Source organism: Cryptomeria japonica, chromosome 2 (genome assembly GCF_030272615.1).
Source record: "Cryptomeria japonica chromosome 2, Sugi_1.0, whole genome shotgun sequence".
Taxonomy (NCBI): Eukaryota; Viridiplantae; Streptophyta; class Pinopsida; order Cupressales; family Cupressaceae; genus Cryptomeria; species Cryptomeria japonica.
The window spans coordinates 245369458-245513636 of record NC_081406.1 but is presented as its reverse complement, the minus strand read 5'-3'; the positions used below and the strand labels follow the sequence as shown (position 1 = coordinate 245513636).

Below are 144179 nucleotides of genomic sequence, written 5' to 3'. Positions count from 1 at the left end.
ATTTATCTCTTGCCCAGTAGCCCAACTAAATTTGTTCAACACTTTTTTCATCACTGATTCTTCTTGCATGGAGGCCACACCAAAAATACACGTATTGTCAGAAAACTGGGAATGAGTTGTTGGTTCCACCCCACGAGAAATCTCAATACCTTTCCACAACCTGTGAGAACGCTTTTGAGCAATCGAGCGACCGAGAACTTCTGCCATTAAAATGAAAAGAAAAGGGGATATGGGATCCCCTTGTCGAATACCCCGCGAGGTAGGAAAGAAACCTTAGGGACTACCATTAACTAAAACCAAAGCAAAAAACTGTGAAACCATGCTGGAAATCCACTTAATCCATGACTTACTAAACCCAAACTTGGCTAGCACAGCCAAAAGGAAGGACCTGTCAACTCTATCATATGCTTTCCAGATATCTAGCTTAAGAATAATTCTTCTTTGTTTGCTCTTCATAGCCATGTAGATCACCTCATGAGCCACAATGACCCCATCCACTATATTCCTCCCCGAAGTAAAACCACTCTGTTCACAAGAAATCAGTTTGTCTAAAATCAGATTAAGCCTGTTAGCAGCAACTTTTGAGATGATTTTGTAAATAATGTTACATAGCGAGATCAGACAAAACTCCTCAAGGCCCTTCGGCTTGTCTTTCTTAGGAATGAGCGCCACCAAAGTACAGTTGAATTCTTTCAAAATAAAACACCTAGACCTTGACTCTTCAACAACATTCAACAACTCACCACCAAGCAAATCCCAAAATAACTGAAAGAAGAAAGCCTGGAAACCATCCGGGCTCGATGCTTTCTCCCCACCCAACCCAAAGACAACAACTTTCAATTCCTTCAGAGAGACAGGTTCCTCGAGCATCCTATTATCCTCCCTAGAGACTAAGGGAGGGATTACCTCCAAAAACTCTGCTTGCAAACTGTCCTGGCTTGGCCCGCTCTTCCTCCATAGATTCCCAAAAAAATCCATCGCCTCCTTGTTAATCCGAACAGGATCCTCCATTAGTATCCCATCCATGAGTCTCAGAGATAAAATTTTGTTGAGACATCTCTTTGCCTTCACCGAACTATGAAAAAAATTGGTGTTTCAATCTCCAGCTTTAAGCCAATTCTCACGCGATTTTTGCTTCCAAAAAATATCTTCCCTCTACAAAATTTCCCCATATCTATTAACCAGGTCTTTATCCATGAGGAAATCCACTTTGTCCATACCTTCTGCCAAAAATTTCAAATTCAAAGCCCCCAACTCTCCTTTAATCTTTCCTTTTTCATCAAAGATATTTCCAAAAACATCCCTATTCCAAATTTTCAGTTTTTGTTTCACAAAGCTAAGCTTTTTAAAGAACTGATAGGCCAAGAAGCCTTCCACTATAGGGGCCTCCTTCCACCACAACACACCTGTTCTCTAAAGCCCTACTCCCTAAGCCACATATTTTCCATCTTGAATGGACATCTGATCGAGACTCCATCCTTATGCACAACCAGAGAGACCGAAAAGTGATCTGATCCAGAAATAGCTAGAATTTCCGCCTCAAAGACAAGGGGTGCCAAGTTCCAATCCCCTGACAAAAAGAACCTATCAAGTTTCTCAACAATGTTGGAGAAACCCAACCACCTATTGGTCCACGTAAAATTCCCCCCTTTAGCAACCACTTCATACAAGGCGTTGGAATCCACAAAGGTCTGAAAAATAGATTGAATCCTACACATCCTTCTCGTCCCTCCACGTTTATCCGAGTAGGAGAGAGTGGCATTGAAATATCCAACAACAATCATTAAGGCCGGCCTAACATCCTCTAAAAAATTGGAAATTTCCTCCCAAAGAAGACACTTCTCCGCAGTTTTAGTGGGACCATAGACGTTGATTAGAAAGCATGAAAAGTTCAAAATCCTTGAATTAACCTTGACCATCTGCCAATTTCTAGAACTTGAGACAACATCCACTTTCATAACCTGGGGGTTCCATAAGATGCCTAACCCGCCTGAAGCCCCCTCTGAATCCACAAAGAAACCAGACCACCTTTGTCTAACACCAAGAACTTTAGTTGCTTCTTCGCTACCTAACTTAGTTTCCTTAATGCAAATAACTTTCGGCTTCACCTAATCAAAACCTCTTTTGATCAGACGTCTCTTATCAGGGGCATTGCATCCCCTGACATTCCAAGTAAGGAACTTCATTGCTGCCCAGGAGAGAACAATTCTCTCCCAGATCTTAGAAGTCTGGTCTGCCCCTTCATGTTGCCTGCTTCCTCCAGCAACTTCTGCCTATTTTTCCTATCTCTCAAATTTCCTTTGGATGCCTTAGCAAGATTAGCTTTAGACTGTTTAATGGTCCAAAAATCTGCCTCCCCAACCTCTGTAGACAAACCCGGAGAATCATCACTCGGCTCATCTTCATCTTTTGACTCCACCTCCATTGCGTTTCCACTATCCACCTTTACCGGGGACATGTGAATGTCTTTGAAATTGTTAACCTTATCCTCTATAGCCCCTGCGTCAACATCAAAGCTCAGGATCGCTGATGGATTTTCCATCGAGTCACCAACCAGTCCCTCCATATCAGGCCCAGAATTGAAGAATAACAAGTGTTAGGAGGAAATCCCCCCACCAGTTGTACTATCTTGGGGAAAAATCCCAAGGCCTGCCTCCGAGGCCGAGCCATTCATATAAAAATGATCTCCCCTAAGCTCTTCTCCAAGAGCTGAAATCGTGTGAGCCCCCTCCGCACTACCAGCCAAAGGCAGAAAATGATCCAAGGAGATCTCCCCCAATGAGCCTTTCTCAATCACAACAGCCTCACCAATAGAAGGACCAGAGGCCTTAGCTTGACCAACCAACATGTCTTTCTGAGCATTTTTAGAAGCCAACAACTCTTCAACCCCTCCCCCATCTACATCATTAAGTTGAAACATCCCATCCAGACTTTCAACCGGATCAAAGACAGGGACCGACTCTGTAGGTAGGGTATCCGACACCTCCACTACACCATCCGTCCTTGCTAACAACTGGTCCTCCAAAGCTCTGTCTGTCATGCCCTTGCCCTTTTGACTTGCCTTGCAGTCGGGCTCCTCTTTCCCCCATTCTTTGCAGGACTTGCATTTCACCATAATTTCCTTGACTTCAATCTCTTGCCTCCATAGTCCCTTTGGAGAACGAATCTCAATGGCCTTGGGGAGCCTCGAGTGTGGTTTCCACATGATGCAAATACGGGCATACATACATGAGTCCAGTTTTTTAATTGCTTCATCAAATTTGATGAATCTCCCTAACTTATCACCAATCTCCTTGAAGACTTCCTCCTTCCAGTATTCATGTGGTAGATTTTAAAGTCTAATCCAAACATGGATCTCTTCAATGGAGGCTTGTCTGGGGTTAAAGTTGGGGATCCAATCCTTGATGTAAAACCCTATTCCCATCATCATGAAAGGCCCATCATTCATTACCATTATTTTTTCCTCTTCTAACCCAGCAATGATTAAGAAGAACCCATTAGTGAGGGTTTTAATCTCAAAGTGATTCCCCCACTCCTCGTCAACCCATTTCCTTACCTTGGAAAAGGCAGGCCAGTCCCCTCCCCACTTCATGAAAAAAGCTCTAGCTCGCAAATCTTGTACCGATTCCTTCCAAGCCGCTGAGTCAATGCAGATACTGATAGCTCTCTTTTTAGACGTAACTGAAACCTCAATAGAGTTAGGGATCTTTGCTAGAATTGGAGTCTTCTTCCCCAACCTATCCTCTTACTATTTCTTGCTCCACTTCGGTTGGTTCAACAACCGAGAAAACCCCCATTTATTTTTGTCTTGCTCAAAGGAGAATCTAGCTTCTCCAATACTACCTTCGTCTCTCCTCCTGTGATCCACACCTTGCCACTGCCAATGATTTGGACACAGTGGAAACTAGGGCCGCTTGTTTTTCAGACGCCTAGAACCATTCTCCCATTCTCGTGATCAAAAACCGCCGCCTCCTATAAACCCTAGCTTCCTCCTATGCTCCATCTCTTACAACAAAGACCATTTTTTACTGTCATAGAAGAACAAGCAAAAAGAAAGATCTTTATTTACAAATTTAACACATATTTATTAGTTATAAAGACCAAACATCAAATCTGTTCAAGCAACATTAGAAATCTTGTAGTCATGAGTTTGAGCCCTACGGTGGGTGCTAAAAATATGTGTGTGAAATTTGGGGAACCTGCAAGGGCACAAACACTTCAATTAACCATTATTTGCATGGATTAGTTAATCAAAAACAACAAAATGAAATCCATTGAAAGTCGGCTTATTACCTCCTAGAAAGTGCAAGTGTGGATTTCTCTTAGATTGCTAAGCTATCCAGTGACTAGACTACACTCAAACGAAGGATTTTTAAATGCATGCAACTAGGCGAATGCAAGATTAATTGATTAAGCGAAATTAAATTATCAAGCTAAATGATCAAAGCTCTAAATGAAGCTAAGCTAGATTATATGCAAGAAATTGAATCTAGATAAGAGAAATGAATCTAAGCTAACGAACTAGAAGTCTAAATGTTTCTAAGATTAAATGAAAGCTAAATGAAAACTAAGTTGATTGATGAATTAAATATGCAAAGCTTCTTCAAAATTTCCTTGATAAACTGCAACACAATATTAGCATAATAACAATGTAAAATTCTCGGATGTTGATTGAAGAATGAGAGCTTGAATTTATAGGAAAATCAAGAGGGAGACCAAAGGTCGGGATTGATCTTTAATGAACGGTTCAGATCGATTCGAAGGAAGTACAATCCAGGTGAAATGATTTGATTGAACAATTTAATTCCATTTAAGAGAGATAAGATTGAGTTCAAATTAGCAACTTAGATTCTTTCCATTTTTCTTGAATTTAGTCGATTTGTTTCCTTTTTTGAATTTTTCTCTTCATAGTTTCCAATTTATTTTTCAAATTAATTCCTCTTTCTTTATTTATTTCCTTTTTTTGAAGATTTATGGCAAAAAAATTTATTCATTAAATATGCAAAAGATATTTAATTAAATAAATGAGATATATGATTTTTAAAAGATTTTTTATTTTTTATTTTGAATTTGATCAATTAATTAAATGAGAATTTAATTAATTGTAATTGCCATGTTGCATTTTTATACCTTAGCAATTAATTAATCAGGCTCTCATGATTGATTTAAATTGATTATTTGATTCAAGACCTTGATGAATTTTATTGAATTTAAGCACATTAGTCGAGATTAGGGGCCCATGGTTTTGGATGACCATTTTTAGGGTATTACACATTGCACCACCTATTGAAGGTATAATTATCTACATTCAAGCATTCCAATTTCAGATCTAGTCTTATCTTAGAAAGGCAAGCTTTTCTAATTCAATTCAAGTTCAATTTCTATTTCAATTAGGGTTTGACCTAAGGAAAAATTCTATCCACAACCTCCTTTCTTTCCTCTTGTGTACAACTCCAGGTACCTGATGAATCCAGGAGACCTCATATAGCATCAAGAGCTAGGTACAAACCCAATCCCAAAATTTGGACTTGGGTGTTGGGGCACCCTTTCCCAGGACCAAAGCACTAGGAAGCCCTGATTCTCATTTCACATGTGGTTTCCAAATTGCTTCATGTTGTAGATTCTTTGACAATAGCTCAACCTCAGAAGACCAAGGTGTTCTAGCACCCTGGTCCTGCTAGATTAGCATCAAATTTCAGTCACAAGTGTACAATAAGATTCCATGCTCAGTTTTGTGTCTATTACAACATTTCTAATTATCTGTTAGTCATTTACAACTACTTAAGTGCTTACTTTCTTCATACCTTAGCCATAGTTTTGCATCAATTCAATATATCTCCATAGTTCATTCACTTTCCATAGCATTGAATGAATAGAAACCCTAAAAGTGTCATTTGATTCTCTTTTACAAGAGTTAGTCAAATATGATCACTCCTCTAGGTGATTTTGTATTCTAATGTTGGTATGAAAGTCAATCTTGGTCTTATCTCCTACCCCGTTCCATTTTCATACTATACAATTTCTTTATCTTTTCAACATTTTTAAAGGAAAAACATATCATGATATACACGAATAATTTAAATGTTCACTTTAAATCGTCGACAAGCCACAAGATGTATTTCTCTTCTAAATAAAATTAAAATATCTTTTAACAAAGTTATTATTGGTTGTGAGAATGTGTAATAGCATATATTGTATATATTGTAATTTTGTGATTATGTTTTTATCATTTTAGTTTCTTGATAATTTGTGTTTTGTCCTTGTTTTGGACTTTTAACTCCTATCCTTAGCCATTCCTATTATTCTTTTATCCATCTTCCCCTTTTAACCCTCTTCATTTTATTAAATTTTTCTCACCATTTATTTCTTTTTCTTTATTTAATTCATTCCCCTTTCATGTCACCCTTACCCTCATTTCAACTCTATTTTCCTAACATTTTTTTTTTAAACTTTCAGGTTTCCCATTCCTTCATACTTTCCTTAAATCCAATATCGATACCTCAAAGGTTTGCTTTTCTTTTGTTGATATCACAAGAGATCCTAGTCAATGCTCACATCAAGTTGAAATCACCCCCTTCCAAGTTTTAGAGTCTCTCATCTCCTTTTTCTATGGCTAGAAATCTAATGATAGCCTTGATGGATAATTAATTCATCTAGATATCAAAGGTAGATGTTCGCACGTACTTTACTTGATACTTATGCAAATAAAATCAATACCAATGGCCTAACCAAGGTGACTATTAAGGTTTTATTGGGGCATTAAAGGATTTTATGTTCCTTTCTTAGGTCTAACGGGCATGAAGGTAAGCTATTTATTAATACATTGTTGATAGCAACAAGATCATTGTAGAAGCATTTTTTTCTTCGACCTACCACTCTACAATACCATTAATGCATGTGAATTCCCACAACAACCAAATTTTAACATGACAGTGACCATAAATCATTCTAGATTACTTTTGATATAGATCTAAAGGAGAAATATGACACTCAACTACTTCAATTATTATTTTTTGACCCCAAGGTCAAAGCATCATTCCCATATTATAATTTCAATATAATCTACACACTATAAATGCATAACCTCACATATCCAAACTAGCACGTAGGTATATTGTGACACCAACATTGAGATACTATATGAAAGGGGTATAATTTGTAGCAAGACAAATTTTATATCATAATATCACCAATTAGTTTAGTGCCTTAAGGAAAAATCCATTAGTATTGCAAAGCCAAAAGTGAAGGAGGTCTTACCCACTTCAAATATTGATTGCGAGTTTCCCTACATAGATATAGTTTTGTGGTAATCTTCCCATGATTGACACCCTTGACACTTGGGAAACTATTGAGCCTTATGGATTTGGGGCCTACAACTTTGATGACAAATAAAATGTATAAATATAGGACTGTAGTGCATGTTTGAAGCATATGAAGGTTAAAAGACTATAATGGGTGTTAAACAATGAATTTATTGGTGTGAATATATTTTTGTACCTAGTAAAGGTTTTGTACCTAGCTAGTTCCTAGTGGTAACTTATTCACGTGACTTAAGTTTACTTGGGTACTAGGTGTTATTCTAGAAGTATTAGTTATCTCGATAAGATCTTAGCATATCTTTTATTTATTTACTTTTAGTTGTCTAGGTCATTTAACATTTGTTATATTAGTTGTCTCATGTCATAAGATTAAGACACATTTCATGATATTTTCTAATCTTATGTCAATACCTTACCTATATAAGGAAGATACCTCTAGCATTGCAACATATTTCATTGCAATATCATCATCATATTGTATTATTGATTTAATGGAATAACATCTTCTTTTGTTGCTTCTCTTTTATCATGTGGATGCTATTTGGTGTTGTAGATTAATGATGTTGGGTGTTCACTTCCACATGGTGTCAAAGTGTGAGTGTTCCTGTATTTCTAACATGGTATCAGAACTTTGAATTTGGCAAGCCTATTCCTTTTAAAGAGTTTTCATCATCAAGATTTATCATTATAATTTGAGTTTTTTATGGTGATCTTGTGAACTCCCATTCTGCTCCTCTTGCATTTCTATGCAATCTTGAGAATAAGAAAGGATTTATATAGATTTGATGATCCTATATTGCATGTTGTTTTTGGTGAGATCTAGTGATTACAACACTTTGGCTATAGTGGTACTATTTTTGGTTGTCCAATTTTGGCTAGGAGGCTCAATAAAGTAAATTTTGTCTTTTATCTCACTCAATTTGGCCACCATTTTCAACTTTGACAAACAAGGGTTTGAAGCTTAGATTTGGTAAACAACTTTGTTTCAAGGCATACTAATCACTTTCACTATATTGGATCACTACAAGCTTCAATGCATGTTATATTAGAAGGATAAGATATGCCATATTGAAACGTTGATGAAATAAAATATTCATTCCTTTACATGATAGGATGACACATCAAGCCTTACAACACTATCATGCATTAGGACAAAAGTATGAGACCTCTTGAAACCTTGATATAAACACTCAAATGATAACTCTCAATCGTTCATACTCTACCTGAAAAATTTGACATTGCATTCGTTATTTAGTTCCTAACCCATTAGGAACTCTTGGTAGTTCTTGTTCCACCTCAAACCTCTGACAATTCCTAATACACCTCTAAGTCTCAATATTAAAGTGGATATGCACAAAATGTTTCTTTCTTGCAAAGAATTTTACTGCATTTTTCCTACCTTTTCCTACATGGGGGCTTTAAAATAGGATATGTAAAAAGAGCATTAGAGCTAATATATTGAGATTTTAGAAACAATAGCAATAAGGAAATTGACATAACAAAATATATTTATCCTATGCTTTGAGAAATTGTGTAAAATAGTTCACGTGGCTTGTCTATGCCTCCACATATGAGGTATACCAACCAAGACAGTTATATCTAAAACATCTTACAATAATCACCCTTCCTCTATCATTTGATAGACATATATACCCTATTTGAAAGCTCCCATTTTGGTACAAGCACATGGGATGTTGACAAAAACTACCCAGTTTAGCTTCACACTTTCCAATTTCATTTGATTGATAGCTTGTAAAGCCTTGTAAAAAATCCATTTTGTGCATATCTTGTAATCATGGTATTTCATGCTTAGTAAGTTTTTCTTTGTTGAGTCAAATGCTAACAATCACTATAATTGCTGAGGTTGTTGGTTTTGAGGCTACTATAAATAAAATGAATCATGGTTTATCTACAATGACCCACCTATCTCTAATATATCTTCCTACAATCTATACCATCATTGTGTGCTTGGTTAACCCACTCCTTTCAAACAATACTTGAGATAGGTTCCCCAAGATGGGTGAGAGTATTATAGTTGTTTTGGGAATGTATGCAAAATGTGTAATCATAGACAAGCCATGTGAAACAAGGAACTACCATGGTACTCCCACGATATTTTTGTAGAAGACACTCAAATGTTTGTGTGTCATTATAGGATGTCGTTGCATCAACTATTTTTCCACTCTAGTTTCCCTAAGAAAGTAGCAAAAAGATTGATACAAGGAACTTACGATATACATTATTGATAAAACATATTACATATTATATAATATATATTTATATTATATTATATATAATATTATATTATTTATTATATTTATATTTATATTTATATTATATAATATATAATAATATAAAATATAAATAATAAATAACATCATATAAAAAGAATAGGTCTTGATAATGTTTAATAAGTTTCTATTTGTATATTTGGTGATTGTAGTTGCTTTAGCATACTGTTGTACTAACATTCTAGGAACTATCTTATATTCTAATTTTCCTTATTTTCAAGTTTTTAAGCGGAAAATAGACTATTAGGAACCATTTCACTCTATTGAGGGTTCCTACCTCGACATGAATTTCTTCAAACTTGTGAAAAAATCTTCTATTTCATCTTTTTAGGGTTTTGATATATTTAGGTCTTGAGGGAATCAAAAATCACTCTTTATCACAATTTTCATTCCAATCAGGAACCAAGAATCATCACTTTGTTAAGGTTTTTAGCTCCTTTAGTAAATTCGAGCCTCCTCCTTTGTTAGGGTTTTTGAGCTCACTGGGAACTCTTGAAAACCAATTGTTGAAGCTTTTTTTACTTATTTTTGGGAGTAAGAGTGGGAATAACAAATCATCAGGGTTCTCAAAATTGGCTCTACTGTTAATCCCAAACACTTAATTTCTCTTGGGACCCATCAAAACCTATATTGGTTGGGGTTTTCCAATCCATTGGGAACTTTAGAATCCTTAGCAACTCCATAAACTTCTAAGTGTCTTATAGTTTCTTGGTGTGCGTGAGTCAAATATGAACAATTGGAAACTTAAACATATCTTTATCTTTTGTCAAGCCTACGATCCTCATTTGACTTTATCTTCTTTATTGAAGGTTCTAACTTGAATACGAATTAAAAGACCCTTAGTCTTGTCATGCTTTCTGTTGGCATATGTGTAGAGTTTGATGATATGATGGGATTGTATGTTGTCATTGATGTCAATATGCTGAAGTATGAACCAGTATATTGAAGTAAGCAAACTAGCAAGTGAACCGGTATGATGGTATGAAGCGATATATACAAAAAGTGAACCGATATGTTGGAATGTGAACCGGTATATGCAAATTTTGTATCAGGGTTTCATTTGATATGACTATTGATTGGTAGTCTCAGCTTCAGAGTTTTCAGTTGATACATTCCAAGTCTGTGTGACTCGACCGATGACATCCTGTGATGAGTTAGCATTGAAATGAAGATTATATCGGGTTACCATGTTAGCCTTGTGCGCATCAAGAATCTCCTTGAGGATCTTGCATGAAGAAGATTGATTCTATCTACCTCAGGAATGTGCTAAATCTTAGTAAACGGTGGAGAGAGCGTGATGGGTTATCAGCTTCCAGAAGTGGTGAAGAAAGGACGATGTGGAACGTCTTGAGATTTGTTCAAGATTGTTTTACCTTATGTAATGTGTTTAAACGGCTAGGATTGGACCGACTGTATTATTAACCTAGATGCTTAGGGTTTTAGGTTTTGGCCACCGACCTAATTGTTGTCTATAAGGTCGATGCTGATTTTTATTTAAAGTTGTTGGCAAATGAATGTATGTGAGGTGATTCTTGCCAGACCTAAGGAGTAAGCAAAGATCTGCAGAGTGTGATTGCAGATGTAAAGAAATTGAAGTGGATCTACCTTGGCATTAAGTGTTGTTATCATATCAGTGTATTACCTGTTGACTTCTAACCATTTCAGCAAATGGAAAATCCCTTTACCGAGTAGCTTTAACAGGCTTTTGTAAATCCTTTAACAGGGTGACTCAAAATCATTGAGTTCTTCAAATCCTCTTACAAGGTAACCTTTAACAGGGTTTTAACCTCTAACCGGGTGATCCCTAGCAGGATCGGTTCCTAGCAGAACCTGTTGTAAAGTCTTTAACCGAACTAGGTTCCTAACAGAATGGACTTCAGAAGAGTTCAAGAACAACTTGTGGGTATTCATCCCTACCGTGGTTTTTCCCAGTTGGGTTTCCACGTGAAAAAAATTAGTGTGTTATGTGTGATGCTTTTTCATGTGATGTTTTAATGTTTTGTGTTAAGCAATAATGCAAGCTGATCCAATGGTCATTATATTTCTGGCGTATTACTTGCTTAAGCATATGGGTGAAGTTGAGATGAGATATTAGGTTTTGAGAAGATCTAGATGTTACCGGTTTATGTCTTTTACAGTCATACTGTGTTTTACCGGTAGTGCCTTGATTTAGATTGGTGATGTTGTTTACAAGTTAGTGCAGTCAGTTTAAGTTGTTGAAGAAGCTTTTGTCCATACCGATTCACCCCCCCCCCCCCCCCCTCTCAGTATATGTTGGGTGTTTATTGTTCATTATTCATCAAATGGTATCAGAGCATCCTCCAGGTCCTCTGTGTTATAAGCTTAACCGCTTGAGGAAAAGATCCTATTCTAATGATGAAGAGGGAAGGTCATAAGTTCAACAGAGATAACTTTAAGATATGGAAGGACAGAATGAAGATCTACATTAAAATCATGGGTGCTCAACAGTGGAACTATGTTGAGAATACTTATGTTGTCCCTACTGGTACTCTCACCGATGATCAAAGAAGAGAAATTTAGGAGAATGGGCAAGTCATGGAAGCTCTTATCAATAGTCTATCTAATATTGAGTTTATAGATGTTCAAGACAAAGACAATCCCAAAGATGTATGGGATACTTTGGAGTCTATCTATGGAGGTGATGAGCATGTGAAGCAAGCTAAAGAAGAAAGCCTTAGAGGAAATTTTGAAGACATGTGGATGGTTGAAGGAGAGACCATTCAACGATATGGGATAAGAATTAAAACTGTTGTTGGAGACATTAAGAGTGCAGGAGGCACAATGGATGATCCCACCATTGTTAGCGAGGTTTTGAGATCCTTATTATCGGTCTATGCAATAAGGGTTGCCGCTATTCAGGAGTTGAGATCTATTGACAAGACAAAGGTATCCCTTGACTCCATCATTGGTAAGTTGACCGCATATGAGCTAAACAGCTATGATGGCAGTGTTTAGAAGACTGAATCAGCCTTTAGAGCATCTGCTGCACTATCTAGAAAGGGAAAAGAGGTTGGTACTAGCTGTGAACCCAGACAAAGCAGGGATATGGATGATGAGGAGATCCTGATGGAGTTTGAAGCTCTTCTTGCCAAGAGAGTTCCTAAGGGAACTGGAAAATATAGAGGTAAACTCCCTTTGAAATGTTTTTCTTGCAATAGGATAGGACACATTGCTGTCAACTGTCCCAACAGTGATAATAAGGACAAACCGAAGAAGTTTAAAAAGTTCAAAGGAGGAAATAGGAGAAACTATCTTGTTGCAGTCGATGAAGGTGTCACTGATGATGAATCAGAAGATGAAGAAAGCAAAGACATAGTGTTTGTAGTCGTTAAGGAACATGTGTCAGACAACAAGGCTCTTGTCTCCCGCTTTGATAATTATAATGAGTGGATTATTGATAGTGGATGTTCTCACCACATGACTGGTGACCGGAAAAAAAATTTGTTACTAGAAGAGTACGATGGAGGTGTAGTCCAATTTGGTAATGATGCACCATGTATGGTAAAAGGCAAAGGATCCATCTCTCTAAATGGAAAAAGCAGTGCTGATAATGTGTATTGGGTAGAAGGTCTCAAGCATAACCTTTTGAGTGTTGCCCAACTGAATGATAAAGGACTCACTCTGGAATTCAAAGATGGAGTGTGCAAAATAAAAGGAAAGAGTGGTGATCTGATGGCCACTGGTATGCCGACCAAAGGTAACTTATTTCAGTTAAATACAAATATCAGTCAATGTCTAATGGCTAAGTTTGATGACAGTTGGACATGGCAAAGGAGACTCTGCCATGTAAATTTTGATAATATTGTGAAGGCCAATAAGATCAAGGCAGTTAGAGGATTGCCTGTGCTGAACAAACCGGAGAATCCTTTGTGCAAATAATGTCAACTAGGGAAAATGTCTTCCTCAACCTTCAAAGGTAAATCTTTCACAATAGATAATTTACTTGATCTTGTGCATATTGATTTGTGTGGTCCTATGAAAACTAGGAGTGTTCAGGGAGATAGGTACTTTATGATTCTTACTGGTGATTGCTCAAGAATGATGTGGATCACATTCTTGAAAGACAAGTCTGAAGCTTTTGGAAAGTTTAAAGCCTTAAGAGCACTAGTTGAAAAGGAAAGCGGTAAAAGGATTAAATGCCTTAGAACCGACCAAGGAGGTGAGTTCACTTCTGGTGAATTTAATAAGTACTATGAAGAGAACGACATCAAGAGGCAACTGTCTGCCCCCCAGACTCAACAACAGAATAGCCTAGTAGAAAGGAACAACCAGATTGTAGTTGAAGCTGCTAGAATGATGTTGATTCAAGGGAAGGTTGCTCACACTTTTTGGAGAGAAGCGGTGAGCACTGTAGTCTACACTATGAATAGGGTACTCATCAAGAAAGGTAAGGATAAAACTCCTTATGAGTATTGGACCGGTAAGACTCCAGTAGTAAGCTACTTTAGAGTGTTTGGTAGCAAGTGTTATATCAAGAGAAGTGAATGCCATAGCAAGTTTGATGCAAAATGTGATGAGAGAATATTCCTAGGGTATTCCACCAAGAGCAAAGCTCTTAAGTGTTTTAACAATAGGAATCAGAGAATTGTTGAAAGTATCAATGTTAGAGTTGATGAAACCTCTGAGAAACCTGAGGAAACCAGTAGCAAGCGAGCAGTAGATGAACCAGATGTAACCTTCTGGGAACCGGTTGCAAAACAACCAAGTACAAGTAACAGTGTTCCTACACCAGTAGATGCTGATGAAGATGAGGATGAAGAGGAAAAGCAAGAGGAATTAGTTAAGATCACTCCTAGGTATGTAAAGTTGCATCATGATCCAAAGCAGATCATAGGGGATAAGGATGCAGGAATACTTACAAGAAGAAAGGTCAGAGAGAATTCTTGCACGATTTCTAAATTTGAGGCAAAAACATTTAAAGAGGCACACAAAGATGAAGACTAGATTAAGGCTATGGAAGAGGAACTTGACTAGATAGAAAAGAATGGTACATGGTCTTTGGTACCCAGACCTGAGCACAAAAATGTTATTGGCACCAAATGGGTTTTTAGAAACAAGCTGAATGAAGATGGCACAGTGGTAAGAAACAGAGAAAGATTGGTATGTAAAGGATATACTCAAGAAGAAGGAGAAGACTATGGAGAAACCTTTGCTCCAGTAGCTATATTGGAAGGAGTTCAAATGCTACTTGCATATGCAACCTTCAAGGGATTCAAAGTGTGTCAGATGGATGTGAAATTTGCATTCCTGAATGGAATACTTGAAGAAGAAGTGTATATAGAGCAACCAGAAGGGTTTGCCCCATCAAAAGACAGTGATATGGTGTGTAGGCTACATAAAGCCTTGTATGGATTGAAGCAAGCACCTAGAGCATGGTATGAATGTTTACACTCCCATCTTGTGAAGATTGGATTTAAAAGAACAAGTGAAGATAGAAATATCTATCTGAAGATGAAAGGAGATCAGATTCTGATCTGTGAAGTGTTTGTTGATGACATAATTTTTGGTGGAGATGACAAGATGAGCCATGCATTTGCAGATGAAATGAAGAAGGAATTCAAGATGTCACTAATCAGAGAGATTAAGTTCTTCATTGGACTACAGATTCAACAAATGAAAGATGGTATCTTTATCACTCAGTCCAAGTATGTCAAAGGGGCGTTGAAGACCTTTGGCATGGAAGACAGCAAACCAGTTGGTACACCGATGATGACCAGTTGTAAATTATCAAAAGAAGATGACTCAATGTTAGTGAATGAGAAGGAATACCGGTCAATGATTGGTAAGTTGCACCATGTAGTACACAACAGACCGGACATTACACATGTAGTGGGCATTGTTGCACGTTTCCAGAAAAGTCCAAAAGAATCCCACTTGGTAGCAGTCAAGCGAATTCTTAGATATCTGAAGGGAACTATAGATTATGGATTATGGTATCCATATAGTAATGATTTCAATCTCAAAGTGTTTACTGATGCCGATTGGGCTGGTAATGTGGATGATCGGAAGAGCTTAATCGGTGGTGCATTCTTTCTTGACGGTAGACTAGTCTCATGTATGAGCAAGAAGCAGAGTTGTATCTCTCAGTCCACATCAGAAGTAGAATATGTAGCAGCATTTATGAACTACACTCAAACAATTTGGATGAAGCATGTATTAAGTGGTTTCAAATTCCCTGTATTTGAACCGGAGAGTATATTTTGTGATAACACAAGTGCAATTAATATTTCCAAGAATCCGGTATTGCATGCTAGAACCAAGTACTTTGAGCTCAAGTATCATTTCTCGAGGGAGAAAGTTCAGAACAAAGAGGTTGTATTAGAACATGTTTCCAGTAAGGAGCAGTTAGCAGATATATTCACCAAGCCTCTATCGAAGCCTATATTTACCTATTTAAGAGGCGAATTAGGGGTGCTTCCCCTTCAAGAGGTGAACTAAAGGTATGTGCTCCACATCAATCAGGTATTGCATTGTCAAATCTTTTCAGGATTGATGTGTTGAAGGATGCTACTCCTCAGGGGGAGCAACATAGTAGATCATGGATGTTTGTGCCTCCACTTTGGCATTGTTGTCAAAGGGGGAGAAGATGTGAAGCAGAGAAGATATCTACAGTATTGAAGACATATAATATGGAAGAAGATGTAGAGATATCTTTATGTATTGCCATCAATGCCAAAGGGGGAGATTGTTGGCATATGTGCAGAGTTTGATGACATGATGGGATTGTATGTTGTCATTGATGTCAATATACTGAAGTATGAACCGGTATATTGAAGTAAGCAAACTGGCAAGTGAACTAGTATGATGGTATGAACCGGTATATACAAAAAGTGAACCGGTATGTTGGAATGTGAACCGGTATATGCAAAGTTTGTATCGGGGTTTCATTTGATATGACTACCAGTTGGTAGTCTCAGCTTCAGGGTTTCTGGTTGATATATTCCAAGTCTGTGTGATTCGACCGACAATATCCTATGATGAGTTAGCATTGAAATGAAGATTAGATTGCGTTACCACGTCAGCCTTGTGCACATGAAGAATCTCCTTGAGGATCTTGCATGAAGAAGATTGATTCTATCTACCTCGGGAATGTGCAAAATCTTAGTAAACGATGGAGAGCACATGATGGGTTATCAACTTCCAGAAGTGGTGAAGAACAGACGATGGAGAACTTCTTGAGATTTGTTCAAGATTGTTTTACCTTATGTAATGTGTTTAAATGACCAGGATTGGACCGACTGTATTGTTAACCTATATGCTTAGGGTTTTAGGTTTTGGCCACCGACCTAATTGTTGTCTATAAGGTCGATGATGATTTTTATTTGAAGTTGCTGGCAAATGAATGTATGTGAGGTGATTCTTGCTAGACCTATGGAGTAAGCATAGATCTGCAGAGTGTGATTGTAGATGTAAAGAAACTGAAGCAGATTTTCCTTGGCATTAAGTGTTGTTATCAGATCAGTGTATTACCTATTGACTTCTAACCATTTTAGCAGATGGAAAATCCCTTTACCGGGTAGCTCTAACATGCTTTTTGTAAATCCTTTAACAGGGTGACTCAAAATCATTGAGTTCTTCAAATCCTCTTACAAGGTAACCTTTAACAGGGTTTTAACCTCTAACCGGGTATTTACCCATCCCTTAATCGGGTGATCCCTAGCAGGATCGGTTCCTAGCAGAACTTGTTGTAAAGTCTTTAACCGGACTAGGCTCCTAACAGAGCAGACTTCAGAAGAGTTCAAGAACAACTTGTGGGTATTCATCCCCACTGTGGTTTTTCCCAATTGGGTTTCCACGTGAAAAAAATTAGTGTGTTATGTGTGATACTTTTCATGTGATGTTTAGTGTTTTCTGTTAAGCGGTAATGCAAGTTGATCCAATGGTCATTGTATTTCTGATGTATTACTTGCTTAAGCATATGGGTGAAGTTGAGATGAGATATTAGGTTTTGAGAAGATCTAAATGTTACCGGTTTATGTCTTTTATAGTCATAATGTGTTTTATCGGTAGTGCCTTGATTTAGATTGATGATATTGTTTACTAGTTAGTGCAGTCTTTGCAGTTTAAGTTGTTGTTCACCCCCCTCTCAGTATCTGTTGCGTATTTATTGTTCATCATTATTCATCACCTTTCAAGGGAACTAAAAAATCTTTATTAGTGCTTCCTAGACCATCAAGAACTTTTCAAAAAAAAAAAAACCTTTAAATGTGACTTTGTTAGAGCTTCATTATGAGATAGGAACTCATTGACGAGTTTTGATGTTATAAGAACTTCTTCAAGTTTCAACTTCCTTTATAATATAGACTCTATCAACAATTTGAGTAGAACTCAAAACCCATTGATGATTGAGGTAGAAACTAGAATTTGTCAATGCTACACTAGGAATTAGGAACCGTCAATGGTTCTAGTGGTTCTTGTAATTTCCCAAACCTTTGACTAGTTTTTGATGATGCCAAAACCTCCAATTAGTTTCTGATAATGCCCAAACCTACAATCAATCATGACTTGGCCGATTTTGGTCCAAATTTCACTAAATTGAAACCATGTATATCCATTAATCCCTTTAACAATATGCATCATTATTTGCGCAAAAAATTAATTTGAATATTGCCTCTGGAAACAAACACCAAAACTAAACTTGAAACACACCAAAACTGAATTGGAAGAGAAAATAGAACTTGTTTTTTTGGATGATGTAGGATCATTTGTGGATCCAAATGCTCCTACATTACATGAATCTTAATGCTATAAATAATCATTAATCCCGTCATTTCCATCATTATTTGTCACAAGATTGACACTTAAAAATAATTCTTATTAATGAAACTAGAAGTCTCGCTTCATCTTCCTTCCTTGACTTATGTGACAATTAATTCCAGTTTGGGAACAAATATTTACAATGAACAAATGCTAGTCATTAATGCTGCCACTTGCATCATGTTCTCACAAAATTAATACTTTGGTATAATGTTTAATAATGAAGCTCAAATTCTCTTTGCATCTTTGCTTTTTTCTTTGTGTGAATAAATTCTAGCCCGAGACCAAATGTTCACAAAGAATAGATAGTGGTTATTACAAATTCACATGCTTGCACATTCCCTCCCTGAAACAAAATGTTCCACATATATATAACAATTAATGAAATCGATTATAAATATATATATTTTCATCAAAAGGCATATTAATACGCACATAATGGATTGATAGATATGCGAGATTAAAAATCCCCTATTATTAAAATTGACACCCGTCATAATTACAATTATTTTTACTATTACTTAAATCAAAATAATTTAAATAACTTTAAATAACCTAAATTAAAATAAATCCATGAAAAACCCAAAAAAATATTTTATTTATTTTCTCCTCTCAACTACCACTCACTACAAGTTTAACTATTAATCAATTCTATTTATCTCCATCGTACTAATAGTTAACTTTGTCAAAATAATATTATAATAATAATATAAAGATATGATAATATAATAATAATTAGTCTTAATAGATTTTTTTGCTTTGGTGAAGAGTTTAAATATAAAAATATAAAAATATAGTAATATCTTAATAATAATATAATATTGATTACAATATCATAATATAATAATAAATTAATATTAATTTTAATATAATAATTAGCCGATAGGCTTATTACATGGGGTTTTCAATAAAACCTGTCTCACGCCAGATATCCATCTTTCAAAACAACTTCTAGGTGGTCTGAAAATTGATCAGACAATTCTCATGCCACCAAACAATTAATGGGTTACCTTTAAACTGCATTGCTTCCAGTCAATGAAATCCAATAAAATCATTTTTAGTCAAAAATATCCTATTAGATCATATTCAAATCGAATCAGATTTTCAATTCCTGGCCAAATCAAATCTAATCATCTCCGAAATCAAATCATATTTATAGTCGCCAATCCCAAATCGACAAGCAATATTTTTATTTAAAAGGCTGATATAAAACTTCTCCATCTCCAAATCGAGCAACACTTAAACCCAGATATATCATAAATTATTATTTTTTTGTTTTTTGTTTTTAAAAAGGTGGCAGTGCCACTTAATATATTTTATTTATATATTTCTTTACAAAAGTTGATTCAAAGAGCTCCTGGAGAAAAGAACCAAAAAGAAAAACTTTGATCCTTGCTCGATAATACATAGAAAGGTTGTGAAACTTAAATCCCTAGTATGCCAAAAAGTACAATATATCTCGTAATGTCCAGAATACTGAATGCCACAAATCATCCCCAAGTATCAAATGCTTTCTAGAATATGTTGAACGAAATGAAGTCTGAACCAAAACATCATGAAAGTTGTACACATTTACATAGCAGTCCATAGTCTGCCTCACTTATGCATTTATTCAACTTGAAGTCCAACATGCTTCATAGATGCTTAAATCGACATCCATTCACATCATTCAGATACAAAAAAACCACGGAACCCTGTAATTATAATACCTCACATACCATTTTTTTATCATTATGAAAAAGACCACACCATAGCCATGTGTAGTATTATCCTGTATCCATGTCCTCCAAATTTTTTTCCTTAAGAATTGGAAAAGAATCGAGATCACAATTCGGACCCATCATATTAAATTCCACCTTGGAACTTCCCATATTTGCCAAATGATCTGCAACCCGGTTCCCTTCTCTATACACATGTGAAATAGTAAAGTTTACAAATGTATCAATAAGTGTTCATACTTGTTCAAGTAAATATCTTATCTGCCAATTGTCAATATTTCTCTTTATGCAAGCGTTGATAATAATAGCTGAATTGCCTTCAATGTGAATATAAGAGATGTTCAGTTTTTTAACTAGTAGAATGTCTTCAAGCAAAGCATATGCCTCTGCAAATTTGTTAGTACCCGGTGGAGTAGAAACAAATTTCAAAGCAAAAACACACCTTGTGTGGTCCCTTATGCATACTCCTACTCCTGCATCACCCAGGTTCCTTTTAGAGGAGCCATCAAAATTCAATTTGAAATGCGTTGAATCCGGAGGACACCATTTCACTTAATTTCTATCAAATTTACTAGTTCCCACTCTTGGAAAGCAAGGTGATACGAGAATAGAAATGCCCTTCCAGCAATTAATAACTTGACCATCCCAAGAAGTAAATTCCCTATTTGGATTGAACCGATTTGAAACATGATCATTAATCAATTCTGATACTGATTTTTTAATGTAATTGAAAACATCTAATTGAAAACATCAGAAAGAGGAGATGTCTGCTTTCTAAAAATAAACTTATTTATTTCCCACCAAAGTGACCATACTACTGTGGATGGGATCACTTTCCAAATACATGCAAAAAGAGAGGATGAGTATAAGATTGGTCATGACTGGAACAAATCCCATACATTATTTGGAAGAGGGATGCTAAAGGAAAGCTTAGCAAGCACAAACATCCAACAATAATGAACAAAATCACATTGGAGGAGGAGATGATCTAACGTTTCACTATGCTTGCCATAAAGTACATAGGCAAATGGATGTGCAATATTCAATTTATCAAGTCTCTCATTGGTAAGTATTCTCTTGTGTAGAGCAAGCCAAACAAACATCCCTACCTTGGGAAGAATATTGTTGTTCCAACAGAAGTTATAAGCTCTTTGTGAATAGGATTGAACATACATTGGATGAATAACCTTATACCCTTCCTTGATAGAGTACTTTCCGTTCTTCACAGGGCACCCTATCAATTTGTCCAAACCATTAGAGATAAAAATAATGCGGTTCTTGAGAATCAAAGAAAATTTTACCTTTTGATCTGGGGAGATCGGGAGTAAAGCTGGCTTCTTCCAAATGACATGATTTGAAGGCTTCTCAAGATCATCTATGTAATCATAAAGGTAAGATCCCCATTGAGCAATAAATATAGGGATCACATCTACTAGAGATTCCTCAAGATTAAGAGGGGGGAGACCACTCCATGAATCATTCCAAAAGTTGACATCTTTGCCATTATGTACTTGCCAAGATAAATATCTAGTAATCACATTCCTAGAAGCCATCATGAAGTTCCAAACTGCAGACCCTGATGGAGGATCAAGGACAGTAAATATATGTGATGGGGTAGGAGTATCTAAATACTTTGCTTTCATAATTTGACACCACAAAGCATGTGGTTCTACATAAATATTCCAGACCAAATTTCCCCCAAAGGCCTTATTCCTTTTTGAAAGATCGTGCAAATCAACCCCACTCGTAGATTTACTTGGAGTCATTTTGTTGAGAGACACAAGCGGGATCTTTTTATCTTCTAAAAGATTACCTTTCCAAATAAAATTCTGAATAATTTTCTCGATATGGGAAACAATAGATTTCGAGGCTTGAAGGACTGAAATGTAGTAGTTTGGGATTGTAGCCAAAATAGTTTTGACAAGAAGGATTCTACATGACAGAGATAACCATCTAGCTTTCCACACATAAATTCTTCTTTTTAATTTGTCAATCACAAAATTCCAAAAAGAAGGTTTCCCTGCTCCCATAAAGAAAGGGATACCCAAGTAGGAAGATGGAAGAGAATCCACTGGAAAGCCCAATGTCTAGATAATGCTGTTAGACACCATTTCAGAAGTATTAAATATGAATAATTTAGATTTCTGAGCACTGATATTCTGCCCAAATCCGGAAATACATATGTCCAACATTTTATTAATATGCCTTACTTCTTGAATATTGGAACAACCAAATAAAAGTGTATCATTTGCAAATAAAGTGTGAGTGATATAAATTGAGGTATTAGGGATGCATACCCCCTTCCAAAGACCCAGAATCAACTGCTTATTGACCAATTTGCTAAAAGCTTCTGCCATGATAATGAAGAGAAAAGGTAATAGTGGGTCACCTTGTCGAACTCCTTGAGTGGCTCGAAAAAAACCAGAAGGATTACCGTTAATAATAACTAAAAAATGTGCCCTAGAGAGACAATTTTTGATCCATTTGCACCACTTATCTGAAAAGCCAAACTTTTTAGGCACTCTCAAAAGAACAGACCAACATACTTTATCATATGCTTTCAACATGTCTAATTTAGCTATGAAAGTAGGGGACTATGAAGAGTTAATTGAGTGCAAAACCTCATGGGCCACAAGCGCACCTTCTGATGTTTCCCTACCAGGAACAAAACCTCCTTGTTGAGGAGATATTACTTTAGGTATCAAGGATTTTAACCAGAGATAAATAGCTTTTGTGAAGATCTTGTACACTATATTACACAAGGAGATAGGCCTAAAGCCTGCATAAGATTGAGGGTTGTTGGATTTGGGGATAAGAGCAAGATGGGTTAAATTGAAGTTCTTGAGAATAAAAGCTTTTTGTCTTGACTCCTCCAAAGCCATTAAAAGATCAAAGCTTAAAACGTCCCAACACTTTTCAAAGAATAGCATGGTGAAACCGTCAGGACCTCGAGACTTGTCAGGAGTGATCAAAACTACCACCTCTTGTAATTCAGCAAGAGAGAAAGGTTGCATCAGATAATCATTATCACGTTGTGAAATCAGACAAGGGATGGAATCTAGAAATACGTCGACACTGGACTCCTCAGGAACAAAAGGATGAGAGGGAGCAAGAAGATTTTTAAAGAAGAGTTCACCCTCTTCCCTAATTTCTTATTCATTAGTTAATTTTACCCCCGAAGAAGAGGCATTTATAGAAAAGATAGTAGATGCATCTTGCTTAATCTTTGCAGATGCCTGAAAGAACTTAGTATTTTTGTCCCCATCTTTTAACCATAGCTCCCTTGATTTTTGTCTCCAATTCTCCTCCTCTCTAGAGCACAATTCTTCCCAGTAACTTTGTAAATGCTTCTGATTTGAGAAGGTTTCAGGATTAATCCCATTAGAAAAGATAAGTTCATTGACGTCCTTTAATTCCTTCTCTACATTTGATTTCTCCAAAGATATTTTTGAATGCTTCCCTATTCCAGACTTTGATATTTGCTTTTACAAACTGCATTTTCATATAGAGTTGAAACATTTTGTTCCCCTACAGAAGGGCGCACTTACCCACCATTGACAAAGCAGAGCATGAAAGTGTGGGTGTCGAAACCACATTCTTTCACATTTAAAAGAAGGTATATGATGAGAAGCTTCATGTTTATCCAAGCATAATGAGATAGGAAAATGGTCAGATCCAGAGAACGATAGAATATTAGAGCTGAAATTATATTTCTGAAGGATCCATTCATATGAAGTGAAAAACATGTCCAATCTGCTTGCAATTTAAAGGGAAATTCTCCGGTTTGTCCATGTAAATTGACCATTAGAAGGTGAAATGTCAGAAAGGGCGTTATCAAACACAAAAGATCTAAAGTCTTCAATCACCTTAGATACAGTAGGGTTGCCTCCCCGTTTCTCATCCCGAGACAAAATGGCATTAAAATCACCTCCTAAGATGATTTTCTGAACTCCCTGTTGATGGATCTAACAAGATAAAGTATTCCAAAGAGCATGTTTCTCATGAGGAGCTGTTGGACCAGAAATATTAAAGAGAACAAAGGATAAATCAAAATTTTCAATAAGAATAAGATGCCAATTGGTCCCTTGGTTCAAAGTTTTTTCTTTGATTGTCCTGGAATTTCACAAGGTCAGAATACCACTGGAAGCCCCTCCTACAGGAATATGTATGAAATCCCATAAGTTCATTTTTTAAAAATCTTTTGAGAGGCTTCATCAGAAAGCTTTGTTTCTTGTAATAAAATGATTTTTGCTTGGGAGGAATCCAGCTGCTGCTTGATTCATCCCCTCTTGTCAAAGGCATTCAAACCTCTGACATTCCAAGATATGATTCTCATTGCATCTGAGAAGAACAACATGTTCTTCTCAGTCTTGAGTGGGGTGAAAACTTGTCTACAATTGTAGACTGGATACCTATTGTGATCTCTTCTTGGATTTTAAGAATCTTGGGCTTCCAACCTCTTTTTTTAGGTGTTTTAGATAACAAAGGAGATGAAGAGACTGTTTGAGCAAGAGAGATGTTGAGAAAAATTGAAGTCAAGTTGTGTGGGAGGTTGAAAGGGATAATATGAATTATCTTTAGCCACAAGGTGTTCAACATGACTAGATTCTAATAGGGGTGAAAAAATGGGTGGTGAAGTATTAAGAGCGAGAGGCATAGAATCAACAAAAGAGACATCCTAAATTTCCAGAAATTCCTCGAGAGCAATTTCATCAATCAAGTTCGATGCAACAGAGATAAGGATATCATGTTCTATTAATTCGATATTTGGGGTATTCGATGAGGATCCAACAGTGGGAAGATTGCGATCAACCACATGGAAAGGTTGACAATTAAACATCAAGCTATGAATCAGGTTATCCTTTGTATTCTATGATATAGAGATTTCCTGGAATTGAGAATTTGAGGTTCCCATGGAAGTTAAACTCAGAAAAGAAGAAGTGAGCTTCCTAAAGAGAGAGGAAGCAAATATTTTCTTATACAACCAATCAACCAGGTTTGAAGAGCAGTGGATCTTAAAAGATATTGTCTTGTATCTACCCCCAAATTTTTGCAGAGAACATGAACCAGAGATAACAACTTGATATTGAGGAGATTTCTTCCAATTAGAGGGCTTTGTTCTTTTTTCTGTTGGAAGTAAAACGTCTATCATACAACTCGAAAAGAATTGAGAAGGAATCAGAGAAAGATGAGGATCTGCCTGAAACTGAACACCCTGGAAAGGTCTTGCAACATTATCAACATTGTAGCAGGAGTAGAGTTCCTTTTTTCTGATTAGCATCGTTGACAACATGAAAAAAAATGTGCAAAAACTTGGATAAGTCATTTGCCATGGTTTTAGTGTTTTTTTGGAGAATCTATACATGACCGGAGCATTGTTGATGTAGAAGAACAACTCCCTCCTACTCTGAATTTCAAAACTCAAACACAAAATCAATACTGTAGAAATTCTTTGCTACTAATGAACGATTAGATTGCACCAAAATAAATTTACATATCCACTAATTTTTGCAAACAAATATACAATCATATTTCAATATCGGCCTACTCTTCTCTGGCCCCAAAACTCTCTTGCATGCTAACCTGCATAGCCCTTCACACACTTATACCTCTACTAGGAAGCCATAAGCAATCTTTCCTCTCTTTGTAAACAATATTAACTCCACACAACATTTAATTAGTTTGTCTTAGTTGCCATGCACAATATCTTCTCTAGGTTTTGTTTCACCTTTGATGCATCTTTTAACTTCCTTTTGGTCGATGCTTATCTTGCTTACATTTTATTATTTTAATCTATTTTTCTCTATTTTCAAATGCTTGTTTGTGGGTCTTCACCTCCCTACGCTGAGTCCTCTCTCCCTTCTAGCTGAAAACCCCACCTTACCATGCATCCACTTCGTTTAAAAAATAATTTTACTTGTTTACACTACAAAACCATGATGCGCAAATAAAATACATTTTGTTTTGACCATCAATATTGAAGTGATTTGATGCCATCTTCAATTCCTGGCTATAAATCGAACCTGAAGCTTTTGGATTTCACGTGTCAAGTGCATTTGTTGGAAATTTCTAAAGCCTTTCATGCATTATTGCCCATCGAACTTCATTTCTTTGAGGTGTTTATCAAATAGTTCATGAGCATTGTCAACACACTTTCTCATTTTGTAAACATATATACCAAGTTGGTTGCAACTTAATCATCTAGAAATTGAGTCATAAATGTTCTAGAGATTATAGAGATGTCAGAGACCACCAAATCAAATCAAATTCAAAAATGTTTTTGGTTGGTGTTGATTGTCTATGGTCCTACGTGTTCTTGCATTATTTTTATTATGTTTTATTTTATTTTAAAATTTTAAAATTTTATTTTTAGCATCTGCCAACTTTCATGGGATTTGATGCTCCAAAAATGGGGGTGAAAATCAAGTTGAATAATCCAACTTCCATGCCAATTATCAAAGATGGTTCCTTATAAGTCCACACAAATTATCTCAAAGCAAAAACATATGCTTCTTGTCATCATGTGTGTGGGTATTAGCTTCTATTAGTACTTTACTTTCTCTAATTGGCTAATGTTGACTAACGATAAACCATGCACCGATCAACAAGCAAAAGCAACTGAGTTTTGGTAATAAAAGTGCAATTAATCATGAGGTCGGATCCTTAAACATAATTATTAAATGTATCCGATGGGTAGTAGCTTGTATTGGTGTTGTAGTTGTAATGGGGGCTACATTCTGCTTCCTTCCATAACAGCTTTGCCAGCTACCAAGAAAAACATTGATCAACCGATGCTCTCACTACTTGGAATCCTTTGCCTCATGATAAAACAAATGAAGCCCGTTTTCAGAAAACTCAGCACTGGAAAAAGACGAAAGTGCTTAATTGCTGATTATGTCCAATAACAGGTACTTTCTACTAATTTGATCGTCAAATGAGTTTTTTCATGCTTATTTTCCCTTGCATACACCCTTTTTTATTTATAGTTATGATTTGTTGTATTATCTTTTTATTGAATTCATATTATAATCTTTAATTTTTTAATTGAACAATTTATGGAAACTTCAAAATACTAGAAATCTCTACTCAAATCTAACACCTCATTGTAGTATGCATGACAACAATTTTCCGCTCTCCTTTGCAATGAACTGTAGTTACTCTCTAGCCAAAAGCCACAAAATGATATAATAAAATAAAATTAAAAAAACATTTAGAATTAGAAATTCCTTGGTAGAACAAAAGGCCATTACATATGGTACTGTTTGCCTGGAATGTGGTATCATCCTGCAAGAGAAGAAAACAATTCAAACACACACATGAAACATTGCATTAGAGGTTAAAAATCCAAACAAAATAAAGTTAAATGAATCAAAACTCTTTAAAATCGTTCCATGTTCCTCTATCTCCAAGGATCTTCAAGATTGAAGGTGGCTCTCAGCTTGGAAGAGCACTTGATTCTTTAAGATGACAACCTAAAGAACGATATTTAAATGATTCTAAGATCTAAATGGAATGCAACCAAGATCTTAGTGAATGATAAGACGAGATGATGAAGATGAAATGCAAAAATAGATGATTAAGATTTAGGTGAGTTCTAAATTGAAAGCTAAGATGATGCTATATGAGTTAAAGCTAAGAAAAGATATGCATCTAAGCTAAATGAAACTAAAATACTATGATATGAATGCTTGATGCTTGAAGATGACAAAGAGAGCTCCTTAAACTGGAAAATGACTATAAGTTTGATGCACAAAAGACTTGATTATTTTTGAAGAAGGAATGGGCTCTATTTATAGGAAAAACAAGGCAATGGATGGTTAAAATTGAATAATCTTAACAATGGCTAGGATTGAAAGTTATCAATCCATGTGAGGGATTCAATCCAATACCAAGTTGACAAATGTCACCTTGAGAGGGCTTGAGAGGAGATGCAAGGAGCATTAAATACCTGAGAAGACATGAAGGTTACCTTAGGAGGTAAGGTTAAGGTTAGATTAATGGATAACCAATGGATAAAGCCTTTACCCAAGGGATAAACTCTTATGCAAGGGTTAATAGGATAACTAGGGTCAAAGCCATGAGTGCTTGATGAGACCCTTGGGTTAGTTGAGGGTTAGGTTAGAGAGAAAGTCTCTAACCATGCAAGAAGGTTGAGTTAACCATCAATGGTTATGGAAGAGCCTTAAATGGTTTGGAAGACTTTGAGGGTTAACTTGTTGAAGAGATAAAGTCTTCAATGCATTTCAAAGTCTTCGAGGCTTTGAGAAGTGACTTCTCTTTGCTTAGGAATGTGACAATAATTAGAAGATGAATTAGGCTAAATTGGAAGGGATTAGAAGAATCTAGAAGGGGCTTAGGAGGCAAGTGGGAGATGTAGGAAAATGCAAGTGGGTGAGGGAAATAGGCAATTTTTGGTAAATAAAAGATTTATTTTAATTGTTGGTTGCAACTTGCATTTGTAGGATTTTGCAAGTGGGGGGATTTAATTAAATGTAAATTTAATTAAATGGGAAGATGATTTTAATTAAATAAACAAGATTTATTTAATTGGATGGCTTGGGGTATTTAATCAAACCTTAGTTTAATTATTTTTTAGAAGAAAGAGGTTTAATCAAATCTTTAATTTGATTATTAGGTTAATTAGAAGAATAGGGATATTAATTAAATCTTAATTTAATTCATTGGAAGAATTAAGAATAATTAAATGAATAAAATTCACTTAATTTGTTGTGTAACTTTTAGGTGTCTACATGTACTACAACAATAGATTACTTATTCGTACTCCTAATGCCACAACATTACACTAAATTTGAACTCACATGGCAAAGTACTTGCATGAAGCAAAGAACACTGTCTTCCCTACATGCTCTCTAGCTCTCCTCCCTCCCAAAAAAACAATCCTTTTGTTTGCACAAACTACATAGGCTAAAACATATAACTTTGAGTTAATACTTAAGTCAACAAGGATTTGAATTCCTTCTCCTTATGCACTCTTTCATCTTGATGATGGATATGACTGTTACTAGAAGTGGGTGTAATTGCTTGCAACATCTCTAAAGGACTACAAGTTAATATTTTCTCTATTTTGGTAGAGTCAATAAGAATAGAATGATGCTAACATATGTAAAGCCAAATTTCACAACCTTCGCTAGCATCCTCCATGATAGAGATGCATGCAAATCATGGAAGCATCAATTGACAACACACATGGGAACAAGCTCTTGCTTTAGTAGGCTTTTTGCAAGTAAACTCATTAGTAGCAGCCACATGGAACCATACTATAGGGCATTTATCTATGTGAAACAAATTCCTACTCTAACATAGGACATAAAGAGTAAATCATTCGAGTTTTCAAAACATAAATAATTAATATTGGAAGTTTCAAAGACACTAGAAAAAATGGGCATTTTAATCAACAAGAGGATTATAAAAGTCAAAATTATATCTCTAAATACATTGATTATTAGGTTTGAAATCTCTTTTAAAATTTAGGGAAATGGAAAATGTAATAAGTAAAATGACAACTTTAGATTGTTAATGTGATGGTTAGAAATTCTAGAGGGACTTTCTTAAAAAAAATGAAGATATTTATGTGTTTCAGCTAGGCTACACTTAAATATACATATGTTTATTTAGTGTACTAGGTATTTGTATTCTATGTTAAGTTTCGTTTCCTTTTCAATTGGGTTCATTTCTTTGTGCATTCTAACCAATAGCTCTTGAGGAATCATGGGTCTAAAAATGGAAATGAAAACGGATTCTTTTATAGTCATCAAAAGTATGCACATGGCAACAAGGTCATTTCCTTTGTGCTAGAGTTTCATGTTGGTTATAATTTGAGGATGTATGACAAGTTACAGTGCCAAATATTATAGCATTTGTTGCTATGTCTGATTCATAAGTGTTTACAGTATAGGGATTAGGGTGCTCAAACATTGCTTTTTCTTTGCTTTCTTATTTTATCCTTATATGCTAGATTTTTTAAAATAAACATTAAGGTTACATGGTGTGCAGTTGCAATAGTAAAAATTACTCAGTGAAACTCACTTGATACTATTATTCTTAAATTATGTATTTTACCATTTCCAATTCCTTCTATGTTAAGATATAACACCAATATGCCCTTCACTAACATGATTCACATTTCTAGCAATAGCCTTAACCCTGTCCCCACCACGCTCATCCTTTCTTCTAGAATTCTTTAACTACACCTCTCTAAATTCAAACTCAATTATGCTTGGACACCTTTAGAATTTGTCATGGCATTGCATTAGAAGTCTAAGCATGTTAGCTACAATTATCTCCAACCAAAATAATAGAATTATGTGTAACCTAATTATCCTTGGTGATTTGTTGAATGACTTTATATCATTACAAATTCGATAGACATTAAAGAGGAAAAATGTTTACCTAACTTGATACCTACCCTATCAACTATTTCATATCTAAAAAATAAATTCTTTGTCTTTGAATGTGAAGCCCCATACTCTAAGTTCCCACAATACACAAGATTCATCTTTGGCACTCACTATCTTCCCAAAGAATCACTTATAGTTGTTCTCTACAAACAAACAACAATTATTAACTATTTTTGTTTTTCTACACAAATAATTCATATGGAAATGGTAACAAATATTGAGCAATTAGTATACCTTTGCAATTATGTAATATTCCTATTGTCCCGTGAATCGAATGTTGAAAATATTTATATTGCATCATGTGGTTTGTGAACTGTGATGCATTGTGAAGAAAATTTGATTGCATCTTGCTACAAACCAAGCAACGATAGTGAGAATTGTTTTGACCATGCTAAGCAATTATAGACCCACATTTTATGGGTATTAGATGAAGCTAAATATTGTATGGGATGTAGTTGATTCTTTGAGTATAGATGAATCAGGGTATTATGGTCTTTTAATTTTTGTCTCTCTTGAACTAGATTGGTTGGATTTAGTGTATTTATCAATTAAATTGAATTAGTATTAAGAGCCAAGTTTCTTTTTAATTAGAGAACATGCCTTTGTTCTGATTAAGAAAATTAGGAAAGGGCTCAAACCCTTACATAGTAGCCAATCGACAAAAAAGAGGGCCTCATGAGCTATGAGAACACCCAACATTAAGGACCATAAACAACCAAAAAACCTAAAGCTAGACAAAAAAAGAATAGAACAACACACCAAAAAATCACAAACCCCAAGAGGCACCCACTAATTAGAGAACATGACTTTGTTAAGTAAAAAAATATTGGATATTGTTTTCATATATCGACTTTGCAAAGAGAGGACCACCCATCTTCTTGAAGCTTTGAGATTTTTGTGCCACTAAAAAGATTTTAGTATATTTACCTGAAGCCTTTATATGTTATTATTTTGTGAATGAAGTGCATTCTCTATGTTGCATGTTATGTCAAGCCTTGTTGTTTTCCTATGCAACATTTGAAAAGCTCTTGAACTAAGGTTTTCAAATTTTCTACAAGAAAGATTTATGCATTCAGATCTGTCAAGGGAAATTCCATCACAATGTAAAATTTAATATTTTATTTATCTACTGATCTGTAAACTTTTATGTCTAAAACAATGTTTTATTATCTTATATGTACAAATTGAATTTTACTTTCTAACATATTAACTTACAAATATTTTTCTATTGACGTGATCCTTGCACCCCTTCTGGTGCAAGTTCTAGTATAATTATTTTTTAAGTGGAATAATAAACAAATATGATATCTTTTGACGTACTTTATGTTGGTATTATGGATGTGTTGCATTAGTTTTATCATTGATGTCAACACTTATCCTTTTGGAGATCTATGGTTATGTTGAACCGACACATTGTGTTCACCGGCAAGTTCAGTGACTTATGCATAGTCACCGGTATATTGTTCACCGACAGGTTATATGGTTCACCAACATTGATGATGACTTGTTATCATCTGTAGATCACTTGATTATGTCGAAGACATGGTTTGGATACTTGGTTTTGGTGTTCTAGTTATTGGTCTAATCGACTTGACATATTTGTTGTTATCGACAAATTGGTCTAGGTTATGGACCGGTATGCGTTATCTATTCCAGATCAGCACGACACATTATGGAGATGATTTATTGATTGGATATTGTTGTAGATGTATTGAGCCGACATGATGCATCACATCTTGACTTATTTGTAATTGATTCAATTGTAATATTCTAAGGGAGCCAACCTACACATTTGGTCTTAAGTTTTGTATATATGTAAGATCTCAATTGATGAGATATGGGATATGGTATGTAAGGTTATGGTATTGTAACATGGTATGCGCGAATATTGAAGATCATATGAGCAAACCATAGAGAAGGTTCAAGGAAGGTTTGAAGGTGTTTATCAGAGCTTAACCAGTACGGAATCCAACATTGGAGATGCTATTTTGAGCAGTACATTATTCTAGGATTTAACCATCCTACTGTAGTCATTGCGACTCCCATTTGAGCAGTGTGCTCTAGGCGGTTGGCCTTTCTGCATGTGCAGACCCCATTTGTATACACATACTATCTGCAGTAGTATCATCTGATTGTGAGTAAGGTTTCCCACCGTGGTTTTTCCCCTTACAGGGTTTCCACGTCAAAATCTCTATGTTATGTGTTGTGGATGTTGTTTCTCTTTTTGTTTCATGCTTTAGGCTTCATCAGTATTGATATTAACTGTTAATCTGTTAACCGTTAATAAATTTGGTTTACCGATATTAAGTATCAAGTTTAATTAAGTTATAGTTGAGTTGAAATTCATATACAACTGATTCATCCCCCCCCCCCCCCCGCCCCCCCTCAGTTGCCTTCCGATTCCTAACACTTTACTTATATTTTTCTAAAGATAGCTATACTAGTACATAATATATAAATAATATAAATATATAATATCATTACTATTACTATTATTATTATTATACTAAAGGGTACCATAAAGATACTCGTCATGACATTTGTTTAAAATCACAAACAATTTTTAAGTATCAAAATTTGAAAAAAAAAAAAATACCTAATAAATTTATAGGAAGGAGATTCTTTTGAATTCTTTTAAGTGTTAGAAAGGGATTTTTTTACTTTTAATTATTTATTATTTTTTTTATAGGAGAGGTATGGATAGCGCAAGAAAGAGTACCAGAAGGTTGCCACATAGAGGTGCTTTCTCATAACCATCATGGCTATAGGCGCTGTAATCTTTATCGCCAATACATGTCCATGGAATTTTCCCGGGCAAAGTGGTATTCATGTAAATCCACCTAAGCTGAGATACAAACTCGCAGTGAGATGCAATGTCAGTTGTGACAATATCCGCTTGCAAAATTTGGCTTTACAAGAAGCGATTCACGCAGCTGCCTTGCGCTTTCAGGAGAGCCAACAATCAGGTAAGTGCACTTTACTTTTTTCTCCAAATAGCCCTAATTATTTATTAGCCGGAGCTTCGTTTCCTCTCTCTTTCGGGCGAGGTTATAAGTTACCTCTAACGAGGTGTATTTTACGCTTGAGTCATATTCTAAAGATTGTAAATAGGGGCCACAGGAAAATGTACCTTGTAACATAAACCATGTTCTTCAGGCTTCAAAATTTGTTTCGCACTGAAATGTGCCTCGTAACTATCATGCTACAAACTTGCTGTGTGTCTTTCTGATAGAGTTACCAGCTACCTTACCACTGGGGATTTGAACCCATCATGCTCTTGGGACCGCCACTGTTATTATTATTATATGACAATTCCTTAGGAGAGTATATATTATTGTTTTTTCCGATTAGGTGAATTCACCAAACAGAATAATGGCTTAATAGCATGGCCTATGGCACCGTTTCTGTCAAATGCACCTGGCATTTGCACTTGGCCTCATCCAACCGCATGCCACCTCAACGTGGCATTTTACCTATTTTTAATATCTGTAATTCTGTCCTGTCTTCTGTAGATTTGAATTTAGGGTAATTAAAATCTTCAGTTGGGTAAATTAGGAAATAAGAACGCATGTCAACTCTTGTTAGCTCCATTGATTGATGAGATTAATTTTAATTTTATCTCATTCATCTCCTTACCCAATGGTTGTTAAATGTCCCATTTTCCTCATCAAGATACTCCAAATTATTGAATTAGTCCTTTGGTCTACTATTTTTCTTTGGAACACTTGTTACATTTCCAAATTTTATTTATTGTAGTCACGTTCTTTTGTTTTACATATTTTGTACACAAATATTGGAATGTTATGCTATTATTCCAATCTTGTTTGTGTATTGGATTAGTGTTGTTAGGAAAATTTATGTTGCATATATTTACAATATCTGACATGGTATCATAGCATGACAATTTAGTTACACTTTAATTCAACTTGGGACATTGTTTTAGTTTTTAGTTACCAAGTTTTCTAATTATGCAAATTTGAGTGATTCCACATCACCTATTGTAGGAGACCTTTGAGAAAGAAGTTGACTATTCTATTGCATTCATAAAAGTCAAGCGAGTTAGGTTAGATTTTTGTTTCATCCAAATCGGACACCATGAAGTCAAGTAACCAAAATTTTATCTGAAGGGTTTGATTGAAGATTTTGTAGGTTGCAAATCTTCAAAGCAGCTTGGAACAAAACAAACATCATCATTGTATATGGAGTGGTTGAAAACTCATCGATTGACAATCAATTCTCAAAAACTCGAGAAGTTACAACAAAAGCATTTTTTAAAGCCCTTGACATGCAACGTAAGGTCATATGACTTGCCTTGGCAGTTGATAGATCTTTTATTTTCTTCTGTGCATTTGTATTAAGAATTTTTTATTTTAAAAAAAGAAAAACAAAAAAAAAAAGAGTTTTTTTGCTGCTATTTTGGGATTTTATTGTGTTTGTGTTTTTTTCATCAAAAAGCAAAAAGCAATTTTTTGTTTGTTTGGGTGCTAGTAGCTTTGGCCTACCGGCAACACACTCTATTGGCAGCCATTTGAAATTCAATGGCATGTATTTTAGATTTCAATGGGCCCTTCAATGCTTTGTTACTCTTTTGTCTAGTCATCACTTGGCTAGTGGAAACTTGAGTAGTTGTGCTTTTTTGTCATTGATGTGAACCTGTCCTGTGTTGTCATTGATGTCAACCTGTCCCGTGTTATCATTGATGTGACTATGTGAGTGTTCTGGTATTGTTGAGTTGTTTGGTGAAGGTGTTGAAAGAATGGTCTAGTGGAAGTTTCAATATGCAGGAAAGAGTATTTATGTGTTCTGATATTGTGGAGATGTTGAAGTGTTTCCAAAAGGATGATATAGTAGAAGTTTCAATATGCAAGAAATAGTATTTATGCCGAAAAGAGTTTTGTCTCAATGGAAGAATGCCTTGCATTCCTTCGGTATGTAAAGATTATGTGTTATGATTTTGAATACAATGTCTATGTTTTGTGTGTTTATTTTAGTGATTAGATTTAGAATAACTTAGAAATAACACAAAGCAATCACACAAAAGAGACAAGACACCAAGAATACCCTGGGAAAACCTCCCTCTTGGAAGAAAAACCCAGCATCAAGTCCAGATCAAAATCCTTTAATCATGAGCAAATTACAAGTACAATGAAGATCAAATCACATATCTGATTAAGTCATCAACCTAGGGCAGAGCTTTGCCCAATCTAAATCACTGATGTGCAGGCCCTAATTCGCTGATCCCACAAGTAGGGTTTCGGCACCATAGAAGAGGATGATCACTGCTCTAAATTAGTGAGTTAGACAACTCAATATTGCCCAGCATAGTTGCCCATAATTGGCACAAGTCTGCTCCACAATGGTGATCAGATTCGGGTCTGGAATGGAGCTCAGAATGATCAATAGTTCGCCCAGATATAAGGTAGATTCACAGCTCAGATTCCATACTAATTCGCCCAGCCACAAGAACAGAAATTCGGTAGAGTATATGAGGTTTGGATGCCCTAGGACAGATTTGCATTCCTAGATCAGATTCGCTTCAACAAGAAACCAATTCGCTGAAGTTCGCTCACACTTGATGAATATCCTTTTGCTGATGATGATGATTGCAGCTGGAAGCAGATCACATAAGGTAGAGAGATATATATTTGCTTGTGATTGATGATTTATGATCCTCAAATCATCTTACTTATATATGAATTCATGTCAACAATAAACCTTGGTCGGCCTTGCATATTCTGGCGCCAAGATATAATTTTGAATTTACAAGTTACGTATGGGTCAGGACCCATATAGAATTTACAAGTTAAATCAATTGCCCAAATAGGGCCCGCCCTTTTTATTACAAGTTACACGTATTGTAATCACTTAAGTTATTACAATATATATTGCCATCAAACAATTCGAACTAGCTATTTAATTTCAACACTCCCTCTTAGCTAGGGAGGATTATAGCGAGTAACCATATATTGTAATAACACATCATGGACTTCTTTCATGATATCCATCATGCACATCCACAGAGGATAGATCTGAGATACAACCATAGATATCCATCATACACATCCGCAGAGGATGGATTCAAAGAATACGGTCATGGATTCCTTCCATGATATCCATCATGCACACCCGCAGAGGATGGATCCACCTTGCACTCTGCAGAGGGTGGGAGAGGTATTATACCTCAAAGAAACTACCACCTTGCACTCCACAGAGGGTGGTCCCACCTTGCACTCCGCAGAGGGTGGAAGATATACACAATGTATCATAGGAGCTGAAAACTCCCTCTTAGCCAAAGTATATTCTAAAGAAACAAGGAACACATGTTAGTTTTATTATAAAACATAGAATTATGATCAAGAATATCCTTGTAATAATCATATAACAATTATAAATTCAGAACTGATTTGAATTCAAATGTTTAGCCATACCCCCTCAAATCCAACGCTAGATGTAAATCAGATTTCAACATCAATGGTTAGAAAACAACAATATGTTTAAGCTTTACTAAATATAATGCATTCACTAAGGATTATGGGGAATATGTAACTCCCTTTTAATCCCTATCTAAGTGATAAATTCATAAAACTTGTTGATTTACTCTTACTTACGAAATGGACCCATAGCATAGTTTAAAAATCTATCAACTATATCCTTAATTGAAAGTGAGAGTTGAAAGCTTGTATAGGCTTTCATATCTAATCCCAATGGCACAAGCTAATTTGAGGTTGGACTCCTTAGGCCATGCAAGAACTCTTCCTTCAGAAAATACAACTTGATAACCTTTATCTTCTAGAGCAGATATAGAGATTAGATTCCTTTTTATTCCAGGTACAAACAAAACATTACTGAGATGAAGGGAAATACCATAATCTAATTTTAACGAAGTAGAGCCAAAACCTTTTACTGCATAACGAGCATCGTCACTAATAGTCACATGAAGGTTGGACTCCTTCTCCAACAAATCTAAGAGATGTTCCCGATAGCCTGTGATGTGTCTAGATGCACCACTGTCAATCAACCACGTGTTACTATCTGATTGAACATTGCTTGACAAGGCTGAGACAAAGAGGAAATCTTCATTATTCTGTTGTTCTGAGACTTCATTTAGGTTTGCTTCTCCTTGCTCGAGCTGGGATTGACAGTCCTTTGCAAAGTGACCATACTTGTTACATCGGAAACATCAGATGTGAGACAAGTCCCTTGGCTTCTTCCTTGAATCAAGAGCAGAGGGTCTGAAATCTCTATTTCTTTTGAAGTTATTCTTCTTCCAATGGCCACCTTCCTCCTTAGCTGAGAGGACATGATGAACATTGTCATGAGGGCTTCTGATTTTTCCTTTAGCAGTCAAGCGTGATTCTTCTTGAATGCAATCTCCCCAAAATCGATCAAATTGAGGAAGCTCAGCTCTTGCACTGATTCCTTGAACAAAAGGTTCCCATGATGGAGGAAGACCATTTAGAGCCATCATAGTTAGGTCACTATCTTCAACAGTCTTCCCAACAATAGAGAGCTGATCCTTTAGCTCAGAGATCCTCATGAAGTAAGCAGCTACAAGTTCTTCCTTCTCTAATTTGATGTGATTAAGCTGTTGCCTTAATGATAGTATATGACTGGTGTTGTTGATCTCATACATCTTTTCCGAAGTGCTAAACATTTCTTTTGCAGTCTTCATTTTGGAGATGCTTGTCACAATATGATCTTTGACAGAGTCTATTATTATCCTTCGTGCTTGGTAGTCCTTCTTCCAAGCTTCCTTTTCTTCTTCGCCACTAGGTTCAACAACATCCTCACTGACATATTCAGCAAGGTCATTCAAGGCCATCATTATTCTGACCTTCCAAGAAGTGTAGTTGACAGAACCTTCCAACCTATCTTCAGTCCTAAGATAAGAAGCCATGAAAACTGAACTTTGAACAATAGGTTAGACTGAAAATTGATAAATTTGATCACAACTATTTACGAACCAAGCTTTGATACCATGTTGATTTTAGTGATCAGATTTAGAATAACTTAGAAATAACACAAAGCAATCACACAAAAGAGACAAGACACCAAGAATACCCTGGGAAAACCTCCCTCTTGGAGGAAAAACCCAACATCAAGTCCAGATCAAAATCCTTTAATCATGAGCAAATTACAAGTACAATGAAGATCAGATCACTTGTCTGATTAAGTCATCAATCTAGGGCAGAGCTTTGCCCAATCTAAATCACTGATGTGCAGGCCCTAATTCGCTGATCCCACAAGTAGGGTTTTGACACCACATAAGAGGATGATCGCTGCTCTAAATTAGTGAGTTAGACAACTCAATATCGCCCAACATAGTTGCCCATAATTGGCACAAGTCTGCTCCACAATGGTGATCAGATTCGGGTCTGGAATGGAGCTCAGAATGATTAATAGTTCGCCCAGATATAAGGTAGATTCACAACTCATATTCCATACTAATTCGCCCAGCCACAAGAACAGAAATTCGATAGAGTATATGAGGTTTGGATGCCCTAGGACAGATTTGCACTCCTAGATCAGATTCGCTTCAACAAGAAACCAATTCGCTGAAGTTCGCTCACACTTGATGAATATCCTTTTGCTGATGATGATGATTGCAACTGGAAGCAGATCACATAAGGTAGAGAGATATATATTTGCTTGTGATTGATGATTTGTGATCCTCAAGTCATCTTACTTATATATGAATTCATGTCAACAATAAACCTTGGTCGGCCTTGCATATTCTGGTGCCAAGATATAATTTTGAATTTACAAGTTACATATGGGTTAGAACCCATATACAATTTACAAGTTAAATCAATTGCCCAAATAGGGCCTGCCCTTTTTATTACAAGTTACAAGTATTGTAATCACTTAAGTTATTACAATATATATATTTGCCATCAAATAATTCAAACTAGCTATTTAATTTCAGCATTGTGTATATTGCACAATTACATTTGCATGTCCTCTATTGCTTGGATGACATAGTTGGTTGTTGATGTTTTTGATAGTAAGGTTGTCTGTTAGAACAAGTTCGGAGAATGCTTGGTGGCTTTCGGATATGTGGATTCAAGTGCTATAGTTTGGATGACATGTTCATGTGGTTTGTGCAGTGTTCAAATTTAGTTTTCAAATGATGATTTGATTGGCAAGTGGAGTTATGATGCTCTGAGTTTTGTGTTGTTAGCTGGTTTGGTTTCCTGTTGATTGTGGTGTTGTTTCGTAATTAGATCATATTCTTTTGGTCCAGGTTTGCTTTGAAGGATGATTCTGGTTAGTGTTTTGGGTCTCACCTTGGCATGTGTAGATCCGCATTGTGAACTTTGCATTGGAGATTTGTTTTTGGGTCGACTAGTTAATGTGTTTTAATGTTTATTTACACATTTCATTTGATGTCGACTTCGGAAGATGTATTAGCGTGTGTGGGTTCATTGCAATTGTTTGGAAGGAATGTGTTATGATGTTTCGGGGTCCTCTTTATCACTTGAAGTGGACCGCAATTGTTGTTATTGGTCATGGTGGCCAAATTTGTGTAATATTGTTCATTCTGTTTGTGGCCGACCTAGTTTAGGGTTTTAATGATTAATCTTGTATATGAAGGAGTGTAAATGTATGAGTGATGGCATGGAAGGAGTGTGAATTGACAAGCAACAAATATTGGTGGTTTGTGAGTAGATTTAATATTGAGGTTGTGCGGAAGTCAGTTGTGAAGAGCTTTTGTAATGTCTCCTATCAGGAGGCTGCTTGTTTCCCAAAGGTTGACATACATGACTATGCATTACTATGTTTTAATTCATATTACTAAATTAATGAATGAATTATTATTCATAATGCATTCAGTATTTGTTATATTTACACCCATCTTAACTTCTTCCCTAACCCTAATGAGGGATGTGGATTTACTGTCGTAGGGTGCTAACACCACCTACAAGGAGGCTCCCTTAAGGCCTAGGACTACGTCCCTACCCGTTTTGGGCTAACCATCACTTGTGATTGCATTTACTCGCCTTTCCCTACACACACCAACCTATCCTCTCATAGCCATTAGATGATGAACTAAGAATAGGCCATTAATATAGTAATCTTTCATGTATTATGAATGGATATATGTTTTAAAGAAATTAGGTATAGTTGTCACATAAATCTGTATTTCTTATTATTATAAATCTTATTGATATTATATCAGTCTATATATACAGATATAGATCTGTAGGAATAATTGGAATAGCTTATTAGTACATGCCATGTACTGGCCTTCTATTCTTGACAGTATTCGATTGTGCATTATCATAAATAAAAATAATTCCATCGGTAGGATACAAAATATCAATCTGCTGCTACCAATATTGTTGATATAATCTAATGACTGCCAATAAATCAGTCTACTGTAATAGCTGTTCTTATTAGGATCGATCTATACTCCAGTTGATATCATTATCAAATTGCTGTCTTCTCCTTGATCGATGGTGATGTTACTGAATGCCTTTGATTCCTTTCCTTTATACCTCTCAATGTGAGGGAGGGGTCACACCTCTTCATCATGTATGCCCTTTGGCAAGAGACACACCCTTTCACCGTTAGCACCCTTTTGAAAAAGTGCAACTCTTCATTATTTCTGCCCTTTGAAAGGGACACAACCTTTCACAATCAGATCTGCACTTCTGATTCCCAAATTATCCCCTTTCAAATGAGGTTCTCTTCTCCCTTTTGTATCTCATGTTTGAGGGAGTCACAACTCTTTATTTTGTGTCTTTTGACCATTCATTAGCTTAATTAAATTTTAATTATGTTTAATTATATTCTTTTATATTTTAATTTAATTTTTAATATTTTAATTTTATTATTAAATTCAATTTCAAAGTGGGGACATTATAGCTTTGATGATAATATCTTCTATATGACAGAGTTTTGAGATAGAGTTTGAAGTCAGATATGTTTGCCATGATCTTGGTCGCTTGACATAGTGGTTCAAGGATAATTTCATGATCAGGAGATCTTGTTACTTTTAATTCATCTATTCCTTTTTCTCTGGAAGACAGTGAGTCTCTTGGTAGCTTTTTGTATTTTGCCCTAATATAGTGTGTTTCAGCTCTGTAAGTCATTTGTATCTTGCCCTAAGGTTGTGCGTCTTAGTTTTGCAAGTCCTCTTAGGAGAAGTGTGTTTCAAAGGCAACATTGTAATAAATTATATTCTTCTTGCGAGTCTGATTCTCATTGTGGTTTTTCCCTACTTGGGTTTTCATGTAAATCTGGCGTTCATGTGTTTGTTGTGCTTTATGCTTTCATGATTTATTACTGTTGTGATTATATGGTTGTGGTTTAAAGTTTGAAGATTAGAAATTAAGCACTTTTGAGGTTTGGACTAATTCACTCCCTCCTCTTAGTCGTGGTGTGTTCAACATTGGATTCACCAGTGTCACTCCTCTGCCATGCTATAGCTTTGTCGCCTAGCAGCCCTTGCACCACCAAACTGTCACTCAAGTGGCACTGTCCATCTTTGTCACCATCCAATCACCAAGGCATCATCTTTGCCACCATTGAATCACCAACACACAACTATTATGAATTTATGATGATTTCATTTGAAAATCATCATCATAATTCATAAATTACGTATTACAAAGTACAACACTTCACATCTTCCTCTTCTGCAATCTATTGAAAACTTGGGGAGAGGTTGAGATTCTAATCCTTGGAATTTGTTGTCGCTTGGCATAGAAGGCTATGCTTGTTGCTTTGGCTCAACCTCCATCTTGCTAGTAGATGACAATGGCCCCTCCTCAGCCTCATCAATCTCATCCAATCCTATATCTTCTGCTACATCAACATCCTCCAATGCTTGCTTCTTAAAATCAAGTTTCATCTTTAGTAAAAAATGTAGGCTGCTCATCCCGCCCTGTCCAATCACTAGAATGATCAATCTCATGAATCCAAATCAAAGATCCTCTAATTTGTCCTCTACCCTTCTTGCGTGAAGTTGAAGGTTGTATTGCACAAAGAAAAGGTCATTGAGGTGTTGTTGAGCTAATTTGTTCCTCTTCTTCATGTGGATGGCCTAAAAAAAGATCTTCAATCCTGCTCATAGATGGATGTACTACAAGGTTGGCACAAAAAGTGAATAGCTAGAGATTTGGGGCATTTGCACCCCTATCTATCCACCAAGAATCTACAAAATAAAATATTGAAGAGTTAGAAGGAAAAGTCAAACCATATTTGATCAAATTCAATAGTTGTAAATATGAGATTTGTAACTTGTAAGATGCATGTGATATAAAGACTCCGAATTTTATTACTTGGTGTCTGAGTGGTTCTTCCTAGGGTAGCTAGCTTTGAAGAAAAGAGCCTACCCCTTCTAGTCTTGTAACTGTGCAATTATTACAAGGGGAATAGCCTCAAATTTGATCCCATTTGGGAGATTGTTCATCAAAGGAGGAACAATCAACTCCACCAACCTATCCATGATGCAGAGTACTTCCTCAAACCTCTTTTTTTGTACTTGATAGCTTCTCAAATCCTAATAGAGAAGTATTGGCTGAGTGCCAACTATGCCTATAACACACTCAAGTAATCAAATTACAAGTGGTCTAGAGTGAATGGATCCCATTGCCAAACTGCCCTTAGGATAGGTGTTTGTTTATTGCCATGTGGCATTATCAATTTAGAAATCCAACCAACTCCTTTGATTGAAATATCTTCATAAACTATTGTCCATTAATTCATTTAATTTCATCTCAATTAATTGCGTTAGTTTACTGTCCCTGATAAGGACAGTTAACTCTTCAACTATCTCACTTGGAAGTGATCGTCTCAAAGTCATCCACAACCATAGTCTTCACTTTGGCCGGGGATAGTTAAATAAAAATTCATTTGCTAATCATGTGTATGACCTCCTACCCTAACCAAGATTGGCTGCGTTGATGTCATCGACAACCATAGGCTTCTTAAGTCTCCCTAATTGAAGATAGTTGAATAAAAGTCAACTGCTAATAATGCGTATCATCTACTACTCTACCCAAGACTGGTTGGCTCAAAATCATCAACTAAATGTGGGCATCATCGATCACCCAACCTGAGACTAGCTGGCTTAAAATCATCTACTAATTGTTTACTTCATTGATCTCCCTAATTGGATTGGTTCACTAAGTACTCAACAATGCATTTCTTAGTCAAAGTCAATGTTGCCAGTATGATACTCGATTATTTTTTATTAGAAGCAAATTTTCAGTTAAAACATGGTCAACATGTGTAATGAGCCCCAAGTTGGCCTAGAAATATGATAAGAATAAAGCTATCCTACAAAAATAGGATAAGAATAAAGTGTTGGGCTGTTTTAGGGAAGATAGATTTAGGAAAGTATAGGTTTATTATAGGAAGATAGAATAAAGAAAATAAAGCCATGGAAGGCTATATATAAATTTGCTATAGATTGTTTTTCTTTTTTGGTAGAATAAAGCAAGGAATGCTGTTTGAGAAGAATGCGTTAGTATGAAGCAAAGATAGGTTACTTATGGAGAGGGTTTCCTTGCTTATAAAAATGGTAAGATATATTGTGACGACATTGTTATTTGGAAGTAAATCATGTGATTTTACTTTTATTTTAAGATTGATTATTCTTAAAATTGGGAGTAGATCACCTGTGAGCTTGGCTTTTCTGTTTATAGCTTGTACTCAGAAAAGAGCTATACTACTCACATCTATTAAAAGGGTTTACTTCTTAAATTTGATTCATTTCCTGCTCCTCCTTGCCTCACTCATCTCATAAACAAACAAAATTGGATATGACTCGGCACTCACTGCCATGTTTGAAAGGAAAGACTCACTACTGGGTAAAAGTCAAGCTGACTCAAAAAATCCAGTACACAACCTGCTGCCATGTTGGATGTAATGTCCTGGGCCAAAAGAATAATGCAAATCTGATTCTCAAGCGTCCACAAACACTTATTATTTGAATAACAACACTATTGACTTAGCATTCACTCAGATCATAGATAACTCAGATTAAAATTACTGTTTATGCATCAGCAATATTTCAAACAGCAAATGATGGAAAAATCTCATTATCTTATTATAATGAACAACAAATAACAGGTGTAAAACCCTATCTTTTTAGTACAATAATGGTTGTGTTATATTTAAATGGTTTTGCAATATCATTAACTACAACAACAATTCATACCAACATCAATGGCAATTCAGATCAATTCAATGTGGCTGAAGCCTGTTTCCAAAGAAGCTCAAATGCATACTCTATGTGAGATAGTCTTCCGTAATCACTTGTATTTTCATCTTAGGATTCCCATGCTTGAATGCAAATGCTCAAAGTGGATTCTGAAAGGAATTGATTTAAGTGTAGATTCTCCTTTTGGATGAAGACATTTTCTCTTTTATGTCCTTTGCAAATAGAACAAGTTGGTCACCATGTACACCCGCAACACCAAATTTGAATAGTGATAATGGGCAAGAAAGATTCCTCTTTGAAAGTAATGGCGCCAAAAAAAGGCTACTAGGAACAATACGACATGTGTTTGGAGTTAGGAGGGGAGCAAAAACATAGGAAGAAATATTGGGGATTGGGGGTTGGGAGTTGACCACATGGCAAGACTCAAACTATAGGATGAGGCATTGAGAGTCGAGCAATGTGCATGGCAAGATGGAAAAGTCTGACAAATGCAATGGCAAGGTGGGCAATAGACAAAAGACGTGACAAAATGGAGAGGTATGAAACTCTGATAGGAAGAAGGGAAGAGTGGAGTTGGTGTTGGCAATTGACACTCATCCGGCAAGGGTTTATGGCATTATGGGTCGTCATTGATGGCAACTCATCATCTCAGGGTAAATGGTTTCATTGTTTGGTTTACTGACATGCATTACACTAACTGGTATTGGTATTCACATTGCTTAACATCGGCACCAACACTCACTTCATCTCGACTAAGTCTTCATCCCGGTAACTTGTCCTGATCCCAGTAATGTGTATACAGAACCCGGTAATGGATAGGACCCGACTAAGGAAATCTTTTGATCTTGATTATGCCTTCATAAATTTTGGTGGTAACGTGTGATGGCCGACATGGTCATTGGATTTATGTTGTTTTTCATTATGTTCCGGCAACCGACTTGTTTATATTTCTTATTGAAGCCAACGTGGTTAAGTTAGGAGGAAATTTAAGTAGATCACCTCAGCGACAGATCATATGTGTGATGGAATGCGAACTTTTGGTTGCAAATATCTCAGTGAGTTTTGGTATGCGTTTTGGTATGCGATTGGAAGCGACTGTGTGTAGTTTCACGTGCACAGCTTAACCGGTAGCAGAACATAGTATCAGAAAACTGGAATACAGAGGAGGATATTAGAGCACTCACCGGAACTTATCCAGCATGGTCAGATGCTATTCATGGTCATTGGATTTATGTTTGTTTTTCATTATGTTCCGGCAACCGACTTGTTTATATTTCTTGTTGAAACCAACATGGTTAAGTTAGGAGGATATTTAAGTAGATCACCTCAGCGATAGATCATATGTGTGATGGAATGCGAACTTTTGGTTGCGAATATCTCAGTATGCATTTTGGTATGCGATCAGAAGCGACTGTGTGCAGTTTCACGTGCATAGCTTAACCGGTAGCAGAACAGAGTATCAAAAAACCGAAATACAGAGGAGGATATCAGAGCCCTCACCGGAACTTATTCAGCATGGTCAAATGCTATTCATAAGTGCATTTTCATTTGTAAACACTTGTAAATGTTCTGTAAGTCAGTGAGACTTCCTATATTTTGTGTTTGAGCAGTGAGCTCTAGGTGGTTGGCCTTTCTGCATGTGCAGACCCTCTTATGTAATATTTGCATACCTTGATCAAGTATATAGATATTGTGGGTATCAGCCCCACCGTGGTTTTTCCCTTTGCAGGGTTTTCCACATATAAATCTTGGTGTTATTGTGTTGCCTTTGTGTTATTTGGTGTATGCATTCTAATTTTATTTACTGTTAACTGGTTAATAAGGAATAAGTTCAAAACTAACTTTACCTGTAGAACACTGATTCACCCCCCCGTCTCAGTGTTTTTGGATTCCAACAATTGGTATCAGAGCTTGGTTCCTCGGAAGAAGTTTAATCACTTGAGGAAGATCTGGAATCTGGAATCAATGGAAACCGGTCTGCAGCAGCAACTTAGACTTGCTCTTGAAGATCTTGATAATGAGCAAATGGAGAATAGTAAACTGAAAAGTGAACTGAAGCAAGCTAGAGAACACATCATTTCATTGCAAGGAAAGCTTTCAGCTCTCAAGGCTAAGAGGAAGAAACTTTGTGATCAATTGCAAAATCAGAACAGTGATGAGGAAGATGCTATGAAGGATCATTGTCAGAAGCTTACTCAGGAGAACACTATCTTGAAGAATGAGATGCAAGCCATAACCATGAGAATGTGCAGAGAGATTGAGGACAAAAAGAAAATGAAGAAAACCTAGCTCAAGCATTGAAGGATAGATCAGAGGAATGTAACAGACTGACTCATGAGAATGATATGCTGAAACTTGAGTTGACCCAGTCCCAAAACAATGAACAGGAATCTGAAAGACAGATTATTATCATGAGAGATGATTTGGTCACTGCTAATGAGTACAAGGACAAATTTTTAGCCAGCTCTGCCAAACTCGATGAAATGTTGAAAAATCAGAGACATGCTAATGAGAAAAGAGGTCTTGGTTATGAAGAAGGAGAAGCTCCGGTACTGCACAACAAGATACATCAACTGGACAGAAACAAAATCATATCAACCAGAACCAGAAATCACCGGTAAGACAGCCTAATGCTTACAAAGTCAATGGTACATGTTTTATTTGCAAAACACATGGTCATATGGCTAGTCAGTCCAAAAATAGGAATAATCAGAACAATGCATCATTCACTGGTCTTGGAAATGTAAGATGTCATGCATGTAATAGATTTGGACATATGGCTAACCAATGCAGATCAAAAGGAAATCAAGAAAATCAAGGAGTTAACAAGGCCATTCAAAAGAACAATATTGTCTGTTATGCATGCAACAAGATTGGGCATATTGCTAAATATTGCAAAACTAAGAATCCACCGACAAATAATGGAAACACTAATGAGAAGGGCAAGGTAAAAGTGGAAGACATCAGGAAGCAACATGAAATGAGATGGGTGAGAAGAGCTGATATGCAACCGGCAGAACAACTGGTTGAGTCATTAGGTCCTTCACCGGCAATAGATACAACCGGTAACTAAGGCATTCGGCCTTAGGGGTAGGCAAATCATTGAAGATCATGCAGATACCTCGGATTAGGTCTGTAGTCAGAAGATTTTGATTGCGGATGGATATTGAGGAGATTTCAGTGGTCTACCGGAATCCACTTGCAGATCATGTGAACTGCTCAAGCTTAATTGACATCATTTATGACAGTGGAAAATTAGGGTTAACAGTGATAAAAAGGGAAAGTTAAGTCATTTTCTTCACACAACGATCAAGTATTCAAGAAAGTGAATTTCCAGAGCATTTCAGAGTTCTAGAGTTATTTGAGTGAGCACTTTCTTTCGAGCAATTTGATCTCCCGCCAACATTTGCGAGGTATTTTTGTGTTTGCAGAAACCCTAGCTTTTGTGTTTGGTTGCAATGGCTTCATCTTCATCCAACATTGATACTCCCTTGGTGGTTGAGATCAAGAACCGCCCTCGTCCCATTTTCAAGAAGCATCCGTACAAATCCCTTTTGGATGAGCCGCTAGGTGCATTTTCACAAGTTTATCATGGAGTTCTTCATACGGAGGATATTAGGGCATACATCTGTTGTTTGTAACTAGGGGTATAGGGGTTCGGATTGCCTTAAGGCAACATCCGAACCCCCTTTTAGGACCGGGTCCTACCCTAAATAACGTGACCCCATCCTTATTTATCACGCCATGCTAAATTCACCCCAAAATAACATTGGTGCCAAAATTAATAAGGAGGCCGACTTACAAGGAGGCCGACCTACAAAAGAATAAAGATGCATATAAATAAATGACAATTTGCAAGTCATTTCAATCAAGTGAAAAATATATCAAAAGGCGATTTAGCTCTGCTGTGCGAACTTAAGGAAGAGGGCGAACTTATTCTGCTTGGTGCGAAATTGTCCAAAGGGACATAGTAGATTTTATGCAAGTCATTGAAGCATACAAGGACAGATCTGATATGTGAAGATCAGATTCGAGCTAAGTATTGTACTTATATTTTAGAGGAGAATATATAATCTGACCTGTGGGTCTTTCATGCTGGGTTTTTCCTCCTTGGAGGTTTTCCCAGGGTATGCTTGTTTGTCTTCTGCTCTATTTCTGATTTATGTTGGCTTACTAAATACTGCAAATCTGATTACAATCTAGGGCACAATTTAATCTATATTGGTTTCCTAAAATACTGCAAATCTGATTACAATCTAGAGCACAATTTAATCTATGTTGGTTCACTAAAATACTGCAAATCTGAATACAACCTAGGGCATGATCAATTAGATAAATCTGGTTAACATACCTAGGGTTTAAAATAACAACATCCACTGCAACATTGAAGAACTTGGTGGATATGAGTTGTCCCGCGTTTTCACCGATAACCTAATCTCTGACAACCAGCTAAAACCGGAATTTGCACATTTGCAGAGAAAGGGTTTCACACAGTTTATGGATTTCCCAACTTTTGATGAGGCGGAATGGGTACGCTATGTTTTGAGCTGCATTCATAGAGAATTCATCTAGTTGGACCGACTCATTGAAGAAGTTGTCAAGAATGTCACATGCCTTCACAAAATTGGTGGTGTTCTCAGTACTCGATGTAAGTTATCTCACATTGAAATGAATAAACTTACCGGCGCAACTTTTGATGGAAGGTCTATGAGGGTAGATGATTTCAGGGACATAGATGTTATATTTGCAGCAATGGTCATTGGTTATAAGGTATATCAATAAAACCGGTTAAACTCTGTAGCCGACAACAACATTTTGGTTGCTTATCAGATGGTAAAGGAGGACGCCTATTATAATCTATGCAGCATGATGCTAAAGGAACTCATGACTAACCTGCAAAAGATCAAGCAAGTTAAAAAGAATACTTTCTAGTATGGCTCCTTCATCATTTGCTTAGTATTTTACTTTTTGGGAACAATTCTTGGTTTTGGAAAGAGACTCAATGGGCTTTTGATCGCCCGGTAGCAACCCAAATTGCTCAAATTTTGGATAGACAAGGTGATAAGGATAAGAAAGCCAATCTATGGGCATTTTTCAAAACATTTCAAGAGGAAATGAAGAATAGGTCCCGGATTCCTAAATCTGTTGTTGAAAAATGTAAGGACACAATTTGCTTTATGGTAGATAAAGATGAATGTATGATGGAGGCTGTACAACCTAGGACTATATGGATAATGCCTATGGGTAATGAGGTTGAAGAAGCTACTCCAGATGCCTATGCACAACACCTTTTGTAGGCACCGGTAGATGAAAAGGAAGAGAAATTTGGAACTGCTAACGAGAAAGGTCTTAAAGATCATCAAGAACAGGTAGCTTCGACAATCCAAAAAAAGATGACTCGGCTAGCAACAAAGACATTGATCAGTGAAGGTGCTAACAGATCTAAGGTTGAGCAACATGTTAAAATTTTGGAGGAGCAGAGAAAGAAAGAATTGAAGCAGAAAAGAAAAGAGGAAAGGGATGCTCGAAAAGCAGCTCAAGCCGCACCCAATGTGGTCCTGGTTACATCAGAAACATCCAAACAACCAGAAGCTGAGCCTGCTAGTGAGACACCGATAGAGCCACCCAAGGAGAAATCCAAGGCGACCCGACAATATATGACTGTTTCTTTTGAAACAAAATCTGATACTGAGATCAAGGAGGTTCCTAAGAAGAAAGGTGGTTTTGCTAGAATGGTAAGGGAGGAGAAAGGGGAATAAAAGTCTGAACCTGTCAAGGAGACTCCTCGGAAGCCAAAAATCACCATTGTACATAAGAGGAAACCCAAATCCGATGAGCAAGCTAAACCTGAAACTAAACAGAGAACTGGTAAGAAAAAGATGAATGCTCAGGATTTGATTGAACAGATTGGAAATGATGGTAATCTAGATAACATTTCTTCATTCTTTGACAATTTTGGTGAGGAGGATAAGAAGCAAATAGAAGAGGCCATTCTTTAATATCTTGATTCATTTAGTAGGGCATTGATAGAATTAGAGAAAGTTTTGCCTGAGGAGTTATATGACAAATTAGAGGTTAGAAAGCTACACGCTCAGTCTTTGGACAAACAGATTAAGGAGACTGAATTGGTCAACTTTTGTCCTTCAATAACTCCACCGGAAATGGATGATTTAATCAATAAAACCGGATCACTAGAATTCAATCCCAAGTACAAAATTAACAATCTCATGTTGGACAAACTTGAAGAAATCAGAAAGGAGACAATTGATATATGGGTGAGAGTTCTTTTGGGTCTTGGGTATGAGTTAAGTTCCAGTTTTGTGCAATCTCAGAACATCTAGTTACCTTAGGATAAGGTATCGGCTGATAAACCAATTGTGAATACTGAGAAACCGGCAAGCACTCAACCGGATACCACTGTATCGGTTACTGAGTCCCATTTTGAAACAGAGGACATCCCGACAGATAATGTACAAATAATAGAGGATACAGAGGCATATGTAAATAAGGTTACAGGTGTAGAGGATACTCAAGTTTTGGGTGAGGCACCAAGTGGTGAAGCCACCGATGCGCAAGAGCTAAAGGATACAAAGGTTATCTCTCCGATTGATAAGGGTAAGGAGACTATGGTGGATCTCTCTTTTGGCTTGGTAATTGACACTTCTGCCATAGCTAAAGGAAATCTACCACAACTTTCCACCAGTTCTGACAAACCCTACCATAAGATGTCACCGACAGAGAAGATTTTGGCGGCAGCAGCTCTTCAGGCTTAGGCTACACAAGAACTTGCACAAGAAGAATCTAAGGACAGGAAACCGATTGAGCACAGTTTTGAAGTTTTGCATCAGTTGGTCCCGAAATTTCATGCACAGGATGGTGCAAGCTCTTCGAGTAGATTAGAGGAAATCATTGATTTTATCCCAAGCATTATGACTCTTTATTGAAAATCTCAACAACTCAGGCTAAAGAAGACTTTGTGGCAGCCCAGAAGCTAACATTTTTGTGCATGATTGAGACCGATAAGGTAAAACTTTAGACTTGTTTGCAGTCAATTGATGCAGCTTTGGTTGAAGGAGGTAATGTTTACAAGACTTGTCTAGATTTTGATAGATTAACCGACTCCATAGACAAGCAATTGTCAGACTGTAGGAAGAACCTAATTTAGATTTCTAACGCCTACAACCTGATAGTTAATTTGACAAATTCTTTGGATGGTCCAATTTTGATGGTGATGGATCAAATTTTGAAATTGGAGAGGGACAGGGACAAAAATAATAAGGAGAGCAAATGAGCTCAGGAATCTGATTGGTCCTCGACTTGATAATCTGCTATTTCTTAAAACAGAATGTATTTCTAACCTGCAGAAGGAGGATCCCACTGCTTCAAAAGAGATAGAGTATTATGCCAGCATTTTGAACAGTTTCATCTCTATTCTTGAATCTCTTAAGAATGGTTGGGATAATTACTTTTCATTTTTGAAGAAAATGTATGCAGATATTTTGAAGTGTGTATAGAGCCGACTCATGTTTATAACTATACAGATTTCTTTGTGGGCACCCCGCTTTGTCATTGATGTCAAAGGGGGAGGAATTAGTGAAAAAATGTATATATTTCTCAGGGGGAGCATCAAATGTATATAGAAAGCACATGTACAGATCAAGAGGTTATGGATTCAATGGCAATTTTCACAGATGATATCATTTTTCACATGATTGTTGCCATCAATGCCAAAGGGGGAGATTGATGGCAATTGACACGCATCCAACAAGGGTTTATGGCATTATGGGTTGTCGTTGATAAATGGTTTCATTGTTTGGTTTACCGGCATGCATTACACTAATTGGTATTGGTATTCACATTGCTTTACATTGGCATCGACACTCACTTCATCCCGGCTAAGTCTTCATCCTAGTAACTTGTCCTGATCCCGGTAACGTGTATATAGAACTCTGTAATGGATAGGACCCAACTAAGGAAATCTTTTGATCCCGATTATGTCTTCATGAATTTTGGTGGTAACGTGTGATGGTTGACATGGTCATTGGATTTATGTTTGTTTTTCATTATGTTCCGGCAATCGACTTGTTTATATTTCTTGTTGAAGCCGACATGGTTAAGTTAGGAGGATATTTAAGTAGACCACCTCAGCGACATATCATATGTGTGATGGAATGCGAACTTTTGGTTGCGAATATCTCAGTGAGTTTTGGTATGCATTTTGGTATGCAATTGGAAGCGATTGTGTGCAGTTTCACGTGCACAACTTAACCGGTAGCAGAACAAAGTATCGGAAAACCGGAATACAGAGGAGGATATTAGAGCACTCACCGAAACTTATCCAGCATGGTCAGATGCTATTCATAAGTTCATTTTCATTTGTAAACACTTGTAAATGTTTTGTAAGTTAGTGAGACTTCCTATATTTTGTGTTTGAGCAGTGAGCTCTAGGTGGTTGGCCTTTCTGCATGTGCAGACCCTCTTATGTAATATTTGTATACCTTGATCAAGTATATAGATATTGTGGGTATCAACCCCACCATGGTTTTTCCCTTTGCAGGGTTTTCCACGTATAAATCTTGGTGTTATGGTGTTGCCTTTCTTTGTGTTATTTGGTGTATGCATTCTAATTTTATTTACTGTTAACCGGTTAATAAGGAATAAGTTCAAAACTAACTTTACCGGTAGAACACTGATTCACCCCCCCTCTCAATGTTCTTGGATTCCAACAATTGGAAGAAAAGGCATACTCAAGAAGGGAAAACACATGGCAAACGGAAATAAGTAAGACACAAGTACAAACCTAATATCTATAGACTTAGATTGACTGGAAATGAGCTGACTCAACAACTCCGGTAAACAACATCTGCCAAGTCAAACAAACCAACAATGTAAGACTGAAATACACAAGCGAAAGACTCAATTTAAACCTACAAAGCATACAAATCAAACATCTGTTGATTATAAACCAACATCTTAGTTGCATCAACCTCCTCATGGCTAGCAAGGGGCTTCCTTGTAAGATTTCAAATATATTCCCATACTACCTGATTCACTTTACACAATTGCCCAACATCTGGATTTCACTTTCCAAGGGTTTTCTAGGAATACAAAGTCACTTACAATATATTTGCAATGTCTATTATCCATTTGCATAATGTCAAAGAAGATTTTCTCATGATAATTTGTAAATTCCTATCAGTCCATAGGAGGTTGATTCAATAACAAACAGATCCATAACAGATTACAAACGTAAGCAGATTTTATTGAAGGAATTTATCAACATGCTCTTCTCAGCCACCTATATGCCAGTTCAGTAAGGTGAAGATAACTTATCTATATTATTCAATGTGGCAGTCCTGATTCATTCTTGTGTAGAACCTGTTGATGTGTTTTTTAGGCACAACCAAACTCAGAATAAATTACCCAAAGGCATCCTATCCTCTCTTGATCAAAGTTCCCCAAATGCTGAAGATTCGTTTAAGGATCAATTGAGGTGACTCCAAGGTTCTTATATGTAGGGTCTCTACGTGTGGATAAGCACGAGTGGTTGTTGTATTTACTGTTTCATCAAGGGGCCTTTATGATTCGACAAGACTCAACAATGGATTAGCAGATGGTATAGAGTAAGGATTTTTTTTAATACTACTAAATGATTTTCAAATAAGGGCAAAAGGTGAGAGTTTAGAGGGGATCCTAAACTATTCTAGCATGAATGGATGAGGGGATAATACAAGTGAAACTCAACTAGTTATAGCATTGCCATACACAAACAACTTTGCCAAAACTAATGCAATCTTCTAGGGATATTTTAAGGTTTTCAAATCACTATCAACCATAGACACCATCAATTTAATGCATATTGAGGGTTAAACAATGATCGAACTTAAAAGACTTCAAAATGCTCCAGTTGACCACACAAGGCTCGCTTACGATCAACAAGAAAGCTAGTGATATGGATAACGAGCTTCACAATGCATCAAATGTAACATTCCACCATGAAATATAAAACTAAAATTATCATCAAAAGATTAGCTTGAGAAGATAGAAGAACCATGTAATGAGCTTCAAGAATTGAGTAAAACACCATAACTTCAATGTTTCATTAATCCAATGACCCAAATAACAACAATCCTTCAAGTCTAACTCTTGCTATTATTGCTCTCTCACTATTCCTATCAATTGCTAATTATTAATTGCTCTCTCTCTCTCTTTTATTAACCCTTTACAAATGAAATGAATGGAGCTTATATAGAGCTTCCAAATACAATGAAGGGCCAAGATCAAATGGAGATCAAGGGCCAAAATTTTGCCACCTAAACCTTAATTAGGGTTTGACATAAATGAAAACCTTAATTGGATAATCATTATAATGAATCAACCAATGAGAAAATAACACACGTTGACATGGAAATCGAGGAAGCATCCTCCAATAGGAATGCGACATGCCGAATGAAATCATAACAAACTTTCTTCTAGAATTTTATTTCCTTTCTCTTTCTCCTTCTTGGCATATTCGATGAATCTGGACGTCATGCTCTCAATTTCAGAAATAGGAATCTCAGGTAGATTCTTCATACGCTCCTCTAAGTGAATCACCTCATCAAAGGCTGTAAGAAGTGAGACCTCCCATCCATGCTCAAGTTCTTTTGTTTTTTTAATATGAAGTATAGTGGTATGCATAAGATCCAACTGGCTTTCTGTGATCAATCCATCTTCTCTTTGAAAGATAATCTTTATCCTTTTTTCTGATTCTTGAATGTCCACATCTACTTTAATTTCCATTCTCTTGTCAAGAATGATACACATTATCTCATTGATCTTATCATGAATAGGATGGACAATATCTTCCACTTGGTTACATCTATTACTCACATCTTCAAAAAGGAGTTTCTTTATTTGAAGCAAGGTTGACCATTGTAAAAGATTAGGAGTTGATAACTTCCAGATTATCCCCTCTTGTGCTAGCACTTGTCTAGGTGCCTTATTGTTTGCAAAACAGGAATGGTGACGTCCTTAGTATGGACAAAGGCATCAACTGTCATCATGTGATTATGAATTATCTCAAGAACTCGAATGGCTCTTCCAAGTATTTTCATCATATTCCTTACAAACTCATTGGCCGTTGTGAGAGATTTATTGATCCAAGCCTCTAGAAATTGTGCTGAATTTCTCATTTTCTCCATGTGATCAACTGATTTGATAGAAAGCAGAGGAGGTTGGTGTGGTTGCCGGACTTTGATGTCTCAAAGGCTGGTGAAACTGCTGGATATAGCTCCTCCAAGCACTTACCTCTTTCTCCAATCTTTTGTTCTTTTCAATTTCGGCTTTTAGCTTTTCATTTACTGCTTTTACAGATTCAGTGGCTTCCTCCATGGCTTGCTCGGAAGTGAGTGGACCCAAGTCGAATGTCTCCAAATCATATTCCTCTGCCAAGATTTCATCTTCATACTTATCTGTAGCGGGAGTGGCAATCTCTATCCTTCTATAACCTGTATCATCCTTTATTATCTTAGACATTTTTGGAGCTTTCCTTTTCTCAATGACCTCTTGAGATCCATTTAAAAGACTATCTAAATCAAATGCTTGTTGTTGTTGTTGTTCTTCTATCACTTCTTTGGTAAGCCTTTCTTTAAGCCATTCAGGAATGGAGGATCTTCCTTCTCTTACCTGTACTTCTTTAGGTGGAGGTTCAATTCTAGGAGGAGAAGTTGCTTCATTATTATCCTCTTGTTCTTCATCATTACAAATCTGAATATGAAAGGCTAGGTGTGATGAGTCTTGAGACATTCTTCCTTGTTCTTGCTTGTCATTCCTGTCATTCTGTATGGTTGATTCTATTGATTCATTCACTTCGTAGACTACATCTTCATTTCTTCTTTGATCTTCACCTTGATCCTCTTTCTCATGCCTAGAAGAAATGTTGGGAGTTTGATCAAGATTTGTCTTTTGCTTCTTCTTGGAAGTTTCCTTCTTTCCTTGATCATTCTTTCTCTTTGATCCTTTTGAGTGTGAAGTATTCTCACTCACACTTAACCTTTCCTCTTCTTCCACCCTCGTCTCTAAGTTGAAAGTCATGGTCACATCTTGCTCCTTCAGCTTTTGATGTTGAATATCTACCCATCTTCGTGTGCAAGATAAAACAGGAACCATCAATTCCCTCAAATCTGTGACTTCCTGTTCATCCCAATTGATCTTTATTCCTTTGTCGGATTTCTCATAGGTAGATTGGATGTATCGACTGCTATCTTGCGCTTGGTCGGCCACTCTATATATCTTGCATCTTCTAAGTAGGTCAAGAGGCATCCGAGAGTGCATCTTCTTCCTTATCTCAAAGTCATCTTGTGCGTTCATCCAAAAGTCTTCAACTTGAGACACATGGATGTACTTCCTCTCGACCATCTCTTTAACATTACCATGAGGATCAAAATTTTCTCTAGAAGCAAATGATGTGGATAAATAGAGAGATAGTTCTGGGTCAGCACTTTCAGCTGCTTGAAGTGAAGGACAAACTTCTATTGAATTTCCGAGTGAAATGGAATTAGTGATGACAGCTCCATGTTTGTACCTTAAGGATTTAGTACATGCTAACAATTGCCTTGTCACCTCAAGAAATACTATTCTATCCATGGGATATCGTGGCAACATCAGGGGAGGAGAAGGACAGCCTTGGATTCTTATATATGTGAACTTAGGAAATTGAATAAACCACGCCCCATATTGCTTGATTAGGTCTTGTGCATCTTGAGACAGCCTTTGATGAATTCCTCCTTGCAAGGTCCTGGTGATATGCATCGTGAAAGTATCATTGACCAATCTATAATGCTGCTTAGGTGGATGATGCAATATCTCGTAAGAATCACAAACCCTTATCTCTCCGGGCCCTCTTCCAACTCGGCCTCTATGTGGTAGCCCTGCATATTCATAATTCCTTGCTAAAGAATATAGGATATACGAGCTCATGTGAAATGACTTAGTTGGAATCAACCTTCTCAACTGTACATCTAGGCAATTACTAATGATCCTTGCCCAATTAATTATTCCTTTTCCTTGAATGAGGGGCTCCCACAACTCGACCAAGTAAAGTGATCAAATCCTTAAATTCTTCTTGAAAATCTATGCGATGTGGCCCATTAGGAATCTTGTTAAGGCGAGGTCTACTCTTTTGTAACCAGTCCCTATTGATGACTGATAGGCATGTGTTAGGATCATCTTCATAAATTGACTTGGCTCCTTCTAGACTCCTATAGATCATTTCTCTATGTTCTGGTATATGGAAGGCTTCACTTATGGCCCTCTCTGATAGGTAGGCAAGAACAGTTCCATCTTTCGCCACGATCATCCTTCACTGTGAATCAAAATGCTTGGCACACTCGATCATCAATTCATGATATCGAACTGCAGGAGGGAAACCGGCTGCCTTGATGATGCCACTCTCAATTATCCTCTTAGCTAAAGGTGATGGTTTGCCGATGTATGGTGCCTCACGAAACTTCTTCATGTCGAAATTGCCAAGGTTTGTGTCTCCAATGTTGCTCCATCAAGATGTGATTTTGGTCTCCAAATCATCACTCCTTTGCTCTTCTTTGATTAGAGCTTGCCTTGATGATGATCCACTTGCCTTAGGTGCTGCCATGATTTACCTATAAGAGGCGGTCAAGTTAGAATCTTGGTGAATTATTAATGCGTTAAAACCTATAAACTGAACCTTGCATCAAATATGAAATTAGTTACTGAAAATTTTCTAATTGACTTGACAAAAAATCATTAACAATGTAAACTAAACCTGCTCCTGTCCTTAAATCCATCTAAAAGATGAAGTTACCTCTGATTTAAGCACTTTATCTTAAATAAATCTGATTAATGGTGACTGCTGATGTTCAAGAATTCGCTGTCCTTTCAATCTCTTGCTGTTCAAATGATGAACTTCGCCTATCAATCTGCTAGACTTCAACTTTATTGATGTCTCCTTATTTGATTCGCTTGCTAGTGATTCAATTTTGCTATCTTAAATTCGAAATCTGCTGACTGCTAAAGGAGTTCGCTCAATCTGTTTATCAAGCTCGCTGATGATAGAAGATAAATGCTTTGATTTGATTTTAAAATGACCTTGTGAATGTCTTTATATATGCGATATGCCCTTTGAAAAAAAAAAATGGCCGACTTGGTGAAAATGAATATTAATTAACCTTTTATGATGGCTGACTCTTCATCTTGAGTTTTCTTCATTGAAAATCGAAATTTTGAATATATTTTAGCGCCAAACGTTTGTATCATGCGACTTTGCTTGGGAACTTGGTCAAGGTTCATGCATTTTGATTAAACATTGATTTCGCTCTATGCCCATGTTAAGGACACGCCCTATATGGTGTTTCGCTCTTTGTCCTCTCGAAGGACAAGACCTATATAAAACTCGCTGACTGTCCTTGATGGAGGTGGGACTCATGATGTATATTTTGCTCTATGACCACCTTAGGGACAAGACCTATAATAAATTTGATTTTGACCTTGCTAAGAACAAGACCAAGATTAAATTGCATCATTTGATTTGATGGATCAAGGTCCAAAACAAGTAGTTCGCTCTCTGACCAGCCTAAGGACAGGTCCTATAACCAAAATTTGCTCATCGTCCTCTCGAAGGACAGGACCTATAACTAATTCACTGGTCAGCCCCTTGAAAAATGTATGCTTTATCAAATCGCTTCATGTGTTTGATGATCAAACTCAATGCAAGGACTTCGCTCAATGTCCTCTTCAAGGGCAGGCCCTATAAACAAATTCGCCCTTCGTCCTTGCCAAGGACAGGACCTTTATCTTATTATTTCACTTAATGTCTTTTGGGTGGCCAAGGTCAAAACAAGTACTTCGCTCCATGACCTTTCTAAGGACAGCCCCCCCCTCCCCCCCCCTAAATGGAAAAATCGCCCTCTGTCCTTCCCAAGGACAAGACGTAAATGAAATTCGCTGATCGTTCTTTGAGAGGACAAGACAAATATGAAGTTTTCGCTCCTTGGCCTCCCTAAGGACAGGACCTTTATGAAATTATCACTGGCTGGCCGGCCTAAGGATAGGCTCAAAATGTAGACTCGGTCTATGTTCTTTTCCAAGTTCGCTCAATAGACAGCCTAAGGACAAGGTCAAGACTATAAACATTCTCACGCAATGTCCTTTGGAAGGACAGCCTTCAAAAGATGGTTCACTCTAAGACCGATTCAAGGACAAGGACAAGACATATCAAGTTCGCTCTAAAAGCAAGACTTGGCATGACAAATTCGCTCCACAACACCTTCTAGGTTTGATCGACCATCATAAATGAGAATAATTTCGCTTAATGTCCCTTCCAAGGACAGGACCTAAATACTATTTCGCTCTTGGACCTTTGGAGGGACAGGACCTAAAAGATAAACTTCTAAGCAATGATGACTCCTAACTTAGCCCGATCTGATCTATGCTAACTCCATAAACTCACTCATTTCATCCTGAAAGCAGAGAGAGGCAAGACTAGACAAAAAAGAAAAAACCAAAAAAGAGGGGGTCCCCATTTAGATGGGGCGATGTGTGATATGCTCACAACAGAACCCCTCCAACTTAGCACTATCAGATATATCAAGTCAGATGACAAGCAAGATAATGGGGTTGATTTCTCTCAATTTCTAACAACCATCTAGGTCAGTGCCACAAATTATTTATATGCCAATTCTGCAAGAATTTCAAGTGGTCTTTTCAAATAGATCTCATTTCTTTAGGCACTCAGATTGCCATTGGTAGATGAAGAGGAGAAGCTTTAGGTTGTTGTGCAAAGCTATAAGAGAAGAATCCAATATTGTAAATGGAATCTAAGTACTTCTCCTTTTAAAACTTACAAGAGTACTAGGCCTGAAAAAGAAAAAGAATCTCACAATGAAATAGAAATGTTCTACTACTCCACCTCAGCAATGATGCTATACTGAAGATACTGTGACTTTCTGCATTCCTGTCAACCTGGAAAATGATGGTGCCCAACAACAGAAGCTAGTTAATGTCCTCTCTAGACCATACATAGTTATCTCTGTTGAAAAAAATCAGGTATTAACTCACTTAAATCTGTTTTTCCTATCCTCTTTTCTACTTGTATTTAGTGTGCTGCTGACCAATTTTTGAGATTGAAACTCCTCCATACTCCCTTTTTTCACCCTACAAGACAAGGCCTTTTCCTTTACCAATGACAAACATGTGTTCCCCAATACCTGCTGTGTATAATGACACTTCTCTCTCCAACCCTTTGGCCAATGAAGTGTTAGGAGACCATGCGGTAAGCCTTAATCTCTGCGAAACATGATTATGCTCCTCTAAATCCAGTGGTAAATCACTCCAAAAGAAAGAGTATTCTCTCCATATTGTTCTGCCCAATTTTAATGATCCTTTGCAAGGGTTGGTGGCTGCCATGGACAGTAAGCGGGCTGAACACAGCACCCTGCAAAAATAAGTCTCCTCTTGATCTCTAATATTCTGGAGCAAAATGATGTTCAGCTAATTCTGTAGAAGTGTCTTATGTCACAGTACAAATGCCTTGACTGGCTGAGACAATTGCATCAATCTCCATGGCACAACCAAAGCCATGAGGAAATCCTCACTGAGGAAAGATAAAAGCATCAGTTGGCTGATGTAATGCAACACAATTGCCAGACAATTGCTGGGCTGTCCCTCAGATGATGATTACTGTTGGCTGGCACTCCTTGCATTCTTGCCAACCTTGTCAGCAAGGAGGAGCTGATACTGTAGGGCCATGGATGCAGTACAAACATGAGGTGAGGAACACAGTTGACTTTGGGTGTCATCATATCGAGAAATAGTGTGTTCACCATCATGCCACAGCTTAAAAGATATGCTGCTTTATCCTCGCTCAAAACAATGAAAAAAATTCTCTACAAGATTATTTTTCTCACTGCAACTTTTGCATAGTATCTCAATAATTAGTATTCATATTTTGCTGCTTTTACTGTTAATCTCTAATAGCTGTTATTTTAGTAACTGTTATATGCTGTACCCTTATTAGTTTTTTGTTTTCACCTCTCTTGTAATCATATCCTTTTTCCACTCTTTGTACTTCACGTAGTGTATTAGCCATGGCTGTCACACTGGAGGTTTTTGTACTATTTTATAAATATCAACATGTTTATCAAAAAAGGAAATCTGTTCCTTTCACATCTCAGAAATTTATAGCTTGAAATCTTAGAGACAGGTTTCGTATCTAACTTTTTTATCAATTTCAGTTTAGATTCATCTAGATTCATAACAATATGGTTTTCACACCTATATAAAATATTAAAAAGTCAAATGATCAGTCAAAATACCTCAGACAAAACTGAAACTTGAAAGTATTGTTAAATCAGCTAGCCATTGGGACAAAAAGAACTGATCCAATAGGGTCAATTCTGTCACATTTGGGCAAACTTCTGCCAGAAAAAAGACATCTGTTCAATGCAGTCAAGGCATTTATTGAAGATTAGAAATGCTACAAATTTAATGTTGCAGTAAAATTAACCATTAGGGCAGATAGTGTTACCAATTGACTGCTACTGCTGATGCCAGATAGTACAGATTTTGTTTCTGCCTCAAAATTTACACGGACTTTTTGTTTTTTGAGTCATCTGGGTGAAGGTAACATGACTTGTCCTTTTGGCCTATGAATATTCAAAATTTGCAGGTCAAACATTCTGCTGTCATGCTCCTTGGATGATATAAGCAAGTTATATTTTTAGAAATTCGGAAATTAATGGACTTTGGCTAGGGGAGAGAAAACTAGGCTCTGATCAATTTCGACATTGATTTTGGTTTGCTGATGTTTTCCTGGTTAAATATCAAATAAGCATAACAATGATGTCAGTAATGATTGTATGATGTCATAATTTTGTGTTCTGACTCCTAACCATGTGATCTCCTTCATTTCTAATTTGAAAATGCTTTCTTTGATTTGTGAACTGAGGCAGGCGTTCTTAACTGTGAAGCCACAGTAACTACTTCATTTTGAAGTGAAAGGTCACTTTTCTTCTTTGTGTCATGCCCTGAATTAGGAACAAATAGGCCGACCCAAGATAAATATAAAATAAGCAGCGATTAGAATATACAAGTCAGAGCATTGAAGAACATCATGCAACTTCAGAACAGCAATCAGGATAAGAACTGTTATTAATCAACAAGCAATAATTTTTCTGCTTATTGTGGGTAAATTATAGGGTAAATTATAAAAGGGGACATTACACTTTGCTACAAACCTTCTTATGTGACTTTTTATTTTTGCAAGGTGTTAGTCCATTCTTATAATTTGGGAACATATATAGTATCTATTGTCTGTCTTAATTGTAAAGGCTTGTGTAGTTCCCATCTTGTTCTTGTAGCTCATATATTTTCAAACTTGGAAACTATGATATAATTGATTTCCAGTCTGGGTCAGAAATTTGAAAATATACATTATAATTGTGTGCTGTGTTGCTTGCATTCCTTTGTTCTCTTGCATGGCAAATCACAAGTGATGTACTTTGAAAGACTCTAAATCAATACCCTTCCTTGATTCTCATAAAATAGCTATTACTGACATATCTGTAAGAAGTTATTTAGTAAAATTTATCTATTCTCCAAAAATGCCAAAATTGAAACTTTATATAGGGTGGAAATTTACCCAGCATTTCAACCCGTTATTTTATTATTCTGAATGTATATCACTGCTCAATTTTGAACATTTTCAATTGATAAGGAAAGGAAAACATTTTTTTTCTAAAATACAAGTGTCAGTTTTTGTGGATTTGTCTTAATGAGTTTGAAGTGCATGTTTCAACATGTCATGTTTTTTATTTTTATTTTGAATGTCTATCACTGACTGCTCAATTTTGAACTTTTTCACATGAGAATAAAAGAAAAACATGTTTTTTCTAAAATCTGTGTCTCATTTTTTTTTTGGATGTCTTAATGAGTTTGAACTACATGCTTCTACATGTCATGTATTTTTCCGAGTCCTGACAATTTCCTTACATATGGCAATTTCTGTAGTACTCTGTACCATTTTATTTTTTATCAGGTCAAAGAGGCCAGCCACTTTTATTTTGTGAGCGATAAAATTGTGATTTCCTATGTCAAATTTATTTTTTTATCTAAAAAGACGGATTTTTCTCAATTAGCAACCCAGATAAAATAACAAATTAGTGCTGATATTAAATCATTATATTGTGGCTGAATTTTCTTGTATATGCAGAGCCTCTATTTCATGACCCTTATGCAAGGTGCTTCATTGAATCTGATCTTTATAGGGGCATCTCTTCAAATTTTAAATGCAGTATGACAATTAATTCGAGCTATTATCGTCTCGCAACAAAGTTTATTGATGATAAATTGCTTGATGCTGTAAACAAACATGATGCTCCTCGACAGGTACTTTTAAACAAAGTATTCATTATGTTTTTCAATCTTTCAGTTTAGTGCCTCTTATAATATTTTGCTTTCTTGAGCTGATGAAAAACACCCACAAGAAGATAGCTTATGCCTTGCAGATTGTTTTGTTGACAGATGGCATGGACACTCGCCCTTACAGACTGAAATGGCCACCCATATCTATTATATTTGACATATCCTTTGAGACTGTCTTCCAGATTGCATCAAAGAAATTGAAAGGTATGGGCAATATGTTCTGAATCTCTTAGCTCTGAATTCTATTATGTAATTAATTGATGTAGGAGCATCCTTGGTTCATGGCAATCTTGCATCAACCAAAAACATTTTCTTTCTGTTTGCAGTTTCAGCTTTTTTTTTTTGTGTGTACTGGTTTTGGCTCACCGGATCCCGTGGAGTTGGATTCTACTTGAAGATGTGATCATCTTTCTTATTCTAGACCACATCGCATTTGGATCATTTCCCGACAAGAATCGCTATCGATTTTCTTGACAGTTTCCTATTACCGGTTGACAGTTTCTTGTTACCGGTTGCCTGGACCTATTCTTGGTGATCTATCAGAACCCCTTCCGAAGCTTGTGGATCCTTAAGCGTTGATTCCGATGTTCCTTGGCGTGTGGTCGACCTTTTCCCGCGACCTACACTTCATCCTTTAGATTTTCCGGAGGAATCTCTTGGCGGAGGCCGACCTTGTTGGTTTTACACGTTAGGTCTTGTTCTAAGGGTTTTGATCCCTTTTTGGGCCGTCCGGATCCCCTTGGATCGTATATATAATTGTAATTGAGCATTAGAATGTATGGGAAGTAAGAGAGACTGAGCATAGAGGATAGATTAAGGATTTGAGGTTCTGGTTGTGACCTATTTTGTATTTGGAGTATGTTCTAACAAGCATGTGAGCCGGTTTTCTGTAACCCGGATCGGATTGTTACCGGTGGGTTGTAATCAATTTTCATGTTATAATACAATCTGTTATGCATTGCCTCCATCATATCTTTGTGTTTCCGTTGTGTTTACTCTTGCTGACCGGTCTGGATTGATCTCTTTGAGGTCCATCCTAACCGGTGACTGCATCATTAATTTATAAAGATTTACCCTAATATATATAGATGATTTACCTTATGTATGGATGAATGGGCTGTTTTAAGCAGTACTAGCTTTTATGCTAGGATTCCCATTTATGTTAATAATTTTAAAACTTTAATTCTCTTGTGGATAAGAATCTCCTGATTTTTCTGATGTTTGTCTCAGTGAAGAAATTTTTAAAACAGTTTGAGAGTGGAAGATTGGTTTACGCATTTCATTGTGTACTGGTTCTATATATATATATATATTGTTGAATTGTTAAACTGTGTTAGCCTACTGTTCATCTTATGATTAAAACACTTTAGTATGAGCCATTGTCCCTCAATATGGGCAAATAATATTTGTAACTTAGGGATAGCAAGATGCTTTACAGTCCCTGTCTGGATTGCATTGTGAGTGGGGCTCCACATGAAATAGAAATTACTTCAGTAAGCACCTCGATACTACAACCCAGCTGTTTTCTATTTCTAGATCATGGTCTCTTTGTGTTGTTCTGGGGAAATTATTGGAGTGCCTAAAACACTGTTTCTTCGAGTTTTTGAGATGTAGGGATGTGGTTTTGGGAATGGCAGGGGGTCAGCTATTTAATCATAGTTTGAGGACTTTGCAAGTACTATGCACTCGTGGGTCCCTAAGCTGGCCGTGCCAAGTCAATCATATTTGTGTGTCGAGTTTGGCTGAGTCTTGGTGAGTACTCGACGGAGTCTTACTCCAAGACTTGCTGAGTCTTAGGCTCAGATTCCTAAGTCCCGAGCTGAGACTCTTGTGGCACTTAAATACAACAGCTGTACATTTGTGAGTAAAAATTCATCTTTTTTAGTCATTTTCTGTTCTTATTCTTCCATTTCACCCAACAAAGCATCAACATAGCAAGAAGATGATTTGAGAAGAGAATTTTTATAGATTCAAAGTTGATCAAATCATCAAATAAGTAACTATTATTTTTTTTCTTTTTTTATTTGAAAAAGCAAACTTGAAAAGCTAGGGGAAATGTTGTGAAAATGTTTTCTGTTTCCCCTCATCCCTTATTTCCTAACATTTTTAGCTTCTATTATTTTTAAATAAATGCTTTTAAAATAATAGAAGCTAAAAATGTTAGGAAATAAGGGATGAGGAGAAATGGAAAACATTTTGACAACATTTCCCCAAGCTTTTCAAGTTTGCTTTTTCAAATAAAAAAAGAAAAAAATTAATAGTTACTTATTTGATGATTTGATCAACTTTGAATCTATAAAAATTCTCTTCTCAAATCATCTTCTTGCTATGTTGATGCTTCCTTGGGTGAAATGGACGAATAAGAACAAAAACATTTTTTTGTGCCCAATTCTTTGCAAAACCTTATTGATTTTTTTTCCATGTTAAAACAACTATGTCAAGTTCAACCCAAATGAGTGCTACAAAAAGATCTTGCATGGAAGTACGGGATAGTGGGAGCTATCAAGGGCCGAGTCACTTATAATGAATACATGTAGCCTATGATAGGAAGAATTAATAGATTAAAATACCACCTTGCTAAAATAACTGGACAAAATGTGAAGTGATGCAGGAGCATCCATGATGGATAGGAGATTCAAATTTGAAATTCGCATATTCAACCTCAAATTTGGAATATTCCTTTTTGGTCGTGGGAAATGAGAGTTACAACTTGCCTTGACTCAAAGATACTTTCCTTAATGCTAAATATTCAAAAATGAGTGCCCAAGAATGAGTGATTGAGTAGTTTCTTTTTTGGGGTCTTGTTGAGTGGAGTTGATGGCATAATGGATTGATATTCTTGGCAGGTTTGGTGGTGGAGGTGGCAAAGCTTCCAAAAGTTTTGCAGAGAATTTCTAAGTTGGGAAGATGCCTTTCCCTTGTTTGGGTGTGACTTTTTGGGGTTTACCAAAATGTCAAGTTTGGTGACTATGGTGGTTAAAAGACAAGTTTCAACATTTATTTAAGGATTCCCATTTTTAGATTTTTGGGAAGTTTGAAGGGAAGAATAAATTTGGCTTTGAATAGATGGCAGATTTGAAGATGGAGAAACATGATTATGGGTAAATTTCAGGATTATGATATGAAGCCATGTTGAATCTTGTTGCAGGTTGAAGGTTAGGATGCCAATTTTGTAGCAGGATGTATGATGGCAAGAAGTGTTTTGGTTTGTAATTTCTTGTAGTTATTGTGACTGATTTTATTACTTTTGCATCTAATTTTGGAGTGCTATTTGAAGCCTATAAGGCTTCCATGCAATGTATTTGAAGATTTTCTATGTAATTTGTATATTTCCTGAACACTTGGATAAGATTAATGAGAAGCAGTTTGCTGATTTTGTACATTTTGTGTGTTTTGAGTTAGGAGAATACCAATATCATATTTTAAGTCTTAGATGATTTGCACGTATAGTTTTGGTTGGGATTTTTCATCTCTTCATCAATGGTATCAGAGTGAGAGTTCTTGAGTGTGCAAATAGATCGCCGAACTAGAGGTGGTTTGCGTCAGGACCTGAGGGTTGGATTGTGTGAGAGATTTGTTACAGGTGTATATGCAACTTGCAAGAAAGACTATATAAAGGGTTTGAAGAGTTGAGGTTCTTGTGGTTGTAGACAAATCACTGAATGTGAGGCAGTTTACATGTGTTATAAGAGGGTTTTGTAAATAGATCGTCGAATGCGAGGCAATTTACATGTGTAAAACATGAGGGTTTTCAAAAATTTGTGTTGAGGCTTTGTAAGGCCTTGAGTATGGAAAAGTGAAAGAGGAGATAAACACAAAATCTGCAAATGTTTATGAATTTAACTCACAAAACATTTCAAATTATCTTGGGTGTCTGATGCAGGAGCATCCATGGTGGATAATAGATTCAAATTTGAAATTGGCATATATAACCTCAAATTTGGAATATTCCTTTTTGGGCGTGGGAAATGCAAATTACAACTTGCCTGGACTCAAAGATAGTTTCCTTAATGCTAAATATTAAAACATGGGTGCCCAAGAGAGTAGTTTCTATTTTGGGGTCCTATTGAGTGGAGTTGATGGCATAGTGGATTAGTATTCTTGGCAGGTTTGGAGGTGGAGGTTACAAAGCATCCAAAAGCTTTGAAGGCAATTTCTAAGTTGGGAAGATGCTTTTCCCTTGTTTGGGCATGACTTTTTGGGGTTTACCAAAACCTCAAGTTTGGTAACTATGGTGGTTAAAAGGCAAGTCTCAACATTCATTTTAGGATTCCCATTTTCAAAATTATGGGAAGTTTGAGGGGAAGAAAAAATTTGTCTTTGAAGAGATGACAGATTTGAAGGTGAAGAAATATGAGTAGGGGTTGATTTCAGGCTTAAGATATGAAGCCATGTTGAATCTTTTTGCAAGTTGAAAGTTAAGACACCAATTTTGTAGCAAGATGCACTAGGGGAAGAAGTGTTTTGGTTTGTAATTTCTTCTGGTTATTGTGACTGATTTTATCAATATTGCATCTAATTTTGGAGTGTTATTTGAAGACTGTAAGGCTGCCATGTAATGTATTTGTAGATCTACTATGTAATTTGTTCATTTCCTGAACATTTCGATAAGATTAATGAGAAGTGGTTTGCTGATTTTCTGCATTTGGTATGTGTTTTGCATTAGGAGAACACCCATATCAGATTTTAAGTCAAATCTTTAGATAATTTGCATGTGTGGTATTGGTTGGGATTTTTTCAGCCCTTCATCATGAAGGCATGCCCTAAGGTGTTTGATGAGGTTACAGGAAAGATGAATGCCCTACTTGCTGAGTTTGAAATGAAAGAAGTGCAAAAGAAGAAGACAAAGGAAGTAGTAGCATCAATGGCGAATCATAATGTATCTACGGATTTTTGTTACCCCAACTCCAAACATTCATCATCCACTTTCTCTATTGGTGAGACTTTTGAGGGTCCTATTTCTAGCCATTTTCATTCTTCATCATCACCATATTTCTTTATTCCATGCAATGTTCCAAGAGCACAACCCTCACTTGAAGGTATCGTTGATGGGTTTTTTGCGACACTTTCCAACACAGAATAAAATACACCAAGTATTGCATCCTCTCTCTTGAATAAGGAAATCTCAATTGCTAAAGATATGGTCAATCAAGGTTACCCCAAGGTTCCTACTATTAGGTCTTGACGTGTAATAGATTTTCTCAATGAAATGATGTGATATTGTTGTTATCACAAAGGGACTTACACATACAAAGTTGGAACTTTGAACGTTTGCTATGGTGATCTTAGTGATGCTTTCTTCCTAAATTATTATAAATTTCTCTAACAAAAGCACAAGGGTTAGAGAAACTAGGCTAAGAACCTAAGGACAATGATGATAATGGATAGTGTTTTAGATAGACAAATTCCTTATGGAACTACTTTCTACTTAACAAGAGATAGCTCATAGTGCCATAGAAAGAGTGCAATATCCAAAGTGTTAATGCATCAGTAGCTTCTGCAAGATAAGACTTTCCTAACTCATTAATCTCCTTTATTCTGTTTTGGTTTACTCATCTATGCTATTAGATTATCTGATTTATGCTTTCCGAACTGAATATGTTTATCAAACTGTAACATTGATCTTGATTATGATATTGATATTGGATAAAGATGGATTAGATCGATGACCTGCTTAACATAGTTAAGCGTCGATCTAAATGCTATCAGGCTAGTAACCCGATAGCATATTAATGTCGATTCATTTATGAATCGGCATTAATATACTATCGGGGTATTAACCCGATAGCATATATAATGCTATTTGTTATCGGGCTCATTTGCTTTGACACCGATTCATTATCGGGTGCGTTTATATTGATCTGTTATCATTTGCTTTGACACCGATTCATTATCGGGTGTGTTTATATCGATCTGTTATCATTTACATTGGCACCGATTAGTTAGCATAAACACCGAGTGAATTGGTAGACAGTCACGACCAAGTGACATCTTGGTTGGACATGTCTAAAAGACGTGTCTGATCAAGGTGCCACTTGATCGTGACTGCCTTACAATATATACATCATTCAAAAGAAAAGGGATGACATTGAAATCGATACATGTTCATCCTCCATACCTGCAGAAAAGAAAGACGATAATATTATTGTCATAGTAATAATACCAAAATCTTAAATACACCATCTAGCATATAACTTGTTCATTAAATTGGAAATTGCAATAACATTTACATGGTATCATAGCCACGTTGATCGAACTTGAGGCTATTCAATTTTGTGAATAATTTAAGAACAAGGTTATATACTACATCACATTTCTCCAATGGCCAGCGCTATCAGATTCGAAGACAGACTCGGAGGTAGCGATGATTTTTCAGCTGGGAAGTTCAGAATCGAGATGATCTTAAAAGAGAACAAAGTGGATTAATTTGTTCAAACTAAAAATGACCAACCTGAAAATGAACCTGACAAAATAGCATGGATTGAGGGAAATGAAAAGGCCATAAAAATAATAGTTGATGGGGTGAGAAACAACATAATGCCATCATAAGAAAACATCAGACAACCTATAAAATGTTCAAAGCACTTGAAAGCACATTTGAGATATCAAATGCAAGTCGAACTTTGGCATTAAAACGAGAAATAAATCATATCACCATGAACAAGGGGGAGACAATCAACGCCTACTTTATGCGGATATCAATTCTAAGAGACGAACTATCAACTCTGGATTACGAGATCCAAAGCAAAGAGTTAACACTCATTGCTTTAGATGGGTTGCCTAGTGGATGGAGTACATTCGTCTAAGGCATCAGTGCAAGGTCCAAGTATCCTAAGTTTGAAAGATTAAGGGACGATTGTCTCCAAGAAGAATCAAGATTGAACAAGATGGGAATAAAACAAAAGAACATAGACGAAGACCTTCAAGTTCTAAATACTAACACAAATAAGGCAACCAAGAAGAAGCAATTTAGGAAGAGGAAGGGTCATCAAGGCAAGAACACTTCAAAGAGAGACCTATCACATATTCAATGCTATAGGTGCGATAAGTTCGGACACTTTGTTGCAAAATGTCTAGAGAGAGCCAAACAAGCCACATTTGCCAGAGCAGGAAAATCCAAAAGAGAAGATGACTCCCAGAACTATGTCCTCTACTCAGCACTTACAAGCCATGCATCAAATAAATTTAACTCCTGGGTGATCGACAGTGGCTCATCCAGACACATTACAGGGTTTAGAGAAGTGCTAGACTCCATGACAGAGGATAATGATGAGGAAGTAACCATCGGAGATGATTCCTCACATCCAGTTAGAGGAATTGGTTCCCGCACCATCAAACTGAAGACAGGAATATCATTGCAACTCGAAGGAGTACTATATGGTCCCGGCATCAAGAGAAATCTAGTCTCCATATCAGCCCTAGAAGATAACGGATACAGAGTAACCTTCATGGAGAACAAGGTGTTGGCTTGGCCAAGAAATTCTTCCATCAAGAAAGCTAAAGTCATTGGTCAAAGACAAGGCTATTTGTATGAGCTGTGCACAGAGCCCAACCTAGCCCTAATTCATGAAGTAACAAATGCAAATGAGGTCTGACATAGAAGACTAGGCCATCTGAATTATAGAGCTTTATCATCTATGGGAAACCTTGTCACAGGTTTACCTAAGTTGCAGCAATATCATTCAGAGGCATGCAAGGGATGTGCCCTAGGTAAAAATATCAAGGGTGCCTTCCATAATAGTACTAGGAAGACAAGCAAGGTTTTAGAGTTAGTTCATTCTGATGTATGTGGACCAATGTCCGTTCCCTCTCTAGGAGGATGTTTGTATTATGTAATATCTGTTGATGACTACTCTAGGAAAACATGGATCTACTTTCTGAAGTGTAAAGAATCAGAAGAGATCCTTAGTAGGTTTAAAGAGTTTAAATCACTGACGGAGAACTACTCAGGAAATAAAATTAAAATCCTAAGGACTGATAATGGGGGGGAATACACATCAGAACTATTTAAAGATTTTTGTAAAAATTCAGGGATTAAGAGGGAGCTAACAATACCTTATAATCCTCAACAAAAATGGGGTAGCTGAGAGGAAAAATAGGACAATTGTAGATGCTGCCAAAGCCATGATTCTTGATCAGAATCTAAATATCAATCTTTGGGCAGAAGCAACTAACACTGCTGTGTATATACAAAACAGATGTCCTCACTCACATCTTGAAGATAAAACTCCTGAAGAAGTATTTACCAAACTAAAGCCAGATATCAGCCACCTTAGGATATTTGGGTGTCCTCTCTATATACATGTACTTAAAGAGAAAAGACTAAAACTAGAACCTTCTGGAAAAAGAGGAATACTTGTAGGATATAGTGAAACATCCAAGGCCTATAGAATATATATACATGGTCAGAGAAATATTGAACTTAGTAGGGATGTAATCTTTGACGAAGATTTGGCCTTCAAAAGAGCCCTAAGTAAATAGAGCCTGAAATCTATATCCCGACTCCTAACATAGAAGAAGATCCTACTCCTGAGCTTTAGAGGGAGAATCTTGAGGAAACTATAGGTGAAACTCCAATCCTACCTAGAGAAAACCTCAAGAAAAGACCTCTATGGGCCACCAAGACTGTAGTAGAAGCTCAAAAGTTTGCTGCTCCTTCAGGGAAAGCAAAAGACCTAATAAATTCACTAGCTATGTTGCTCTTATGAATGATCTCTCTAAAGCTGAACCAAACAATGTATCAGATGCACTTAAACATCAAGTATGGAAGGATGCCATGTCTGAAGAGTATCAGTCCATTATGAAGAATGATGTTTGGGAGATCGTTCCTAGGACTACTAAGAAATCAGTTGTGTCATCAAAATGGCTTTTTAAAATCAAACATGCTGCAGATGGCAGTATTGAAAAGCACATGGCCAGATTTTTAGCTAGAGGGTTCTCTCAAAGGGAAGGAATAGACTATGAAGAAACCTTTGCACCTGTGGCTAGATATACCTCAGTAAGAACAATACTAGCCATTGCAGCAGCAAAGGGGTGGAAGGTGCACCAGATGGATGTTAAAGCAACATTTCTTAATGGTGAGATCTCAGAAGAAGTCTACCTAGAACAACCTGAAGGATTTGAAATTCAGGGTGTAGAGTCTCATGTGTGCAGACTCAAGAAAGCTCTCTATGGGCTTAAACAGGCTCCTAGGGCCTGGTATGAAAGAATTGACACCTATCTCTCTAAACTAGGCTTCTCTAAAAATGATGCAGATCCAAATCTCTACTACAAACAAAATAAAGGTGATATGTTAATACTGATTCTATATGTTGATGACTTACTCTACTCTAAACCTTGGTCTCAAATATGAGAAAGTCGATCTAGACCTACACGGATTTACAGACTCAGATTGGGCTGGGAGTGTGAATGACAGGAAAAGCACTTCAGGGTGTTGCTTCAGTTTAGGATCAGCTATGATTTCTTGGATCAGCAGAAAACAGTCTTTTGTAGCACAGAGTTCCACCGAGGCCGAGTACATTGCAGCTTCCATGGCTGCTCGAGAGGCAGTATGGCTTAGGAAGTTGCTTGTGGGACTATTTGGTGAACCCATGAAACCCACTGTCATCCACTGTGACAACCAGAGCTGCATAAATATTTCAATAAATCCAATATTTCATGACAAATCTAAGCATATTGAGATTCCATATCATTATGTACGAGACATGGTAGACAAAAATGTGATCAAATTGGAATATGTTAGTACAAGAGATCAGACTGCAGATATTCTGACCAAACCACTTTCCAGAGTGAAGGTTGATCACTTCAGAAAAGGTTTAGGTATGATAGAAAGGTAATCTGCTTTGTAAATAAGATGTTTAATGTGTAAACTTCTTTTGTCATGATGAGACATTCTGGGTTTCACCCCTTGTGTTCATATCTAAGAGGTGACGATCTCTCAGATTATGAACACTTGTATGTAGACATCATAAGGTGACGATCTTATGATTCTCTAAACCATTTATCATGTTGGATCTCTGGTATGTCATGGATGTGCCATGATGGTTTTGTGATAAAACATTTGTATAAAATGTTTGTGCACATATCACAACCAGGATAAGATGAGAATCTAACCATCCTCATATGTTTATCCTCAGTATTGCGTGTTTAGGCAATACTGATATCACGTGTTTAGGTGATATCTTGTCATAATGAAATGAATCTTTTATATCACATGGTTAGGTGATACTCTATGAGTGATGTTTTATATTTGTATATTATGTCCTGATGATACTTCATATCATATGTATAGATGATATATATTCTTGGAGACTGACATTATGGAAAAAGAAATGTGATGCAGGTTACTTTATCTATCTTCCAAAGCTAAGAGGGAGTGTTAATGCATTAGTAGCTTCTGCAAGATAAGACTTTCCTAACTCGTTAATCTCCTCTATTCTGTTTTGGTTTACTCATCTATGCTATTAGATTATCTGATTTATGCTTTTCGAACTGAATATGTTTATCAGACTGTAACATTGATCTTGATTATGATATTGATATTGGATAAAGATGGATTAGATCGACGACCTGCTTGACATAGTTAAGCGTTGATCTAAATGCTATCGGGTTATAGCATATTATTGTTGATTCATTTATGAATCGGCATTTATATACTATCGGGGTATTAACCCGATAGCATATATAATGCTATTTGTTATTGGGCTCATTTGCTTTGACACCGATTCATTATCGGGTGTGTTTATATCGATCTGTTATCATTTGCTTTGACACCGATTCATTATCGGGTGTGTTTATATCGATCTGTTATCATTTACATTGGCACCGATTAGTTAGCATAAACACCGAGTGAATCGGTAGACAATCACGACCAAGTGACATCTTGGTTGGACATGTCTAAAAGACATGTCCGATCAAGGTGCCACTTGATCGTGACTGCCTTTCTATATATACATCATTCAAAAGAAAAGGGATGACATTGAAATCGATACCTGTTCATCCTCCATACCTGCAGAAAAGAAAGACGATAATATTATTGTCATAGTAATAATACCAAAATCTTAAATACACCATCGAGCATATAACTTGTTCATTAAATTGGAAATTGCAATAACATTTACACAAAGGTAGTGAAAGGTTTTCATATTGTAAGCATCCATCCAAATACCCAATGCTGGCGCAATCCAAATGAACATCCACAATCAAACTATTATCAAAATAAGGTTCAAACTAACCATGCAAAGTAATTTGCAATCAACAAATTACAAATGGTATGATCCAAGGAATCTATCAGTTATCTTCACATTTCTCCATTAAAATCAATGAACTTCAACTAAATGTTGAGAAGTAGAAACCATGCAAAATGTTGAAACCTCATACAAATGTTCACCATATCTTCAATGAAAATTATGTATTTATTCCAGCATAGTCTCGACAATAATTTATGATCTCCTCCTTTACAAATGACAAAAGCAAGCCTTGTATAAACTTCTCAATTACAAGCCAAGAGCCCAAATTGATTCTAAATCAATGGCCAAGATTAAACAATAAAACTTAAAGTAGGGTTAATTATAACTAACACCTCATACATTTAATCCCAACCAATGAGAAAATTGGAAGTCTTTGAATGCATATCCTTTTAAAGAAAGGACCAATAAGAAAACAGGTTGTAATGTCTTATTTAATGCCTCATACACATCCATCTCCTCCTCTTTGGATGAGTTAGGTTTGATGAATCTGGAGATGTTGACCTTGGATTATTTGATTGGTGGAGGTGACTAGGTGTCTCAACTTGCATGTTTTGCAAAGTTTCCTTTCTTCACGTAGCTCTTTGTTTCAAGTCCACTCCTATGTCATCATAAAGAAGTCTTTGCATCTCCAGCAATATCTTTTGATACTCAACATCATTTAATTTTTTGACTGATCATGATGGTTCATATTCCCAAATTGCATCATCTTTATCAGATATAATACCATTTTTATATCTCCACCGGATGAGTTTCTAACTTCGATCAACTCTTCTGAAACTTCAAAATGCTTTCTTTAGGATTCATTACGCACTTCCATCTTCATCTTTGCCATCCTCCTCCTTGGAGATCCTTGACCTTATCTTCCCTTGCGTTGTTGAGTTCTTCTCCTTGATTTGTCCTCATTCCATGCAATCATTCCTTGCATCATCTGAAAAGAGAAAAATACCTTGAATCATAATTGTGAATGGATCCTAAGTCAAATCTGAGAAATTTTAAGTGAAATGCAAGAAGATTGTGATAAGGAAATGGAAGTTCATATTCTTGAATTCCTAATTCAATTGAAGAACTTAAAATAATTTTCATGATAATCATTGTTCAAAGACAAATTGTGAAACAAATTGTATCTAAAAGGAACAAACTCATTTGGATTTGTACAATATTATCAGGAATGCTTCACAAAATTCTTCACAGACCCTTGTTTTCACCTCTTTCTTAAATTTTTTCAGAAAAAATGAACCTTAAGACCTTCTGGTTTTACCTCTAATAGTCTGGAAATAACTTGGAAATTCTCTAGAAATGATCTTCCAAATCTGAAAAATGTTCAAATATGGTGATGGAAATTGCTCAGATCTGCATATGAATAACTTGTTTTTCCTTCACAAATAACCTCCTTCCTGTTGTTGAATTTGTTCCTTCTTATCTTGGTTCTTTAAAACATCAAGCACTTGTCTCTTTTTCCCTTCAATACTTGACTTAAAATCCTGTTTTTCCTTGTAGAAAATCACACTTATCTGTTAGAGAATTCTCTCTTTCTCTGCTGTGAACTGATTTGAATTGTATTGCAAGAATGACTCTTGTGATTTCATCTTTTATGGGCACTCCATGCAGCAACTTATCCTTGGCAAAATGGGCTCGGCCAGGTGTGCACTTTTTGTTTGTTTTTTCAACTTAAACATTGCAAATTGCTTCCTCCTCATGCCAAGTTGGCCTTCCATTGTATTCCCTTATTTCATCTAATTTTGTCAATACATTCTCCTCTTTTCCTTGGCATAAATTCAACTTAAGCATGGATTCTTGAGTGGGAATCAAGGGTGTGCAAGGACTCCTTGGCAGGATTCCAACTGTTAGTGTTTTATAGCTGCAGGAGGTATTCCTAGAGGCAAGTCGGCCTCCTGCAAATTATTATTTTATATTTATAAGGGCTGACCCAAGATGAAAAGTCACCTTGGTTCTTGAATGAGGCTGACTCTTGTGAAGAGTCACCTTGCTTGAGAAAAGGCACCTTACTTTTGTATATATAGAAGGTGATGATCATTTCATTTTGATCAATCAATTTAATATAAGAGATATATTCTTGGCTGGGTTTTTCTCCCTCGAGAAGGAGGGTTTTTCCAAGATATGTGGTGTGTTCTATTTTGTTCATGTGTTGTATTTTTCTGTTTTCGTGTATTGCAAATCTGATCATAAAAAATAATACCAACATGTCCATGGATTTCCAAGTGCGAATTTCAAAGGTAGACAAGGTTTTTTTCAAGTGAAAATTGGCCTTAGTCCTAGATTTCTAAGTGGAAATCCTCTTTGGATGTGGATTTTTCTTTGACTTAGCCTTGGATTCCTTGGATTTTCATTGTCTCAACCATAGTTGAAAAACTCGGACTTGACAATGACTCGGCAAGCCCAATTTTTTAAAAAAACTCGGGAATCGCAAAAATTCAGGGAAACACTTGGCAACTTTATCGAACATTTGAAAATACATTTTTTTAAAAATATTCTTAAAAAACACACATTTACACCAAATTTGTAGAACATATACTGATTTCCATGATATATAGACCAAAGTTTGAGTTAAATACATAGCATAGACCAAAAAACAAGTGCAACATGTGAACAAAATTGAGTTCAATACATATCAATGTATCATAGTGACATAGACCACAAAATAACTACAAGCTCTGAAATTCTTAATACATTTCAAGTTTTGGTATCATTGAAAATGAGAAATCATATATTGCGTATACGACTAAAGCTTAAAAAAGATTGCTGCCGTTGGGTGGGTGTTGCTGAAGTAGTTGCAACATCCTCAATAGGTGCCTCGACCATAGTGATAGGTGCCTTTGTTGCATTACCAACCTCGCGTTCCTCCTCATGTGCTGCCACTTCCACATCCCATTCCTCTCTTGCCCTCTCCGACTCACTTAGCTGCTCATTAGTAAGGAATGGATCCAAATCAACATCAACATCATCAGGAGCAGCAACCCAATCTGTTGAATATGGATCAATGCCATCCAAGTCAAGTGCTTCATGTGAATCTTGCTCTTGCACCTTCTTTTCATGCAATCGAAGGTTGTACCACACATAGACAAGATCATTCAAGCATTGTTGAGTCAACCTATTGCGTTTTTTTTTTTGTGGGAATGGCCTAAAAACACTCCAGTTGCGCTCACAACCAGAAGCACTACAAGGCTGCGATAATATGCGGATGGCAATGTTTTGAAGATTAGGCGTTGTGACACCATAATCTTTCCACCACAAATCTGCAAGGATAAAAAATGTCATTTATAACTTGTAAATATTTAATAATCTTAAAAAGTGAAATAAATGGTAAAATAAATTAAACATATGTTTTTTTACTTGGTTGTAGGGTGTCTCTCCTATGCATGCAATTAGGTGAAGAAAACAATGGCCCTATGGCCTTCTTATAGCTTTGCAACTCATCAATTATTAGGTCTTGAAGGTGCTTATCATCAACTAACCTTCGAATGCATGTGTTGAGGCCAACTTTAACCTCTGCATCTGCTCTGAAACTCGGGGAGTAGGAAAACTTGGGATTCAAGTAGTAGGCAACATCATGAATATGTTGATGGAGTTGTTGGTTCCACCTTTGATCAATTATGTGCCATATGGGTTCATATTTGGTCTTGTTTGATCCATACAAGTGCTGAATCGCCTCTTTGGCCTTATCCATGGCCTCGTATAGATACACCATGGGGTTATGATCCCCATCCACCATTCATAGCACCCTCACCGACAGTTTCGACACCTAGATATAAAAAATTTAACAAAATCAGCAGATTGTAATATTAGAAAATTAAATAATAAATCATCAATTAAAGTTTCAAAAGTTACATTGATGATCTCCTCCACCATCTTGGCAAAACTAGAATACAATTGGCAATCACAACCTTCTTTGTGTTAGGCTTCCTAGCATAAGGACTGTCCAACCATCTTTCACTCACAAACATCTGCTTACGGTTGGGCAATGTAGCTAGTATGTTCTGCAAGGTGAGGAAATTGGTAGCAAAGCGTGTGACCCCCGATCACACGAGATCCTTACCATCAGTGTGCTCTCTCATAAGATTCAGGACCCATGTGTGATTGTAGATGTATTTTGTGATATTCCTTCCATCTTCAACCTCTTTCTTCACCCAACTTAGTTTCCCTATGTCTTCAAGGAGCAAGTCAAGACAATGGGCAGCACAAGGGCTCCAAAATAATGTTGGATGCCTAGCCATTAGAAGTTTGCTGGCTGCCACATATGGAGCTGCATTATCACTCACAACCTAGATGACATTCCGCACTCCCACTTCCATCACCATCTCATCCAACATGTTGCACAAGGTCTTTGCATTCTTCACTTCATTAGAGACATCAATTGATTCTAAAAATACTAACTGTCCTCTTGAAGCAACTAGAAAATTGATGAGTGTCCTATTCCTACCATTCATCCACCCATCAGGTAAAATGGTGCAGGCATTCTTTTCCCAAATACTCCTTTTCTCTTCCACTAATTGATGAATGTTTTGGACCTCATCTCTCAATAACGGCCCACTCATCTTGTAACGACTTGCGGACTTGAACCTCTTACTTGCCACGGTCAATGCAGTGACCAATTTCTCCTAATATGGACTAGAAACAACATTGATCGGAATATTTTTGTAGATCCAAAACCTAGCACACGCTAACTTTGCCTGATGGTGAGCCTCTTTATTCCACGCAGTGCCTTGCAATCCAGGTTGTGCACCAGGAGTGTTATGTGGAACAAAGTAGTTTTCCATATAGCTGCCCACACTTCCTGATCCTCATATTCGTGGCCCAAGGGAAGAACTAGATGCCCCCACATCTGCATGTGACCCTATAGAACTCAAATCTGCCTTTGGGGCTGCCATTGCATTTGCTGTTCTCTTTTTTGTTGCTTCCTTTGATCATATACTTCAAGTGTTGCTATTGCATCCCTCGTAGCCTCTTTAGGACTTTTTTACATGGTTTGATATCTCGACATTCGATCTTTGCAAGGTGATATTTGAGCCTATTAATGCCACCTTTCATAAGCTTAGTGCAATGGATACAAATGGCATCTCGTTTTTGATCCGGTATCCCATGTTTCCAACAAGGGTCTCTCTTTCTGCCACTAGACCCACCACCTCTACCTATAGAAGCCATTTTCTTTCAAAAAAATAGGAAAAGAACCTAGCAAAAGAGAGAGACAACATTTAGAGAACATAAAAAATGGTACATGTTAACGAATAAAAACAAAAATAGTATCAAAACTCTTACTTTATCTTAATTGGTTCTAACTTCTAAACTTCTAATAGTATTTATTCGGATCATTAAGGAGTAGATGAAAACATTTTGATTTGGTTAATAGTCTAGTTAGTCAAATGTCGACATGTTTAATTACATATGATGATGATAAATCTGAAGGCATAGAACTCTAATAAATTGCAGATCTTTACCTCCCTAAAGTTTAAACTTTAACTGATGATTACCACTTGTGTTTACCAATAGCAACCTTAGCAATTATACAAGGTTTGTGATGATTACTGCTTATTGGCAATCATCACCACCTTGTTTCTATAGCTTGACGGTCAATGGTTTATGGATTGTCAGATTTCTATTGTTGCTGGTCACAAGTAAATTTGATTCAAGAATGTAGAGATATCCTTGCTTTGGCTGCTGATTGATTAATGTTGTACATTGGTTGTAGGAGAAGATATGCCGTCACAATTTTCTATGCATATCTAGAGGAACTGTATTGCAACACAAACTGCTGTATTTCTTGATTGTTTATGTTACTTGTCAGAGACAATAGCCTGCTGAAATTTGGCTTAGGGTCATTTCCCACCAATCGTTGGTTAACTTTATTTCAATACTGACTTGTTATAGTGCTCTGGCTATAGCCAATTGACTTTGATAACATGTTGATTTCTGAAAGTGTCATAGCCCTTGGTTAAAGTCAATTGACTTTGACTCCCTGTTGGAGTGTTTTTTCACATTAACAACGAATCTGGTTTATACAAATAGCTATTCCCTTTTGTTCAGCATTCTTAGCAAAGATTATTTTTTATTTTACCTTTTTATATATCAAGCAATTGTAAAAAGTTTAAACAATTCCTACCTATATTACTAATTTCCTTACATTTCTAAATGCTGCATTATTATGAATCAGGATTATCTTAATTTTAATATTTCTACAACATATATATTTAATTTGATCTACATATTTTCTATATAAATTTTTCTTTTAATTTAATCTTTATTCTTTTTAATAGATCTTTCTTTATATATTAATGTAATACAACAATTTATTAAAAAAAAAATTACATTGTTCTATAACTATTATTAAAAAGAATATAGATTGTTGTATAATTGTAGTTGATATTGCAGTGTTTCTGGGCAATGTTTCTGTGCATAAAACTTGTTGATATTGCCTACAATAACATATACAAATCTGAAATGTACACAATGACAAAACGATGAGCCCATAAACTGTGTATTTTTGTTAAAGATGTAGCAAATAATATGTGATACAAATCCTAAAGCGTTGATGCAAATTGGAAACAAACCAAATTTTATAGTGGAAATTGATTAAAAGTTGAAGACTTTGTGCGTTTGGTTTTTGTTCCTGTTTTCATACCCTATTTGCGTCGGCGGTGTCGCAAATACTTTTCCCATCGCGGCTTGCAAAAGACACAACATGAAATAAAAATTAGGTTTTTGACAACTAAAAACTTTATTACTTTTTTAGCGTTGATTTTTTACGCGAGTCTATGATTTTTGGTTATTTTTTAGGGTTTTTCTTGCTGCATGGTTTACAAAACTCTTTGCCAAGTTTATTTGCGAGTGACTCGCGATCAACTAGGGCTCGCGAAGTTTTTCATCTTGTAGCGTCCTAAATTGTACTCCCTTACAATTTGGTCCACATTTGGGCCCTCATCTTAGCGTTCATGTCCTAAGCCAGACTCAGACCTAATTCTGCTCACACCATTCAAATCTAGCCTAATTTTCACTTTACACATCACATGGTCCCTCGATTCTGGCCCTAAAATGGGGTAGGTCTAGGGCATGGTGCCATGGTCCTCATTGGGACTAGGGCGTGGCGCCTTGGTCCTCTCAAATAAGACCCTAAGTTGGCCCCTCTCGACGGTCACAATGAGCTATCAAGATTGTGATCTCCATGTTGGCCTATGTCGAAAATTAAGGTGTTTTTCGACGGGCAAGAATATAAGGAGGTCCATACCTCTCATTTAAAAAACACAGAAGACAACAGAGGATAACAAGAGAATCATAAGGCGCCCATTCAAGCAATCTATTATTCCAGCATTGAAGCATTCATTATCAAGCATTTCCAAAGGTCTTCAAGACTACATATTCTTCATTTATCCATTATGGAGCAACATTACATCATTTATATGCAAGTATGTGTGTGTGATTAAGGTTTTGTCATGTTCATACCATTTCATACAACATATGTGGTTACATTCAAGAAGCAAAGCATCATTATCAGTCATTGCAAATCTGAGGTATATCTTTCCATCATTTATTTCAGTATTTGCAACATTTCATTCAAGGTTAATTCCTAAATTGGGTTTTGACTTAGGAAAACCCCTATGCCCAACCTATTTCCCCTTCTTTTCGTGTAGGAAATAGGTATGGTGTTGCGGTCTCCAGAATAAGCATTATTTATAGTGACAAATCTATCCCCCATTGTAGTGCGAAAAGTTTGGAGGACCAAGGCGTGGGCGACATTGTCCCAACATTTTTGGAGCTCCTTTTGGGAACATGTCCGAATCTGCTTACTTTGATTAGATCCAGGTTCGTGGCTCAATCCAACGACTGTTGCTTACTGTTTATGCATTTCTACTTCAATTTTCAGCACATTTACCCTAATTTCAGCATCTTTAATAAATCAATTCCACTCAAGGGAAAGAAGAGGACACATTCAACACCTCTGGAATTTGATTAGAATCTAGATCTACTAGGTTTAGATCTTTCAAATTCCTATCTTTCCCTAATGTGATGATCTCTAAGCAAAATTAGTGGTTTTACTACATCCAATGGTGGAAACCCTAATTTTCACCATTACACATCTATGGTCTCAACCTTGGAATTTTTCTAGGACAACTTTCCTTTAACAACTTTCAAACTCCTTGTTTTGTGAAGCAAATTTAGTGAATTGATTACTGTTTTCATGTTTTTTGCTCTACATTTTCTCAAATATTGGTTTGGAAATCATTCGCTCTTTAAATCTTGAATTTGCCATGGTTGATCCTTGGATTGCTTAGGTTTGATTGGAGGTCATTCATTCATTTCTTTCCCAGACCTCGATTTCTATTCCTTTCTATGGACAAATTCCACATTCTTAATCTTAAACAAGTAATTTTCCTAAGTTGGATGGTGGATTGTGCACTCATTCCATATCCAGAACTTTGATTTTCTAACTTGACCTACTCATTCTTGACTTGATCATACTTTTTCCTAGGATGAACCTTTGCATTCTTACTTCATGGATTAATCAATGTTTTCTTTTGGTGGACAAGACATTGCTACCTTCACCCAACATCTATGAGACCAAAATTATTGCCAAGGTAAGCAAAACTAAGCTAAACTAAGCCAACAAGTGGCAAAAAAGAGGGGTCCCCATTTGCAATGGGGTGTGCGTGTTTACAACACAATAGGTACCACTTGGAATAAGGAAAAACACCATGAGGCTAAGATGGTAGCACCAATTTTTTGGTACTGTAATAATTTATCTTTCAATGTGGCAAACAACCCATATTGAGAAGGGTTGGTGAATGCATTAATAGTTACTGGTAAGGGATTTAAGCGTCTACTAGAATTGTGCCATTGCTAGAGAAAGCCATTAAAAATACATGGCTTATGGTTGGTGATCAAAAGAAAGTATGGTATAAAAGGGCTGTAGCCTCTTATCAAATGGATGGATATATGGGTGAAATAAGACTCTCTTTAACTTTTCAGTAGCTTTTAATGGCACATTGGTGTTCTTGAAGTTTGTAAATGCCTTGCATGAAGTAAAAAATGTTGAGACTTTGTGCGTTCTATTGGATGGGGTGATCTAGGAAGCTGGCATTGAGAATGTTGTCCAACTTATCACAAACAATGCAACAACATATGTAGGCATAGGGAGACTTATTATGGAGAGGCATCCTACTATTTCTTAGACTTCTTGAGCTGCACATTTCCTGGATTTTCTGTTAGAGGACATTGGGAAGGTTGGATAGATCAAAAGCGTGGTTGAAGATGCTAAATAGGTTACCAAATTTATCTATAATTATACTTGGTTCCTTTCTTTGATGAGAAAGCAGACTAATAACAAGGAGCTTGTGCAACTAGGAGTGACACAATTTGCCAGCCACTTCCTCATTTTGCAAAACATTTTTACTATGATTCCTCATCTCAAGCTAATGTTTGTGTCTATTGCTTGGTTGGAGTCTCCATTTTTCCAAAAAGTTGAAGGGGAGAAGACTGCAAGAATAGTTTTTGATGACTTATTCATAAAAAATGGAGAGGATTTAATCAAGGTAAGGAACAACTACAAACATAAACTTTATACCAAATTATCTATTTGCTATTTTTTTGAGGGGTTAATTTTATAATAATTTCAAATTTGTTTTTACATTTTTTAGGTGATAGAACCTTTGGTTAGGGTTCTTCATATGGTGGACGGGGTTGACATGATGATGGGTTTCTTCTATGAAGCCATGGATAAGGCCAAAGAGGCCATTTTGTATTACTGTGGTGGAAATACAAAAATGTGAAATCATTTGGCACATCATTTAGGCTGATGAGGAGGTCTTGGTAGGTGTTATTTCATTTATTGATAAGATGGTGTGCCAGATATTGAGATAAGTTGGTGTTGGTTCCCAAAATGGACGACGGGTTTACACTGCTTACAGGGCAGAGACCAAGCTGATTTCATCCAAATATCTATGGAGAGCCACCTCCAACTATCAATATCTGTCAGGCTTGGACCAACAATAACAAGAACATAAAGTCCTACGCTTTAGGCTTTGCAGAACCAGGGAGGGTGATCCCTTTAGTAAGATATCCTGCTCTCTGCAAAGATACTCAGGAACTTACTGAAAACAAAGCAAATTATCTCATAATAAGACTCAACAGAAAGGGAGAATGCTCAAGGATGGCAAATCCTTCAGTGATTCTCAACCTTAAACTGGAGTATGAGAGAGGGTGAGACAACTTTTAGAAAATACATAAATTTTAGCAAATGACTGTTTGGATATTTATTAGACTTGTTTTGAGAGATCATAAAGAAGATAAAACCGGAAACTGATAACCTAATAAGATTTGCCAGCGGATACCAGTGCCTTATTCATTTGGGCTACAAAATACATAAAAATGTTACTGAAAATTTGATAAAATTTCATCTAATGGCGAGTCTAGCCTAATAACAATACTGCCTTACAATATTGCTCTGCTTATAATCCTTCATCTGAACTGCTTATCAAATCCTATGGCGAGCCTTATTTCCTCTATAATCTCATTCAAGCATTTTAATTAACCTCTTGGACTAAAGCATTGAATAGAAGAATACATACATCATAACAATGCAATAAACAAATGAAACCCTTGATCCCATCTTCTTAAAAGAAGATAAATCGCACACAGGAGAGTAAAGATTAGGAAAATATATTTGCATTTAATATCATGAGCTATCTTTTATCAAATGATAGACAACAAATTCAAATACAGAATGACCCACTTGAAAAAGGGGAACCTGCAACTGTTCTATTACTTTTTTGCTCTGCAAAATAACATTATAGTCCCTGTTACTTCCTATGACTCTCTAGAACTATTTTGGACCTAACCCTGCAGAAGAGATCTCTTTTACAGAGATCTTTCTCAGAAAATTCGGACCCTAACTAATGGCCTTGAATTCCCTTCTATAGAAAACAAGGGAGCGACAAGCTTTAGGCCATGAGACACATGTCAACAAAACCGAGCCTTAGAGGCTGTACACAATTCTGTTACAAATCACTCCTTATCCGCATTCTGGTGCCCGTGATGAGGTGGAACCAAAATTTCCAACTGATTTTTGGTAGGAGCAAAACCATTTGAGACATGCCGTTGTCGCCTTGACACCTTCAGATGGAATGTGAGATGTTGCATTTTTTTGTCCATTAGAGCATTTCCCTTCCTTAGAAAGGGAAACAGGACCCCAGCAAGAGGTAAAGTCACCCCTCACGCTAGAGGAGGAACTTAACCTTCATGCCCAGGAACAAAGGCAGTGGGAAGTGAAGTTAGAGGTGAAACATAATATGTTGGGGAGGGGTCACAACTTCCATGCAGCTACATGGATGGATTGTTGCCGCTCCCTACCCAGACATGTTCCCTTTTGATTCCTCTGCGGGCTCTTTCTCAGAACCCTCTGCCACCCAGACACTGAGTAGACAAAGAGGTTGTGCCATGCATGGCCTTTCTTCATGAGAAAAGGTTTTCACGCCCCCTCTGGCAATCCTCCCCACTTTCACATCCGCTATGGCAATAGACATACTCACACATGAGAAAAAACATCCATCTGGTATCACAAAGCATATTGCAACTCCATCTACAAGCTTGCTTAAACATCATTTCTTCTGCAGGAAGAAAAAATGCATTTAGAAAATGAAAAGGCCTCATACTCTTCCACCAATTCGGTCACCACCTTGCTGTATTTATAATTGAACAATACTTCATCAAGTAGTGCCTGTTCTTTAAACATCATCACTCTGTTATTCTCAATTTACTTTGCCAGCTATGGACACTAGTATTCACGCATATCACATCTACTGCATTTTTCTGTCAAGGTTCATCTGATGCGAGTGATTTTATTCTAATCTTATTCCTTTTTTTAGTGTACAATCTCCTGCTTTAGGATCTCTGTCAACAGACAAACCTCTAAATTCATCAGAGATCTCGTGATCCATCACACTTGAACTGGAAGCTTATCCAAATCCTTTCACATCTCTGAGCTATCATCTTTGATTGTCAAATCAATCTTGAATTGACAAAGTCTGAACCCCATTCATTCTGCCTTTTCCTGTGAACTACAACCGGTGCCTCCAAAATCCATCCAAACTTCTCATTTGAAACTCAGCCGCAGATCTCATCCAACTTGGCATATGTAACGGTCCTTTCTCGCCAACTTAGCACTTTGACTTTCCATCTGTATCTGTGGACCCACAAGATCTTGATTGAACAGTGCCATATCATCCTTCGACCAAGTTCCGTCAACAACATCTCCGTAAGTCTTCCTGATCAGCTCGGGACACGTGGCATCATCTCGTGATGCTGCTGTCCGTAATCTCCCTGCAACTTCCATTGCGGGAATACGAGGGCTGTTCAATCTGTTCAATCTTTACCGCTTTGTGTACTGTCCATCAACTCTTTCAGGACTTAAAAATCTAGCACCTTTTACCTCGGGAGAAAACATCTTCATTTATTCTAAGCACGTGCAAATTGATGGGATTGTTAGTAAATCGACCTTTACCGCCTACAAACTGTTATCACAATGTTTTCGACCGGTTACACTGCTAACCCTACTGGTTTCCACTAATAACACGCGACACAATCTCACGGTGCTGCGGTCATTAAAACCCTCGCATCTTTGATCGTGGGGAAGCGCTAGCCGTTGGATCTATCCTTTCTTTAACAAACGGTTGGTGTATTTAGGACCTTTTGGACTTAGGAAAATACAAGTGCGGGCATAAATATCTTAAAAGGGGACCGGTAATAGGAAAGTTATGTGCTTGACTTAGGGAAATTATTATTTCACAAACCAGTTGATCAATATTTTGCTTAGGGAATAAGATGGCCCCGCTCATGGAAAGGGTACCCTCGATATTAAGTGGGAAAAAGTAACAGCAAAATATATCATCACTAGGGTCTTCTTCACTAAATATAAGGAGTTTTGATAAACCCTAAACCCTAGACCTTGGATCGTTCACAGAGGATGCAAGTAAAACCTGAAAATCAATGTTTTGAGTTCAAAATTTGCAAATTTTATGCAATCAATTTTCCGGGCTATCAGTTGGCAATGTTGATTCTCGTGAAACATCCATTCTACATACACAATAATTAACTTCCTATATTTCCTCTATCCATTTGAGGTCTACAAGGGCGCGGAGGGGAGGCTCTCTTCTTTAGCTCAAGCACTTCAAAGGAGAGAAAAACGACTAGCTAAAAAATAATTTTTCAAGTTTTAGCTCAATACTACAAGTAAAATTTAGGAATTTGATTCCTATATTATTTATTTAATTCTTATAGTTTCTAAATGTTTTTCTGTAGATGTATGGTGTTGGCATGCTAAATCTTCATTGGATAGCCATCCATATTTTATCTGAACCCTATAGTGCTTTTGAGTGTGAATGCAATCAGAGCCTATTTGAGAGCATTCACATGAAGAAGAATAACAGGATGACCCAAGAACACCTCAATGATCTTGTTTTTGTTTGGTACTATTGATGTGTTTTTTATGCACTTCATATACAGAATAAAATACCAAGGTATCTTATCCTCTCTTGAACAAAATCCTCTCAAATGCTGAACTAAGTGATCACTTGAGGTGACTCCAAGGTTCCAAATGTTAGGTCTTGAGGTGTGGATAAGCTCAATGGTTCATATGATTGCCGATAATCCAAGGGGACCTACATAGTTTTTCTTAGGAGATGGATCTTTCAAACACAAGGAATGCTCTGAGTCTAATCTATCCTTTCAAATGATATAGAATGAGGGTCTTTACTTGATTATACTAATGATTGACTAAAAAAAAGCGCAAAAGGATTAAGGGTTGAGGAATGCTAAACTAATCCTAGGAATGCAAGGACAATGGATGATCTTTAGTGAAATTCAACTAAGCTTTGCTTTGACATGCAAGGAACTGTTGTGACGTTTTCACACATCACCCCATTGCAAATGGGGCCCCCACTTTTTGCTTTCTAGCATAGTTGTTTTAGCTTAGTTGTCTAGCTTCGCAGTAGTTTCTTTAGTCTTTAACCTTTTGCTTGTGAGGGGATGCAATGCCTTGTTGTCAGCAAGTGATAGGTAAGAGTCAAGATGGTTTTTGAGTGAGGCTTTGTAGTGCAACTATTAGGTCAGGTCAAGGTGTGAGTCTTAAGTGTGATGAGTAGTCAAGCAGGAAAGTGGACATCCTTAGGTTTGAGCATGGAGGCAAGGAATGATCAAGAAGTAATGAGCAATCAATTGAGAAAAAGTGTTTGATGTGGATCAATCAAGGTCTAGGTGATGTTGAAAGGAAAGAAGACACCAAGTCAATCTTATGAGCAAGTCATCCTATACTTGGTGAATGCAATGAAGGGATCAACCTGAAGGTGGAAGTTTTTCCTTTTCCTCCAATCCATGGTCTAAGGGTGCATTTCTCCTTGAATTGCAAGGATCCATGCCTTGTGGAGGTCAAAGTGCTTGAAGAGTTTTAAAGGCAATGGTGAGTGAAGGTGATGCTGTCTAAATGCCTTAATGAATGATGATAAGGTCGCTTTGAAGTGAATTGAGAGGAGGAAACCTTAGTGTTGAAGTTGAGCAGCAACAAGGAATGCATGAGTTGAAACTATCCTTGCATCATTCCCTTGCAACCTGTTGTGACCTTTTTCACACATCGCTTCATTGCAAATGGGGACCCTCCCCTTTTTTTGCTTTCTAGGGTTTTTGTTAGAGTCTCGTGACCTTCCGCTTCAGTTTTGCTTAGTTTGTTAGTTTTGAACGGTTCGAGTCTTAAGGATTGAAAGTCAGTTTTTTTAAGACAAATGATAATAGAGTATAGACACTGTCAAAGTGCCTAGAAAGGCCAAAGGACAAACACAATTGATTTGAAGGAATTCGGACTTAGAAAGTTTGCTTTTTTTTGCTTTTTCATATTTTTTAGGAAGTTTCGTTTTTGGCATTTTTAGCCCGATCCCCGATATGGCTATTTTTAGAAAGTTTTCCCTATTTTTTAGGGATGTCTTCTTATTTCTTTTTCGGGGTGGGGACGTAGGGTTTACACTGGTACCATCGACTTGCATCGATCGCGATAATTTTTTTTCAAGTTTTGACCCAAAAAGCTAAGTTCCTACATTTTAGGGGTTATGACACTTCGAATGGGTTACCTGAGTATGGATTTCAAATATCACATTAATCTAGCTAAAATTGATGAAGTTATTAAACTTTGAAGTTTTTTCAAGTATTTCTCTAAGTCTGGCTAATCAATGTTTGATGGTGAATGTATATCAGGAGCTCTACAAACTCCGCCCTATGGATGATGGAGATGGTCATGTTCTCAGAAAGTCCGCCCTCCAAAGTGCACAAGTCATCCAAAGTCCGCCCTCCTAAGATCATAGCCAACTCAAAGTCCCCCCTTGCAATGAGTGATGAAGTCTTCAAAAGTCCGCCCAAAAGGATAAGTAAAGATGACCACTTCCAAAGTCCGCCCTAGCATTGGAGCACAAGTCATCCAAAGTCCGCCCAAGGAGAGGTCTAAGTGGTGCCTAAGACTCAAAGTCTGCCCAAGCAAGTCTTATGGTCTCCAAAAGTCCGCCCAAGGAGATGGTGAATGATAAGTAGTCACGAGAAAGTCCGCCCTCCCACTTGAGAAGAGAACAAGTCATTCAAAGTCTGCCCTCAAGGTGCATAAGGGCAAGAAAGTCCGCCATGAACGGAGAGTTAAGGTGTGAAGAAGTGAGAAAGTCTACCCTTAGGTGAGACAAGGTGCAAATGCAATGGTGCAAAAGGGCGAGAAAGTCCGCCTTCCTACTTGGAGAAGAGAAAAGTCCGCCATGATGGAGACTCTCCAAAGTCCGCCCAAGGTCATTAACTTCAAAAAGTCTGCCCTCCAAGCAAAGTAAATGGTGTTGCGAAACTCCAAAGTCCGTCATGAAGGTGAACTCCAAAGTCCGCCCATGAAGGTGAACTCCAAAAGTCCGCCCTCCAAAGTACAAAGGCAATGGTCATGAACTCCAAAAAGTCCGCCCTCCAAAGTGCACATGTAGGAGAAAGTCCGCCCAAGCAAAGTGGTGTGTGAACTCCAAAGTCCGCCCAAGGTGATAAGAAAAGGTGCCAAACTCCAAAAGTCCGCCTTGCAATGAAAGGTTAAGATAAAAGGCAAGCAAAGTGGCATGAACATGAAAAAGTCCGCCATGGAGGAGAGAAAAGTCCAAGGTGAAGATGCATAAGTCTCACAAAAGTCTGCCCTAGATGGAAAGGTTTTGAGGTGCATGAAATGAGCAAAGTCCGCCTTGATGTATGGTGCACAAACTCATGGAAGTCCGCCTAAGGTGATGGGTAATGGTGCATGAAAAAAGTAAACTCCGCCCAAAAGGATATCATTTGGTGCTTAAGTATCTCAAAGTCCGCCCAAGAAGTAAGGGAAATAACAAAGTTGAAGGATTCTCAAGTCAAGTAAAGTCCGCCCTCCTTCAAATCAAGGTGCATACATCAAACAAAGTCCGCCTTCCTATCTGGTGCATCATCTTCATAAAAGTCCGCCTAGCCTGCATGGAGCTCAAGATTAGTAAAGTCCGCCATGAGTAAGGTGCATGCAATTAACAAAGTCCGCCTTGGAGGTATTAAGAAGAAAGGTCCAATGCAAGGTAAAGTCCGCCATAGTCATGAAGAGAGCAATGTCCGCCCTATGCTGTAGATGAAAAGTTCCAAGGTAAGTTGAACTCCGCCCAAGGCAATGAGTGCAGTGCAAAGATCAATCCAAGTCCGCCTTGAGATAAGGAAAATATGGCCAAGTGTATCAAGTGGTGCACATTCTCCACCAAATCTGCCCAAGAATGATAATAAGCAAAGGTTCTTAATTTTTTTCAAGTCCGCCCTTCCCCTACAAACTGAAGTGCAACAATTTAAGATAAGTCCGCCCAAGGGAGAGGGATACATGCTAAGTTTGAAGAAAAAGGAATTTTCTTGAGTGATGTTAGCAAGATTTGATGATAAAGTTTGAACTGAGACCAAATTAGAAGGTTTTTTCAAAGAAGAATATTGCAGATTTGGTTTGAATTGTGAACTGAAAATCAATTTAGAAAGTTGCATTGGAAAGACAAGATGAAGATTTCAGTAGTGACAAGTCAACTAAAGACTGAATTAGAAACATTCCTTGCAGATTTGAAAGAGTGAGGATGAATTAGAAACAAATTTTAGAGAGATTTCTGAACTTCAATACAAATACAATTCATTCTTTCATTTTCTCACATGAAGTTTGAGTTTTGGATAACAAAAGGAGAGAGTTTTTGGGAGTTTTTGTGCAGGTCTGAGTTTACACGCAGATTGAAGGAGATTCTTGAAGAGCAAATTCACATATTTTTAGATTCTGAAGGTGACAGGGGTATTCAAGGAAGATTTATTGAGTTTTCAACCTGGTTTTCAAATTTTGGATGGAGTTTTCAAGGACTTATTCTGATTTTCACATATTTTCCTTGTATCCAAATCTGATTTTGACATTCACAAATTTTGGGACTAAGTTGCTCAGAGCAATCAAAGACAAATTTCACTCCCAAACCTTTAAATCAGAATGAGTTTTTGAGGGTTTCTAAAATTCCTAAGTGTTCGCAGCTTGTTGAAAGCTAAAAGTTTTGAGGAAGTGGAGAATCAGAGCACTTTGTCATCGAACCTTCAAAGTTTGTCCTCAAAATGAGGATTCTAATTTATTTTCTTCTGGTTTTGCAGGTTTTGGATGATGGCTGAACGTAATGAATGTTTGAACAGCGGAACTTTCAATTATATCAATTCATATTTGTGAGGAGTTATCTAGATCTTTTTACCCTCCTCTCGTGCAACATAAATTGGCAGCTAAAGGCGGGATCGTCACAGAAAACACAAATGGAGTTCCAGGCCAAATTCAGAGTTGAAGATAGGACCACGAGCAAGGTTCGTCTAAGCATAAAGATGGCCAAAATTTGTCTAAGTATGGGAAGAGCTATTATGACGAAGGCCTAGAGGAATACTTCTTTGAATTCAAGACACTTGCAAGAATCTCAAGGCATCAAGAAAGAAAAGTTCTCAGACTTGGTGAAGATATGGAAAAGTTAAATAAATTTCCAACTTCTTGAAGGATTTCATCTCCTGAAGAAATTTAAAAGACAAGCTCCCAATCAAAATCAAATGGTGACAAGAAGAAATCAAATTTCCATACTTAGACAATTTCTTCACACAAATTGGAGAATTCAAGGAAGACATTCAACACGGTGAGGTGGCACCTCGTCATCTTCCAGCCAATCAGAATGTTCCAAGTTAGCATGTCCAGATTCAATTAACTTGAATTATCCAAAAGCTTCTAGAAGGGCACACTTCACAATGCAACAACCTTCTATTTTCATTGTTGGTTCATATTTAGCAAGAAGGACAAGTGTCCCCAAATGTAATTTTCTCATTGGTCGAGGGGTAGTTAGTTTTGGGAAACCCTAATTAGGGTTTTATCTTTCAATCTGGGCCCTTGATTACTGTTTGATCTCGAACGTTCATTATTTTCTGAAAAACTATATAAGGCTACCTCTCATTTGGACAGTGTGAGGTTTTTGATATATTGTTGCGTGAAGGTCATTTTTTTCAAATAATACATTGCATGTGTGCTTTCTCTTAAGGCTTTGTAATCTCTGTTATTTGAGTGATTAGCATGGTTTCAATTTCCTCAACACATTAGTTAAAAGTTAATTTAGATTTGCTTTCAAAGTTGTTAGAATTGAATGAAGGATTTGATAAGTATCAATAATTGGTGTATCTCTGCTCATACTTTTGGTGAATGGATGATTTCTATTTCACTGTGCAAAGTTAGTCTGAGCCTATCCCTTGTGTATGCCAAAACTTCGATCATAAGCACAACCCATTGAAGATTGCACCCACTTTGTGGAGTTGTCCTTAGTGTGGCGAAGCAAAGTGCGGTTTCCCGAGAACACCTATTTAATACCATCTCCAGAGTTCGTAGGTTTAGATCAGCTTTCTTAAACCCTATCCCCTTTTCCCCCTTTTTTTTAAAGTCTAAATCCCAGAAAATCCAAAAAGAGAAAGACCCTGAAATTGATAAATCTATCTAAGTCCAGAAGCTTGAAAGACATTTGTAAACGTAAGTCCCCCTTGAGATTCTGAGCCTGCAATTGATAAATCTAAGTCCAGAAGCTTGAAAGACATTTGTAAACCTAAGTCCCCCTTGAGATTTTCAGCATACACTACCCAAGTAGCTATCCCACTAAAGTCGCTTGTTCGCACATATAGACCTTGGAATCAACAGTGATTTTTCAGGAGAGGATAGAATACCTTTGGGTATCTTATTCTAATGTTTGGTAGATGATAAAATAGACACCAACACAACCTAGAATCCACAAACTTTCTTTGCAATCTTCTCTCACTACTCCAAAAGCTCGACCAGTCCTAAGCGTCATTCCCTTGCACCCTCAAATCCCCGGCCATCTTGAGAATACTTCCTTTACCCTCTCAAAAGCACGACTATCCTTGAGTTTTTCCACTTCACCTCCAAATCTACGACAATGACCAATTTTCCCTTAACTTGGTAATGGGAAGTGCATCATCGTGATACTTGATCAAACAAATGAAGGAGTTTGATAAAGGTTAGTGTTGTGACCTTTTCACACATCACCCCATTACAAATGGGGACCCCTACTTTTTCACTCTTTAGGGTAGATGTTTTGCTTAGGTTGTCTTAGTTTAGCAATAATTTCCTAGTGCTTGCCTTTGAGAGGGTGTCATGTCAAAATGCAAAAGGGTGTTAAAATTGCAAGGAAAAAATCCTAGGTGTCAAGTTGCTTTAGCTTGTCAGTTTATTTTTCTAAGTGTTGAGTTTCAATTTGCCTTAAAATTCGAGCGAAAAATGATGAAAATGTTGCAAACTGATGCAAATTTTGTGGGAAAATGTTAACAGTCCCTACAGGAGTTGTTTTTTCACTCCTAGGAGGTAAAATAAGTAAAAAATGCACAAAGTCTTGATGGACTTGGATTTTCCACCCTTCAAATCTTGGGAAAATGTTAAAAGTCCTGATGGAAATAGAATTTACACTGCATAAATTGATGAAATTGGGCAAGTTTGGACTTTAAATGGTGATCAAATCAACACAAAATTTTCAAGGACAATGAGTCCGAATGAGGGTCAGATTTTCGCTTGAGGGCAAAATTACAAAGGAAGAGCATGCGTCATGAGTGAAGAGCCCCTATGGAGATCGTGTCTCCATTCCCAGGGTAAGACATCAAAATGAAGTGAAATTTGCTAAGAGCAAGGAGTCCCTATGACCTTCAAATTCCCATCATGAGAAAATGATCATGAAGACAGTGATAAATTTCAAGGACAAAATTAGTCCCTACAAGGATCAATTCCATTAAGGTTGAAACAAAGTTTATCCCATAGGTGTTTGATTCAATATTTGTTTGTTTTGCAGGTTTGCTACAAGGAAGGGAAGCATGATGATCAAGGCTTGAGGTGAAAGAGGATGTAGCTTGCAGGGATATCAAGGGCTCAACACTTCAAAGCAACAAATGATGAAGGATCAACTCCAAGATGACGAACATATTGCAAGGACAACATCACAAATGTGAATGGGGAAGATCGACATTTGAAGGACTGGAAGAGGATTTCGGGACAAGGGTTTCCAAAAGCAAGGATGAAGACTAGCTCAAACATGAAGAAAACTTCACCATGATGGTGAACAAATGAGGCAAAGACAAATCCAAGACATGAGCACATTATGAAGTAGGAACTACATCAAGGGATCTCAAAGTCAAAGAACGTTAAGAAGGAAATAGTTCAAGGAGAATTCCCTAACATAAGGATGAAATGCAAAGTATCACGAAGAATTCCAAGCATCATGAAGAATGTTCAAGGCAAATTGATTAAATCTACAAGGCAAGCTGAGGTGGCATTCCAGTCACCATTTGTTCAATCAAAGGGTAATTGTTGATGTGCTTTTTACGCACATGCGAACACAGAATAAAATACCATAAGTATCTTATCCTCTCTTGAACAAAATCTCTCGGATGATGAAGATTAGCTTAAGGTTCATCCAAGAAGGACTCCAAGGTTCCAATTGTAGGATCTCTATGTGTGGATAAGCTTAGTTGGTTGATGTGATTTTGTTGGAATCACAAGGGGACTTACATTCGAATGCTTGAATGCTTGATTTGCTAGAACTTAGGTCCTATCTATTCAATTGGAAGATAAAAAAGAGCAAAAGAGGAAGGGTTTGAGAGAGTCTATTCTAAGACCTATAATGTAAGAAGATAGATAAATGAATAGGTGGAATCCTACCAAGCTAGGTCTCACCATCAACTTGAACAATTCGACACAAGCTCAGTGCAATCTTCTAAGGACATTTCAAAGATGTTCGAACCAATACCGCCAAACATTGATTACCATTCAAGTTAATGCATAAACAATGAGTGTAGGATGATTCAAGATTAAGCTCATGTTATTCCAGCTGACCACACAAGGCACACTCACAATCAATAAGAGGCTAGTGGTATGGACTAAGCGGATTTCACATGAATACATTCAACAACTTCTTGCATTCAATCTAATTAACATGAAAATAAATTGAGAAGTAGAACCATGAGGCTTGTTGAAATAACAAATTTCACCATAACTTCAATGAAAGAATAATTACAACGACCAACTAGGCTTATCCACACGTAGAGATCCTACATTCAGAACCTTGGAGTCTTTCTTGGATGAACCTTAAGAAAATCTTCAACATCCAAAAGATTTTGTTCAAGAGAGGGTAAGATACTTTGGTATTTTATTCTGAGTTTGCATGTGCCTAGTGAACACATCAACAAAATTGGCTCTAGGAGGAGGGCCGATCATTGATAGGCTGCGATCAATGAAACTTATCAAGTCATATTTGGAGGAGTTATCCAGAGTTTTTAACCCTCTAATGCTGCCATACTCGGTAAAAACCCTCAAAAGAGTCAATCGACTTATGCAGCAAGAGACACAATGAAAGCAGCAAGAAAACACAACAAATTCACATAAATAGATCATAATAAATCCTTAGAACTTTCGGCAATCATCCGACAACCATCATATTATTATCAAAGAACATCCGGTAATAAACCGGTTACATGCAGGCTTCAAGTTAGATACAATCCAACTGGGACTCTAAGAATCAACTGGATCACAATATACGAATCTCAATCCTTATTCTCAGTTCTACTTCCTCTGCCCTTACAAATGATTACATAACATCATATTTATACCCACTGGAACATATCCGGGTTGGCCTCATAAGATTACATTCACAAATGCAGGAAAATGAAATGTGTAATTAGGTCGGCCCTAAGATTTAAGAAATCTTTCTGAAAAATAACAACCAAGTGATGCGGTTCAACAGGAAGGTCGGCTGCATGCCAAAGAACATCGGACAAGACCCAAGATGGATCCACATGCTAAGAATCGCGCTGGTAATGAAGTAAAACCAACCGGTAAGCACAAGAACTGTCTCGGAACCCAAAAATAGTCAACCGAAAGCGATAACTGACCGGAAAAGAACCCAAATGAACTGGAAATCTGGAATCAAGCACATGAAACCATCTGGAAACTGAAAATAAGATCTGCCACAAAGAACAAGCAACTACCGGTACATATGGGTATGAACACAGATTACTGCACAAAGAACTAAACAAGAATAAAAGAAAGGAAATACTTTTGGTTGATGCAAGATTGCTCATTGACCGGGGATGCTCCTGCATCAGACAACCCAGGTAGAAAAAGATGTTCCACGAGAGGCAACTCATGAACATTTAAAAAGATTCAGAATGAAGATCCCATGCTCATTTCTGATCCAAATATCTTCTTTATTTGCCAATCTCTGCTTTATCTTTCCCTGTGCCTCAACCGATTTCTCTAACCTCTGACTCTCTTTGTTTCTCTTTCTTTGTTTCAGATCTACACATTGTCTCTGTTTTCACAACTTTGATTTGGTTTGGCCACAAGACTTTATCCGGTTTGTTACCATCAGCTCTCTGTCATCCGGTGTCATCTGTCCATCAGACTCATCTATCAAATCCTTCTGCCAACTCATGTCACCCTCCGGTATAATCTCTGCAACTGGTTCTATCAGATCTTTCTTCAAAACCTTCGGTATAACCTCTGCAACCGGTTCTGTCAAACCTTCTGGTATAATCTCTGCCACTGGTTCTTTCAAACCTTCCGGTATAACCTTTGCCATTGATTTCTCAGTATTGCAACTTTTCTCAAGACTCAGATTCTTCACCTCCTTCTCTTTCTCCTTCAAAGAAATCAATGTGAACTTTTGCCCATCCTTTTTAATAGTAACTAGGTTTCTTCTATAGTCATAAATAGCTCCTCTATCATATTGCCAAGGTTTTCCCAACAAGACATGACAAACACTCATAGATACAATATCACATAAAACTTCATCTCTGAAAGGCCCAAAATTGAAATTCACAAAACACTGCTCCTTTATCTCTATCTTCTGATCATCTTGTAACCAACTCACCTCATAAGGACAAGGATTCTTAAGCCTCTTCAATCCAAGCTTCACAACCATCTCCTCAAATATTAAATTATCAGGACTTCCACTATCTACAATGACCTTGCAACACTTACCACCTGATTTGCACACAGTCCGGAAAAGACTCTTCCTCTGAGTAGATCCGGTATCCTTTCTTCTGAACATGAGGAATTCTCCCTACTCCAGTGCACAGTCAGATTCGGTGCCATCCGGTTCCTCACTTGCCACACAACTTCTTAACATTCCTTGCTTACATTCATAGAATCTATGTCCGGTTTCTCCACACTTGAAGCATTTGCCAAGAAATTCTCTATTGGTACTACTGCTACCTTTCCTTGGTGTCTTCTGTTTTGGTTCTTTACTCCACTTAGGTTTTGACTCCTCTTCTTCAACCGGTTTTTTCATACTATCACTCATCTTGAATTTCTCCTTTCCTTTATTTGGTTGTCTTCTTCTCACCTTCTCCTAAGCTTCTTCAACTGTGGAAATCTTCAACATACTCATCTCATTTTGAATGTTAAAAGCAAGCCCATTGATGTACCTCGCCACCTTTTCTTTGTCCATCTCTCTATGTCCAGGTTTGATTACCACCTTGTAGAATTCCTCAGTATATTACTTCACAGTCATGTTTCTCCGTTTCAGGTTCCGCAACTTCTTGAACAACTCCAGTTCATAGTCTCTCGATATGAACTTGGCCTTCAATCTTGCAACCATCTGTCTCCACCGGGTGATCTTCAATTCACCATTCTCCACTCTATCTTTGTGGAACTCTTTCCACCACAAGGCAACATGCTCTTTCAATTTGGTCTGTGCCAACTAGACTCTTTGCAGGTCCTTGACATCCTCAAACTCAAAGTAGTCCTCCAACTCTCTGATCCAATCGATCAGATCTTCCGGGTTCAGCGTTCCGGAAAAGTTAGAAACCTCAACTTATGCACTTTACCTGCTTGCGCCACTGCTTTCAGGAATCTTTCCCCTCTGTCATCTTCCGATCCTTCAGCTTCCTCAAGCTCTCCACCAACTTTCCCATATTCATCCTCAGAATCAGGGTTTCTTCGCAAACCGGCCAAAGCATTCCGGATTTCATTCCTCACTTCATTCTTGAAGTCTTCCATCATTTGCTCTACCCTCCGGGGGTTTGCTTTCCTTGACGACATCTCTTCTTCCACTCCGGTGACCTGCCTCAACTCGACGATCTGACTACTGGTTTCAATTGCCTCCCCTTGGCGATTTATTGAACACACACGCAGACTGCCTCCAATCGGTGATCTGTCCATCTCAAGGAATGCCTCAATGTTCGCAAACGATTCTTCCACCAGCTGGTCCATAACCAGCTCTAATACCACTTAATGCAGCCATAACCGGTAAAAACCCTCAAAAGAGTCAACCGGCTTATGCAACAAGAGAGACACAACAAAAGCAACAAGAAAACACAACAAATTCACATAAACGGATCATAATAAATCGTTAGAACTTTCGGCAATCATCTGACAACCATCATATTATTATCAAAGAACATCCGGTAATAAACCGGTTACATGCAGTTTCAAGCCAGATACAATCCAACTGGGACTCTAAGAATCAACTGGATCACAATATGCGAATCTCAATCCTTATTCTCAGTTCTACTTCCTCTGCCCTTACAAATGATTACATAACATCATATTTATACCCACCAGAACATATCCGGGTCGGTCTCATAAGATTACACTCACCAATGTAGGAAAATGAAACATGTAATTAGGCCGGGCCTAAGATTTAAGAAATCTTTTCGAAAAATAACAACCAAGTGATGCGGCTCAACAGGAAAGTCAACCACATGCCAAAGAACATCGGACAAGACCCAAGATGGTCCACATGCCAAGAGCCGGTAATGAAGTAAAACCAACTGGTAAGCACAAGAACTGTCCCAGAACCCAGAAACAGTCAACCAAAAGCGATAACTGACTGGAAAAGAACCTAAATGAACTGGAAATCTGGAATCAAGCACATGAAACCGTCTGGAAACCGAAAATAAGATTTGCCACAAAGAACAAGCAACTACCGGTACATACCGGTATGAACACAGAAAACTGCACAAAGAACTAAACAAGAATAGAACTGAAAGGAAATATTTTTGGTTGATGCAAGATTGCTCATTGATCGGGGATGCTCTTGCATCACCCTCCTCCAGCGCTCAACAGAATTGGCGCTAGAAGGAGGGCTATCATGCATTAACACTCCCTCTTAGCTAGGTAAGATAAATGAAAACAATATATCAAGCATCACAATTCAAATGATGGTTAGTATTCTTTACACAATATGACTCTCTAGAAAATCATATCACCTAATCACATGATATGAAGTATCATCTAAACACGTGATACAAATGTCCATCACGTCAATCTTGTGATGACAGGATATCACCTAAGCATGTGATATCGGTATTGCCTAAACACGCAATACTCAAGGATAATCATATGAGAAAGATTAATTCTTATCTTGTCCAAGTTGTGGTATGTGCACCAACATCTTATACAAATGTTTTACCACAACACAATCATGGCACATCCATGACACACCAGAGATCCAACATGATAACTGGTTTGGACATTATAAGAACGTCACCTTATAATGTCTACATACAAGTTTTCATTATCTTGAGAGATCGTCACCTCTTAGATATGAACCTAGGGGATAAAATCCAAAATGTCCTATCATGACAAAGAAGTTTACACATTAAACATCTTATTGATATGCAAATACAAATTACAAAGCAAATTACCTTTCTATCATACCTAAACCTTTTCTGAAGTGATCAACCTTCACTTTGGAAAGAGGTTTGGTCAGAATATCTGCAGTTTGATCTCCTGTACAAACATATTCTAATTGGATCACATTCCTGTCTACCATATTTCGCACATAGTGGTATGGAATCTCAATATGCTTGGATTTGTCATGGAACACTGGATCTACTGAAAGTTTTATGCAGCTCTGATTGTCACAATGTATAACAATGGGTTTCATAGGCTCTCCAAACAACCCCACAAGCAACTTCCTAAGCCATACTGCCTCTCGGGCAGCCATAGAAGCTGCAATGTATTCTGCCTCGGTGGAGCTTTGAGCTACAGAAGACTGCTTCCTGCTGATCCAAGATATCATAGCTGAACCTAGACTGAAGCAACACCCTGAAGTGCTTTTTCTGTCAGTCACACTTCCAGCGCATTCTGAATCTGTAAATCCATGTAGGTCTATATTAATTTTCTCATATTTGAGACCAAGGTTTAGGGTACCTTGTAGGTATCTCATTATGTGTTTTACTGCAACCAAGTGTATCTCCTTAGGTTCACACATAAATTGACTTAGAGCATTAACTGCATAACAGATATCTGGCCTTGTATTTACCAGGTACATCAGGGACCCAATCATCTATCTGTATTGAGTAGGGTTAGTGGGTTGTGACTCTGTTGCTTCTTCTTTAAGTTTGTGTAAATTGGTTTCCATAGGAGAGGTCATGGGCCTACAGTTTAGCATTCCGAATCTCTTCAAAATATCCAAGTTATACTTTCCTTGGTTTTGTATAATGTTGTCAAAATTCTACCATACTTCCAATCCTAGGAAGTAATGAAGGAGTCCCAAGTCCTTCATATCAAATTCTTTGGATAGATCTTTCTTGCATTGATCTATAAGGTGATCATTTCCTGTGATTAATAAGTCGTCAACATATAAAATCAATATTAGCATATCACCTTTATTTCTTTTGTAGTAGAGATTAGGATCTGCATCATTCTTAGAGAAGCCTAGTCCTGAGAGATAGGTGTCAATTCTTTCATACCGGGCCCTGGGAGCCTGTTTAAGCCCATAGAGAGCTTTCTTGAGTCTACACACATGAGACTCTGCATCATGAATTTCAAACCCTTCAGGTTGCTCTAGGTAGACTTCTTCTGAGATCTCACCATTTAGAAATGCTGTCTTAACATCCATCTGGTGTACCTTCCACCCCTTTGCTGCTGCAATGGCTAATACAACTCTTACTGATGTATACCTGGCAACAGGTGCAAAAGTTTTTTCATAAACTATTCCTTCCCTTTGTGAGAACCCTCTAGCTACAAATCTAGCCTTGTGTTTTTCAATACTGCCGTCTGTAGCATGTTTGATCTTGAAAAGCCATTTAGATGAAACAATAGATTTCTTAGTTGGCCTAAGAACAATCTCCCAAACATCATTTTTTATAATGGATTGATATTCTTCAAACATGGCATCCTTCCATACTTGATGTTCAAGTGCATCTGATACATTGTTTGGTTCGGCTTTAGAGAGATCATTCATAAGGGCAACATAGCTAGTGAATTTATTAGGCCTTTTGCTTTCCCTGAAGGTTTCTGAAGGAACAACAAACTTTTGAGCTTCTGCTACAGTCTTGGTGGCCCATAGTGGTCTTTTCTTGAGGTTTTCTCTAGGTGGATTTTGAGTTTCACCTATAGTTTCCTCAGGATTCTCCCTCTGAAGCTCAGGAGTAGGATCTTCATCTATGCTAGGGGTAGGGATATAGACTTCAGGGTCTAGTGAGCTTTGGGCTCTTTTGAAGGCTAAGTCTTCTTCAAAGATCACATCCCTACTTAGTTCAATATTCTTTTGACCAGGTATATAGATCTTGTAGGTTTTGGAGGTTTCATTATATCCTACAAGGATTTCCCTTTTTCCAGAAGGCTCTAATTTTAATCTTTTCTCCCTAGGTACATGAATATAGACGGGGCATCCAAATATCCTAAGGTGACTGATATCTGGTTTTGATTTAGTAAAGACTTCCTCAGGGGTCTTATCTTCAAGATGGGAGTGAGGACATCTGTTTTGAATATATACAATAGTGCTAGTTGCTTCTGCCCAAAGATTGACATTTAGATTCTGATCAAGAATCATAGCTTTGACAGCTTCAACTATTGTCCTATTTTTCCTCTCAGCTACCCCATTTTGTTGAGGTTTCTAAGGTATTGTTAACTCCCTCCTAATCCCTGAATTTTTACAAAACTCTTTAAATAATTCTGATGTGTATTCCCCCCATTATCAGTTCTTAGGGTTTTAATTTTATTTCCTGAGTAGTTCTCTATTAGTGATTTGAATTCTTTAAACCTATTAAGGATCTCTTCTGATTCTTTACATTTCAGAAAGTAGATCCACGTTTTCCTAGAGTAGTCATCAACAAATATTACATAATACAAAAATCCCCCCCAAGAAGGTACGAACATGGGTCCACATACATCAGAATGAACTAACTCTAAAATTTTACTTGTTTTCCTAGTACTATTTTGAAAAACACCCTTAGTATTTTTACCTAGGGCACATCCTTTGCATGCCCCTGAATGATATTGCTTTAACTTAGGTAGTCCCGTGACAAGGTTTCCCATTGATGATAAAGCTCTAAAATTCAGGTGGCCTAGTCTTCTATGCCAGACTTCATTAGCATATGTAGTTTCATGGATTATGACTAAGTTGGGCTCTGTGCATAGCTCATACAAGTAGCCTTATCTTTGACCAATAGTTTTAGCTTTCTTGATGGATGAATTCTTTGGCCAAGCCAACACTTTGTTGTCCATGAAGGTCACTCTGTATCCATTGTCCTCCAATGCTGATATTGAGACTAGGTTTCTCTTGATGCCTGGAACATATAGTACTCCTTTAAGTTGTAATGATACACCTAACTTTAGTTTGATGGTGCAGGTTCCAACTCCTTTGACTGGATGTGTAGAGTCATCTCCGATAGTTACTTCCTTGTCATTCTCCTCTTTCATGGAGTCTAGCACTTCTCTGAATCCTGTAATGTGTCTGGATGAGCCACTGTCGATCGCCCAGGAGTTAACTTTGTTTGATGCTTGGTTTGTGAGTGCTAAATAGAGTACATACTTCTCGGGGTCCTCTTCCCTTTTAGATTTTCCTGTTTTGACAAATGTGGCTTGTTGCTTAGCTCTTTCTGGACATTTGGCAACATAGTGCCCAAATTTGTCACATCTGTAACATTGAATCTGAGAAAGGTCCTTCTTGAAGGTGTTCTTGCCGTGACGACCCTTTCTCTTTCTAAATTGTTTCTGCTTGCTTTTCTTGTTTGAGTTTGTATTTAGAACTTGGAGATCTTCATCTATATTCTTTTGCTTGATCCCTTTCTTATTTTGCCTTGATTCCTCTTGGAGACAGTCAGCCTTTAGCCTATCGAATTTTGGAAATTCATCCCTTGCACTGATGCCTATCGAATTTTTGGATCTTAAAATGTGGTGCATCTTGTGCAGACATCTCAATTGATTTTACTGATTCCTGTAACTTGCAAATATTTTCTCGTTTCCTCACTTGGGATCAGATTTACAAGTCTTATGGTGGTTTGATTCTTCATGATGAGTCTCTCAAACTAAATTTTTTAGTGGACCATGATAAGTTCCCAAATTGTATAAAATGAATGTAAAAAAAATTATTTGTTTAGTTTTGACATTTAATATTGAATGTTAGACAATAATATTTCATGTTATAGGTCATATATTTATTGGTCTTTGATAGGCTTACTCTTTAAACCTGGCCAGAAGTTGGAGCAAGAACATCAAGGAACTCTCTATTCAGGCACATTCCTGCCAAATTAGTAGAATTGCAAGAGAGGCTACGAAGCTTGGGTTACAAAGGTGATAAGCCAAGTTTCTGGGCAATCCAGGTGATTAGATTTTTAAGATTTTTTCAACAGGTTCTCATATTCAAAACATCCGGATGTAGATGCAGTTGTGTTCAATCCACTCTACTATATTGGTGTTCTGGAGTCTAACTTCTAGACCCCTCCGCAGGTATCAATTGGATTTTATGATACAGTTATCCCTGAAGAGGGATCTAGAAGTTTGACCCAAACCAGTAGTAATTAAAGTGGATTGAATGCAGTTGCATCCAGATGGTTGTTTTGAAATCCAGGTTATTACATAACTTAATTGGTCCAGTTGTTTGGGTGTTTCTAATTATATTGAATAGTAGCATCTTTTGATGTTCATGCTGTTGAGCATGAAGGCATTCGGGTCTATAGTGACAAAAAATTCATTGATATGAAGGGATTCTATCCAATGACATCAGATAGACTTGAAGAGATTCTTTACCAAATTAGCTGTCTAGCTATGAAAGGTAGTCTTTTTGTGGGAGAGTTACCTCTAGCAGCTGTTGAACTGGATTCCAGTTCAGAAGTACGTATTGCATTTTCATTTTTATTCTGTCTTATTTTATTCTAGTAACAGGGTGAATGGTAACTGTCTAAGAACATGATTTATGATTGCAGGAGCATGAAGGGAAATGGATTGAGAAAGTCTTCAAACGCAATGGATTTTTGGTGGACATAGTTTCATATGAAAAGGTTGCAATGGACCTTTGTGAGAATCTATTGATTGATGATGGCTCACTTGTTGTGGAAGATGATGGTGGAGAATGCAGGAGTGTTCTTTTTGTTGCTCAACAGCAACGCCTTTCTGATGATCAGGAATGGCTTTTTCTCATTTCTGTTGCTCTTTCTTAGGCCTCATGTGTTAGCTTATTTCCTTTATTGGCTGGCAGTAACTGCGCATTTCACTGTAATCAGAGTCTCATCTTGAGTCTCTCAAATTTCTCTCAAAATATTTGAAATCAGTCAGATTAGTTGAAGGACGTTTATTGTCTTGCATTGTATTAATGAAGCTTCTAATATGTGAGGGAAAAGGCTAGAGTTGATAATCAATTTGTTTGGACAAATAAACTGTTTCTTGTTCATTAGTAGTCATGACTTAAGGATTAAGGTGTAAGATTTTTCCTGAATTGGTTTCTTACAATCCTATCTACTTTCTAATTCACACTTTATTTACTGCTGCAGCTGGACTTTGTAAGAAGAGAGATGGAGCTTGCAGAAGAATCTGGAGATGAAGAAGGTTTTGAAGACATGTAATTAGGTGAATTGGTTATTGCAAAGTGGTAAGCTGGTTTCTCATATCATTGTTCTTAGGATTCTGTAGCAGTGACCTTCTGGTTTTGCTAAAGTTTTGTATCACGGTTATTCTAAGTTTCAAATATAAATATCTTTCTTCTAAATGTTTGGGATTGCCTACCGTAGATTCAGGTGTAGAAACACATAAGCATTTCTATTAAATCTGTCGAGTTTAATTGTTATGTTTGTGATGCAGCTGGAATTTGAATATGGATCTTGCATGAAGAAACTGAGACGGGGAAGTCTTCAATTATATGCAAAAGCCCTGCTAATGATCTGTGGTTATTTGTTCTGTGTAATATCTCTAGTCCCAGGAGTATTGTACAGCAAGCCTTGCCAACCAACTTTTTATCTCGAAGCATTTTTATTTAATTAATGTGTCAACATGGTATGTCTTCTAGGTGTTGGGCATTATTTTTCATTTAGATCCATGAACCAAAGTAAACTTCACCCTGTATATCCTTAGTTTGAGATTTGGCAAACAATTTAAGTATATTTTGGTGGAGTGCCTTAAATTCAATGTGTCCAAGAACATAAATAGAGTGCAATCCTAGGCAAGTGATTGCTCATCAGAAAGTAAATTCCCGAATCTCAAAAGGTAAGGCAATAATTTATTCGTGACAAATTTGTCCTGTGACATTGGTGCTATGACTGCCTGCACCATTCCAAGTTAAATAATTTTAGAGATAGATATAAAGAGTTGTGTTTGTACTTCGATGTTTCTCGAAAGCTTACTTCATGCTACCTTTTCAATTACTTATACTCTATTTAAAGGACTTTCCAATGCTATTTCTACTTTTTGAAAATATCTAATATGTTATTATGATAGATAATTTTTAAGAAATACAAATGATTTCAAATGAGTACAAGTATAGAAAAGGAAAAAGAAAACACACCTTGCAATAGTTGTTTCACTTCTGTAACTGGTCCTTCAATTTTGCTCGAGACTTTGTTGCTGCTTAAACTCACAACATTTAAGTTTTGTACATTGTAACCATTGCCAATATAATTCCACAGTACCATATTTGTTCACCGTAGATGCATTTATCAGATAAAACATAGATTCTTGACTTCTCTTCCAAACTTTTTTTCATAAGTTAGCAGTGGGTTCGATTGGGCTCAAAATCCATGGTTAAAAGTCTATTACAAATAGGTCTAAATGGCTAGTGAAGACCAAAAAGATGATTATTTTAAATTAAATGCTAAAATTGCTCTCAAATTGGGAAGCAAAACTAAAACATATCTAAACAATCTACTAAAAGCTAACCAACACTAAACATGCTTTCCAATCTCGTTGTCTTATGAAATCTTTGAACCATTTTAAATTGCAGCTTTCTTTCTTGAGAGTGACCTTCTATAGTAACTTGTCCATTCAATTGTCCTTGGCAATACTATTTAAGGATCTATATCCCTATTCACATCACAAAATTAGCAAATCTACTTTCAAAGGGGTTTAGTGGCATAGCCTTTAGAGGCAAACATGGGAGAAGTAGGAATTTCCTCTATTGAAAGCAAGGGGCAAATTTAACCTCTACCATTGCACTTACATATAACTTCAATTGAGCCAAAATGCAGCATAGGCTCCTTAGCATGAGATACATGAACCTTGGGAGATGTAGAGTTAACAACAAAAGCAGGTCACTATCATATGGTAGCAAGACACACTTGGAGGTTTTCCTAAGAAGACACCCTTAGGAGGCTTCCCAATTAAAGTCATTTTGTATGGGATAAGCCAAACCAAGGAGCTATCAACAATCTCATGTTTTTTTTGGCATCCTTTTTCTCACCTGTAATGAAATTGATAGATGTCATAGATCAAAACAATTATAACATCTAAAATGTAGTCTCATAAGATCAAGCTATTGCTTCTTAAGACATCTTTCCATTTTGTGAGATTTTGCCAAGATCAAGAGGCAATGGAAATCACAAATAAGAGAGAGCAAAATAGATGATAGGAATAAACTGTATTCTATCAAGAGAAAATACTGATCAACTGGATCATCAATTGTTACATACAATGAAAATGAGTCTGCTTATATAGGCAAGACTATATGGATATGTGAGCACACAAACATGACATGTGGCTCAATAAGAAACAAGGGTAGGTAGGAAATAGGTGTGGGTAGGTAGGAGAAATAATATAATAGTCCACATGAGGTGGATCACCCACTGAATGTGGAGTATAACAACAAAATCAACACCATAAAAAGTGGAAATTCTTCTACACACACTATCCCAATGTGGCACAAACACCCAAGTGTCTCATACCCAAACTACTATGTAATGCATGTACCTAAGTAAATTTAAGTAAGGTGTAATAATATCCAGGATGAATAATTATTTACACCAACACCCACCTTTAAGTGCAACTTAGGGGAATGCACTTAAGTCTACAATGCAACTACGCAATGCAAGATGGGTCCTGGCTACGAGGCCATGTTAGGTACCCATGTACAAATGCAAATGCATGAAAACCAATGCAAGGAAATCCTCGCAAAGCGAGGAAAGAGAGAAAAACCCAATGGGAAAAAACCCTCCCCCAAAAGAGAGATGAAAACTAGATACAAATAACTCTCATAGAAGTATGTGAAGGACAAAACCCCATGTGAGGAAAAAGTCCTCCCCATATGAGATAAGAAGAATAGAGACTAGGAAGCCCCCCCTCAATCTGGAATCTGCACCAATGATAAAAGCTCGAAGATGAATGAAGAAACTACTCCATGAATGTCGAACCATGTTCCTCCCTTTAGGAAGAAACAAAACCAAAGGTGTATCCATGAAGTTTCCCCAACCATGAATGGAAGATGTATGAAAAAACCTCATGATGAATGAAATATCTGAAAACTACTCAAGTGTCCCCATGTTGATGCTGAAAGATACCCCCTCCAAAGGTGGTAAAATGTGCCACATTGTTGAAAAAGGCACTCCAAGATCTAGTGGAGATGAATGTAAAACAATATCCAAAGACTCATATGTCTCCTCAAAAGATAAAGAGACCTCCTCCAAGTGTTGTACAAAAGTATCCACAATCATGCCAACCTCTAAAGATTGATCATGTAGAGAATGCACAAGAGGGTCAGAGTTATCCCTCGCAATAATCAAAGACGAATCATCTTCATCAAAGAGAAGATGAATGTCATCAATGGTGTCTCCCAAATCTGCAATATGAGAGTCCACAAACAAACCTGCAATGTCTATCAAGTAGGCATCCCAATCAACTGAAACTGGAAGACATGAAATATCTTGCTGCACTGAATCACAAGAAGGCAAAACTGTTGCACTAGTTGCATCATCAGGTGCAATAGGTGGTGTGATATCAATAGGAGGAGATGAAATGCAAGGCTCAAGAACGGGGTTACATGTGAGAATCCCCAAGTTCAAATGCCCAAAGTTCTCCTCAAAATCTGAATCATCAACATAGGAAGAATCAACCTCATCAATAGGACCAAAATCTGAAAAAGAGTATAATCGAGATGCATGATCAACCACTCCAGTCGCAATGATAGCTCCACTCTCCAAGTCTCTAAAGATAACTGAATCAGGTGTGAACTCCACAGTTTTCCTAGTTGCCCCATGTGTGATTTGATAGATGGAAAGAAGATTATTTGTCAAGTGGGGTACACACAACATATCATTGAAGGAGTTATCCCCAATGGCAATAGATCCTTTCCCAATCACATCCATGTATGTATGATTGCCCATCAAAATCTGCGGCATGTGGCAAGGCTCAAATGTAGAAAACATAGACTGCGAAGATGCCATATGATGAGAAGCCCCTGAATCTAGAAGCCATCTCCCTGAATCATGACTTGTAGTAGCACAAAGAGCTTGTCCCTTTCCTTTATCTATCCCAAAAGAGTGATCCTTTCCTTTATCCTTGGAAGAAGAAGCCAACGTAGACATTCTAGAAGGTAGGTTGATTCTATTCTTCTCAAGTAGATTCTTCAACTCATCAATATCCTTCTTATAGCAATGATGTTCATCATGTCCTGACTTCTTGCAATATCCACAAAAAAGATTGTCCTTATATGATTTCCTCTTAGGTGAGAATGGTGAATCACCTTGTTGTGGAGAGGAAGATTGTGCTCCATCTTGTTGTGGTTTAGACTTAGGTTGCTTTTGATTCTTGCCTTTTCCTTGATTACTTTAATTCCCTTTGTTAGCCACCAAAGCTTGTGACTTTGAAGATTTGAGAATCCCCATCGTGGTCAACTTAGATTGCCCAACATCTCCATGAATGAATCAAATGAGGGAGAAGTGTATGAGGAACCTTGAGCTAACCTATGGGTATGAAAGCTAGTTACAAAGGCTGCATACTCTGAAGGAAGCTTGTCCAACAAGTTATAAACCAATTGAGTATCCTTTTTGTCAATTCCACAATCCTTTAGCTTTGCTCTTAGCTCAGTTGCTTTTGTGACATAATCTTGGATTGTATCAAAATCCTTGGGATCCAAAGTTGTGAGTTCACTATCAAACTTGTAGCCCTTAATCTCATCAACTTGACCATAGAATTTCTTAAAAATATCCCAAGCCTCTTTAATTGTTGTACACTTATCAATGTGAAAAATGAGGTCATCTGATACATACTTTCTAAGAGTTCCAAGTGCCATAGCATTCTTAGTAAGCCATTCAATTTGAGCTTTAGGATCAGCCTTAGGATCAGGTGGTGCTGTAATAGTTTCATTTACATAATGAATGAGTCTTTTTTCCATTAGTTTACTCTGTGCCTTAATTTTCCATGATGCATAATTATGAGGAGTTAAAAGTGGAAATTTAGGAGAACTCATAGCACCAAAATGAAAAAACACAAGATAGAGAGAGACACAATCACACAAGACACCCCCCCAAAATACTCAATCAAGAAATCCCCCCAAAATGGTGATTTGACACTTTATACTTAGTGCATATACAATGGGCCACTTGCAAAACAAGGCAAAGTGGACTTCTGATTTCAATTTACAACTTCTCAAAATGAGATCTAAGAGACTTCAACAAATACTGCTAGTGATCTAAACTGAGATCCAAGCAAAATGCAAGTACCAAATATGCCAAAAATGGCCAAATACTGAAAGTACAATTTCTACTTAAAATCACTGCAAACAGATGGTAGATTATGAAAGTAGATGGAAAAATATGCACTTTAAAAAAAAACGACACCTGAAAAGGAGTCCTTATGAGCCCAAACAAAGCCTCCAAAGTTGTAAAAATCGGGATTTCACGATTTCTGAAAAACCTGTATCCAAAAATCAGAAAACTCCTACACCATTGTACAGATCACAAAATTCTACCCAAAAACAAAAAAAATTGCTCGAAAAAATGAGTTCGGATGAGTGAGATATCGCTATTTGAAAAATGCTTGCAAAATTATAATTTCTGGAAAATTTCAAATGCCTCTAGATTTGGCCTCCGAAGTCTGATTTGGATGAAACAAAAGGCAAAACTGACTTTCTTGGTCCTCCTTAATCCAATGCTAACCTCAGATTTGACCCATCAAGCTTCAATAATAACCTGCAATAGAAAACTCCAAATACACAACCCCAAATAGCATCAAATTTCTCTCAATTAGCAAGCCAATGACACTCTAATGGCTCTGATACCATGTGAGATTTTGCCAAGATCAAGAGGCAATGGAAAACACAAATAAGAGAGAACAAAATAGATGATAGGAATAAACTGTATTCTATCAAGAGAAAATACTGATCAATTGGATCATCAATTGTTACATACAATGAAAATGAGCCTGCTTATAAAGGAAAGGCTATATGGATATGTGAGCACACAAACATGACATGTGGCTCACTAAGAAGCAAGGGTAGGTAGGAAATAGGTGTGGGTAGGTAGGAGAAATAATATAATAGTCCACATGAGGTGGATCATCCACTGGATGTGGAGTGTAACAACAAGATCAACACCATAAAAGGTGGAAATTCTCCTACACAAACTATCCCAATGTGGCACAAACACCCAAGTGTCTCATACCCAAGCTACTATGTAATGCATGTACCTAAGTAAACTTAAGTAAGGTGTAATAATATCCATGATGAATAATTATTTACACCAACACACTTCATGTTTTTCTTTTGAAATACCTTCAAAAATACCAATCTCAAGTAGCATGTGTGCAAAGATGTGATGAGAACCAGCTTTCATAAGGAATTACTAATACCCATCAAATGGGAAGGATAACAAATATGCAAATGGAGGGTTGGCAACCTTATCCATATTGATAAAATAGATAGCTTTTTATTAGATGATTAAATTTCCAACACCATGGCTTCAAAAATAGAGAAGCCTTTCAAAAAAACCAAGGACTATATAAGAATATATATTTCATGTTAGTCACCTATTACAAAAATTCGTTGAGCAAAGGTATAGATAACAACTATATCAATGAGAAAGGGCTTCTAGTATTTGATCACCAACACATGTAACTCTAGAAAATCGGGCCATGATTGATTAAATTTACAAATCAAGCCCATCTTTGCATAATGTTCAATGTCCTTAATTACACGAGACCACAATTCCAACAATTTTTTTGAGATTTGTATTGGTTCTCCTTTAGATAATGGTTTTAATTTTGAAGCACTAATAGTAGTTGCATTTGGTTGCAACCCAATCCTTGGATCATTAGCGATGAAAAGAAGCTATGTGTGGAATAATGCTTCCAAATGCTAGATCTAATAAGAGAGTGAAAGTAAAAAAATTCTTACAAACCTTTAAATTAGTTATAAATTAGATGCTCAAAGGAAATATTAGTTTCAAACACAAACACATAAAAACATAACACAAGATTTATGCGGGTAAACCCTTTCAAGGAAAAACCCACACTCCACAACACAACTTAATTGTATTACAATAACAAATATTATTATGCATAGAGCCAATGCTCTTCAAGAGTAGTTACTGTACGTTAGGAAATAGGAAATCATCACAAGACAAAGATAAACATAATAACTAATCACAAGTGCATTCATTGCAATGATCTAATCCTAAGCACACTCAATAGAGACATAAAAACAAAGCATTCAAAAGCAAAGATCATGCAAACCAGATGACGATTTGGATGCTTCTTCCATGTGGCTCCATTCTTCTTCTTTCCTCTTCAAATGAATTTGTGGATCTCACCTACAAGTGCACATACAATTGAAAGCAAGATTGACATTGATGAAAAGCTCAAGAGTACTAGAAGCATAAATTCGATAGCCTGATAGAAATTCGGGATTAGGTTTGATTGAAAATCATCCAATTTATAGAGAAATTGGATAAATGACAAGATTGGCATGATGCAATTCAAATGGAAATTGCAAATCAATATGACAAATTATGACAAATTATGCACTTTCCATGCACAATTTGATTGATTGACAATTTGATGACAAATTATGACACATTCTATGTCAAATTGATTGATTGTCAATTATGACAATTTATGACAAATTGAAATGTCATTCCCATAAAATTAGGAGATGAAATAGGAGGGAAAAGAAATTAGAAATTAAGAAAATAGGAAATTGAAATTGATGACAAATTAGGAATTAGAAATTGAAGGAAAATTAGAATTTAGTGAATTAATCAATAATTTTTCATTTATTAATTAATTCACTCACAAAGAGGAATAATTAGCCAATTAAATGAATATTTAATTGTAATGAGGAAACTTAGGATTAATAAATAATTTAGTAATCCTAAAGGAAGAAATGACACATTAGGTTAAATGAATAAATCATGAAACCCTAGAAGACAAATTAGAAATGCGAAAATGACAATTAGGTCTTGATTGAAGATAATTAATGTCATGATTTTTGAATTGATAAATGATCAATGCAACAAAATGATTTGATCGATAAATGCGCCAATTGACGAGGAACAATGACAAATTGATCCAAATTGACATAATTGAGACAGACAATGATCGATAGCGAAATAATCGCAAAATGACAAAATTGACAAGAGGACGAGGATCGATGATAAAATAGGTTGCAAGACGACAAGATTGGAAATGACCACGATCGATGACAAATCGATCGCAAAAATGACAAGATTGCACATGATAGCGATTGATGACAAATCGATCGTTAAAATGACAAGATTGAAGGATTGATGATACGATTGATAAGATTGATAGAAGGACAAAACCCTAGTTAGGATTGACGATGTTCAGAATGATAAGATTGAATACGCACATTGATGCGATAGGATAAGATTGATCAAAATCATGACCGGATAATGTTGTCGACAAGACCAAATTCGAGGACGAGATGATTGAAGAATGTAGAAGAATGACTCAATGTTCACAAATGATAAAGACCAAATGCAGGACGAGATGATTGAAGAATGTAGAAGAATGACTCAATGTTCACAAATGATAAAGACCAAATGCGTGACATAGGAGAAATGTTAATGCGACGCAAAAAACATAAAATGAGGCAATGCACAAATGTTAAAGTATGACTTCGCAAGCGTTTGACCATTTTTGGGTGTCTACATTTTGCCCCTCTTTGAGACAATGCGATTTTAAGCGTTGTTTCAAAGAACAATAACGAAAATGCCCCAGACAATAATAATGACATATGCATGCCCCCTCGAGGAATTGGCCGGAAACATGCGGAAAAGAGGCCAATTGATCGATAAAAAATGATAGGATCGAACGGACTGAAAATCAGATATCAGATGCATGAAGGACAAGCAATTTAAGGTGCACAAGACCACGACCAACATAAGATGGAGAGGATGCACGTCCATCTATGCAATGACAAAGAGCTATAAATGGGACCAAGAGGGTGAAAATAACTCATTTGCACTAGCTAAAGAGGAGGATTTGTTGCTCTAGACAAGGACACTTGCAGACAGATGGCGAACATTCCAACGGCGGATCACCTTGGAGAACGTGTACGCACATTCAGACGACCGGAGGATGCAAGAGCAGCGGTATGTATCTCGAAAACCCATGTTTTGGATTTCATGAATTTTGAGGGCTTACGGGACATTGCGGGGATGAGGAGGACAGAGGGAGCACCCAGTGACAGAGGCACGTACTCCTTATGACAGACAGTGGACATTATGTAGTTTGACATTTTGCAGTCAGCCTGCGGGCCATACTTAGGACAGATAGTCCGATTTTGTACTCCGACATTATTATGATATGTGATATGATATGCATCGATATGATGGATGCAATATGTTATGACTTATGTTTTTTGCATGTATGGATGACTTATGCACTGGTTTATGAACATGTATGGATGCATTTTTATGTATTTTTTTTGATGTATTTATGAAATGAAAAATGCTTGATGTAATATGTGATGGAATGCAAATGTACTAACCAAATGGATGCAGGATGTAGCATATGTGCTTGGATATCGGAGCACTAGACCGAACTGACTAGCCGACCGGACGGAAGAAATGTTAGTAAGAAATGAGATAGAGGACAGTGAAAGATGACAAAAAAATTTGCTTTCAGTAATGCACTTTGTAGGTGAGAACCTTTATTTTTATTTAGCAAAATGGATGCGTAGCATCGTGGCATTGAAGGCCAGAGCTGAAATGCAACCCTATTTGCGAAAGACAGACATAGCATAGACAAGCAACAATCACAATCAAAGAAAGAGACCATGAGCCATCCCGGTCACTCTAAATCACTCAGTGACATCATCGAGCAACATAGGGACATGATCGAAGCCAAAGATAAATTAATAAAAAGATAAGACTCACAAATTCAAGCAAATCAAACAAACATCTTGATCTTCATTGTCAAAAGTTGAACGTGCTGATAGGACGATCATGCTGTCTGGTTTCAGGAAATGTGATACCTCGTCTAAGATAGGACACGGTCTGGTTTCGAGTATACCACACCTTGTATAAGACCCATGATAGTGTGACAAGGACAAATGATTTTGATGCTGATATTCGATTGAGATGACAATTGCGATCAGTTTGAATGTTTGAGTTGATTGAAAAGGTTCATCTGTTAATGCGTGATTTCATTAAAGCACGGTGTTGAATTGATTGCGAGTCGTTGGATGTATACTCAGTGATCTGTCTATGCACAAAGGGGATATTTTATTGCAAAAAGCTTGTTTTTGGATTTTAATGTTTTTGAAATGTTTTTGTGTTCATTTTTTTTAGGACTTTTTATGATTTTTATGGATTTTCATTTTTCAATTTTTAGATATTTTTTCAGGACATTATTCGATTTTTTTTGAGATTTTTTTTTTCAAGACATTTTTAAATGTTTTTGAGATTTTTTCAGGACATTATTCGATTTTTTTTGAGATTTTTTTTTTCAAGACATTTTTAAATGTTTTTGAGATTTTTTCAGGACATTTTTCAATTTTTTTTTATGAAATTTTTTCAGGACATTTAATTTTTTTTTTTTTTTAGTTTTTAATGACTTTGCCCCCAGTGTCTAGCAAGGCAAGGAATATGACAGGTGAATAAATAGGCTTGCTGAAATGATGGTGGATAGAGGGAAGACAAAGGCCTTTTATCGTGGAGACAATACGGATGCAATTTCCAAGGGCTATGGCGTGATGGGACAAGAGACTGGATATGACAATGTAAAGCAGGAACATGGCATGAGGGACATGTCAAGAAGTGTTTGAAACCATGTTTAAATTTTGCGTCCTTATGTCAGATCAAGATCAAGGAATGAAAAAGAGTGTATGGATAGTGATAAGATATGGATAGGATAAGCAAGACCAAGGATGGGTAAGGGACATGGACTGAAGGTCGGGATAGGCTAAGGGATAGTGGCAGAAAGTTGCAATAAGATAGGGAATATGGATGAAAGGTTATAATAAGCAAATGGATAAATGACCAAAAGCTATGATGGACTAAAAGCTGCAAACAAGATGCATGATGCTCATGATGATCCTCAGCCTTGTCAAGATCAAAGGTGGAAAGGGAAACTGGACATGAGGGACAATAGGATATGAAAGGTAATGACAGGGGTGCAATAGGATAGTGAAGGGCAATAAGATATGAAGGAGGAAACCTGCCCCCAAGTACAGTATGCAAGAAGTTCATAGATTACGCATGACGCCTGTTTGCCAGGTTTTCATCACGGTACTTGCCCAAGGTGCCTGTTTGCCAGGTTTTCACCAGTGGACGAATTATTTTTGCTTTACTTTTTTTCTTTTGTATTTTCTTTTTTATTCACTTTTTTTTTTTTTTTGACTTTTTCAAGAGAAGATGGACACATGATAGGGGATGGAAGAAGGACTCAAGCATCTTTTTGTTTGGATAGTAGCCTTGAAAAAAAAAGGGACCATGACCTTTAAAAGTATGCTCAAAGACGTTGGTAGGATAAGGACATGGAAAATGAGATGACACTAAGGCTAGGATTTATGCAAAGGATTGGACTAGAGGGATGGAAGGATGGAAAATATGCATTGGATAATAGGTAGGGTATTGGAAGAATTCGGCTTGAGTGGATAGAAATGTTGGCAAGATCGACATTGGCACACACCTTGAGGGGTGATGGACTGATGGAGGAAAAATGGATTTTGGATATTGAGATTTTGAGGAAGGAAAGGATAGTGATTTTGGGACATAAGGGCCCAAAACAGATGGAGGAATAGACTTGGACGGTTTGGATGGAGGAATAGCAATTTTGGATGCCAAGTTGGATGTTTCTTTAGGCTTTTGCGCTTCAAGGAGCCGCTTAGGGATCCACATGGTTTTTGATTTTTCATGCTTTTGTGGTTCCTTGGAGTGCATTGCTTGCACAAGGGATTTAGGAACCCATATATATTTTGACTTTGCTTTATTTTGCTCAGTGGGCCTTTGTAACCTTTTGGATTTATTTTTTTCTTTATAGATCATATTGTTCTTTGTTTTGACATGTCGATTATATTGGACATGTTGATCCTTGAATACATGTGGATTTCTAGACTTATGACTTTTATACTTGGCATCCAAATTGCTTGGAGGGGGAAAGGAATGCGTGGATGGATATGAATGAAATGGAGTTCTTTTGGATGGATGAAATTTACTCAAGGATGTGTGCCTTTTCTGACCTTGCATAAAGGATGAAGGGATATAAGGACCTAAGATGGATGGAAGATATGAAGGGGAAGGTGTATGTTTTGATTTTGATGGAGGGATACCAACGCCTTGAGAGTGAGTTGTGTAGACATGACCATTAGTATATTCTTCGATATGGAGGGATTCTTTCTCATGAAGGTCTACTCCTTTGCCTTTATGAATATCTTGACTTGTAGGATACTCTTTTCTTTGGGAAGAAGATGCGAGTCCATTATGAGGTGGATATGATATGAGAGAAATAATGAGATCTTGAAGTGGATCGGATTTCACCAAAGTGGAAGAACCCATTATGCATGTCGAGGGTTCATGAACATCTTGCACTGACACGTTAGAATCATGAGGGGGATTAGGATCATGAGGGGGACTAGGATTGTGTTGTGGACATGGTTCAATGACAGGCTCTTCAAGAGATGGAATGGGAGAAATAATGGGATCATCAAAAGGAATGAGATCTTGGAGTGGATATGGAGCACTAAGACAAGGAGATGGAGGAACAAAAGGATCTTGTGGAGGATTTAAAGGAATAATTTGATCTTGACAAGGAGGAAGATCATTGGAATCCTCTTTAAAGGTGCTTTGCTCTTGACTTTCAATGGGATCATCATAAAGGATGGAAAGGATATCTTGATCTTTCTCAGGAAGTGGAATGTCAATGGGATTTGAAAGGATATTGTGTTCTTGGAATGGAAGGGGATCGTTTGAGATTGGATGGACTGGGATATCTTGAGCTTGCTTGGGGAATGGAGTGTCAATAGGATTTGAAAGGATATTGTGTTCTTGGATAGAATTGACAGGAATAAGTGAATCATTGCGAGTGTCTGGGAAGATGGGGTCCTGGTCAACAATTGGATGGGATGATAAGGTTTCAGGATCTTGATCTTGATCTATTTTAAGACATGTTTCTTCATGCTCTAAATTATCCTCTTGACATGAGGTTGGACTTTGGATATGCATGGGGGATTCTGACAAGGGATCAATGTTTTGGCATGAAGGAAATGCACTTTGAACATTTGTGATGGATTCGGGCAAGGAATCAATGCTTGAACATGAGGAAGAGGGACTTCGAATGGGGTCCTCTAAAACAGGTAATGGCAATAAAGTGCATGGTGGCATTGGGTCTTGTATTTCTAAAACATGACAAGGATGTGCATCATGAATTGGATTATCTTGGCAATCAATTATGGATAGCCCTTGGGTAATTGCATCCTTGGGTGTATTGTTTGATGAGGACAATATAGAAGGTTCTTGTGAAACTTCTAGAGGTGTAGGGATAGATGCCACTGGAGAGTCAATTTGTTTGTGAGGGGATAAGGCATTGCTAGACATAAGTGTATTATCTTGATCTTCCTCAAAGAACTCACTTGGTCGTTTCGTTAAGAGCATTGCAATAAAGCCACCTTTCTTTCGAGGTTTTGACATAGTTGTATCTGGAATTTGAACTTGTTTGGCAAGAATTTGGTTTGATTTCATGTTTTGATATTGGACTTGGTTCAATTGTTCCAACATGCTTGAAACTTGGGTTGGTGTATGTTGCAAGTTTTGTTTTTGAATGTTTGGTTGTTGTTGTTGACATTGATATTCCACCATTGGTTGAACCATTTGTTGACATTGTATAGTTGGTTGGACATATTGTTGAAATTGAACCATTGGTTGGATTGGTTGTATATGTTGGACAATTGGTTGAACCATTGGTTGTATTGGTTGAAAATCTGATTGATAGTAAACATCTTCTTGTTCTTGTTGTGGAGGCACATAATGTTGAAATTGATGTTGTCTCTTTTCTTGAAATTGTTTCATCATCTCTATTTGGGAGAGGAGAGCTGGTATGTCTGATCATTCAAGAAGAGATTTGACATCAATTGGCTCAATATTTGGATTTCGACCTGGAAGTTTTCGAAACATTTTGGACATTTGTGATCTATTCTTTTGAATGCTTTTCAATCTTTGTTCCAATATCTCATTTTCTTGAGCTAGTTTCTCCTCTAGTTTTTGTATTTGGACATTTACATCATCATGATAAGTTTGACCAATGTTGCTTTGTTGTTGGGTTGGATGTAATTGCGATTGCATTGTCGGTTGATATGTCAAACTTTGTTGCATCATTGGTGCTTGGAACCTTGTTTCAATAGACATGTCACTATGCAAATGCAATATTTTGGAATTTTTCAAGGATAATGTATGATATGCAACTAAATGCAAACCAAATAGATGAAAATTCAACCTATGGCAAGAATGCAACCTATGTTTTTGATTGTTTTTTTCAAGATTTTGACAAACTTTTTGGAATGCAGATCTAAAAGAGACCCTTAGGAAATTGAAATGATGTCTAGACCTCAAAGGACAAAAGGACCAAGTGACAAAAGGACAAATTGACAATGTCTCACCTATATGCTTGGATACTAAGCTAGGTTTGACCAAATGAAATTGATGACAAAAAGAGAAAAGGTTTGATAAGGTCTAGACTTCTTAACAATGACTTAGGGTTGTATCAAAGATTTGCATTACTCAAGTATGACAAAACCTAGTTTTGACACTATATGCTAAGGGACAATTACTATGCAAGTGACCCTAATATGATATGATAATGACCTAAGCTTGATGAAGAGACCTAGGGTATGCAATGTATGACAATGGTATGACTTTAATGCAAGAGGACACATGCAAATGGATGACTCTTATTGATATGCAAAGGAGTATGACTTAGGTGAAACCTAACCTTGGTACTTGACAATAACTTTGAAAAATGCAACCTAGGATGAACCTAAATGTAAGTGACATAGATGTTGAGACAAGTTTTTGAACAATGTTGGATAACCATGCTTTAGGAATATGATCTTTGAATCTTGTTGAATTTTTGTTGGATGAATGTCTCTTGTGTTTAATCTTATGTTGGATCAATTTGTTTTGCTCTTTGAAATGGGATGCAATTCAAATTTTGACAAGCAAAGAATACAAGATATTGCAACTTAGACTCAAGACAATCATGCTCATTTCCACATTTCTTATGGTAGGCAAGGACATTAGGTACTTGAGAGGTAGACTCATTATGGGATTCAAGGAGAATACATAGATGCTTGACCCCACGGGCTCCCCTCCACGGCACTCACTTCTCAGGGCAGCCAAGCATCAGTCCCCATGGAATCTCCCCATGGCGAACTTAGTATCTCTTCCAGGTATCCGAATTTGTCCTTCTCAAGCAACTAGAAGGGTTTTTGGCCTCTAAAAACAAGGTATGTAGTAAGGATTTCTATTAAGCGTTACTCCTTGATGTCACGCAAGCGTGATTGAGACATTAAGCCCATCAAGATACCAAACAAATGTAGTCGCGCAAGCACAATTTAGACCAAGAGGCCCTACTTAGATGTTGATATGAGAAAGAGTTCAAGGGTCATCACTTCCCAAGTAACTGCAATTCCCACGTAACACTTCCTTCAAAGATTTCGCTCATCGGGTATTTTTTTATAGTGAGTTAGAATGCCAAGGAATTCTAGCCGTACTCACTTTGGGTCATTCCCTTCTCACGATTATCACTTGCTTGCAAAAGCAAAGTGGTCGGGAAGGCAGGCCCTCTAAGGGTGACAAACAATCAACAACACAAGCATGGTATCGAAGATCTGGATTTCTGATCACCCTATGAAGGATGAGAGCATACTCTCCTACTCCAATGTCACACTTAACAATCAAAGCAAACAAATGTTCATTCCCACCTATTTATAAATCACTAAGTGCCTAATTAAAAAATCTCAAACACACAGTTTGGTTGTTTCTCCAAGGCAACCTGCAAAACCCAAGTTAGAGGTTTGATTTGTTGTCTTTGACCATCGATTCTGCATAACACATGTTAGTAGTTTGATTTATAGTCTTTGCCATGCGTATGCCAAGATTCTGCACAAATAATTAGTACCAAAATCCAAAGCACAGAAAACAGAATGCAAAAACACCAAAAATTTCAAGTAAACACTGCATTTTTCACCTCTGTTCTGGACTTTACACAAGCGCAGAACTCATGACACAGGCACAAGATGTCTGACACAAGCACAGAATGTCACCTACACAAGCGCAAGATGTAGGACACAAGCGCAAGATGCAGGACACAGGCGCAGAAGTGTCCAGAATACCCTGCACGGCCCTGTTTTTGGGTTTTTGACCTGCAAAATCAACTTGAAAGCACTCCAAAACACAGTAAAGGGGTTAGAAGGTTAGTATTCACGTTGGGTTCACCAATTAATGTACGTTAGGAAATAGGAAATCATCACAAGACAAAGATAAACATAATAACTAATCACAAGTGCATTCATTGCAATGATCTAATCCTAAGCACACTCAATAGAGACATAAAAACAAAGCATTCAAAAGCAAAGATCATGCAAACCAGATGACGATTTGGATGCTTCTTCCATGTGGCTCCATTCTTCTTCTTTCCTCTTCAAATGAATTTGTGGATCTCACCTACAAGTGCACATACAATTGAAAGCAAGATTGACATTGATGAAAAGCTCAAGAGTACTAGAAGCATAAATTCGATAGCCTGATAGAAATTCGGGATTAGGTTTGATTGAAAATCATCCAATTTATAGAGAAATTGGATAAATGACAAGATTGGCATGATGCAATTCAAATGGAAATTGCAAATCAATATGACAAATTATGACAAATTATGCACTTTCCATGCACAATTTGATTGATTGACAATTTGATGACAAATTATGACACATTCTATGTCAAATTGATTGATTGTCAATTATGACAATTTATGACAAATTGAAATGTCATTCCCATAAAATTAGGAGATGAAATAGGAGGGAAAAGAAATTAGAAATTAAGAAAATAGGAAATTGAAATTGATGACAAATTAGGAATTAGAAATTGAAGGAAAATTAGAATTTAGTGAATTAATCAATAATTTTTCATTTATTAATTAATTCACTCACAAAGAGGAATAATTAGCCAATTAAATGAATATTTAATTGTAATGAGGAAACTTAGGATTAATAAATAATTTAGTAATCCTAAAGGAAGAAATGACACATTAGGTTAAATGAATAAATCATGAAACCCTAGAAGACAAATTAGAAATGCGAAAATGACAATTAGGTCTTGATTGAAGATAATTAATGTCATGATTTTTGAATTGATAAATGATCAATGCAACAAAATGATTTGATCGATAAATGCGCCAATTGACGAGGAACAATGACAAATTGATCCAAATTGACATAATTGAGACAGACAATGATCGATAGCGAAATAATCGCAAAATGACAAAATTGACAAGAGGACGAGGATCGATGATAAAATAGGTTGCAAGACGACAAGATTGGAAATGACCACGATCGATGACAAATCGATCGCAAAAATGACAAGATTGCACATGACAGCGATCGATGACAAATCGATCGTTAAAATGACAAGATTGAAGGATTGATGATACGATTGATAAGATTGATAGAAGGACAAAACCCTAGTTAGGATTGACGATGTTCAGAATGATAAGATTGAATACGCACATTGATGCGATAGGATAAGATTGATCAAAATCATGACCGGATAATGTTGTCGACAAGACCAAATTCGAGGACGAGATGATTGAAGAATGTAGAAGAATGACTCAATGTTCACAAATGATAAAGACCAAATGCAGGACGAGATGATTGAAGAATGTAGAAGAATGACTCAATGTTCACAAATGATAAAGACCAAATGCGTGACATAGGAGAAATGTTAATGCGACGCAAAAAACATAAAATGAGGCAATGCACAAATGTTAAAGTATGACTTCGCAAGCGTTTGACCATTTTTGGGTGTCTACAGTTACACCAATAGAGAATTCTGGAGCAATATCGACAGTGTAACGACGTCTTTGAAAATAACGAAAGTTTCTCACCAAAACAACTAAGGCACCAACATATTTACAGAGCTCACATATGAAAGGTAGGCACCCGTGTTTTTCAAAACCATTTACCATACATCAATAGGCAAGTGGTGTCCTAAACAACAACTTTCCTTATCCTTGACACCTTGCAAATAGAACTTTCCAAACCACAAACTGTTAGGAAAATGGTGTCTCAACCTTGCAATAATGAAAATGTATCGTTGATAAGTGAGCGTGGGGTGTTGCAAGAGAGGGGTACCCTCCTTATGGGCTTTGGTCCCCTAACTAGTTGGGGCTTGGGGTAGTGCGTCCCAGAGGGGGTTTTCGAGGGCAACGCTCTTGAAAAACAAAAGCATTTATAATTTATCATTGTGAATTCTAATTGTTTATCATTAGGTCATAGATTTAACGATAGATATTTTGTGCACTTTGTTTCCGTATAAGACAACCCTATTTTATGAAGACATTGTATTACGATTGTATAGTGTGATGTATTTTGAGAGTTTGATAGCTATTGAGTTGCCTATGGATCTTCGATGGTAATACTCACGTGAGAAGCTTGCTCTACAAGTATATTGTAATTCGTCGATTTTTGAATAATATATTGGGTGACTTTTGGAGTGTGGAGTTTTTCTCTTGAAAGGGTTTTCCCCAGGTAAATCATTGTGTTGTGGTATGCATGCTATTTATATTTATTTTCTTGTAACTTTTGTAAAGATCTGTAAAACTTTTGCATTACCCTCCACTCAAGATTACTGTAAAAAGTTATGCTACCATAACTTACTTACACTAACACCTGTCCTTTCATAATGTTAACTTTCCAATATGCACTACACCCTCTCACATAGAAACTTCCAAATCCATAATTAGGCATCCACTATGCATATAATTACCCACTAAAAAGAACTCAACAATAAATATAAATTGCTAAACATTAATTCCCCTTGACTCTCAAGTCTCAACATAACAATTTCCAAATCCTACCAAGATTAACTCAACAAACATGGACATGTCACTAAAGCATATCTCCTACGAATTTTATACATTCTTTTGCCCAAGATGAGCACCCAAGTGACAAGTGGCACATTCCCATGCTCCTCACCTCACATGTAGGAAGCCAACTCACAATTCGGTACCACAAAGTGATATAACAACTTAGAATGTTAACACTTTGGATATAATTAATAAAATGTTCAACATGGGACTAATAAAATTAATTAAATCATGCTAGGACTCTCAAAGGTTGAGACACCTTGATCCCAACACTTGTCGAAGACTTGAAAGAGTCAAACTCCATCATTTGCTCAGGCCCCAAGGCCCTTAGAATCAACACACCATATTTCTCTAAGCTCACTAGTTTCATCAATGCATCTACAACATTGACTAAAGTGTCAACCTTTTCCAACTTCACCTTTCCATCTTCCACCATATCATGAACAATGTAAAACTGCACATTAACGTGCTTTGTTTTGGCATGGAATGTAGGATTCTATCTAAACAAATGGCACCTTAACCGTCACAACAAATAGTAATATGTCTTGCATCAAAACCAATATCATCTTATTCCATAATGTTCTCCAAAAATATTTAGTAACCTTGGTATCCCCATCTAAAACAATGCTATGCAATACTTCATGTAGGCTCACCACTTCCTAGAAGAAAAGATCAACAATATGCATCCATCATGGGTTTTCTTGCAAGGAATTAAATGTGCCATCTTGGAGAATTGATCTACTACCACAAATATGGAGTCATGTCCCTTATGGGTCCTTGGCAATCCTAACAAAAAATTCATGTTGATGTCCTCCCAAGGTCTTTTTGGCATTGTAAGAGGTTGATACAAATCAACATTTCGATTGGTTCCCTTAGCTACTTGATAGGGTTTGCACATATTTTTGGACATACTTATTGTTACAAGTGCGGTTGTCGTTGCACCGAAAGATCGACCTGTTAATGCTTGATACAACCACTAGACTTATAGAATCCACAAGAGGCGGTTAAGCCATGCCACAAACCCGAGCGCTTCACTGCACAACACAAGGAGACCAAGGGCACACACCTTGCAACAATCTCCCCCCAGTGCAAGCGAGGGGTTTGAGCCTGTGACCAAGCTCTGATACCACTTGTTACAAGTGCGATTGCTGTTGCACCAAAAGATCGACCTGTTAATGCTCGATACAACCACTAGACTTATAGAATCCATAGGAGGCGGTTAAGCCATGTCACAAACCCGAGCACTATACTACACAACACAAGGAGACCAAGGGCATAGACCTTGCAACACTTATAAATTTGAGGCCAAAAGTAACTCACACTCACAAATGTTGCAGTCTTGCCAGTGCTAAAGTGTCTTGCTAATCCACTGGAATGCATTTCCAGAATCAGATTCTCTTGCATTGAGCTTCTAGAAATCTAGAATTGGTTTCCTTTGAACAACTCGTCTGGATGAAATAATCCTGCCACTTGCTCCTATTAGTTACTAGCGCATCTCTACTTTTTTTTCGAGGCCTTTGCAAAGTCAGGACCATCCTCACATAGATGGTTTAGCTCATCAAATTGCATCATTGTTACCCTCATCTACATCATCGAGTTTCTTCTTTTTCTCAATGCATTCACAACCTTGTTTGTCTTCCCACTCTATTGCTTCAAAACAAAGGTATACCTTTGCATGAATTCCACCCACCATATATGCCTTTGATTTAGCTTTCCTTGGCTATTTAGGTATTAGACAGCTTGATAATTAGTATACACCACAAACTCCTTCTATAGCAGATAGTGCCTCCACTTCTTTAGAGCTTAAATTATGACATAGAATTCATATCTTCTATGCACATCATTCAATTTCTCACATAAATATGTAATTGGCCTCCCTTAGGATTGCTCCAATTACACTGTCGATGGCATCATAATATACTTGAAAGACCTTGTTCAAATCTGGTAAGGCTAGTTGCGGCTGCTTCATTACCATGTGTTTCAACGATTCAAAACTCTTTTGTGCTTTGGATGTCCACTTAAGCTTCTTGTAGTCTCCATTCATGGTCTCAATAATTGGTGTGCAGATGGTACTAAAATTTCTATGAAATTCCGATAAAAAATTGCCAAGCCAAGAAAAGATCTTACCTCCCCAATGTTTATTGGTGTTGGTTATTCCATAGTTTCTCTTACCTTCTTCATATCCATCTTCAATCCTTCTATAGAGGTAACAAACCCCAAATAAGCCAGCTTTGTCTTCATGAAACTATATTTCTTTATATTGATCATCAACTTCTCTTCTCTTAGTCATTGGAACACTTGTTTGATATGTCGTAGGTGTTCTTCTTTTGTCTTGCTAAAAATGAAAATATCATCCAGGCAAACAATCAAGAACTTGCCTAGGAACTCCTTCAACACCTCATTCATCAATCGCATGAATGTGCCCAGTGGATTAGTTAGTCCAAAGGGCATGACTAGACACTCTTACAATCCTTCATTGGTCTTGAATACAGTCTTCCGCTCATCACCTTCCTAGATTTTGATCTAATGGCATTCACTCTTGAGATCAATCTTGGTAAAGTATCTTGTACCATTCAAATAGTCCATGATATCATCCATCGTTGGCAAAGGAAAATGGTCCTTAACAGTGATCTTGTTGATGGCTCTAGAATATATACACATCCTCCATTTCCCATCCTTATTTGGCACCAAGAGACCATGTATTGCCCAAGGGCTTAGGCTCTCCTAGATCAGTCCCTTCTCCAACAATTCTTGCACCTATTTAATCAATTCCATATTCTCTATTGGTGTCATCTAGTGTGGTGCTTTGTTTGGAAAACTTGCTCTGGGTATGAGGTCTATGTGATGGTTGATACTCCAGATTGGTGGGAGTCCTTCCAAAATGTTCTTCAACACAATATCTTGATACTCTAGCAAATTTGAGACCTCGTTCAATAGTACTTCTTTTCATTTTGCAGTGGTACTCCCTAAGTCTTTATTGTTGTAATTCGTTGGAATGAGCACAAAACAATTATTATCATGCTTCAATCCATTTAGGAGCTTCGTCCCATCTTCTAAATGGATTTTAGTGTTATCGCGTACCACCTTCTTTTTCTCTTCCTCAAGAGGAATTGTTGATAGATAAAATTGCTTCTATGAAAACAACCTTATGGAAAACTCAGTGATGGGGGGCCTGTGTGTGCTCAATGAGTGACCTCTGGGATTTTAGAAGCTGTCTCTTCATACATGGGGGGGAGGGGGGGAGAAAAAGGGAGAGAAGGAGAACTGAAAGCAAAATTACTCTATAGCGATGCGTTGAGGGTGCTTTAGTTTACTACAAGCATAAAGAAACTTCACAACATGCAACTCTAAGGCCCATTCAACAATCTACACGCCCAGAAAATTGAAATTGAAATATAAACAATAACTCATTTCAACATAAAGCAATAAGTGCCATTCATCCATAAGATAATAAGTTCATGAAAACATAGTTTGATTTGCGGAGTCTTATAGCATATAGTTTTGAAGTCGTACATAATTACAAATATGTACAAAAAGATGTTCTTGCACACTAAAAAATAATGATCATAAAGGCCAAAGGCACAATTACAAATTAAAGGTGTAATTCCACTAGCAATTGTCTATATTCTCCTTGCTAAATTCCGAACCCTTACAAAAGCAAAAAGCATCCCTTAAATAAGAGGGAAAATAACGACCCGGTGGAGAAACCCGAGAGAGAAAACAAAAACAATAACACTATTGGCAAAGCTGTTAGTAACTGTGAAACGACCTCCCAAAAGCTAAACAGAAAGATTTGGCCTTTCGCTTAACTACTATCAAATCCTCTAACGATGAATCAAGACAAAGCAATCTGCAACCACTACTGAAACCGCAAGCCACTGGCGACAAAAAAAACCCATCTTCTCAGGACAACAAACAACAACATCGGATAGTTGCCTTAATTGCAATGTGGTAGCAAGAGGAAGCGTCTTGGGGACACAACAACAATGCATAGAGTGCCTCGCGAGGAATTGCCATGTGGCATAAGCGACAATACTTCAAAACACGGGCTCAAAGACACGGGCCCACCAAAACAACAAAAACAACAAATGACCACATGTCGACATTGCTCGGATTCCTGACAAAGGGAAAAGAGGAGTTCAAACATTATGAGCTGTGCCGCCACATGGTAGACGCGAGGAGGTGAAAAGAACTTCGATCGGGGGGAAAAAATAGAAGCTAACTCCCCAAAAGGGGCAGGGTAGGCTTAAAGTCTACATGAATCAAGATATTCTTCTTCCCATTTAGGGCCAAAGTTTGGGTATTCTTTCTCCCATAATGTATATCCCTCCTATCTTATTTCCAAGGTCTCCCCAATAACAAATGGTAGACACCCATCGACATGATATCACATGGTACTTCATCCCTATATGATCCAATGTGAAATTTGATAAGACATTATTCACTTACCAAGATTTTGTGACCATCTTAAATCCAAGCAGTCTGGTATGGGCTCAGGTGTTTCATCCTCTTCAATTTCATCTTCCAAACTACCTTTTTTGATACCAAATTGTGTATGCTACCACTATCAATGATGACATTACAAAATTTTCCTCTAGACTTGCACCTTGTTTGAAACAAACTCCTTCTCCATGTTAGTTTCTCCTTGACCTCCGTTCGGAGTAGAGCTCTTCTCATGACTAACGATTCTTCCCTCTTTGGATGTCCCATGGATCTAGATGATTTGTCTGGTTCTTCCTCGTCATATGTTGCTCTAGCTATGGTCTCTCCTTGCTTCATTGCACTTCCTTGGTAGCACTCAATGGTGTAATGTCTTAGTTCCCCAATTGAAATAGGTTCTCTAGAATGCTTCTTAGTGAAATCTTCTTTCATTCCTATGGTATCTATCATTACAATGGTAGTCTTCACCTTCCCCCATTTTGTGGTAGGAATCTTCCCTAGGTATTTGTTCCTTCTTTCAAGAAGGGCTCCTTCCTTTGTTTCATTTGGTGTATGGCCTCCTTTCATTGCGTTGTGACCACTCTTTTAGAATCTTCTAGTTCCTACTTCTTGGTAGTTGCTTCGACCTCTTAGGTAGCTTCGCTTCCATCTTGAGTGCAAATTGATAGGCTTCCTTGTCCAGACTAGGCTCAATTCCTCTTAGATGTTGGTTTGGAGACCGTTGGTGTACCGCACCACCTTCTCCAATTTGGGTTCACTATATCCATTCCTCACGATCATTTTGTGAAACTCCTTCGTATACTCCTTTACTGCCTTCTCCCTTTGCCTCAGTTTCTGAAGTTTCTTCAACATATCTAGCTCATAGTCATGGGTATGAATTGACTCTTCAGTTTCACCTCCATCCTCTCCCATTTTGTGATCCGTTCTTACCCTTTTCAATTTATATCCAATTGTACTTCTTTCTACTAGATAGCAACATGTCACTTCGACTTAGTTTTTGCAAACTTGACTCGCTTCAGTTCTTCAACTTCTTCATATTCAAAGTACTCTTCCATTTCACTTATCTAGTCAATCATCTCCTCCAAATTAAAACTTTTAGGATAGTTAGGGATTTCTATCTTTGGCCTTTTCCAAATCCTGGCTATAGCCTTCATCATCTTGATTTGGTTTGATCTTCTTCCTCTCGACTCTCCTTATTCTATTATAAGATTTTTAGCTCCTCATCGTCACTTTCCTCCTCTAGTTTAGGGTTTATGCCTTTTCTCCTATCCTCAATTGCATCCAATGGATTCTTCATTTCCCTCAAAATATACATCATTTCCTCTACTCTTTTGGTGACACTGGTCATCACATGCATTCTCCTTGGCAACATCTTTCCTTTGGATTGGATGTGACTATCTTAGATCAATGATTTGAGCATAGGGTTGCACCTAATTCAATTCTATTGGGACCTCCAAATTTTGCATAAATTTGAGGACTCGAGTTCAAAATTTTGTATATTGCATTCAAAATTGCCTTCTAGAACATGCCTAAGTAGCTCAGTTTGTGAGTTCATATTTTTGTACCTATTAAGTTTCATGCAAAATCCTCTTGGAAAATTATTATGCAAGTTATAGACATGCCATGTATTTTTTTGAAACTTCCTTTGATCAGATTTGATAAGTATTTCAAGTCTCCTTTGGAGGTCTCGAAGTTAGGATTGCTGATTTGTAGTTTTACACCTTTTCTGAGTAGCCCACTTTGAGCAGTTGTATCTTTATGCCAGTTGATTGTCAAGACAAACAAAGAGTTTCTCGTGATTCTCTGTTATTTTTTGAAGCCCCATGACAAGTTTCTTAGCCCCATGAATCCATCTGCTTAGTTTTGAAAATCAAATCCATTTGCAAAAAGTTCAGTTTTGCAAACTAGACAGTGTCAAACAACAGTTTGGAGACCTCTTTGTGAATTTTTATTTCACACCCAGTTGACTTGCACTTCAAAAGGGTTGTACCCTGTGATTCCCTATAAAATTATCTATCACATTCTTGGTTTTTAGCCCCCTAGCTTCTCGTTTGATCAATTTTCAAAGCCCATTCCAAACAAACTTTTTTAGGGTTTCTCAGGCAACACTTTTTAGTTTTTCAGAGGAGGCAACTTTGAGGGTTAATATTTTGCACATGTGACCTAATCAGGTCAGATCCTCTTGCACACTCATTCATAGTAACTAGATTTACCAGTGTGCCAAATGGAAGCCTCTGAAGCAAAGATTTGATATTTTTTTCAATAAGTGATTGAAAGGAATTTCAGGTTGATTTAACAAGTGTAGTTTCAAACAAGCCTGGGTAGGCAAATCCACAGATTAAAATCTTTTTCCTTGGGAATCATCATGAGCTATAATTAGGCATTTTAGATTCCTTATCTGACATTCTATGGGTATGCCAGCTTGCAGGGCTTAACGAGGTGATTTGGTTAGTTTTTAGAGCCAGTTTCAGGAGCTACTCAGGCTATTTTGGCCAAAAACCTGAGGCACAAAATGTAAGTTTAAATAGTCAGTTGTTCAATTTTTCGCATTCAGATCGAGGATTCAAAGCATTTGCGAGGGTCAACTGTCCAAGAACGATTTTTTTTTTAGTCGAGCCTACTAGGACCCGACAAAAGTTTTGGCCCAGTGAGACGTGTTAATGCATGGTTGAAGAAACATTTATTTTTTAAATCATTATTGATTTAAATAATAATGTGACTAATCCTAAAGGATCAATGAAGAAGATAAAACATCCGACTGGTTTAAATTTTTTGAGGTATTTATTTACCCTAATATTCGAGCCAATGTCAAAGTTTTTAAAAGTGAAAATTATATCAATATTTATTTGAAATACTTTTATTATTTAAATCAATATTGATTTAAATAATAATACATATGAATTTGTAATGTCAAACGGTTGGGTAAATCCCTTCTCCCTCAAATGTAAATGACGAGTTGAAATATTAAAATCATGGCAAAGGCAATGGTTAATCAAAATTGTTTTGAATATGGTGGGCCTATGGACAATTACATGATGCAAATAGAGTGAAAATTTTCACAAAGGAATGATTTTTTTTAAGACTTTCAAAGTCTTAAAGAGCTCCTCATCCCGCAAAGCACTACAACAGTCAAAGAAGATGTGCGAGATAGCGGGGAATGAAATCTTCTCTCCTCTCCACCCCATATAAGATATTAGGGCATAAAAAAATAACGCGGGGTCGGAGGATGAATAGAATTTAAAACAAAGGCTGAACACGGGGATGATATTAGGGTTACATATAAATGTACTTTCCAGTTATTTTGAAGCTGAATGAAATTATTTGAAGATCATGTCTGCAATGGCTTGTGTTGAGTGAGGAGATATATGTATCAAATTAAATGCACACTTTGGGGGATGATGCGATTTCATTTTGATGTTGGAATTTGACAGGGAGCACCAAATGCTATGAAGAGATTGCCAAATAAAGTGTATTGTTGGTGCAAAACCCATTTACAAGCAACGCTCACAAGGGTAATATGACTTGTGGTTAGATCAATGATTGTGTGGCAAATTTTCTTATTGCCTGTGGATCAAGTACATAGAAATGGTAGTAGAAACCACATTGGCCTCAGAGGGATGTGGGTCAATTTATCTTTGGTATTATTTTGTGAAATTTTGATGCAGGAGCATCCCCGATCGATGAGCAATCTTGCATCAACCAAAAACATTTCCTTTCTTGTTTAGTTCTTTGTGCAGTTTCAATATTCTTACCGGTATGTACCGGTAATTGCTTGTTCTTCATGGCAGATCTTGGTTGCACTTTCCTGGCGGTTTCATGTGGTTGATTCTAGATTTCTAGTTCATTTGGGTTCTTCTTCAATTAGTTATCGCTTCCAGTTGGTTGTTTCTAGGTTCCCAGGATAGTTCTTGTGCTTACAGGTTTGTTTTTCTTCATTATCAATGCGATTCTTGGCGTGTGGATCCATCTTGGGTCTTGTCCGATGTTCTTTGGCATGTGGCCGACTTTCCTGCTGAACCACATCACTTGGTTGTTATTTTCCAAAAAGATTTCTTGAATCTTATGGCCGACCTAATTACACGTTTCATTTTCCTGCATTGGTGAATGTAATCTTTTGAGGCCAACCTGTATATGCTCTGGTGGGTATAAATATAATGTTATGTAATTATTTGTAAAGGGGTAGAGGATGTATAACTGAGAATAAGGATTGATATTCGTATGTTGTGATCCGGTTGATTCTTAGAGTCCTGGTTGGATTGTTTCTAGCTTGAAGCTTGCATGTAACTGGTTAATTACCAGATTTTCTTTGATGATGATCTAATGATTACCGGATGGTTGTCGAAATATGTATGGCTTGATTATGATATGTTTATATGAATTTATTATGTTTTCTTATTGTTTGCGTTGTGTCTCTCTCACTGCATACGCCGGTTGACTCTTTTGAGGGTTTTCACCGGTTATAGCTGCATCAATTGGTATCCGAGATAGTTATGGACCGACTGGTGGAAGAATCATTTGCGAACATTGAGGCATTCCTTGAGGTGGACAGATCGCCGATTGGAGGCATGATATGTGTGTGTTCAATAGATCGCCGAGTTGAGGCAGTTCGCCGGAGTGGAAGGAGAGATGCTGCCGCAGAGAACAAACTCCCAGAGGGTAGAATAGATGATGGAAGACTTCAAGAATGAAGTGAGGAATGAAATCTAGAATACTTTGGTTGGTTTGTGAAGAAACCTTGATTCTGAGGATGAATATGAGGAAGCCGGTGAACAGCTTGAGGAAGTTGAAGGACCAAAATATGAGAGAGAGGAAATATTCCTAAGAGAAGTGGCGCAAGCAAGTAAAGTGCATAAAGTTGAGGTTCTAACTTTTCCGGAACGCTGAATGCAGAGGATCTGATTAATTGGATCAGATAGTTGGAGGACTACTTTGAGTTTGAGGATGTTAGGGACCTGCAGAGAGTCTGGTTGGCACATACCAAGTTGAAAGGATATGCTGCATTGTGGTGGAAAGAGTTGCAGAAAGACAAAGTATAGAATGGTGAATTGAAGATCACCCAGTGGAGACAAATGGTTGCAAGGTTGAAGGCCAAGTTCATACCGAGAGACTATGAACTAGAGTTGTTCAAGAAGTTACAGAACCTAAAATAGAGAAACATGACTGTGAAGGAATATATTGAGGAATTCTACAAGGTGGTAAACAAATCTGGACATAGAGAGATGAACAAAGAAAAGGTGGAGAGGTACATCAATGGGTTTCTTTTAACATTCAAGATGAGATGAGTATGTTGAAGATTTCAATAGTTGAAGAAGCTTACCCGTATGCCTTGAAAGCTGAGGAGAAGATGAGAAGACAACCAAATAAGGAAAAGGAGAAATTCAAGATGAATGATAGTATGAAGAAACCGGTTGAAGAAGAGGAGTCAAAACCTAAGTGGAGTAAAGAACCGAAACAAAAGACACCAAGGAAGGGTAGCAACAGTAACTGTAGTGAATTCCCTAACAAATGCTTCAAGTGTGGAGAAACCAGACATAGATTCTATGAATGTAAGCAAGGAATAGCAAGAAGTTGTGTGGCAAGTGAATAACTGGATGGTACTGGATCTAACTGTGCATCGAAGCAAGGAGAATCCCTTATGTTTAAAAGAAAGGATATCGGATCTACTCAGAGGAGGAGTTTTTTCCGGACGGTATGCAAATCAGGGGGTAAGTGTTGCAAGGTCATTGTAGATAGTGGAAGTACTGATAATTTAGTATCTAAGGAGATGGTTGAGAAGCTTGGGTTGAAGAGGCTTGATCATCCTTGTCCTTATGAGGTATGTTGGTTACACGATGATCATAAGGTTGATATAAAGGAACAGTGTTGGGTGAGTTTCAATATTGGGCCTTTCAGAGATGAAGTTTTATGTGATATTGTGTCAATGAATGTTTGTCATGTCTTGTTGGGAAAACCTTGGCAATATGATAGAGGAGCTATTTATTATTGTAGAAGAAACCTAGTTACTATTGAAAAGGATGGGCATAAGTTCACATTGATTTCCTTGAAGGAGAAATAGAAGGAGGTGAAGAATCCGAGTCCTGAGAAAAGTTGCAGGAAATCGGTGGTAGAATTTATACCGAAAGGTTTGACAGAAATGGTTACAGAGGTTATATTGAAGGTTTTGAAGAAAGATCTGATAGTACCTGATGCTCTGCTAAATGGACAAGGTTAGTTTGAGATAAATAACACAAGACACAAGAAAATCGTTAGTGTTAATCAATCAAAAACTAATCTAAACAGGCATATCAAGAGAGATACTAAAAACATGAAAGCATATTTAACTAAAGAAGCAAATATGATGAGGCATCTCTAAATACCTCCTAACATGCCCTTAGCTCCTTCTCCCTTGTTCCTCTCCTCTCCAAGTTCCAAAATAGTGTAGCTCTCAGTAGCTTTTTGCACTATGGATGCTTATGGAGGATTGAGATTTGAGTATTTTGCTTCAAATGGGAAATGAAAAACTAAAATACTAGATGCTATTAAAATGATTGATTTTAACTAAAATAACAAAGATATTAGTTTGCTATGCTAAATGCTCTCTAAAATGCCTATAGGTTAAATGCATACAAGTTTTTCAAGATCTGGATGATGAAGAAATGGGCTCTATTTATAGGGAAAATGGAGCAATGGATGGTTGAGATTGAACAATCTCAACAAGGGTTAGGATTGAATGATTTCAAATCCATGTGAGGGCTTTCAACCCAATCCCAGGATGACAAGTGTCAATGTGAGATAGGTTGAGAGGGGAGGGAATAAGCATTAAATGCTTGACATGACCTTGGGAGTTAAAGTCAAGGTTAGTTGAATGAATAAACTCTTTATTCAAAGAATAAAGCTTTTATCCAATGGATAAACTCTTGTGCAAATGCAAGAAGGATAAATATGGTCAAAGCAATAAATGCTTGGGGGGACAAGTTTGAAATAACCATAAATGGTTATGTAAGAGCCATAAATGGTCATGTAAGAGCCATTAGTGGTCTTGGAAGGCTTTGGGGGTTAATTTGTTGAACACACAAAGCATTAAATGCTTTTCAAAGGCTTTTGAAGTCTTTGAGAAGTGACTTCATTTTGCTTAGGAATGTGACAATAATTAGGGGATGGATTAGGCTAATTAGGAAAGGGTTAGAAGAATCTAGAAGGGGATTAGATTTTGCAATTGGATTTGGTGGGTGAGGGAAAATAGGATTTTATTAAAATAAAAATTCATTTATTCCAATAACTGTGTGCAAGTTGCATTTGTAGGAAAATGCAAGTGGGGGGGGGGATAATGATTTAAATAAATGTTTTTATTTTATTTAAAAGAGGAATAGGGGGATTCAATTAAATAAATAGATTTTATTTATTTAATTGATTGGAATTTGATTTAATGAATTAATTAAAATAAATTGAATAATTTATTTAATTAATAGAAGAATGTTTGGGGATTAATTAAATATTAATTTAATTAACTGATGGCTAGTGGATTTTTAATCAAATAAATAGTGAATATTTATTTAGTTAAGCTGGACAGATTTGTGTGACTACAGTACTAGTTGCAGAGATTATACCGGAGGGTGACATGAGTTGGTAGAAGGATCTGACAGATGAGGCCAATGGACAGATGGAACTAGATGACATACAGATGATGGTAACAAACCAGATAAAGTCTTGTGGAAGAATCAAATTAGAATTGCAAAGACAAAGGTAATATTTAGATCTGAAGCAAAGAAAGAGAAACAAAGGTTGTTAAAGGTTAGAGAAGCCAGTTGAAGCACCGAGAGAGATAGAGCAGAGATTGGCAGATAAAGAAGATGTTTGGATCAGAAATGAGCATGGGGTCTTCATTCCAAATCCTTTTAGATGTCCATGAGTTGCCTCTCATGGAATATCTTTTTCTACTTGGTTGTCTGATGCAAGAGCATCCCCGGTCAATGAGCAATCTTGCATCAACCAAAAACATTTCCTTTCTTGTTTAGTTCTTTGTGCAGTTTCAGTATTCTTACAGGTATGTATAGGTAATTGCTTTTTCTTTATGGTAGACATTGTTTGCAGTTTCCTGGCAGTTTCATGTGGTTGATTCTTGATTTCTAGTTCATTTGGGTTCTTCTCCGGCTAGTTATCGCTTCCTGTTGGCTGTTTCTGGGTCCCTGGGATAGTTCTTGTGTTTACCGATTAGTTTTTCTTCATTATTGGTGCGATTATTAGTGTGTGGATCCATTTTGGGTCTTTTCTGATGTTCTTTGGCTTGTTTGCACTGAAACTATGGTTTTGGCACTTTTGCTCAATGAACTAGTGCTATGGTGCCGCAATGGCGCTATTGGCCTATTGTTTAAGCGCTTTTGAAATGTTGTAGCACTATTGTGTGTACGTTTAGGCGCTATTGATTAATAAGTGCTATTGAGTGCTTAATTGAGCACTATTGTTAGTAATTAGCACTACTGTGTAGTTGTTTTAGCGCCTTTGTAGTTTGAGCACTGTTGGATAGCTGATTAAGTGCTTTTGTTAGGGTTGTAGCGCTATTGTTGAGAAACTAGCGGTTTTGTTGGTAAAATAGCGCTTTTGTTTTAGGATAAAGAGATGCCCCAGTTTGGATGAAGAAAATCTCCTAATGCCAATGATGGGTGGATGGCGATGTGAAGTGGGAGTTGTTTTGAACCATAGCAGCCTGATGAGACCTAGGTCATTTTTAGGATAAATGCCCGTTGAAGTCTAGGTGGCCATGATTGCTTACCTGTTGAGACCCGAAGATACTTGATCAGAGTATCTGTTGATAGTTTAGGTTTAAAATTAAGAAAGTTTGAAAACAAAACAACTGATGATGATTGATGAATGTCCATGTGTAGGAGGAGCTAGGCGTGTTGCAGTTACGTGAGAGACATCCTATGACACAGGGGTTGCAGGATCGATTGATAGAGGCAGAGAGAGATTGCATTGCTGCTACTGGATTGTATGAGGTGATGCACATGCCTGTGATTCAGATGAATCACGGTTTGATCACAACGTTAGCCGAGCGGTGGCACAACGAGACGTGCACCTTCCATCTAGCACAGGGGGAGATGACAGTGACCCTAGAGGATGTGTGGCGCATCCTGCAGATTCTGATTCGGGGGGAGTTGGTCACATATGACAGATCCTAGGGGACCCTTGCAGTTCAGAGGTTTTTTGATGAGGATATTTTTATTGATGACAGCTCTATTGCTTGGGAGGAGATAGCAGCATTATATGAGCCTCTACCAGCAGTCTTATCAGGTATCATGGGAGGACTTCTTTGTCCAGACAAGCGATCACATGGTTTGGCCGTGGGGTGGGGGCAGGTGATCGAGATGATGATTACCGAGGGGACCCGATTTGCGTGGGGGCCGTGCGTACTGGCGCACTTGTACCAGGAGCTTCATGAGGTGGTCTACTGGGGGAGGGGTTCCTTAGCAGTGGGCGTGATGTTGCTGCATATTTGGGCCTGGGAGCACCTACCAGTGACTCGACCAGTGAGTCTGAGGTTCCATGTAGTAGATCAGCTTTATATGTTCATGTATAGCAGCATGATGAGTCAGCCCCACCTGAGGAAGTTAGAGTGGTGGCGACGGGCACTAGACGATTTGGATGCAGTTATATGGCGACCATACCTAGAGTGTGAGCCATGGGATGATGATGCAGAGGCCCTGCCCTATGTTTTTATGACCCGATTTCTCATTTGGAGGACCTCGTACCATGTGGAGAGACAGGTGCCCGAGAGAGTGCTGAGACAGTTTGGATGGCAACAGGGACTGCCTAGTGGATCAGGGGAGTATGCATGGGTGATTCGGGAGAGGTACGCATGGGGGCCAGTGCTGCTATATGATCAGGCACTGGCGGAGTTCCGGACGCTGCAAGCGAGACCGTGGGATATACGATCGAGGGTCGTGGATGCAGGAGTAGCAGATGAGTACATGTAATACCGAGCAGCGCACCCGATCCTACAGATATCGGATCCAGCAGAGCCGATCTCGGATTTTGAGGATGAGAGGGGACGGAGATGGAGGAGGGCAGGAGGTTGAGGACTGAGGGCAGGTGGAGGAGGTGGAGGAGAGGGTGGAGGAGGAGATGGAGGAGGAGGAGGTGGTGGGTTGGGGATGTGGATTCAGCGGAGAGGGAGAGGTGGACTGCCTCTACGGATAGCATAGGGACCATTGATACAGGGAGGAGTTCGGTTGGGTGGGAGGGGGATGGAGAGGGAGATCCCGATGGATAGAGGGGAGGGAGCTACTGGAGAGGGTGGTACAGGTGAGGTGGCTATGGATACAAGGGAGGGAGCCACTGGAGATCTTCGAGATCACATGATAGCACATTTGCAGACCTGAGTAGAGGATTTGGAGGCGGAGGTGGCGGCTAGGGATGTGCAGCTATTTGCACGGGAGTCAGAGCTGGCGGTGGTGCTGTAGGAGAGAGATAGTGCAATGGAGAGATTGGCAGAGTTGTAGGAGAGAGTCCGGATTGGAGTAGGAGCACAGGGGCCTACGAGGGAGGTGATGAGGGAGATGCGACAAGCACAGGCAGAGATAGATTACTGGCGGGGTTTATATGAGCAGGTGGTGCCAGCTAGTCAGTGAGCTCTTAGCTATTCTCAGATGTGGCAGACTAGATCAGAGCGATCACAAAGGGTGCAGAGCAGTGGGGGTGTGATGGGTCCTCTGCGGAGGGAGAGATCAGGGGATGCAGGAGTGAGTGGGGGTTTGATGAGGCCTCCACGGAGAGGTGGGGGAGTAGGTGGCGATGGTGGTACAACATCTGGCCAGAGTGGCATTTGAGAGAGCATTTTTGCATATATGTATTGTATCATTGTTTATTTTTTTTGGACTGTATCTTGGATGGCTCTTGGTAGCCAATTTTGTAGACTTCATTGTACTCTGATATACAAGATGATATATATGAGGAGATCCCATTTTGTGATGATATGCATTTGATATGTATGGATGTTTATGCAGGATGATGAGTGATTGCTTAGATGGATATGTGTATATGTATGTATTTGATGAGATGTTTCTTATATGCATGCTTTTATGATGATTTATGATGTTGTATACTGACAGATGAATGCAGGTTTATACATGTGTGCATGTTTGTATTTGATGTAATGCTTTATGTATGTAATGCCATGATGATGATGTATGCTTATGATGATTTATGAACAGGATTTTGGTGTTTCCTATGCAATGATAATTTATGCGATGATGTTAATGCAATGGTTGAATGAATGATTTTATGTATGGATATGCATCTAGATGTTTTTAGATGAATGTAATATGGATAAACAAAATGTAAAGTACAAATGTTTATATGATAATGTCGAAATAAATGCCTATGTATAATGGATATATATAAAATGGTATGAACCAATGTTTGGAAACAAATGGATTTATGACTCTAAATGCTTTAAATATGATTTAAGTAAAAATGCTAATGTGATGATACTATAACTTATGGTTTTAATAACTACACCTTAATGCAATTAAAAAGAGGATAATGCATGCAATGTGAATGAATCCTAAAATGAGCATAATAAGATACTTTAATAAATGGATGAATGAATGCACTTTTTCACTAATGAATGAATGCAATAATAAATGATAAAGGATGATAAAATGATGATGGATAATTGACACTAAATGAATGCCTAGTAAATGATTTAAAACAATCAAAGACAATTTGATCCCACGAATGAATCTAATTATTTATGATTGATGTAATGATGCAAATGATTAATGAAAACTAATGTAAAAAATGAACGATATGCAATGTTAAGTTAAAAATGACATGAATGGACTTAATGCAAGATGCACCTAAATGCGGTGATGATATGACCATGAGGAATGCAAGGTTTTTAAAACTTTGCATGATGCATTGATGATGTATCAGAGTACTCAGTCATGATTGTATCCAAGACCAGTTTTAATGGTCACTTTTGCATATAAAACCTACATATGAATGAATGAATGGATGGGTGATATGCAACGGAATGCAAGATATAAATAGATGAGATGAAATGACGATCCATAGTGCTCTATTTTCATCATTGAGCTTTTAAATGTTGGAAGAGAATACAAGCATCTTGACATAATGATTCAAGATGACCCGAGTATTCCTTACATGGATTTTATATAGCATGTTAATACAAACGATTTGATATAAGGGTCAAGTCGACTAGAGTATTGCTTGCGGAACAGACAAGGATTATCTCTGTTCATGCATGACTTGGATTGTCCTCCTTGATCTTAGGCTGATCATATCTTGAGACAAGTGCATACCGTACTTAAGAGATAAAACCTTTATCCAATTTGGATGAGGAGGAACCAAAGAATGAGCATTGTACCTACAAACAAACAGTATATACATAAAGAAGAAAGAATAAGAATCCTTGGTAATGGTTTATGTTCATATGGTCAAGGTATACGTTGTAGTTAGCAAGTCGTAACAATCTATGACTGAATTTGGCATAAGATCACGTAGCTTGGTGAACTTCCCACGTAGACACCATTAGTACATGCCCCAGAACTTCATCGGTAATAATGTGCAGACGATATAAAATAATGTTGAAAGATCCTGATACAGATAAACGAATGAATTACTTACAAATCAACCAAGTATTTGATAGCTTAAACAAAATTTTCTTGTCAAAGAAAATGTCATTTTGTCTTTGTTTTGGTAAGGAAGGATGCATCCTTGTTGAAGACAGTTTCCGATTTGTTGATGTTGATTGCGTGGTTTGATTGGTAAATGGTCATCATGTGAGTATTATGTCAATATTTGTTTTGTATCTATGCGGATGAGTATGTACAAGGTGTTGCCATGTTTTTGATTGATTTTGATGTTTTCTGATGTTTTTGGATTTTGAATTGTTTTGAATGTTTTTGATATTTTGGTGATTTTTTGAATGTTCTTGGATTTTGAATTGTTTTGAATGTTTTTTGGATTTTGTGAGATAGTTTTAAATGAAGAACTTTAATGAATCACAAGATAATGTAGAATCCACTTCCATCAATAGGTTAAAGGCATTGCCCCCAGTTTTTAGACATGACTATAAAAAAGCGGGATGCAGGATGCATGCAGTACTTTCTTGGTTTTGTAGATTTATAACAAGCCATGGTTGATGGATGGATTTGTGTATGCATTGAATGTGATCGCAACAAGCCTGAAAGATACTGGAGCCATTGTCTTTACAAGTGGCGCCTGTTTGCCAGGTTTTCACCATCGCGCTTACCCAAGGTGCCACCGGAGTGGTTGTTCACTGTTTGGATCCATGATTTTTCTTTACTTTTTGAATGTTTGTGTATTTCTTCAGGACATTTTTCTGAATGTTTTTGGTATTTTCTGATATGCAGGGGAGCCTGATGCTCTGTATAGCTTAGGTATAAAATCGTTTGAGGTGCATGCTGTTGATTGGATCTACGAGTGGTTCTCCTTCTGATGTAGCCAACTGATATGCCCCGGACCCGAATACAATAGTGACAACATATGGGCCCAGCCAGTTTGATTCAAACTTGCCCTGATGTTCTCTATTTGGTTGGTTGCGAGGATTCTCTCGTAGAACAAGATCACCTACCTCAAATATACGAGGTCTAACTCGGTGATTGTAGCTTCTACTCATGCGCTGCTGCTAGGCTTTGAGGTGATTGTATGCAGCTTGTCGCTTCTCATCCAGTAATTCTAAGTCCTGAAGATGGGATACTCTATATGCTTGATCATCGATGAGATTGTGCAAGGAAACCCGTAATGATGGTATCTCGACCTCAATAGGTAAGATAGCTTCGACACCATAGACCAATGAATAAGGAGTTGCACCTGTAGGGGTCCGAATGCTAGTTCGATATGCCCATAGTGCTGGATTCAGTTGAACATGCCAATCACGCCCGACATCATTGACTGTCTTCTTTAGGATCCTCAATATGTTTTTATTGGATGCTTCGGCCTGACCATTGCCTTGTGGGTAATAGGGAGTGGAAAAGCGGTGTTGGATATGA

At 37.2% G+C, this 144179-nt stretch overlaps 2 protein-coding genes across 3 annotated transcripts in view; one reads left to right on the top strand and one right to left on the bottom strand.

Moving 5' to 3' along the window:
* Window positions 1-207, bottom strand: part of LOC131859887 (uncharacterized) — a 558-nt gene extending 351 nt beyond the window's left edge. Inside the window, exon 1 of the mRNA XM_059214132.1 lies at window positions 90-207. Coding sequence (XP_059070115.1) covers window positions 90-207 — 118 coding nt within the window. The remainder of the gene's footprint in view (window positions 1-89) is intronic.
* A 32987-nt stretch (window positions 208-33194) lies between these two features.
* On the top strand, window positions 33195-107529 carry LOC131030753 (O-methyltransferase 1, chloroplastic). 2 transcript variants are annotated; one of them, XM_059216550.1, is made up of 8 exons: window positions 33195-33490; window positions 63923-64098; window positions 64218-64338; window positions 105412-105536; window positions 105919-106047; window positions 106140-106337; window positions 106704-106779; window positions 107011-107529. In XM_059216550.1, the coding sequence occupies exons 1-7, from the start codon at window positions 33283-33285 to the stop codon at window positions 106773-106775; spliced, it is 1029 nt and encodes a 342-aa protein (XP_059072533.1). In that variant the 5' UTR covers window positions 33195-33282; the 3' UTR covers window positions 106776-106779; window positions 107011-107529. The 2 variants fall into 2 exon arrangements, with proteins under 2 accessions (XP_059072533.1, XP_059072532.1); XM_059216549.1 differs by having other exon boundaries at window positions 106704-106801.
* Window positions 107530-144179: the final 36650 nt, after the last annotated feature.

Excerpts from the sequence above, each read along its gene's own strand:
- LOC131030753 (XM_059216550.1), top strand. The coding sequence starts at position 33,283 with ATGGCTATAGGCGCTGTAATCTTTATCGCCAATACATGTCCATGGAAT. Across the intron at positions 64,339-105,411 it reads TGCATCAAAGAAATTGAAAG|AAGTTGGAGCAAGAACATCA; the intron begins GTATGGGCAATA and ends AAACCTGGCCAG. Across the intron at positions 106,048-106,139 it reads AACTGGATTCCAGTTCAGAA|GAGCATGAAGGGAAATGGAT; the intron begins GTACGTATTGCA and ends TTATGATTGCAG.